This window comes from Pinus tabuliformis, chromosome X (genome assembly GCF_031772625.1).
Source record: "Pinus tabuliformis cultivar Carrire ecotype Pingquan chromosome X, CPIR1, whole genome shotgun sequence".
NCBI lineage: Eukaryota > Viridiplantae > Streptophyta > Pinopsida > Pinales > Pinaceae > Pinus > Pinus tabuliformis.
In genome coordinates, this window is record NC_142308.1 from 148,587,328 (window position 1) to 148,731,506 (window position 144,179).

The following is a 144,179-nucleotide window of genomic DNA, read 5'->3' on the forward strand; positions in this document are numbered from 1 at the left end:
CTCTTACCTTGCCCCACTTGTGGTAGCATAGCCCCTATAGGCACTCATGTTTGTTGGCCTTGGTCATCGTAATTTTATTAACTACAAAAGTAAAATTATTTACAATGTTCACAACACCATGGCTTATCTACCTCATGGCGGTCAGTGTAGCAGGAAAATAAAATGTTCTTGCGTAGTTTAATATATATTTAATTACAAATTTTCTAGGGAGAAAAGTTGGGATATTACACATTCTAAAGGAACAAGGGAGAGAGGGTGAAGTTACTAGGGGAATTGCAACCTCTACCAATATCTGACACTTATTTGGATACAAATTTCAATGGATTTTACTGTGGGACTTCTAAAAGCGGATAACAAAACAATTGTTATGGTGTTGGTATATTGTCTTTCAAGGGTTGCTCATTTATATGCCCTAGCTCATCCTTTCACTCCTTCCTCTGTTGCCCAAGCCTTCACAGATAATATCTTTCATCTATGTGGTATGGCCACTTACATTGTTTTGGAATGAGTTATTTAAACTTTAGGGTACATAGCTAAATATGAGTACTACATGTCATCCTCAAACAAATGGTCAAACTAAAGTGGTCAACAAGTGCTTCTAAACCTATTTGAGATGCAACACTCCTGAAAATCCATTTACCAGTGGATACAATGGCTTCCCCTTGTTCAATGGTGGTACTATACCACTTATCATGGAGCTAAGAAACTAACACTACATGAAGTGATTTATGGCCAAAACCCCCTTCCTATGGCATCCTATGTACCAAGAGCATTCAAGGTTCATGTCATAGATAGAATGATTCACAATAGATAAGCTATTATCTATATCTTCAAGGAAAGCTTGGTTATGGTACAAAATCAAATGAAACAAGTTGATTAGCATAGATATGAACATTTATGTTTAATGGGATCAATTGTTAGTTCGCTTGTAGCCTTATAAACAAAACATTCCTCAAAGGTAAAGTTCCCTAGAAGCTATCTCCTAAGATCTATGGGACCCATCAAATACAACACATTATTCCTACAAATTGGCTCATCCAGGCCACTCCAAGATTCATCTAGTCTTTCATATGTCTTGTTTGAATAAGGTTGTGGGATCAAATTGAAAAATGTAGACCAACATACTAAAAATTCATCATGCTCCACAGTATTACTCACCCTACATGTATTTATTTTGATTAATACCCAGTTGCATATTGGCACCCAAGTTATTGTTTTCCCATTTCAAATTAATTATCTATATATAGTTTGCATCCTAGTGATAGCCTCATGCTTGCTTCTTTTCACCATTGTGCTAGCTTATTCCTCTAGACTTCTAAGCAATTTGTTTCATACTTGCATATTATGTAGTGTGATACCACATTTCGTTGGCCCACCATATATATCATTCTCTATATATCAAGTTGAAATAAAATTATTTTACATAAGATGGGCATTTTCATATTGTATTTATGGTAATTACTCTCTCTCTCTCTCTCTCTCTCTCTCTCTCTCTCTCTCTCTCTATATATATATATATATATATATATATATATATATATATATATATATATATATATATATATATATATTCTTGAATTAATATGATGGTTTTCAGTTTCAATAAGTTTTGTCGCAAACCCTAAGGGATAGCTCAATTGGTCGAGTTCTCGTTGCTAAGTACCTTTCCAATTGGGAGGTCACAGGGTCAAATATCCTCGTCACCCTTGGGTTTAGGCCCAACCAGATAAGCTGACAGGTAGATCCCTTCAGGTGGGTCTACCCAGATTATTTTTCGTGGATGTAGCGGCCACTCAGTGCCATGAACCACAACCAATTATTGTATTTTAAAGTGGAATTCCAAAGGACATGCATGGAATATGAAGGGTCATGTAGAGTTAAAAAGTCATAGGAAGTCAAGCACTCATGAGGGTAGATGAAGAGTCATAAGGAAGGTGAAGCCTCACTTCCTTATTTTTATATATACACCCTCATTGTAAGAGCAAAGGAATTTTTACCTTGTCTCCTCCCGCAAGGCATTAGAGAGATAAACTAGTTCTTTTCAGGAGCAAGGAGTGGCTCTAACGCTCCACTATTGGAGATAGTGATGTTCATTTTATACATGTGTCTTGGAAATTTTACTTAATAACAGGAGCCTTCATGGACGACACATTCTTCATGCATGGATTATGAATATTTGTAAGGCTATTTTGCAGATGTTTGTATTTCATGTTTTCTTTCATCTGTGCTAAAGTAGTTGAATTGTTTCGGTTATTTTGGCACTTATCATATTGATAATGTGTCGTAATTACTATTACCGTTGTCGCATCCTCGTGGACTATTCTGCTGGATATTAGGCAGGTCCTCCTCATTACATTGGTTGCACTAACCATTGCATCTATGTGGACTATTCTGCTCGATGTTGTAAGGATCCTTCTTGTTTATGTGTCTCTACTAGGGTGGTACTACTACCTCTTTCTTAGAGGCTCACTTCTCTTTCCCTTCGCAGTGAAAAAAATTTGACACACATACGATTGAACACTCACCAATAACACCCCCCTTGCTTTTCGAAAGTGCATTTTCACTCCTCTCTCTTGTTGACAGTTAGAGCCAAGGCATATCTTTAAGATACTCGGCAACCGAGCCATATTCTATATGGGGCTCCTATCCAAAACGAAGTGAGGTCTAATTGGGACCACATATCGGAGAGATCCCTAGAATGTTAGCAAGTCCAACATCGTCAACATTTATAGCACTAGAAGGAGGGCAGACATATTTTTATGGTTGATAACCTTACCAACCCCAATCTTACTTCCTCTAGTCAAGGAAGTAACACTCCTAGCAACTCCCCTTCACACATTCCTGAAGTTGGTAATTCTTCTCATCCTGGACTAGTGCAAGATTATGAAGTCTCTTACAATCAGATCTAGGCTATCCGCCCCATCACCTGAAAGTTTGCGAGAGATATTGGATTGATACCAGGAGTAGATACTCTTCCATATTTTCAAAAGAAGAACCAAACCACCTCGACTGGGATAGTGGTCTCAATAGTTGACTCGGGGCCAACTTGCACTGCTGGGTGTGTTACACAAAATGCCAAGGCACCCGAAGAAGTTATTAACGAAGTATGACACTGAAAAAGGCAATTAAAGCAGAGGACCATTTAGATAACTTATACCTACATCTGCAAACACTAGAGGTACATTATGATGATCTTGCTTGTAGATTATTTATGTGTACCTTAGATGGGAGAGACGATCTATGGTATCATAACCTTCCTCCGAACTCGATCCAGAATTGAAGGGGTTTTAAGAAATTATTTTTGAGAAATTCTTTGATGATAAAAACCTCGTCGTGCTTTTGAAAGACTTGGGAAATCTCAAGATGGAGCAGAAAGTAAAGGTGAAGGATTTCAGTCAAAGGTTTAACCATATTTTGAACAGATTTTCACCAAACACAAAACCTCATGACTCCATCAAAATTGATTATTTCACATCTACCTTACCATCAAGCATTGCGCAGTTCATGAAAAGAACAGTGAAACCAACTTTGGCTTAAACTTTTAAAGAGGCAATCGTAGTTGATAAGGATCTGCATGCGATTGGAGTCATCACAGATGATGAAGTAACAAAGGACTCCAAAGACACGGTGAAAAGGTCTCAAGCCTCTATAAGCAATTCCAAAGACAAAGAAGCAATTGATCTTGAAATCTTGACCTCCACTATCAAGTCTTTATTCAATGAGTTGGCAGAATTGAAACAAAGGTCAAGCAAGACCATCGTGAGTAGCAGGCCTCCCAAGTACAATTTTTTGAGAAGGAATTCCAACTCTGACAGCAGCAATAATCAGTCGTCCAAGTCTGCACAAAGCTCGAACGTTGTGTTGAATATCAAAAATATGGGCATGGATCAGTATTGTTCATTTCATCAAGAATACCATTCCTAGAAAACATGCCCACAGTGGAATCACAGCATGAACGCTCTGGCTGCACATTTTATTGACACAATGCTTACTGACTAGCAGATTGAGCCTGCGGAAGAAAAGGAATAAATTGTTACAGCCAAAGGGACCCCAAGCATGGGGTACTCTATCAACACATATAGTTGTGTACTCGCAAATGGAAAGAGCAATGTCGAAAAGCAACCACTGAGTAATGACTCGGACCAGAAGTAGACTACTTGATATAACTTAAGAAGCCAAGGGTCGGCTCCTACACAAGAGTTGACAAAGTAGAAATTGAAGGAGCATTTGTTAATGAAGATTAGTCTGCTCGTCAACTCAACGAAAAATACTAAGAACAAGTCAGGGAATGAAGCTACAGTGAAAATTACTTCCGCAAGCAACAAAAGTAAGTCCATCACTCCGAAAGTAGCGTATAAGCTAACTCTCCCAAACACTTCGGAAATATCTCATGCACTCTATTACAACATGGTTTATAAAATGAAGAAGGCTCATGCAAATGTCTCATTGTTCAAATTAACAAATATCACGAGCCAAGGGGACATGCTCCTACATGCACTTGGACAGTGTGTCTCAGGTAATGATGCTTCTTCACAAAAGGGAGTTGAATCTAGTAAGTCCTCTAGTTCCATGGAGTTTGTACTTAATGCTTTAACATTCGATGTAAACACACTCTACCCTCCGTTTCTGTTGACATTTGAAATTTTCAATTATAATGTACACAATTTCTTAGTTGATTCTAGTGCATCGGTAAACGTAATTTCCCTATCTTTCGCAAAGAAAATCAATGAAAAATGGGATAAAACATATTCACAGATCATTCAGCTGGACAAGACTCTTGTCCATGCAATTGGTGAACTCAAAAATGTGCTTATTCATTTATCATTTGATCATTGAGTTCACCAATGTATAAACATAGTAATTGTGGACATTCCGGAAGCATATGGTGTGTTATTGAGTAGAGACTGGTCCAGCAAGTTGCAGGGGTACTTTGCAATGGACTGGTCACATTTGTAGCTTATGTAAGGGCAAAAACAATTAGATCTAGGTGAACTCAAAGCAATACATGAAACACATAGTAACTCCCTTAGAGTGCGAGAATGAGCCAATGGCTTTCGCAGACCTCATCTTTGGCAATTTATTTTTGGAAACTAAACTAGGGTGTTATCTTGCTCATCCATCCCTAGTCCCACCAAATACATAGTTGGAGCTCCTTCCTAGTCCAACTGGTGAAAATGATATTTGTACAGTTAGTAGTAATAATAATAATAGTACTAGTGTAGTATGTAACCCTTGTACATATGATATGTGGACTTTGTATTTTGATGGTTCCAAAATACAGGAGGGCTCTAGAGATAGTTGTGTTTTAATAGACTCGCGACGGAAAAAACATCTGATCTCGAGCCGCTTGGAATTTGAGTGCATGAAAAATACTGTGGAATACAAATCACTCATCTTGGGTTTGCAAAGAGCCATCAACCTCAACATTATGGTTCTCAAAGCAATAGGTGACTCATAAATTATTGTACGATAGGTACGTGATACCATACACTATGTGTCACCTCATCTCAAAAGTTACTAACAAGAGGTATGGTGTTTGATTTCACATTTCCAAGCTTTTAACATTATTTTTGTTCCTAGAATGCATAACGCAGCTACGGATGCATTGGCAAGTGTTGCTACTAGGTTATCACCACTTAGGGATGATTTTTCTGTAGAGATTATTTATAATACATTGTTGGCTTGAGGGGGCTTGGACCCAGGTTTAGAGTTAGTTGCACTAACCAACAAAACCCTACACTACCGGCCCTTTCGACAACAACCCGCATAACGCATGATACAGTCTCACCCGAGGCAATATTGGGGGATGCTAGAATGAGCTTTCTACATCCAAAGGACTATGTGATGTGTTTTTGTTAAACTTAGGGCTTGATCCCGACCTTCGTGAGCCCTAACCCTTAAAACTTGCAAGTTACAGCAACTAATTGTTAGCAAATCTAAACCCTTCGCTGATTACGCTAAACATTCATAACATCATGTAATTAAGCAGATTTACTTCTTCGCGCATCTATTAAGTACTCTTTCCAGATTAATTGCATTTTACAGATCAACAATACAGTAAATTTAGAAGATAAGAAATAACACACAAATACACATATAAGTCTTCAAAACAACCTTTATTATGCTTATATCATCAATTACATACTCTTCCAACCCTGCGCACACAGCTACAGGGTCCCGCACACTCAACTACAAACTTACCAAGCTCTCCTGCGAACACAGCTACAAGGGCCCACACACTCAGCTACAGACTTACCAAGGTCTCCGTGCACACATCTGCGGGAGCCTTCCCCTTCGCCTAAGTATAGAAAACAGACCCAAACCTTTCACTTCTTACTTAAATCATTGATTGACTGACTTCTATAACTCTTTTATGACTCCCTTTTATATCTTTCTGCATTACAATACCATGCTCCGCGAACCATGGGCGAGTCACAAAACAACTTGACTCTTAACAAACTAAGGGGCTTTAACCTTCCTAAAGCCCCTTTGACACTCTCCTCCTCAAAATCCAGAGACTTTACAATATTAATAAAACTTTTAAAAAAAATTTACCCCAGGGGACCCCATCCCAATAGGCCCCCAACACAAAGTTGTGACTCATCTCGAATCACTCTGCTGGTGTTGCCTCAATATTTTCTTGCAAACCGTTGAATTATGTCTTTAATTCTTGAAGATCTGTTGTCCCATGCGCAGCGGCCTGATGAACTTATTCAACCAGATTCTCTGTGATTGGAGCTTTGACTGCAAGACCCATGGTTCTCAATGTCTATTGCATAGCCTTCATCTTGCTTTGAACTATTTGTGTCAACTGGCTTTCCTCATCAGCCCAAGGTTGCATCCTTGAGGATATGATGGATGCCTTCCAACGTAGCTCATCAATCTGGGTCTAGATGAACTTTCCCTCCTGCAGTCTAGTGAACCTTTGCATTGGTGCTAAGGTTTGTGTTGTAACCCTGATCTCATAGAACTGCACTTGTTTTTCTCAGATATTTGCTTCAATTTTCTGCAAGTGTGGATCCTCCTATAGCGAGGTCCACATCTCCATCATTTTCTCAAACAATTGGTTGCAATCCTTGACTGCAACCTCCCGAGTATTCATATCCTCTTTAACAGCAACCTCGTTCTTCTCTCTGACTTTCAGAGGAGTGGTTGGTTGCAGCTTAAGTTGAAGCATAGATATCTACAACTGCATCTCAAAGCGGACCTTGCCAATTTCCTCCTTTCACTCATTCACTGCAACAGCTAACTTCTTGATTTTCTCTGCGGAGACCGCTTTTGCTAGAATCTCGAGCTCAGGAAGCTCACTACAGACCTGTGCGATCACTGCCTCTAGATGTTGATTGCGTTCAACAACCTCTTCTCACTCTTTAAGCACCTACGGCTTTTCCTAAAGCATTTGCTACTTTTTGGTCTTGACTTCACTGATAACCAGTAATGCTCGTTGTTCCCAAACCCTTATCTCATCTAATACTCCTTGATGCATGGCATGCAATGACTGAATGGGGAGCGCCGCAAGGTTAAGGCTCAAATTCTTCAGATGCAATAGGCATGCCTGGTCCTTTGAAGTCTCAACGTGCAAGGATCGCTCTGGTAACTGCACTATGCAAAGGTTTGTGGTGATCTCTAATGTTGAGGTTGTCACGCTTGCTTGCTTCAGGCTAGCTTGTCCTACACTCACTTGAATGACCCTTGTCTGGACCTGTAATTCCCTCAGGCCCTATTGTACCTTATCCAATGCCTAATGGCACTGGTCCTCAATGGTGTCCTAGATAGTTTCACTGATCTCGTCCATGTCCTCCTCTATGAGGACCAATGGTGTCGCACTCGTAGATTTATCAGATTTTTCCTTCTTGCGAGGTCTCGTGTAACTTCTCTTCTGCCCCTTCTTGAGTATGAATGAGGAATCCAAGTTTGTGCCCCCTTCCTCTTCATCCTGAGTCTCGACCTCTACATCAGTGCACTCTGTTTCTGGTTTGTCAAGGTCAATAGTGGCCTGCGACGTGGTTGCATCTTTCTCCTTCGGCGCTTCCGTCTCTTTTGTAGAGACCTTTTCTTTCAGTGCTTCTTTCTCCTTTGTAGAGGCCTCTTTCTGTTGTGCGGCCTTTTCTTTCTACGTGGCCTTCTCTTTCGCAAAAGCCTTTTGTGCTTATTTCGACTTGTCTTTCTCTATTGTTGTCGTATCTGCGCCTTCTGTAGCCTTACTTGTTCAGGAACCCACGTCAGACGGGGTGAGCCATTCGCTCGGCCATTTGCTGATGACCCCCATAATATCATCTTCTGCGACCAAGTACGACAACTTATGCCAAGTGCCTGTGGCATCTTTATTTGTGTGGATAGACAGATTATGAAAATCTTCCTTGAAGTCTGCAATGTTAGCATATTGTGCATGTAAGCTTGGTGATAAATGTGGTCGTTGGTTTATCACCATCCGCAACTCAGATTCGAATAGGACCCATAAGATATTTATTTCCATAATGCGTTCAAGGTCCTTTGTCACCCACATAGAGGTGAATTTTGCAGCCTCACATAATTTTAGATCATGTTGAGGAACTGGCTCTCCTCGGGCATCCTCTGTGCCACTAGTGCGATCAACAGAAGTACCCACACGTAGTGGAATGCCTTGTCGTCGTCCTGGGCTTCGCAGAAATCTTCCAAGAACTCATGACAGAGATACTTGGCCCAACTATATTGGACTCCTTTGCTACAATGCGCAGCCAAAAATACCATTGGTGTCGACACTTCATCGATGTGACGCTTCCTCATTATCTTTCCAACCAATATTTGTGCAGCAAATTGCATAGCGCCATCTAATATGGAGCTAATCGCATAGCCGCGCGACTTCTTCACCAACCCAAAGTCGCTCTTCATCTGGTCTGCCAACTTCTTCTCCTGCAATTTCCCTACAAAAGCATCAGCAAGGTTCACGCCCTGATAAGGCAACAATGTTATTCAGTGGATCAACATATCAGTAATTGGAATGGGCCCTCCCAACCAAAGGCACCCATTGTGAACCAACGTCAATAATTGACGCACACATACAGTGTTAATGGTGTTGTGGCTAAAATGTGGTACCCAAAACATATTAAGAAACCTCGCGCACTCAATTTGGGCTGCCCATTTCATTGGCTCCAACTATGTAACATCTGACTCATCATAGTAAAATTTCTTGAGATATTTGCTCGGTTCCAACTGTGGGAACTTCGCGTGATCACCCAGGTCTCAGTCCTCCATCTTCAAAAATGGTATCCTCGCCAACAAATTTCCCTCAAAAGGTACATTCTATGGAAGCAATGGTGTGGAGACCTGGAATTTTTCTGAATCTAGGTCTTTAGTCACTTTGGTTGTTGATTTCCTAGGGGGTACATAAAGTGGGAGCCGAGTGATCGGCACTACTTCATCTGCATCAATTTCTTCAACCCCCATAGTTAACTCTTCCTGATCTAAGTCCAAGGGTTCTATTGGTTGCTTTATCTTATCCATCTAACCCTTCTGCCTAATATCCTTCGGCTTCTTGCACGGTGATTTCTGCACCGACGCTTGCTGGGGTTTCTTTTGCTTCTTCTCTCTTGTCGCAGAGGCAGTGAGTTTAGGCCTTGGTGACCTAGGCGTTGTGGTAGGTACGGGTTGTGTTGCAGTCATTCTCTCCCAAAATATTTCACGCTGCCACTCAGGTAAATTCACCTCCCACCCAAATCCTTGTTGTGAAAATTTCTCTCATGTCTCTTTCCAATCCCCTCCAGACATGCAGCAATTGTCTTGGTGCAAACTAAAGCACAAAATCTCAAGGCAATTTCTCAGGAATAAAAGTGTTCAAATGTGGAGCAGGATGTTGTATTTATAGCCCATTTTGAATTCAAATCCATCCATTCCCTCCAAATCTCCGTCATTAATGCTCTTTTGGTGGCAAATTTCCAAAGATATGCTCCTTAAATGCTCTCCCCCCGCTCCCTTTAATGGAAAAATCGCCATTCAATCATCTACAATGATTCCAATGATCACTTTTTGGCCAAGTTGTGTGGAACCCACCGTGCTAGCGCAACTTCGCCGTCGCAGCTCCTCTCTGCGCCTTTCTCCTAATCATCATGCAACCCCTCACTTCCTAAAACTGTCCTTATCACAACATATTTTATAGTCTTGCACTTCCTTGCAACTTCCTGAAGTACTAAGATTGTCATGCATTCATATAGTTATTGCGCATAGGTGGGATCAACCCTGTACAACTTCATCCAGCTCCCATTGATTCTACCTGGAAATAGTTCCCCGTTCAGTTTCGCGAGCTGAAATGCACCCCCATCCTTAATCTCCTTAACGATGTATGGTCCCAACCAATGCATTTGAAATTTTCCTGGAAACTTCGTGAATTTTCTATCATACAAAAATACTAAATCTCTACTTTTAAAGGTACATTGCTTAATGTGGTGATCATGCCACACCTTTTCACGAGCCTTTTTCACCTGTTGATGAAAACCTGCCAAGAATCGATCTTCTTCTAACACAAGTATCTATGCGATGCATTCTTCAATGGTATCTTGATCTACCATCTCTGTGACTACAGCAATCCTCAAACTGAGCACGATGTACTCCATCGGCATTATTGCCTCTTGTCCATAAACCAGCCGAAATTGTGTATGTCCAGTCAATTTCTTACAGGTAGTTCTATATGCCCAAAGAACAGCTGGTATGTGCACATCCCAATCATTCCTATTTTCATTACAAATCTTCATCAAAGCACTTTCCAGGATTTTATTAAAGGCTTCCACTGTATCGTTTTCTTGAGGATGATACAGCGTGCTTTTCTGATGGTACATCTGGAATTCTTCAAGCAAAGCAACAATTGTTTCATTCAGGAAGTGTGAACCCCTATCACTCATCAAAATCTTAGGACAGCCAAACCGAGACAAAATGTATTCAAATATGAACTTCGCAACTGTAGTCGCATTGTAATCCTTCACGGGCTACACCTCAGCCCACCTAGTCAAGTATTTGGTCATTGTAATGATGTATTGTGCTCCTGTATTCTTTCCTAGTGGTTGAATAGGTCCTACAAAATATTTGGCCCATTTTTCAAATGCTTGTAACGACACTTGCGGGTTCAGAGGAAATTCATTCCTTCATGATGGTTTCCCCACCCTCTGACACCATCACACGCCCTAAAATATTCCTTGGAATCTTTGTGCACATTTGGCCACCATAGCCCAACTCGTAGGATATTCTGCGCAGTCGCTCTTCCAGCATAATGTCCTCCTGCAACTCCTCCATGCGCTTCAGCGAGGATACTTTGTCTTTCATAATCCGGTACATATCTGGGTAGAACTTCATCTGATCCCATTTTATATAAGTGCCCTGTAATGACAGAAAAATATGTAGCCCTAACCACCAATTCTTTCTTCTACTATGTCGTATATCCTTCAAGAGTTGTACCGGTAGACAAGAATTGGATTATATCTACAAATTTCATCTGCAACGCGCACAGAAAAGAGTTATGCATTAGGCAATCCTTCATCAAGACTTGTAGGCTTGTCGCCATTCTCAATTCGTGACAAGTGATCCAATCCAGCATTTAATCTCCTTGGCTTCACAACTACTTCAAAGTCATATTCCTGAAATAGTAGTAACCATCTACAAATTTTCCCCCACAACATAGGCTTGTTGACCAGGTACTTTAAATTTGAACGATTTGTGTACATCTTGAAGTGAGCACCCAACAAATAATGTTTGACCTTCTAGAGCGCAGACACCATCGCCAATCCTTCATGCTCTGTGATCGAATAATTCTTCTCTGCCTTAGACAACTTCCTGGTTGTGAATGCAATCAGATGGTCGATATCACATGTGCCTAGTTGGGTTAACACTGCTCCTAACATTATGCAAGATGCATCTACATGTACGTGGAATTTTTTCTTCCAATCTGGGAACACCATAATAGGTGTTGTAACCATATTTTCCTTCAATACATCTACGATTTTATGGCAATCATTATCCCAGCATAATGTCGCACCCTTCTCCAGTAATTTTTTCATGGGCGCAGTGATCTATGAATATGCCTTGATGAATTTCCTATAGTATCTGGTATGGCCCAATATTGTGCACAGCTGTTTTACATTACTTGGAGGCTCCAGATTGATAATTACTGCAATTTTGGCAACGTCCACCATCAACCCCTGCTTACAAATAATGTGGCCCAAGAGTATCCCATATAGTATGCAAAAGATTCACTTCTTCAAATTAATGGATATTTGATACTTCCTACAAGTATCCAGCATTAGACAAAGACTGGAAACATGCTTCTTCACTAACTCAAACACCATCCAATCATCAAAGTAAACCTCCAAAAACTTATGAATAAATTTTGTAAAGGTTGCAACTACCACCCTAGAAAAGATCATAGGGGAATTCTTAAGTCCAAAGGGCATAACTGTATAATAAAAATAGCCCCATTCTGTGACGAAGGTAGTCTTACTTCAATCTTCTAGTGCGATCTTGATCTGGTGATACCCTAGGAACCCATATATGAACGAGTAGGTTTCTTAACCCCCAACATTCTCTAATACATCTATGAACGGCGTAGGGAACAATTCATGTACACAAGCATCGTTCAACTTCCTTAGATCTACGCAGATTCGGATTTCACCCTTTTTCTTCTTCTCCTGAACCACCATAGGACTAACTATGTATGATTCTTCTATAGGCTCGATAATCCCTATTGTAATCATCTTATCCAGTTCTTCACACATTTTTTCTTTATACTTAGGATTCAATCGGTATGGGCACTGCTTTATCGGCTTCGCATCTAGCTTCAGATTGATCTTCATAACACCCAGATCACCTACTATCCCTTCATATCAGAGAAATTTGTTGGAAACAAGTCCTGATATTCTCATAATAACTTCGTGACTTTGTCAACTGTGTCCTCATCCCAGTAGTCGCCTATATTTGCGAACTTTTTTCATGCTTCTGACCCAATGTTCACTTGCTTGGTTTTCAATGGTTTTGAGATGTCAGGAACTTCTACCTTAGGCCCCGCAACTTCGTGTTGTCCCTCTAACTCAGGGATACTGATATTCTTGGGATCTTCCTCACCTTCTTCTATGGTCACATTGTAGCATTCCAGAGCATGGTGCAGCTGTGTACTCCAATCTGATTGTACCCATGTCATAGGTTCTTCTGGCATCCTAAATATTGCAGCCTTAATTTCCTATAATGCTTCATCAATACATTCGAATTTATCCTCAAAACTGAAAGTTAACAGAAAGATTTCCTTTAGAATGTCCCCTTCCGTGGTTCTGTGTCATATCTTTGTTTCTAAATACCAGTTCATCGGAATAGTATCCAAGGTATCGCAGAATATGTGCACCCATTCAAGTTGTGGTTCCTCTCCCCATGCTTTCTTCCAATAAGCCAGATTCTCACACGGATCAACCTTCCATGTATATTTTTTAGTGATGCGGGTATTGGCATACCCAAACCACAGCTTCATCATCCTATAGTATTCCTTCCAGTCTGCAAAATTGTTCTTATGTGCACCCCACCATCTGGTAGGTGTATCTCTTAGCGCGATGTCTAGTGCCTGGAACCGATGTTCCTCAGGTACATATCATTCAAATTTATCTAGAAATAAACTTACATCATCTAAGCCATCATAACATGGTAAATTGAGTACCTTAGTAGATATACACTTGAGTGATTTAGTAAGCATGTTGCATCGCAGCATTGATACTTCATGTAATCTATTATGTCAATGCTCGAGCTCCTCATCTAAATCCAAGTTGCAGGAGTTGTCTTTTTCCCAAGTAATTCGCCCATCCATCGTAGGGTTGATCCAATCCTCATCCCACACAGTAAGCTTATAGATCTGTTCAATATCATCCTCCTCATGGTAATCCCGGACTGGTTCATTATACCGCTCACCCTTGGCTAGATCCAATGGAACAATGACCCTCAGTTCCTTCTTCTCAAACATCATGTTGCGCTTCCTCAAGTTGATGACCGCATTCATATCAAATGCCCAATCAATTCCAAGCAGTGTCAAGTAGGGATTACATTCATCCACTTTTTTGATTACTTGAAAATTAGCTACAGTGCACACCCCTTCAATATCTAGAGTTATTCCATGTAAGCGCCCCATAGGAATAACCTTTTGTTGGTTTGCCACTCGCAGTTGAATTGGGGACCAATGTAGCGCTGGTTTTCCCATTCTTTCCCAGGTTTGTTTAGGAAAAATATTCGCATCGTATCCTAAATATAGGATCACTAGGTCCATTTCGAATTCTCCAATATGTGGATTCAATCTCATCTCTTGACCAGTCATTTTCTTACCCTTGCCCACTTTGTGTATTGCGCGTTGTTCAGGAAGTGGCTTACCCTTGCCAGCGTAGTTTTCTATCAACTCTTACAGTCCCTCTACTTCTTTCTGGTCCCTTAGGAGCTTCATGCAGGTCTCTAAGAAAGATGTTAACAATGAAGGATATGTTTCCTGCGCACCATTGACCTCTTCGGGCTTCTCTGTTCACGTACTTTGGGACTTTGATGTGGAAGCCCCTGAATCCACAAATCTCTTCTTCACCTCCATAAAATTTTCCTTTTCCTTATGCAAATCAAATCCAACATCATTTTCATCAGCCTTGCGCACCCATATGATTTCTTCTGGTTCTTTCCCTTTATCCTCCCGGTAGATATACCGCTTCACACAACGATGTTAACACTAGGCCCATCTTCGCGGTTTTGATCTCATCATCTGGATGTTCTGAGTAGGTTGTTGGTTCTTCTTCTCTTGCATCTTTGAGATGATCACGGAACAATCTTTTATAACATGGTCAAACTGTCAGAAATATTGACAAGAGGGGTGTGTTGGGTCCTAACAATCTCATGCAAAGTGGCCTAGTTCCCCACAATTATAAAAAATGATCTATCTGCGACCTCTTCCAGCTCCTCCCCCTTGTCCTCTTCCTCGCCCCTAGAATCCTCCACACATTACAGATGTGCCTTTATCTTGTTGGGGATGTGTCTCAGCCTGTACCCTATATGTCAATGTTTTGTCCATCATTAACTCGTATCTTCGGCAATTGCACTCATCATGGCCTATAGACTTACAAAAATTGAAAAATAGTTGTTGGAGAGTCTGCAAAAACTTCTGTAACAAGTGGCAATTCTCTGTTGTTTGTTTTCTTGTGATCTAGTAGATAACGCACCACGATACCACACTGGTACTCAATCCAATAGTATTTTCTGGCTTCAGGGGGATAGGACCTCCCCCAATTAGGTAGTTATGATACACAGGGAAATGATCCTTGTCGTGACCCTTGCATTTTCACTTTAATCACCATACTTCCGTGCGGGTCTCCCTTTGGACCTCTTTCCCCTTTTTAAGATCATGCAACTCCATATACAGGCTAGCCAACTACGACTGAATGTGATGCACTCCCATATTCATATCTTGAATAGGAAAAGCCTCCAACTTCATAGCAATTTCCTGTGTTTCCGCCTGCGTTCCAAGCTTTTGTTGTGACAATGGCAATCTCAAGTGAGGAAACAGTGAAGCAATATACCAATCCTTGTGCTGCTCATTTGAGATCTATAGATTATCCTATTGTAGCAAACATTTCAACCTTTAATCAAAATCCCATGCAAATTCATTTACCCTTTGCTTGATTTCTTTGACCTCAGTTATAGACTGGGCTTGAGACTTCGACTTCTTGAATTCATTATTCAATGCATATTTCATGTCTTTCAACATTGCAGCTGGATGAGTCATATTGTACTTAATATACCATCTCAATGACCTATCTTGCAATGTTGTGACCAACTATGCTTTCTTCATATCATCATCTGTTATCTGTTGTGACTTCCACACATCATCTACTACAAACCATAATTGTCCAAGATCTTCAGTCCCCCAAACCCTTGAATATAGGAATCTTCATAGTATGTTCCATGTTGAATAACGGAGGCGGAGGTGTAGGTGTGTGAAGTGGAGGTGGTGGCAGAGGCGGAGTGGATGGATGTGGTATTCCCGCAATACCCTAATTTACTGTCTATGGCGCACCTTGAGGCTTCTTCAGACTATTACTTCTTTGTCACTATCAGATGCTCCCAACAAGGGACTGTACTCTGCACTTGAATCTAGATTTATTCTGAATGATTACCCACTTCACGTATCTCTTGTCAAGTCTCATCTAAACATCAATTTAATGGCATAACTCATTTCTCACATAATATATTCTTAATCCAAGTTTTCAAAGACTACAGGTACTTACCTCTTGGTCCTTTGAAAAATCAGCATTCAGCTGACAGACGTGTCAATCGCGAACTCAGTAACGAATCCACCCAAAATATTATCAATCCAATAATCGACAGCCTTCACGATCTTGTTTTTTTATCCTTTCAAGCACCTTATTAATGCTGGAGTCCACACAATAGGGTTATCCAGCTTCCAAGTACCTTGACCATCCACTAATTTAGCCAACCATTTGTATAACTCACACGGAAAAGAGCAGAAGAAAAATTCATGTTCTTCTATATACAGGTATTTGTTCAACCACTCTTCTTTCGACAGGCGTGGATTCCTGTTTTCTTGAGCTGCAAAATCGTGCAGCTTCTGATCTATCCACTTTTCAATTTCCTTCTTAATCAGTATCCATTTATGCCACATCACACATTCCTCATATAGATCCCGGTCCTGGAAATGGAACCATTTGTTGGCTTGAGGTGGCTTGGACCCAGGTTCAGAGTTAGCTACACTAACCAATAAAACCCTACACTGTCGGCCCTTTCACCAACAACCCGCGTAGTGCAAGCTACAGTCTCACCCGAGGCAGTATTAGGGGATGCTAGAAATAGGTTTCTGCGTCCAAAGTACTATGTGATGTGTTTTTGTTAAACTTAGGGCTTTATCCCAACCTTCGCGAGCCATAACCCTTAAAACTCGGAAGTTACAACAACTAATAGTTAGCATATCTAAACCCTTTGTCGATTACGCTAAACATTCATAAAATCATGTAATTAAGCAAATTTACTTCTTCGCGCATATATTAAGTACTCTTTCCAAATTAATTGCATTCAACAGATCAACAATACAATAAATTCAAAAGATAAACAATAACACACAAATACATAGATAAGTCTTCAAAAGAACCTTTATTATGCTAAATCTTCAATTACAGACTCTTCCAACCCTACGCACACAGTTGTAGGGGCCCGCGCACTCAACTGCACACTTACCAAGGTCTTTGCGCACACAGCTACAAGAGCCTTCCCCTTCGCCTAAGTACAAAAAGCAGACCCAAACCTTTCACTTTTTACGTAGGTCATCGATTCACTGACTTCTATAACTCTTCTATGACTCATTTTTATATCTTTCTTCATTACAATACCATGGTCTGCGAACCATGGGTGGGTCACAAAACAACTTGACTCTTAACAAACTAAGGGGCTTTAACCTTCCTAAAGCCCCTTTGACTCCTATCGACCTATGCTACTTGCACTCTGCTCCTCAAAATGCGAAACTTTACAATATTAACAAAACTTTTACAAAATTTGACCCCAAGGGATGCCATCCCAACAACCATCAGTGCCTGATAATATTACTAATTTACACGTTTTCCATGATGACCAGCAGATACTGCACTTTATGGTGAACTTTGATGTATTCAAAGATGCATATATCGACAAGGATGAGCACAAGAAGGAATTGCAAGATGCAGCTAGCACAAGCTAAGGAAACCTCATGCCTAAAGGCGTGGTATCATTAGAAAATTTGTATGACTTACATAATCACTTCTGAGGGCTAGTCAATGTAAGGACCCACAACTCAACCTTGTCGCAAAAGAAGATAAATTTGGGAACATAAAAGGATCCAAAGTATTTCAATCTTGGTACTTGTTGCACACCACTGGAGTAGCAAGTTTTTATCCGCTTATTCAAGCAGTACTGAGATGTATTCGCATGGATGTATGATGAGCTCAAAACTTATGACACATGAATTATCCAACATGTAATCCCAATCAAAGAAGGGGCCAAGTTGTTCCAACAAAAGTTGTGAAAGGTACATTCGATGCTTAAGCCTCTCATTCAAAAGGAGTTAAGGAATTTGTTGGATGCTCGGATCATATATAAAGTGCGACATTCTACCTAGGTATCAAACTTGGTCCTGGTAAGGAAGAAGTCTGGGAAATTCGCTTGTGTGTTCATTTCTGCAACCTGAACTACGCCTTAGACAAAGACAAATACCTCGTGTCATCTATGGAATAGATACTACAAATAATATCAGGGTCAGACAAATTTTCTTTATTGGATGGGTATCCAAGATACAATCAGGTTCTAGTCTCAGAGCCTGACAGACTTAAAACAACATTCCTCACTAAGTGGGGTACCACTTGGGTTGATTAATTCCAGTGAAAAATTTCAATGTGCCATGGAAATTGCATTCATGGATTGATTGGACAAAGCGTGGTGGTCTACCTCGATGATGTCATAGTGTTTTGTAAGAAGAGATCCAACCACATACACGATTAAGGAAAATTTTCGAGCGATGTCATAAGTATGGGATATCACTTAATCCGAAGAAGAGTATTTTAACAGTGTCTGACGGTAACCTCTTGGTCCACATCATTGCCAAAAGTGGGATTAAAGTAGACATGGAGAGGGTCAAAGCAATTACACAAATTCCCTTCCCAGTGAACACGAAAGTTATGCAGTCCTTTCTGGGGAAAATCAACTTCCTTCGTAAGTTTATCTTTAATTACGCTCAGATTGTAAAGCAAATATAGGAGATGATAAAGAAGGATGAAATATATAGATGGGATAAAAGGGAAAAGGACACATTTTCCCATATCAAGCAAGCTATCACAGAGGCACATGCTCTATACAGCCCAGATTTCAGCGAAGATTTTCTACTCTACACCTTTGCTTCTGACACTTCTCTTCTCGTTGTGCTTACGCAAAAGGATGATCAGGACAATGAGCAGCCAATATATTTCATGAGTGATAGTCTTCAAGGACTTGAAATCAACTATCTCGCCATTGATAAACAAGCTTACGCAATATACAAGGCAGTGAAGCACTTCTGGCCCTATCTTTTGAAAAATCACTATATTATTTTTGTTATGCACCCAGCAGTTAGATCATTATTTGTTCAACAAGAGTTGGGTGAGAGAAGAGTGAAATATATGACTGAGTTCTAGGAGTAGGATTTAGAGTTCAAACCAGTTCACACAATCAAGGGCCACGGTCTATGTCGACTAGCAGTAGAAGCAGTGGATGAAAAAGAAGAAGAAGATCCCTCTGGATGGGAACAGGAAATCGAAATGTACAATGTAGAGCAAACTGCTCCCACTATTATCACAGACTCTTGGTACGTAGATGTGCGCCAACACCTTGATCATGGAATCGTTCCCTCCCATTTATCCACGCGGCAGAAAAGCGAACTTAGACTCAAAGCATTATCTTACCAGTTGGTGCATGGGGTGCTTTTCAGAAAGCATCATAATGGATTATTTCTCAGGTGTTTGGAAGCGCACGATTCAGAGAAAGTATTGTGTGACCTCCACGATGGACCAACCGGGGGACATTTTGTAGGAAACACAACTATGCATAAAATCATGCAGGCCATTTTCTATTGGCCCACATTATTCAAAGACGCTCATGCTTATGCACGCAAGTGTCCATCCTGTCAAAGGCTTGTTGGCGAAAATAAGAAGTCATCTACCCCATTACAACTTATCGCAATGGAAGAACCTTTTCAATAGTGGGGCTTGGATGTTATTGGAGAAATATTTCTTCATTCATCAAAACAGCACCGCTATATTCTCACTGCCACAAACTACTTTACATAGTAGACAGATGATCTGTTTTTGTATGATTAGTTTTCTTGTGCTAATAAAATTATAGATTTCTAGCCCCAAGGGTTAGCTCAGTTGGTCATAATCAGTGCCTCGCCGATCGGGAGGTCACAAGGTCCATTCTCCCTGAAGCCCTCAGGGTTAGGCCTAGCTAGTGGGTCACGGGGCTAGATTTCCTTCGGGGTCGATCAGCCTAGATTTTTCCGTGGACGTAGCACCACCCATTGACCAAGGTGTTCGTGAACCACAGCCTTAAAAAAAAATTATAGATTTCTAAACATATGATTTCTTATTGCTTCTTGTGCTAAGGTTTCATAGTTGTTTGTGTATGTAATCAGGTAAATTTCCTTAAGTTTAAAATGACATTCATGAGAAAAATAGCTTCAAAAACAAATATTGAACAACATACATTCAAAGTACAACAAACCATCAAAGAGACACTTTAACACAATGTTTTGATGAAGGAGTTCACCCCTCCTGCGCTACATCTCCTTGGTCCATCTTCCATGGCTTGGGCCTCTGTATTAGCTCAATGTGGAAAAATTATGTTTTACAAAGATCTATGGCTCCTGATACTTGCACCAATGTGTTCGGAATGTTCAAGATAGCCAAGAACACCTCTTCCTGAGCTCCATTTTGTCGAAAATTTCCTTCTCTATGACTCAAACAGTCTTTTCCTACAATTTCTCCTCTAATTCTGGAATATCTCCAGTTAGCTCCATTAAATATGGAGGAAGGGCCCAACTTGGGGGCACTACCAAAACCTCCACCAGATTAATCTCGGAGTTAATTAAGGTTAAATTGTACTTAATTAATTTGTAATCCCGGATTAGTGATACCATAAATCCGCGAATATCGCGAGTTAATTGGCCACAACCGTCGAGTTATTGCGATCACATGTGGTGGATACAGCGCAGTTTTTGAGGTGACTGTGAGCTTGACCGTCGGGGATAACGCTAACCATTTGCAATTAACACATTGCATTCACATGCAGAAACACTAACCATCGCGGAGTTGGTGAGCTATCCACCGGATAAACCGTTCAATGTAACCCCGGTTGCGTTCAGATGTCGAAACATTAAACGTCGCAGGTTTGGTGGGTTGGAGACACCGGTATATATAACTATTTTGGTTGGTATGTTTGCGTTCACTTGGGGGAGGGTTGGCCCTCCCCTAACCGCCAACCCATAACCGTTGAACTTCAAATGTAAACAGAGATGATACATGGTAAGAACCACCCAGTAGAGCAGTTGGTAAAGTCGCGCTGACAGTATGCCGAAGTTCGTGGGTTCGACCCGACCTCCAACCAAAATTTTGTTCCACTGTATAGACTATCAAGACCTTTGGGAGGTGCCACATGGTGGCTTCCGAGCTTGCCATGTTGCATTCTTCCATTGGTCCAAAATAAACCAATAGAAATGCGCCAACTCATCAACTGTAAAACTCAATCAAACGATGACACTTGTCCATCTATAATTCATTGTTGACCAACTTTGACCATGCCTAGTCACCTGCCACGTCAGTAGTATGGACTGTTAACTATGTAGTGACTCGGTATTTTTTTTGAAAATTTTGATTGTTTAGCAAAGTAATCAGAACAAAATAACTTTCTCATATGAACTCGGTTTTTGACGAAATAATTTGCATTAGGATCGTTTTTCCAAGACGAACACGGTCATTCAGGTTTCGAGCCGTTCTAAGAACTTTGATTTTTGAGCTAAATATTGAGTACCTGATCAATAGAAGGTGTCCTGCTTAAACAGGTGAATGATCAAGAAGTCATCAATTTCCTTCAGCAAAATATCATTTCCAGGTTTGACATTCCTAGTTCACTTGTTTTTGATAATGTAACATATTTCTCATCGCTAAAACTCTATGATTTTGCATTAGAAAATGGAATTCTATTGAAGCATTCAGCTAATTATTATCCGCACGGGAATGGTCTTGTTGAGTCCACAAATGAAAACCTCATATGTATCATCAAAAATACCATATTCTCTTAACAAAGGAACTGGCATTGTGCTTTGGTAAATACTTTATGGGCTGGCCGAGTCACGCCAAATCCCTCTCTGAACCATTAGGGGAATTTTGAGGTCTAAAATGGGCCTCCTAAGAAAACTATACAACCAAAATAAAATTTATAAGAACCAATAGGATTCAAGATGATGATGTCAACTATGGGGGATGATTCACCATTTTTGGAGTAAAAAGGTAAAAATATTAAAAAATAATAAAACTACTTTTCTTAGGACTTTTCTTAATAATAAAACTACTTTTTCAACTCATATTTTCAACTTATCTCCCTAAGGTTTTACTCACATTTCAAAGGAGAGTACTCTTTGGATGCAAAATTTGATTCCTCATCCAAGGAGTACCCATGTTGCATACTTTTGATGGACCCTACTACACAAAAAATGAGAAATACATGGAAAAAAGTGATTCCAATCACGTTTTTCATGTATTTCTCATTTTTCATGTAGCAAGGTCCATCGAAAGTATGAAACATGGGTACTCCTTGGATGAGGAACCAAATTATGCATCCAATGAGTGTTTCTACTCGAAATTTTAGTAAACCAATAAGGAGATAAGTTAAAAATACGAGTTGAAAAAATAGTTTTTTTCTTTCTTCCTTCTAAAAATTGATGATGCCATCTAATCTTATTTTATTATTTCCACTATTATTTTATAATTTCCTTAGGAGGCCTATTTTAGACCTCAAAATTCCCCTAATGACCCCCCCTTACTTCTTGGTGTATGGAAAGGAAGCCATCCTCACTCCTGACATTTGCTTTCCCGCTCTTCAGCTTTCACAAGAATCCCAAGGCAAGCCATGCTTATTCATGCAGCGTAGGATGGACACTCTTCACAAGTTGCAAGAAGAAAGGCAGAAAGAAAAGAAATATTTTCACTCCATCAAAACCGTATCAAGAGGTGGTTCGACAAGAAGTTTTCAAGGAAGAATAAATTTAGTGTGGGTGACTTAGTCTTGAAGTGGGACAAAGCCCACGAAGACAAAGGAAAATAGACCAAGTTTCAATCCCTATGGATTGGACCATTCATAGTTCACAAAAATCTTGGACAACACACGTATCATCTTCAATCACCTGACGAGAGGATTGACTCTCTCCCTGCCAATGGCCAAGACTTAAAGCATTATTTTCAATGATGATATAGGGTTTTTCCCTACACTATGTACATAATATTTTCTTGCTTGTTTGATTTTGTTTTCGTTTTCTGTGTGTGTCATGTAAATAAATGTTGTGTGTCAATGTGTTTCCTGGCTTCTTTGTGTGTGGCTGAGTTAAAAGAGATTCATGTGACACTTCAACATTTGGTTAACCTTATATCCATCTTCCTTGTGCCTGTTATATCTTTTGGTTGATAAAATGTAGAAATTCCTTGTAGATTCAAATTGCTAATTGTAATTTACTAAAACAATAGACTTGAATCTACTCTACTCATCGGCGGAAACAATTAAACAATCATGAAATCACGAAGCATGCAAGAGAAAGAATTCAATCAACACATTGCACAATGATTTCGTTAGGAAATCCACAGCTAAAAACCCTTGTTACCTGTATATTGCATTAGTCAAACAATATGAGAAGATTACATTGTTTTTCTCAAGCCCAAGCAACCTCTGCATTATCTCTATCTATCTCACAACTTCCTAGACAAGCCTAAGCCAATACTTAACCAATTTTCTTCTTTCCCAAGTCCCTATTTCCTTGTGTTGTTTCCTTGGGAATTATCCCCCTTTTAAATAGGGAAATTCCTCAATATGAATTTCGCAATCCTCATAGGCCTTCCTCTGACTACATTCCCCACCTGTACAATTTGGATGATTATACAACTAATAGCACACTACCCTTGAACTCCAATCTTAACTGGGTAACTCTCAGATATCACATTCATGAGTTATTTATGAGTGAATCATCAGTTAACTGGTTGAACATATGAAGTCGCACCCCACTGTCTGACCTCCTACTAGTTCTTCCATCAATTGGAACTAGTTTTACTGACTTTAACTCAGTTAAACTGAATTAATTAATTACAACTCAAAATAAACTTAATCAAGGATCCTATAAACTAGGAGACACTCTACATGACTCAAGTTAGACCCTCAACTCGAATTAACTGAGCCAACTAAGTCAAATTAACTTAGTTAACTTGTACAAGTTGTCTTGTCATGTGGAATTACAATTTTATTCCTAATTTAATTCAAGGACAAAATTAAATTAGGATTTTCTTGTTGCATTTTCAACATGAAGTTCCAACAGGAAATATGGTTTGTCCGTGAGGAGAGTTTTGGTTAAACCATGACCCTGTTTCTATTCAATAAAACCTCATGCCCACACTCGGTTTTTATGTTTTCGTGTTGTCATGCCTATCCAATTAGTAGAGGAGGAGAAGGGGAAAAATCTAAACGATCAAAACCAAATCAGAGGTCTTTATATGCTTCTCTGAAGGAACAACCTCCTCTATTCTCAATAATTCAAGATGCCTCTTCCGCCCATAAAATGAATAAGTGTCAATGCACAGCCTTATAAAATACATAAATAAAGGCGAAGGAAGAGAAAAGCTTCCTGCGCAGAGAGGTGAAGCAAGCAACTCCATCGGGGTATTGTCTAGGCTCTCTGGGAGTGAAGCAATGTTTGTGTTTTTGTAGTGATTCTGATGGGGTACTGTCCAGGTTTGTTGGCAGCGAAGCAACAACAGAGATGAAAAAAACATACTATGAACATCTCAAGCTCATGAACTTCACTACCCTTCCCAACTTGAAACTTTGCGATATTATTGATATGATGTGTTCAACTGAGAAAGGTATAGAGGGGACCATGTTATTCATGGGATAAGTGGGAACATCAAAGTAATCTACACGATGAATCAATACTCCCCGAAGAACCAAGACCTTGCACAAAAGAGTTACGAAGGTAGAGAAGTTGGAATTCTACCAATGTGTCGCCAAGTGTTGTAGCAGCTACAACCATCCTCCAAAATGTTGGCTTACGGTCAATTTCAAAGCCTTCCTTGATATTGTACATTGTTATCGCAAATTTTGTAACTCATTCCATGTGTTTTCTTAAGGACTTTTTGTCCCCTTTGCAAGGTAGGAAAAATGTCATATTTTCGCATTTCAGTTGTCGTATCATGTATATAATCTTGTTATGGTGGTTTCAAGAGGTCACCTTTGTGTAAATGAGTTTTTCTAACCATGTAAACATTCATCGCACTCATTTCCAAAGTTTTAAGCATTGTCACACAAGTGTCGTCACGGTCATCGGAAAGTGTATCTTAAGTGTCACACTTGTCGTAAATCCATCGCACTAAGGAAAAGAATTGTCATGTGTCCCGGATGATCTATTTTTTGTGTAGTCAACTATTCCAAGTGTGTGATCATAGTCAAAGTTTTATCACTATTCACATCAACCTCACTCATCCCGCACTTAGTCATTTTTCTCAAAAATTCCCAACCAAGCAACCTAGCTTCACCCAGCCTCCCTGAATTGTGCACTACGAAGTCTCGGCCCTCTACTATGACCTTGCTTCTTGGCACTGCGCAATGTGGAGTTCCTGCTTCCCAGGACTATTGCATTGTGCAGTTTTTGTGCTTAATCCCTAACCTTGACTCCCAGAATTGCGTAATTTTTTCTCCCAGCGTGGCCTTAACTGCACACTATACAGTCTCTAGCCTCAATCTCATCCTTGAGCTCCTGAACTGCGCAATTTTTCAATGGCCCAACCTCTCTTTTCTCCCACAACTCCGCAATGTGCTCACCCAGTGCTCATCCCCTCAGTTTGTCTCACTGACCCTCAGAACTATGCAATTTGTCCCCTCAACCCAGCCTGAACTGCACATTGCGCAATATCAAAGCTCAAGGGTCCTCTTGACTGCTTGAATTGAGCAACTTTGCAGCCACTGAACCTGTTTCCCAGTCCTCCATATGGTTCTAGCTCAGTGAATGGATGAGTATGCACAATATTAGACTGGGGGGTTTCGGATTGATGTTGTCTCGTCATGAGTGAATTGCATAAACAAGTACCTTATTATGCCATGGTGAGATGATAAAGAAGGAGATGAAACAGCACAACAGTCTGAAAGACATTCTTGTAGTTGAGTACGCAAGCTGATCAATCAAGAGAAAACAAAGGGACACCAATTTGTGATGACCATTCAAGACTCGAGATCATTGAAGGTATCTTATCACCAAGCCATGCGGAGGTGAAAATAATATCATTCTCAAGCAGATCTACAACACACAGTAGTAGCAGTGGCTTGACATTGCCACATCATCAAGCAGTCTATGTCAGCAGTGTCATGTCATGTCATGTCATGAGTTGTCACATGCCACACCATTGTGGTTAATGATGTAAATTATGTTTCGAAAATATATTGTAAAGTGGAAGTCCAAAGGACATGTATGGAATATGAAGAGTCATGTAAAGTTGAAAATTCATAGGAAGTCAAACAGTCATGAGGGTAGATGAAGAGTCATAAGGAAGGTGAAGCATCACTTCCTCATTGTTATATATACACCCTCATTGTAAGAGCAAAGGACTTTTCACCTTGGCTCCTCCCGCAAGGCATTAGAGAGATAAACTAGTTCTTTTGAGGAGCAAGGAGTGGCTCCAACGCTCCACTATTGGAGCTAGTGATGTTCATTGTATACATGTGTCTTAAAACTTTTACTTAATAACAGAAGCCTTTATGGCCAACACGTTCTTCATGCATGGATTATGAATATTTGTAAGACTATTTTGTGGATGTCTGTATTTCATGTTTTCTTTCATATGTGCTAAAGTAGTTGAACTATTTTGGTTATTTTAGTACTTATCATATTAAGAATGTGTTTTGATTACTATTATCGATGTCGCATCCTCATGGACTATTCCCCTGGATATTAGACAGATCCTCCTCATTACATTGGTTGTACCGATCGTCGCATCTTTGTGGACTATTTCGCTTGATGTTGTACGGATCCTTCTTGTTTATGTGTGTCTCTACTAGGGTGGTACTACTACCTCTCTCTTAGAGGCTCACTTCTCCTTCCCTCCGCAGTGAAATAACTTTGACACGCATATGATTGAACACTCACCAAGCACACCCCCCTTGCTTTTTGAAAGTGCATTCACACTCCTCTCTCTTGCTGACAGTTAGAGCCAAGACTTATCTTTAAGATAACCAGCAACCATACCATATTCTGGATGGGGCTCCTATCCCAAACAGTTTGAGGTCTAATTTGGACCACATATCGGGGAGACCCCCTGAATGTTGGCAGGTCCAACACCATCAACACATCCATATAATGTATCCTCCAACCCATCTTTCTATAATGGAAATTGCTGCCCTAATTGAAGTGTATCTTGCAACCGATGCAAAGGTCTCCTCATAGTCAACTTCTTCTATCTATGAGAACCCCCATGCCACAAATCATGATTTGAACTTTTCAATGTTGTCATCCACAGCATACTTAATTTTCTAGAGCCACTTGGAAGTAACCATTGACTTCCCCTCAAGTCTCGATACAACCTCTCACGCATCATTCTTCATGATTGAATTTTGATCTTCCACCATGACATCCCTCCAAACCTGCTAGTATGTTTCCTCCTCAAAATTAGAAGGCTTGAACTCATTGATGTTGCTCACCAAATCCATAGTTGCAAAACTTCTCTGGTGCCTTACTCTCCCTAACAGCCTTCTTGGGACTCCCCACAAACTCTCGGGATTCCTTTAAAGTCTAATAAAGCCATATTTTCTTCCTTCAAAATTTTCTAAAGCCATATTGGCTTCCTCTTCCCTAAAGTAACCTCTTGTGGAGAAAAATCCTCCTACTCATCCCTCTCGTTTGAATATTGTGTACCTGAAGAATGTGCACCTGTGGTTTGTGAACTTGTAACCTCGGAACCTATAACCACTAAAACATATGAACATGTGCTTTGTGACCCTATAACCCGTGGTGTACTCACCTGAGACTTAGGATCCTACTATTCCCCCTTCTCTAACTCATATGACCTCCTAAATGTTTGATCCTCCTCAAATTGCACATCCCATCTAACCATTGTTTTCCTCAAGGCAGAGTGTATATGTGGTAAGCCTTTTAAGTCTCATTGTACCAAACAAAAATACCATTTTATATTGTGGGATCCAACATTGTTCTCTTCTCTTAGGATACATGTGAGTAATTCAAGCACCCAAAAATCCTGAAGTGCCCAACTTCAGGATTCTTCCCTATAAAGTCCTCCTCAAGAATTTTACTCCCCAACACCTTATGAGGAATCATATTTTGGATATAAACATTTGTGATTCATGCATCAACCCAAAGGAAAAATGGTATACCCTGATCATGTAATACAACTCTTGCTACCCCAACAATGGCCTTGTTCTTTCTCTCAACAGCCCCATTCTACTACAAGTTGTACAGAACTATCAACTCTCTTTTAATGCCCTCCTGTACACGAAAAATTTTGAAATCATTGGAGGTATACTCACCCCCATTGTCTAACTTTAACACCCAAATTTTCCTCCCTGCCTAGTTCTCAACAAGAGCTTTGAACTCTTGGAACCTACTGAAGACCTGACTCTTGGTCTTCATGAAGTAAATCCAGGTCTTCCTAGAGAATTTATCTATAAAGGTAACATAATACTCATAACCACTCAAAGATATTGATGACATTGGACCACATACATATGAGTGTACCAAATCTAGAATTCCTACTGCTTTATCGTCGCTGCTTGGAAAAACAATCTTTGTGTACTTTCCAAGTGCGCACCCTTTGCACACATTTTGATGCTTTTTACTAAACTTCGGTAATCCTATAATAATCTCCTTCAACACCCTAAGAGCCCCATGGTGCAAATGATCCATCATCCTATGTTATAACTTACATAAATCATCCTTGTCGCTACTGTGTATCAAGGATAGAGCTAGTTGAAACATAAGTATGTATAGTTCCCCCTATCTTATCCTAATCACTTTTGTTGTTGTGACACTAGATTTGTTAGGGCGGAGGAGTGCCTTTCCATCTTAGAACACCACCTCATATCCCCTATTCTCTATGGTAGAAATGGATATCAATTTCTTCATCAACCCAAGAACATATAATACATCCCTTATTGGGCAGCCAGAACTCCCTTTGAAAGGATATTGTCCCACACCCAACTACCTTGACTTTGGAGTTTTTTCCAAACTCCACATCAAGATCCACGCCTTTGTAAGATCTATAAAGTTCTCACGCAAACTTGTCATATGGTTGGAGGCACCACTATCTATATACCAAACATTGGTAGATGTTGCACTCGTGGAAAGAAGCAAAGAAAAAAAATTCAAACTGAATGGAAACTGATCCACTTCAGTTGAAGTTGCAACTTATTTCTTCTTCTTGTTAGGACATTGACCTTCTTAGTGCCCCAACTTATGACATGCAAGGCACTTGACTTTTCTCGTGTCTTTTTTTTGTTCACCCTTTGACTTAGCCCCGCCTCTAAGACATTTCTTGGACCTTTTCTTTCCCTTTGTTGAAAGATCGCATTTTCCTCATCATCCCCCTAATGCTAACCTATATGGCTTGAACCAAGTCTAAGCTCCTCCTACATGAAATTGTCCCAACGTCTCTCCCAATTGGACATGTTCTCCTTGGTAACAATCTTGTGTGCAAAGTTATCCCATGGTTTAGAAAAATCATTCAAGGTTGTCGTAACCAACTCTGATTCCTCCACCTTCTCACTAACATCACCCAACTCATCACACATATGTGATGCTCTAGTAAGGCATGATGTAATTGTATTAGTTTTAGTCATCTTGGTGTTTCTTAACTTCTCTTTCAACACCATCTTTTTGTTTTGGTTTGAACCTTGGTATAACTTGCATAAAGAATCTCACATCTCATATGCATTCTTCTTACGTGTAATATAAGGAAACATATGGTCCTTAATGGAATCAAGGATAATCCTTTTGGATTTAACATTATTTTTGTTATATTTAGCCAAAAGTGTTGCATTTGTAGGAACTAATACAGTCTTCTCAATTATGTCACACAACTCATATTCCTCCAAAATCAATACTATCCTTTCTTTCCATGGTCTGAAGTTTCCTACCCCCTCCAATCAATCCTCAAACCTTAACCCCGTGGCCATTTACTTGAAACCCATAAATGTTTTTTATTTTCCTTAAGAACCTAGAAAAATTTTCACCTTTGACCTTTGTTTGAGAAACCAAAAAAATGTAGATATTTCCTCGAGAACCTAGAAAAATAAACTTTTTTTTCTTGAAAACGTAGAAATATCTTAGCCTTTTCCCAAAAACACATAAAGGTCTCATATTTTTCTTGAAAACCGAGAAAGAACTTAGCCTTTTCTTGTTTGGTTTCCCCTCTTAGTATCAATGCTTTGATACCATGTAAAATTCTCTTAACTTAATATGATCATTTTCAATATTAATAAGTTTTCTCAAAGTTTAATGCTCATTTATTGCTCATCCATAAATGCATATAAATATGAACTTAGATATGAGAACACATTGAATCATTTGCTTCAAATACTAAGTGGAAATTGGGGAAGAAAACAATTAAATGACAGATATTTTTTGGACAATGCCTCTAAAAAAACATGAAGTGAAAAACAGTAGAGAGAGTAAATCTTTATTATGAACTCATAGAAAATATGAGTTTACAGCAGTCATTTCCAGCATTAAATAATATGTACTTATCTCAAAAATTGTTTCCAAACACCACTTCGAAAATTATGTCAAACTCCTCGAAATTTGTCCTCGATTTCCTATATGACTTGTATGGCCAATTCAATTTGCAACAACAATAAATGTCTCAAACTGTGCCCGATGTGCCTCAAAATATGTGCAAATTGTGCCTCCTCTTTCACCGGCTTTTCTTTGTTTGTCTCTCCTTAATAAATGAGTAATAATAATGGTATACTTTCCGTAGAATCTTCTTTATATCTAATGGCACAGAGTAAGTCCTTGGCCAATAAAATCTATGGTTGTGATTCTCTCTCTCTCTCTCTCTCTCTATATATATATATATATATATATATATATTAACATGGTTATTCAAAAAGTGTATTCAAGGTAATCATTGAAAAATGAAAGAATTGGAAGAGGAAAAATATAATATATAAAATTATGTTAGTTAAGGTAAGCATTGAAAAATTAAAGGATTACATAGCTTGCTTAATGTGGAAAAAGAAAAATATAAGAATATTTTTACTTTAAGTTGATATAAAATTATGTTAGTTAATATGGAAATTGAAATACTTTTTTTCATAAGTTTGGTCGGACTACATCTTCACCTCGTCCAATATATCACCCCGATCTAGGCGGGAAATTGAACCGGTGACTTCACATCAAGGAGTGTCTCAACAGAGCACCCGATCACCGTCTATCCAAGACCCCGTGGACGGAAATTGAAATATTTTATTTATGGTTGACACTTAAATATTTTTTTTGTTAATAATATTTCTTTGTTAAATGTCACATATTAAATTTATTGAACATGAAAAAAAAATTGTATCTCTTTCATAGTGGGTTGTAATATCAATATTATTTACATCTCATGTTTAACTCCATACAGAATAGTGAAGGAAATACACATCTTCCTAAGCATTAATTGATAAAATTAGAAATCTCTCTCTCTCTCTCTCTCTCTTTATATATATATATATATGTTATTTACCGTTGACAATGAAGTGTTTTATTTATGGCCAACATTGAAAGATATTTTTGTCATTAATCTTTATATGTGATAATGAAAGGTTTTTTTGTTATTAATATTTATGTTCAATAAAAAGTTTTTTTATTAACATTTTTTAATTTTTTTAATGTAGGTATTATTTAATATGTTATGGGACAACATCTCTCCTCTACTTGGATGTCGAGCTCCTCTCACACAATTATGTTAATATTGTCCCTCTATATTGCCAAGAACATAAGAGAGTGTGTTATCTAAATCACCTTCAAAAATAAGGTGATTAATGGTGTTGTGGTCTTTTAGTGATGATAGTGGCATGTGGAGCCACCCACCAAGGTTCAACTCTTTAAGAATGTGTTAATTGTTGTTGGGCTAGGTGCAAACCTTAAGTGACTGACAAAATGGCATCCCCATATTCTTGAGGGTGTATAAATGTGAGATCTATGTCTTTTATGCCAAATATATGGAACACTACCCTTTGGGCTTTCGAGCACTCTAATGATGGTAAGTTGATTGTAAAATGCATTTAATATAAAAATATATATGGAAATAAGTGAGGTTATGAGGATTATTAAATAAAATCCATTGGAAAATTAGTAGCCTACAATGCTAAACTTTGAGGCTCCTCTTAAGTCAATTACTCTTTTTAACACTAAGGTTCACTGCACATACTAGTCATTCAACCCATCTCAATATTACTTCTTTTAAGGTGCGCACACGCACACGATAGAAGCATAAAATGGGAGAGAATCTAAAGAACATATCTTATTGTTATTAATCTACAACAGATACATCTCTAACAGAAATATATGTCTCGTAATGAATATTTTTAGCACCCCTCATAAATTAGTGGTTTAAAGACCAAACATTAATTACATTTAATTACAATATCATACCACTTAACATTAACATTAACAATTAAATAATCATGAGAAATATGTATACATGTTTATTTGTGTGTTGATGTTATCTAAACACCTATTATGGTGGTAAAGAAAAAATTAAGTTTCTTACTATGATAAGACTGATATATCACCAACATTAGCGATTGAAATTTGTTAATTTCTAGCATCTTATGTTGATTTGTCATCATAGATCTTTGTGTTTGATTAGTGCAAATGGAAGAAAGGTATTGAGACATATTATATGTATGTATTATGTGTGCTTGTGATGGTTTTTGATGATCACTGTAAAATATAAGTTCCCAAAAACACTCTTAAATCATTTAATATCCCTTTTGTGTCAAGCCCCCATCACCATACAGAATTTTCAATTGTATAATTCTCTACTTTAGTAATTGGGAAAATTTTAGAGGCTAATATTCACAAGGGTTAACTTTCCATGCTTTTTCCAAAAAAATGATTCACCAATTTTCATTTTTTCTGAAAATAATTCACTTTACTTTTAGAAATCGCTCAAATTTTGTAAAGCCTATATATAATTATTAGAAGCTTGAATGTTTTTTTGAAAATTTCACCAAACATTTTACAATTTACATATTAAGGACTTGTAAAAAGATACGCCAAAGTTTTTAAACTTTAATATAAATTTCCATCTTAAAAGTTTTCCCCAATTCATCTGCACATCTTTGTTGTGGATAATGAGTTACTTGATTAGAAGTATGCAACTACTCCAAATTGTGGCAATTGAAATCAATTGAAGCTAGATGAAAAAATCATTCAGGAATCCACCTTCAAAAAATATATTTTACACAACAGAGGTTTTATATTATTATTAAAAATATTATTGTATCTAAATGTAAAAAGAAAATATGGAATGATAAATAATTAGAGGGTTAAAGAAAATAAAATATTATAAAGAAGTCATTAACCCTAATCTAATATATCAGGAGTATTGCTTTGTTATAATAAATAAGTCATTAACACTAATCTAGAAGCTAGAAGCTCATGAGTATCTTTTTGTTATAAATATAATAAATAAATTATATTGATAATGCTAAAATAAGAACAAACTTTCAAATCTTTCATAGTGAAACTTAATAGTAGACGGCCCCTAAAATGCCATGAAATGAAATAATTTATCTCTTTGTGATACTAAAAAAAGTGTTTTGAAAAACATTTTTTATTAAATTTCAAATTTTAATAATATTTGTTATAATACCAGCCTTCCTTGTCTTTCTACTCATCAAATAATATAAATAAATTTTTTCTTAATAGTAGACAGCCCTTAAAATGCCATAAAATAAAAGAATTTATTTCTTTGTGATATAAAAAAGTGTTTTGAAAAACATTTTTTATTAAATTTCAAATTTTAATAATAATTGTTATAATACCAGCCTTCCTTATCTTTTTACTCATCAAATAATATAAATAAATTTTTTGCTCATCAAAACCATGGAGATCTTATATCCCATCATTTTAGATTGGATAATATAAATAAAATTTTAATGGAGATGTTCTAGACCTTGGAGATCTTATATACCATCATTTTAGATTGGATAATATAAATAAAAGTTTAATGGAGATCTTCTAGACCTTGGAGATCTTATATCCCATCATTTTAGATTGGATAATATAAATAAAAAGTTTTAAGCAACTCAAAATAATTCCTTATCAATTTTAATGTCTGATAAACCAAAATCAGTCTCATTGAACATTAACAATCATCAGCGTAATCATCTTCATAATTTGGATTCTTGAACCTTCAGAGGATTGGTCATATAAATCAATTGATCAAAGTTACTTGAGATTATGAACTCTGACAATAAGGTCATTATGCGATTCAAGTTTAACCCTGAATTCTTAATGTGCTTAAACCAGCATAATGCTAAAGGCAATCAGTAGCGATGACATGGCATCACTGTACTACCCAGCTGATTATGCTACTGAAATTCAAGAATATGATGAATCCAAATAATGGGCTTACACCGGCACAGTGTTAAAAGGTAATCACTAGCCATGACATACGTTGCATTACTGTACTACACGGGAGTAACCACACAACAGGAGCAATGGTAAAATACATGCCTGATGACGTAAATAATCAGATCACTAGTTTTTGTTAAGAGTATTGCACATTATGCAACTCGGGAACTAAGTAGACCAGGAACCATAAAAGGGATCATTGGAGAAGCGTGAGCCGTTATTAACACATTATGAGGTTGATGATTCCCACCAAGAATTTGATCGCCGGGTTGTGCTAATTCCATACGAATTGGTACTGAGAAGCATGTGCCCATTACTCCAGCAATGGCACCGAAGATTGAATGTGGAGTCCCTATATCCTTGTGGTTAGTGGGGAACGGCCATCGAACCAAATTTGTCGTAGAATTCTTATTATTTCGTTTCATTCCTTATCAGAGAGGGGCCGGCCCCGAGGAGCGGGGCGGCGGCTTATTGGCCCCCCCCCCCCACCAGACAGTGTCTCTTTCTCTTAAGCGGGTGAGGGTGGTTCTTAGAGGGGGAGAGAAACTCAATAAGTCGGAAGAATAATAATTATAACTTACCACAAGCTGCAAATTCGACATCCTGACGGCAATAAAACCCAAAGAAACATAATCTTACATTATTGGGCTAATCTGATCTATGAACTGCATTTCCAAGTCCATTATCACGCATTCTAGCAATTAGAAAATAAGTTTTTACTGGTCTCACATTTGTACAAGAGAAGATAGTCAAACACACCTGAATCACCAAAATCACCAAGATATATTAGGTGCATACAAGGGCTTCAAAAGTTAGGATTGAAATCTAATCTGCTCCATTAGAGACTGATTTGAAAATTCTTAACGACCAACAGAATGAATACATGCTCAAACTAAAAGACATTAAAAATCTAATATTTTCTTTTTTTCTCTTTTGGGAAACCCTGGAGTACTTCCCCACATTTCATGGATAGTAAACCAGGTAAACCATCCGCCTTGATTAAAGGGCCTTGAAAATTCTTGACGACCAACAGAATGAATACATGCTCAAACTAGAAGACATTAACAATTTAATCTTTTCTTTTTTTCTCTTTCAGGAAACCCTGGAGTACTTCCCCAGATTTCATGGATAGTAAACCAGGTAAACCATCCGCCTTGATTACAGGGCCTTGCCCCAAGAGAATCGAACCCGTAATCAGAGACAAAGCAACAATATCAAAGTAGTACTTCCCCACATTTCATGGATAGTAAACCAGGTAAACCATCCGCCTTGATTACAGGGCCTTGCCCCAAGAGAATCGAACCCGTAACCAGAGACAAAGCAACAATATCAAAACTTCACTCCTGGCTCTAAACCACTTGAGGTTGAAGATATTAACAATCTATCCTTGAAAACAAAATTTCTATTCACCAAAATGTTGAGTTAATTTAACAAATAGATAATCATTTGTAATGACAAAAGAATGATTGGATTACTTGCCCTGGTCATGCATTAAAGGGCAGAAAACAGTATCATTTGGATGTCCTTAAACCACCTTTCACACTAATCATATTGATAGATATCGCATTCCTAACATATAGGTACCTTAATGGTGGCAGATTCATAACAGCCGGATGTAATGATAAAAAATGGGGGATTAATTCACCCTTCATACATCTCATAATCTCTGCATAACATTAAAAGGTGATCAGACATGAAAACCCTATTACTAGCAAAATTGACTTATTGGTATCCATCCTTGGCTATTGCCAGCTTCACTCGATCAACAACATGAGGTAATGTTTGGATGTGCTCTTTGACTGTGCGATCTATACATAATTCTAACTCTTTTATGGCACCTTCTTTTTGATTGCTGAGTTTGTTTGCCTCTAATCTGTCTTGACAAACCATCAAAGACCGAGACAACCGTTCCTGAAATCAATGAAAAGGGAATAAATAAATTAGCGATATAAAAAGTAAACCTTCTATTCTCAGAATATGAGCACTAGTTCTTTAATTGTAAAGTAAAATATTAGCCTCTTCTGTATTCAGTGGACAATTTAATATACACGCACAGAAAAGCCTTGACAGCCTTGAAGATTTATAATTTTATTCACGGTTTAAGGCCTCCACGTTCAAGATGAACCAAGCCTTAAAATCTAAGTGCAATCAATTGGTTCACATATTAAGAAATCCTTGTACAGACTTTTAACATATTAAGCATGAAGCACAATACACTAAATAGACAGCCGTGTTAATAAACACAGAGTTGTCAAACATCTCGCCCACTACCTTCTACTATCAATTTCAGGTCATTCTCTTCTCTACCTTACGCTCTCCTTAAAACATCCATAGACGTACCTCTTTGCTGACACCATTTTCATATTTTCTCTTCATAATGTGCCTTTCATTCAAGTCTTCGTAACGTGTATCCTTTCTATCCACCTGGAAATACCTTCATCGAAGGTCCCAAAGGTGTCTAGATAGCCATATAGAGAAAGTGCTAATGTCACTTCACACAATGCTTCTCACTTTGGGTTAGTCTTTACTAACTTCCGGAGGGAATCCCTGGGTGATTCACAGTTTCAATAGTGAACTTTCAAGGGTATATATGACCTCAAATATGGAAGAAAAGGTTGTTGCTCTACACTATAAAACTTGAAAATCTACAACTAAATTGTTAGAACAGGAAGCCTAAATATCATGTTTACAGCTATAGATGATAAAATACGTCCACGCTAACATAAATTTGCTTAGTCTCTCCTTTTTTGTGAAATAAAAGTTGCAAAACAGCAAGCTAAGTAGTGCAAAAAGCAAGGAAACACTTAAAATCAGCATTTTATGATTGATGTCAATTAACCCCCATAGAAATCAGTGATCTAGCTTGCTTAGTCTCTCCTCTTCTGAAATAAAAGTTGCAAAACAGCAAGCTAAAGTAGCCCAAAAAGCAAGGAAAACACTTAAAATCAACATTTTATGATTGATGTCAATTAACCCCCATAGAAATCAGTGATCTAGCTTTACAAATTAGCAAACGCTTTCTTAAATCTTCAAGAGGCATTTTCCTCCACACGTTCCCTAAAGATGAAACTAAATTCAGAATCAGTAACTTGAAACCATATATCTAAAGCAAAAGCCTCTCTTGGTCTAAATGATAGATGACTCATCACATATGTCTCGAAGAATCTCTTGTTGAACATGCAAACATTCTCCTTTTATTTCTACTTGGTGCCAGTGAACTCTGTTGTAGCAAATATTTGGTTTTGGTAAGTTAGCATTTAAAAGATATATTTTGAGAAAATGGTAAGTTAGGATATGGACAAAAAGAATAAAGAGACAAAAAATGTTAAGGATATTTTGATGAATAAGTCCATATCAAATAAAATGTTAGAATAGATGCCCTACAAAAAAGAAGGCATAAAAAATAAAATGTTAGATTAGAAAGAAAAGGAAAAAATAATAAATTCTGAAAGTGTTGCAAATCCAAATGCCACTACTCTTAGTCAATTTTATTTTTGCAAATAAAAGTTGTGTGCAGATTGTTTAAATGCCACACTAGTTCATACAATCCAATTGTACAGTTTAATCATGATTGGATTAGATTTAAATTGTTTGTTGATAGGTAGCAAATAAAATTGGCTCAACAGTTTAATCTGAGCCAATGGAAGCAATAAGGGATAGAAATAGATTAATCATTAAAAGGAAAATGTTGAGTTGCTAGTCCAAATGCACTCGGATGACTAAGATTGTAAAAATGTTAGGAAAGTTAAGGGTAGGTAGAGAAATGAAATGAAATTGGAGCATGATAGGATTTTTATCCTAAGTTAGAACATTGGATACATGTGCATATAACGAATGGTTTAAATTAACCATTATTTGCTAAATCTCAATGTTATGTTGTAATATTTACACTTTATCCATTCATTCGCCAACAAATCCCACACCTGTCACATTGTTTATAACTTTTTGACCCCACCATCACTTTCCGCCTCACTTCATTAAACTTCATTCATTTTCTTTCCATCACATGCATCTCCCTCCGATCCAACAACCCTTATTGCTGCTCGGCCCTCCCTTGCCGTCTGAATGTTATCAGCGGAGGGGGGTCCGAAGTCGGTTGTTTTGGAAACCGCCCTTCGACACTGCCAAACCCCGCTCCTAGTTATTCGGGACTTAAAATCTCAAACCGCTTAACACCCGAACTTACTCCCGAACGCGGTTTTCAGTCCACTCCGTCACCTCCGCTCCCACGTCACTTCCTCTATCCAATCAGCTTCCGCCTATCTGCCCATTATCCATTTAATTCGCCACCCCTGCAAATAAATATTCCATAGATCCATTTCTCAGTCTTGTTGAGAAATTAATACCAATTGAGCAGTTGATTAATGGACCCGCTCCATTTTTATGCCTTATAAACATGTTCTTTCATAATAAACGGTTACATAGTGCATTCCCGTAACTCAATTGATCATTGGATACTTGTAGCTTGCAACCAAAACGACAAATTCAACATTCAACCGAATTTTCCATTTTGTTCATAAGCAAGCCAGCATCCAGGTCCACTTAATCTGTTTTCAGTTATTCTGTTATCGTTGTGTTTTAGCCCAATTCTTCCCATTTTTGTCACTTTCAGCTTGCAATTCAATTAACAGAATGCCTCCTAAGGGGAAGGAAGTTGCAGAAATTCCAAATCCTCTCATTCATCCACAAGTTGACTTCCATCATACTCCCCTGGTTGACAAAGACTGTAAAATCCACGAGTCTTTGTCCGAATTTGATTTGTTTGAGATCTATTGCTAGATGGAGGACCAATTAGTTGATCAAACGGATGAAATAGGACTTTGGGACTCCCACCTTCCTCATTACATCTTCCCTCAGATACACAAAGCACCTGAATTTGTCAGAAAATGTCATGCATCTTATGACCCCACTCAAAGAGCTATTATCTCACCTACAGGAGAAATCTTGTGCTCCATAAATGCTCAGTCCATTGAACAGATGTTGCAGGCCCCAACTATTGTGCCAACCCATCCTTTTTCTCATGAAATCCTAACAGAAGCCTATCAAAAGCTAGATTTCACTAAAAGAGCTCAAACTCTAGAACTTTTTCTAGTTGTAGATAGCCCTCTGCCTAAAAGAAACCCTCCCTATGATTCATCTATATTCCCAGACAGAACCAAGCAAATTACCACCATTCTCTCTTATCTTCTTGGTTACTATTCTGATCAACATGTAGATGAAGCCATCATTGGTTTCTTGTCTATCTTTTCTGTTGGTTCCAAACCCACTATTCGTTTTAATTTTAGTCAATTTCTAGCTAAGACCATTCATGAACAATTTGTCTAGTTCAATACTGAAGAGGTATTCAAGTATGCTTTAGTACTTGTATATCTTTTTATCTATTTTCAGGGAGACAAGTTTCCATTCACTTTGCAAAAGCTAGATGAAGAAGGCAACCAGCAATCAGTGATCTTTTGGACTTCTATGGGAATGAAGGAGAAAGAAGAATTTTCATATAAACAGTTCATAGAATTGTTTGTTCATCCAGCCATTAATCTTATGAGCAGCACTCCAGAACCAAGAGTTAATGATGAAATTATAAAAGTTTTATAGTTAGTTGATCAAGCCACAACAAGAGATTGGTATTTTTACCAAAATTATACAGAGATTAGAGTCTTTGGTGTGAACTTCCACCTTACAAGTTGCCTAAGTACCTCCCTATGAAAAGTTTTGCATTAGAATACATTAGGCAGAGGCTCAGTACAGATGATGTACATTTTATAGCTGTAAAGAAGAAATCACAGTTTAAGCTAAAGGCTCAAGTTGGTCCATTCATCTGTAACACTAGAGCAGCAGGAGAAGAAGTAGACATGTTATTGAAGGAGATGAAGTTTGGCTTCAGCTTCACTTAGTCTTATGACACAATGGGAGTGATTTCTAGACTCAGAGTTGAAAATAAGTTTACTCCATATCATCACACAAGCAGGCCTAAAATTGAACAATACAAAAATCAGTCAGAATGGAAGGAGAACACCCTTCAAGAAGCTGAAGAACGGGCAGTTTCTACTTCAAATTTACAAACTCCACTTGCACAGGAAAAGACAGCCAAACGAGGAAGGGAAGAACAATCATCCCCTACAACTGAAGCATCAAGTCAAGGTTTTAGAATTGTACATAGAAAGAAGAGACCTAGGCTCTCTTTGAAGGTCAATTCAACTATTGAGTCACACAAAACAACATTTGATGGGCTTGGAGAAACATCTCTTTTCACACAATCTGGTCAACAATCTACTCGGTCTCCCACTCATTCCACCACATCCCAGGAACAGCACATGATTCAGACCAGTGAAGGTAGATAGAAGGATAAAGAAGATGACATTTTTCATGTTTTTAGTGAAATTAAGAAGAAGAATGAGGAATTAAAATTGAATACTTATACTCAATTCTGGAAACATTCTTCCAGTTCTCAAGCCAGACTTCTTTCAGTCTTTGACTCTGAGAAAGGTAAAATGCAGATGGCTTTCTTACAAGCTCAGATTCCACAGCCCAGGACTCCTGCACATTACCAGAAGCAAACCTCCCTTGAGTTTAATGTTGATGTACATCCAATTGACCAAATTGAGACGCACAAACAGACTGGCCAAATGATTGCTTCCACTTTAACTAACACTGCCATGAATTTGTCAGAGATGTGGGTTACCTTGGCTAATATACAATCACAACTCAAGCTTGAGAAGGTTTCATCATTGGCAAAAGACACCAAGATCAAAGCTTTGGAAGATCTGGTGAAGATGGGATATGATCCCTCTGATATAAAGGCTGCAAAAGAAATTGTCAAGAAGAAAAACACTGAGATTTCAGCATTAAGGAAGCAACTCAAATTGCCAATGTCAAAGGACCCAATGACTAAAGAAATTGAGACTCGGAAATCTGAGATGATGAAGCTCATAATGGAACAAAATCTGCAAATAAAATAGATGGAGGAACAAATGGAAAAACTTGTCAAAGAGAAAGAGGACGTTGTGAAAAAGGCCAATATTCCAATGGATGTAGTTCCTCTTATAGTGGTCTCGACTCTCTATAACTACAGCAGCAACCACAAGTACAGCAGGAGTTGAACAGCTTGCTGATGTTGTTCAGAAACTGTCTATTTAGACAAAAGAAATCAAAAATTGCAGGATCAGCTGAAGACACTACAACACATGAAAGCAATTGCAGACAGTTCACATGCAGCTGAGTTGCAGAGGGCAAAAGGTCAAATTGAGGTATTGCAGAAAGAAGTCAAAGACTCTTACCTCGGAAATACACTGGGTTTAGTGAAGGAAATTATATGGGAAGAGATCATTGAATCAATCAAAGATATCTGGCCTTATATCAAAATAATTTTTTATCAAAAAGACTTGTTGGAAAAAGCTCAAGAAGCTATTGAAACTATCTCAAATCAACTTGAGGACAAACCAGAAATAGCTACTGATATAATCAAGTTTCTGAATTCTAAAGATAGCTATGAGCTTCAAGAGTTGGGTATTGATGACAAGACAGCAACCATACTGGAAGTGAAGAAGGTTATTACAAAGAAAAATATCATTCTTCAGTTGGAGGAAAAGTGCAGCAGTGTTAATGTCATAGTCCAACGTTTTTTCAGCAAGCTAGAACCCTTGACCAGCAAGGGTTTGCCCTCCTTATTTGTGATAAATGATAAGTTAATGCCGATTGAAGATTATGTTCACAAGCTTACAAAGGTCGAGACAAATGCAACTTCAGTTTCAAATATAAAGGGTACAGTAACACCAAGGCTTGTGCTGAATGCACTCAGAGATACCTTTTTCATCCTAAATGAAATCAGACATATATTTTTAGTAAAACCCACTTTTACTAAATATACAGAAATGGATGAGGTTTATAGAAGGGTAACTAAGTTATCTATCCCAGATAAGAAACGTTGGGAACAGTTAACTGATTTACTTGACTGAAAGGAGGATCAACAACATTCAGCATTCTCAGGAACAATCATCAACAGCTCAACAACATTCAGAATTTTGTGGAACAGTCATCAACAGTTCAACACCAAAATAGTGACAGATCGACTATCAGTTCATTTTCCTGATTTTGTATTAAGCTATTTTTGTAAATTTGTTTAAGATATTTTATTAGCTCTAAACTTGTATAAATAACTCTCTTTCACGAGTTATTAAGGGTTGCACCCTTGAAGAAACATTTGTAAGCACTAAATGTACTCAACTTTTTTTGAATCATTAATAGCAAAGCAAAGGATTCTGAATTTTCATTCATACAGTTTCGTATTCCTTGTAAGTTTTTCCAATTTTCATTCATTGTGTTTTCTTCATATTCTTAAGTTTTACAAAGATAATTAAGTTTTACAAAGATAACCAGGTAGGAGCAGTTGTGTCTCAATTGCTCCTATAAGCTTTCTGAAGTGATCATCTTTAAAGAGAATGAATTATAAGAAATTGTTTGTTTAAGTAATTCCCTCTAAATCATAAAATCATCAGTATCTTTGTAATCTTGGGCATATTCTGTCAAACTTTCTGAACATTGTTTGAAGGTTTTCTTACTTATGGTTATTTAATTTTCTATTTGAAAACTGTAATAGTCATATCATCTTTCTATTTCTGCTCATCACCAGACAAGCTAAATCACTGTGTGGATTTTAATAGCAGCCCTTTGTTTAAATATTAGTATTATTCAAAAAGGTTAGGCATCACTGTTTTAAATCTGTTTCATACATTGGTCCTCCAAAATTAAAACAAAACCCCCCCAAAACAAATATCTTAGATGCCTTGGCATGATAGCTGACCATTATCATCTCAGAGATGCAACAAACTCAACAAACAAAAATTGTTACTCCAAATCACCCATTCCGATCTAAAAGCATCCTATGCACAGTGATAATAGCTATTATGCACTGGGCAATGATTTAAACTATTTCCGGGCATCCCTCCACAAGTTCTGGATGAGCAATTTCATCTTAACACCATCATTTCAACACATGGATCAGTAGTGCTTGCATCATCCACTTCAAAGGTGGATATATTTCTAATACTTGTCGGGAAGTATACCTCACTGCCCCTGAATGGCAGTAAAATCAAATGGAGCATATGCCATTGAATGATTAAAAGCACAACAATAACCAAAGGAGCAACCAGAAAGATTGAAAAAGAAACTGAGGAAATAGAAGCAAGAATCTTCATTAGCAAACCCTTGCTACAAGCCCATCTGAGTAGTTCCTACCAAGTGGAGTCACCAGGGGAGAAATGAAAAAAAGAAAAACAAACTGCTCATCTCAAAATATGTAGTTGAATCACTGGTCAACAAAGCCTGGCTTTTGCTCCTTGACAATGGCACCAAACTGCTATTAATTGGAAATGCCATCACTGAGAAGATCCAAAGATTCTGGATAAATCTAGGGAAAATACCAATGTCGCCACACACAATCCCTCTCAAATAGAGTTAGCTAAGTCAAGCCAACTCGAAAATAGGGTGCACTACACAAAATCAGGTGACATGTGGCAGTGAACTATGAAGCAACATACAGTCCAAGCAATATCTCAACTAAGACAATATAAGCAATCTACAGCAATTGGCAAAAAGACAAAAGGTCTAAAGTTTGGACATCTCTTTTTATCGGTTGTCCCACAACCAACCCAATCTTGGGAAGGGAGGATATCCTCAAGCCAAATGATTATAACTAAATATAGTCATGTTAAAATATTACTCCAGAAATCCTAATACAAAAGTGAACTAGTCTGGAGCTAAGTTATAGGAAAGTCCTACCCCCAAGAAAAACTTCTCAGTACCAAAAATGTTTGGAAAATCAAAACTCCTCAAAAACTTTTGAAAGTGTTTCGAGTTGTTTCTTAATTTGGAAATACATCCAGGTCATACGCTTGTTGTTTTTAGCTTGGAAAGGGGTACTTATAACCCCATAATGCCTAATTAGGGACTAGTGGGATCAACACGACCCCTACAAACTTTAAAAAAATACATTTTCAGTAAAAGAAAGAATAATTTTAAAAAATAATAATAACAATTTTTAATGAAAGTAAAAAATAAAAGAAATCCTAAAAGTTGGGATTTTCCTGCATTTTGGCATCTTTCCTTCAGTTTTTTTTCAGAAGGAAAAAAACGATGGCACTTCTATTAAGATAGGCAGTTCCAGTACATGTACTAAAATGTCCAGAAATCCATATATCAAAATGGATAACCTGACGTCTACCAAGGAGCATCAGAAATTTGACCAGTCTGTAGTCTTAAAAAAAAAAAACGAAAGATGCAAAAATAGTTTAGTATCAAGGGTCACTGTCCAGATCTCATATTCACAAGCACCCAGTAAAACAAAACTAAAGACATCCAAATTATATGAGAGTGGCCATGTGAGAGTACAAACGAAATACAGTTCAGCTACGCAGTGAGGAGTACCCTACTAATATTAGGGAGTAAAAATCAAAACAGTCCAATAAAAAATTTCATGTATCCAGGAAAACAGTCCTTCTGACATCTGCTTGCCCTCCACATAAAATCTATACTGGATCGAGCCCGAAGTCGCGACCAAACCTTGTTTAAAGAGACTGTCCACCACTGTATTGTGTTGCCTGAAGACGTGTGACAGTGATGCACTCAAAGGATCACTCCAGAAGCTTAATGTGATCCATCCAAACTGTCAAGAAAGGAGCCGAAAGGTGGATCGCCTGGCCACTGCAACAATGATTGATTTGGAGTCCCCATAAACCGAGAGAGTTCTGATTCAGACACGCTTTTCTGCAACCAACAGACCCCAGAGTGCCAGTAACTCCACCTTTTGATTGGTACCAGAACCACCAAACCAGTATAATAGAAAGTGTATATGGATATTTATCCTCAGCCACACCCCACAACTGCAACTGGTATCACAGGCCGCGCCATCAAAAAAACCCAGCAGGAAAAAACACCTTCAATGGAGGAGACAGAGATCTAAAGAGACAATCAGTCCGCCTGGAAGACCCACCATCTGAAAACCAAACCAAAGTTTTAGAAAATATACTGTGGATCATGGGAGGTTTGTCTTCAAAAATAGCCATATTTCTAGCCTTCCATATTTCCCATACCGTGAAGAGAGGTAAAACCACCACCTGAAACAAAACTCCAAAGAATCGAAAGCAATCAGTTGAGAAATCTGTACCTGTTTCATGATACACGCCCATACCTCCACTGACAAGGGGCACTGTATAAAGAGATGTGTAACGTCCTCCAGAGCCGAATGACAGAAAACACATCACCATGGGCCTGAGAAACCCCTTTTACAGATATTATCCCAAGTAAGGACTTTGTTTTTCCAAGCAGCCAGCAAAAAATGACCACTTTATAAGGTACATGCTTTCCTTTATTTATGGGATTTGCATATTTTGAAATGTTCTGGTAAACCTCCGAGACCACCACTGAGACCTGCTTCAAAACTTCATTCCACACCAGAGAATCACCCGACACTTTTAGAACGAGAATCACCAGAGAATCCTTCAGTTGAGAACACCACAAGTACTACAACCTACATACCTATCATCGTGGCTTGAATATAAGGACAATGCTACATGTTTTGGCGGAAAGCAACCCCTAACTGTAGCAATGTTATTAAAGTTGGCAACTAGGTCCAAATTCCACTTTGGGCATTTCATTTGATGCAGATAATTATTGCATTAAATTCCTCTTTTCCAAAGGACCAAAATCAACCTAAAGATCATCCAAATAGGACAAGGAGAAATGTGTTTTTGAAGTGAAGCCCACACATTTGTAAATTATCAAGGTCAGACACATCATCATGTAGGCTCATGAAGGCCAAGTGACATGTCCCTTGACCTTCAATGACTTGTATAAATAAAAAAGACCCCCACCCTCATTTAGCACCTCATTCACTCACACATCCTTCTCACTCCTCATCTGATTGGTTCGTACTACTATTGGGCCGCTGATTTTTCTCACACGTGGCAGAAAGTAGGACGAAATTACAGGGCCAAAAATCTTAAGTTTTTCTGCAGTTTGACCAGCGTTGACTTTAACTTTTTGGACAGTTTTTTACTTTGTTTTTTAAGGATAATCTGTCTCAGCAGGCCACATTTATTGGCACAAAAACCGAGTTGATCTGGGCACTTTGACCTATGTTGACCGCAGGATTGACTTCAGGTTGACCAAATTTGACTGCAGATTTGTTTACTGTTTTGGGCTGAATTTGACCAGCAAAGGAGGCCGACTTTGACTGCCTTTGACTGATCTCGAGAAGAGGTACTTTGACCACTGACTGTTGACTGGTTAGGGCTGATTCGAATGATGTTGACTGAGAGCAGCAGTGCAGATTTGACAGGGCTGTTTTGGACAGAGATTTGGCAAGTCAATTTTGACTTTGACTTTGTATTATTGTACTCTCTCTCTCTGCTGAACATTTGATATTTATAATAAGAAAAATTGATCAAAGGGTTTTCCCCATCTTGGGGTTTTTCTCTGGGATTCGCCAAATCTGGTGTTCTCTTGTCTTTAGCATTTTTATTCATGTTCTATCTACAGTTACTATCAATGTGATGATTAACACGATTGCTATTGGAAATTAAATTGGAAATTGTTACTGGGCTATCTAAAGGATATTGAAGTAATTGTTCAAGTATAGAACATACCATTGTTAACTAAAATTAACAAATGTTTATAATAAGGTGGGTAACTATCACCATGGCTAGCATATAAGGGCAAAATGCAACATGTTTTGGCAGAAATCAACTCCAAACTACAGCAACGTTTATAAATAGGTGGGTGGTTTGGACCAAGATTTTTTATAGCTCATTTTATATTTTGGTATATGTAGCCTAATCTATAAAGCTAATTTTGAACATCGGATAATGTAACACCATATGGGATTTAATCTATAAAAGCCAATTTTATGAATTTGTTGACTATGTTTATCAAAACCATTTCCTATAACTTGTTAGTTAAAAATTTATTTAAATTTTTTCTTTTTCTTTTCCTTTTTCTTTTTCTTTTCTTTTTTTCACTTTTATATCTATTTCTCATTAAATTGTCATTCAACTTTTTTGAGAATTTGCAGGGAAATCATGTTTCCATGTCACCATCTTCCACAAATCATAGTGTTTCCAAGTTGTATGCAACTTAGGTATGAAGTGTTAGTGGGCCTTGAAATGGACAATTCCAAATGTTTAATAATTTGTTTTTCATGGAACATCCATTGAATATCTAAAACTTATATGAAAATCACGATTAGAGACATTGAGTCTTCCATTGATACTCAAGATTGTCTAGACCCACAGGAAGTTAAAGTGGTAGGTTTCAAGCTTGGGACAACAATTCAAGCCATATGACTAGAAATCATTTCATTCACATCTCAACATGAGGAGGGGAAGAATGGGTCGCCTCTGCTTGTCCCGGCATTGTGAAAAAAATATAGACAGCTTGCAAGTGGACCCACCCAAAGAACAAAATGTGTTTTTCCATATAATTAACATTTTATGCAGCCAATCTTGCTTTACAATCCCAATACTCCAAAAAAAAGTACATCGCAAGTGCATTCAATTCTTGAAGTAAGAGTGGCATTACCATCAATTATTTCATGATGTTTGAGAGTGGTTCCGACTTAATTTGGTTTCCGATGGAGAAAGTAGAATTTTAGATCCCATTCAAAATTCAGTAGACTTTAACAGTTTTTAGGATTTCAGAATTTGCAAGATTGCAATGTTTCCATTAGATTATGTGATGTGTGAGGGTATGGAAATAACATTTAATCAATAGCACCAAGCCCTCTATGTACCTCAATGTTGGTGCCATTTATTTTGAAATTCTTTGTCATGGCCCTAATAAAAATGCACCCTTCACTCAAGCAAAACCATTGATTTGGCATGTTAAGCTTTTTCTATCTTATTTTAATGCTTAGAAGGTGATATTGATGATGAGGATCCAACATAGACAATGATTTTAATATGTAGTTATTTGTTGTAGCATGATTTGTTCTAGACTCTAGAGCCCATCTAGAGCATCTTTGTTAATGTATTTTTGGGTCAGAGATGGATTGAGCGCTATTTTGGTTATATGCACCCTTGCTATGTATATGAGAAACTTTGCGTATTTGTGTATAATAGTTTGGATTCATATTAGAATATGAGAAACTTTGCATATTTGTGTATAATAGTTTGGATTCATATTAGAAGGTGATATTGATGATGAGGATCCAACATAGACAATGATTTTAATATGTAGTTATTTGTTGTAGCATAAGTTGTTCTAGTTTCTAGAGGCCATTTAGAGCATCTTTGTGAATGTATTTTTGGTTCAGAGATGGATTGAGTGCTAGTTTGGTTATATGCACCCTTGCTATATATATGAGAAACTTTGCATCTGTGTTTTGGATTCATATAGATGCACATGAACGTGTGTGTGTGTGTGTCTAAGTCATAGGACACGTCCTTAGGGGTCCCATGTCCCATATTTCGCGTGACAAACATGACACGACCCTTGAAATGTGTCCTAAAATCAGGGCACGTGTTTGGGCCATGTCAGACATGTGCCCTAACATGTCCTGATTTTAGGACACCTATCCCACTAAAATCCCAATGTAAAAAGCTTTGTGGCTTGATTTTTTTCATTTTTCTGTCAATTTTGTATCTTTTCATGAGGCGTTAGCCAACATGGATCTTAATGACCCAATGCTAGAGCCAGTCACTTTTGAAGATGAGTTCTGAGATTGTTGTGTCTCGTGTTGAATACTCGTATTTACATGTCCTCTATGTTATGTGTCCTCGTGTCATCAGACTTAGGTGTGTGTGTGTATTTTGGTCGACCAATTTTTTATCTGGTTTTTTTTATCTTTTCCTACTCCTGTATAGTTCGCAATTTTTGGGTTGACCAATTCGATGACTGGCTCGATTCTAATAACATTGCTACGTGGTGGACAACACAAATCACTTAGAAAAAAGTATATAGAAAACTCTCAAATCCCCTAAAGGCCTTGGCCCTTACGCCAAATAACATAATATACACAGCAAGTAGGTAGCTATTATTTTCTAATATCTAAGTATCCAGGTGGTATGCATGGACCCCACTATGGTCACTTCATGTCCATAATGAATTGCACTCCATTAATATTATGGCACATGATGATATAACATGCATATAAACACTAGCAACAAGAATCAATATGATACCAACAATAAAAACTACATGAATATGCATTATGTTCACAACAATATACAAGGACATGGATAACAAACCAAAAATGTTGTGCATTTGGGATTTTGGATTAAAAATTGATATTGGTCCCAAACCTTGCTCACTTGTCAATGTTCAAGTGTAGTGAGCCATCAACACACTTGTGGTTGAATTCAAGTATTAATTTTAGGTAAAATAGAAATATATGCAAGTTGGCCTCCATAAATGCAATGCAATCCCCATAAATTGATTTAGTACAAGTCCTAAGGTCAATATTCCACACTACTTGCAAGTAATATATATTTAAACATGGCAAATGTCAGTCATGTTGCTGAAATTTGCATTACTTCTTTGTTGTATGTCTAAAATTTTGATGATACTTAATTTGGAGCAAATTCAAGCATGGAATGGGAGAACATGCAAACCCTAGTAATCACGGCACTTGTTGAACCTGTCCCTACCCCACCCCCTTTGGCCCATCACTTAGATCCCAAGAATCTACTCAGTGTTGTCTCCACAAGGCCCTCTTATCCTTCCCATGGAAATCCCTACAACCCCCCTTCAAATTGACACCATGATGACATATAGATAAGACAACCTGTTGTAGCGGCTACAACCACCCTCCAAAATTTTGGCCTGCACCAATTTCGGAGCCTCCTTTGAGAGTTTCACTTGATGACTGCACACACTCGGGTTCACTCTGTGAACTCGTGTGAGTCTTTGCATCCGCCTTGTTCGTTCATTTCATTCAAGTTTCTACATGCTGGTGTCTAAGTCATGCTTGCGACCATGTTCTGGTTATGCTCAAAGTCTTCGCTTCGTATGTGCTTATTGTGTTCGCTATGAAATCATTTGTCGCACTCACCTCCTTTGTGAGTTTCACTTGATGACTGCACACACTCAGGTTCACTCTGTGAACTCGTGTGAGTCTTTGCATCCGCCTTGTTCGTTCATTTCATTCAAGTTTCTGCATGCTGGTGTATAAGTCATGCTTGTGACCATGTTCTGGTTATGCTCAAAGTCTTCGCTTCGTATGTGCTTATTGTGTTCGCTATGAAAGCATTTGTCGCACTCACACACAAAGTCACATTCACTATCGCGCAAGCATCGTCTCGATCAATGAACAGTCAATCACAAGTGTCGCACTTGTCACTTGCATCGTCGGTCAGTCATGTTGAACATGTGTCTGGATGGTTTGGGTCGTTTCATCGTCGAGTCATGCGAGTGTGTGTTCGTATGATCACCTATGCATCTTTCGATCGTTCACACACTTAGTCATTTTTGTTGAAGTTCTGACGACCAGACTCCCCTCTGACAGTCGAACCATCACCCCGCTTTTGACTCGATCGACTATCAACCAGAACAGCACAGAAGCACCAAGCTAGTCTTTTCAAGCTGCGCTGCCCGCAAGCAATTCAATCAACCCTCATGCTGGCCACTTGAACAGTCGCACCCAGCAGTCACCCCAGGGCTGACTCCCGTAAAAGAATTGTGCAGAGGCCACTGACCTTACTCACTCAGCTCACTGAGGCATTACACAAACAAGCTAGACAAACACCAAGTGCCCGTCCCTGTCTCCCTCAAAAAATTGCGCAGTTTTCTCAGTCAGTCATCCCGACAGTCAACCCACTGCTCATCTCAAAAATTGCGCAGTTTCATGAGCAGGCCTTCTGCTGCCCAACAGTCTGCTCAGCTCAGAAATTGCACAGAAATAATCAGCGGGTCGGCCTCCCGACCTCACTACAGTTTCCCCTACCAGCAGCTCCCAGCAACAGACTACCAGTTCCCTTCAGGAATTGTGCAGTTTCTTCTCCCAGTGATTGAGCAACCAACTGTCAGTTCCCTCTGGGAATTGCGCAGTTTTGGCTGCCAGTGACCCCAGCAACCAGCTGCCAATTCCCTCTGGGAATTGCGCAGTTTTGGCTGCTAGTCTCCCGGGCAGTTCCCCCCAAAAACTGCGCAATCCCTGCCTACTGACCCTCCTCACAGCCCAGCCTGTTCCTCCAGAAAATTGCGCAATTTTGGCCTTCCATCCCTTGCTGCCCACTCGTTCCAAAAACTGCACAGATCCTGCCTACCTTTCCTTCTTGCAGCCCAGACTGTCCCTCCCAAAATTTGTGCAATTTTGTCTCCTAGCCGAGCCAGACCTTGCAGACAGTCATTGTCGACTCAGATTGCTCGTCTTCATCACTCAATGACTTGTGCAATTTGCATCAGCAGTGCTCGGAGCCATCATCCCGCTTTGCAACCTTGTTGCCTCTCCTGGTCACCTGCATCCTAAATGATCATGTGTCATGGTAGACTAAGAGGTTTTGGATTTGATGTCGTCTTGTCATGAGTGACTGCAGGTATAGGTACACCAACAAACATGGCAAGACGACAAATGGGACAAACGAAGGGAGCACATGCAGAAGGACAGGTTCACCAACAGACGAACGGACAAACATGCACCTTCGCGAACAGATGAGCTTGTCAAGCCTTTCAACATGCAAGCAAGGAGCAACATGCCAAAGCTTCATCAAGCGAACCAAAGACCATCGAAGACTCTGCGCACTTCGCCATGCGGAGGTGAAGCTGTGATACACCATGAAGACATCCAACACCCAGCGACGCTATAGCTCGACCTGCATTCCAGCAGCAGCACGAATGTACCAGCACTGTCATGTCGATTCATATCACCCACATCTCTACTATGGGCTATGTTGTCAATCAATGTGATGTAACGTGGAAGTCCAAGAGACCCACTTGTTGAACAAAGAGTCATGTAAGTCGAAAAGTCATGGAAGTCAAACGGTCATGAAGGTAGTCAAACATCCACAAGGGTCAATTTCACCCTTGGTTATAAATACCCCCTCATTTGTACATGCATGGGACTTTTCACCTCAGCTCCTCCCACAAACCCAAGAGAGTCTATAATCTTTTCTTTGAGGAGTAAGTAGTGGCTCCAACGCCCCGCACTCGGGGTTAGTGATGTATGGTGTAACGATGTGTCTTGGAACTTTCGCTTAATTCAGAAGCCTGCTAACAGGCCAGCACGTTTTCACACATGTATTGTATCTGTTGTAAGACTAATCTTTAACACTTGTAATGCATGTTGCTTTAACCTGTGTTCTACATCTGAACTATTTCACTTGTTGTAATACATAATCTATTAATGGAAATGTGTTGTATATGTTGTTAATGTTGTCTCGCCCGTGTAGACTACTCTCCCGGACATCAGACAAACCTTTCACATGAAGCTTGTTGTAACAACTATTGCACTCGTTCGAACTCATCCGTTGAGTGTTGTACGTGTTATCTTACCTTGTATGTTGTGACTGCCGCATCCGTGTGGACTGCTCCTCCGGAAGTTGTGCACGTCCTATTGTGTTGTGTGTTCCTAGCCGAGTTGGGACTGCATCCCAACCAACCTGGGACTCACTTTCACCCTCTCCCTTTACAGTGAAAGAACCATTGACACAAGTGACACTTACACTCACCAGGCACGCGAACCTCACTTCCTGAAGACAAAGCAAACCACTCTCCTGTGCTGACAAGCAAGAGTTTACGCAAATCCTTAAGACAATGGCAACCGGGCCATCATACTGGATGGGACTCCCACACCAAACGGTATGAGGTCTAGTTGGGACTTCATACCGGGGTGATCCCCTGAATGTTGGCAGGCCCAGCATCGTCAACACAACCTTAAACTCACCTAGTAATCATCACTCCACAAAACTCCCCCCTTCAACAACAAAAGAGTTGGAACCCTTTGCACCTCCTATTATGCCCCTTAATGTGTCGATTGCACCTCACCCTTCCTACTAAATGCTCAACAAGACCTTCTTGGACTTCCTCCCCATGGACCTACTATGTATCCTTACAAATGGGAGGACCCTCCCCCTCTACCTAGCAATCCTACCTTCCAACCAACATCCTCTCACCCTCCCCCCTTGCCCACCTCCCAAACAATGAAAAAAACAACATTATGTATCAAGCAAAGGACAAGCACATCAATAAAAATGATGAGGAATTCTAAGGGACCATCCTCCAATACTCACAAAGCTTTCATAGGGAAGTTCAATGGTGAAACAAACTCTCAAAGAAATCTGTGAAGGATTGGTAGCTGCAAAATGGAAAAAAACATTGGACTACACCCCTAAAATATGATTTGGTTTTGGAGGTTTTGCCACTTTCAATTTTAAGAACCAAAAGAATTAGGAACATTTTGGGTAGATGGACCACATTTTAAAGATGCAACATGCCTATACATTCGAGATTGATTGCCAGGATTCAACCCAACTAGGGAGCAAATAACAAAACTCTAGATATGGACAAAGATCCCAAACCTCCCACTAGAATTTTGGAAGCCTATTATTCTTAAGCAGATAGGTGACAAGATTGGAAAATTTGTGAAGAGTGATGATCATATCCTAGCCATGGAAATCCAAGTGATTGTTAAGATATGTTTCGAAATGGACCTAACTGATAAAATTTCTTAGGGTATTAATCTCAACTAAAGGGTAAGCTCTCACTAGCAGAAACTTGACTATGTTGATGTCCCCTTTCAATGATGATTTTGCAAAGAAATTGGACACCTAAGATACTCCTACCCAAGAAGAATCACTAAAGGAAAATGCCTTGAAGAATTTGAAGAAGTGCATATCATAGCTAAGCGCTACAACCCAAATAACTCAAGTGAAGGCCCTTCATATACCTGGGCATCAAAAAATCATCCTTGGACACTTCCTTTCTCTTCCTTTCTCCTTCTTTCTCCATCTGAGTCAATTAGCTCCAATGGACCCCTAGAGGACTTATCAATGGTTTTAAAGAAGCTCAAGGAGCATCCAAAATGGTAAAAGTGCTTGGACAAAACTTGATAAACTTCCAACCCAAGGACTGACCCCCCCCCCATCTATCCACTCTACCCTTTCCAGTCCCTTTGCTACACCACCCCAACTTTCCTCTATCTCACTTTCTCTCCAACTTCGCCCCTTATTGACTTAGATGTGTTCATGGGAGAAATCTCAAAGGCTTTCACCACCCTCGAACAACCTGCCTCTCCTTCTCAATTTGAGATACATCAATCTCAACATCAACACTGCACTTGTTAAAAAACTAAGAAGCTCACAAGTGTCCCTCCCCCAACATTGTTAGGAGACTTGGAGATGACTGCATACTCTACATCTGATAAGAAAGCACTCGGTAGAAATTAAACATTGTTAAGGCAATATCATAGGTAAACATTGAGATCTAACAAGGAAGACAACAAACTATCACTGGGGCACTTAGAACACTTGAAGCTCCCAAAGAAGTTACACAAAATGATATTGTGATCGATCAACAAGGGTTAGGGACATGCCCAAAAGCTTCTATCCCTTCGCAAAACTATAAATGCACATAGGTTAGATGTGTTTTTTGTCCAAGAAACCATGACTTTAGAGGTCATATGCAATCCTCTTTGAAAATACTTCCCAATCCAAAACATAGGTTAGATGTGTTTTTTGTCCAAGAAACCATGACTTTAGAGGTCATATGCAAATCCTCTTTGAAAATACTTCCCAATCCAAAACTTTGAGCACACAAGCTCCACTGGACTATCTAGAGTCTTGGTTGTGGCATGGAAGCCCTCTCTCCACCTCATCAACTATTGAAAATCCCACAATTGCATTTATGTCATTGTTTTTTTTTTGGACATTAGAGGAAATTTCAGCGTAAAAGTGCCCATGAAATTTTTATGTACGTAATATGTAAACCAATCAAAATACTTTAAATTTAAAAAGATGTACATGTAAATATTTTGGAGGGAAAATAAAAATAAATAAAAACTACTATTTTTAATTGTATTTTTGGCTTCTCTCCTTACAGGTTTACTCAAATTTCAAGTGTAGACACTTGTTGGACGCAGAAATAAATTCCACATCCAACGAGTACCCATTATGCATACTTTTGATAAGATCCACATTGATAAAAATTAGAGATACATTAACAAATCATTTTGAACACGATTTTTTTAATTCCACATCGAACGAGTGTTTCCACTTGAAATTTGAGTAAACCTATAAGGAGATAAGCCAAAAATACAGTTAAAAAATAGTTTTTTCTTTTCCCTCCAAAATTCATAACTCTTATTTTATTGTTTTCCTATTATTTTATTATTTTTCCTTAGGAGGCCACTTTTAGGCTGAAATTTCCTCTAATGTGAACTCAACCATAACATTAAGCTCCTCAATGTTTATGGTCCAAACATCAACATGTAATTCAACCTAGCCTCCCCCAATCTCATCCTCAAGGGTACTTCAACCTAATAATAAATAGGGGAGAGAAATGAAGTTGTGGAAATCAAAATGACCCTTTTGCTGATTTCTAGACCTTTCTGAATAGGAAACACTTGTTGACATTAGGCCCATCTCCACTACAACATTGGAGAGGATTTCATACACAAACGCCTTGATAGATTCCTAGTTAAGGAATTCTTACTCCAAATCCACAAGTACAAATCAAGAATGATCTTGAATGAATGCTCGGGTCATTCTACCATTATTCTAGAACTCAATAAGGCTACAAGCTAATCTTCCTCTCCCTTCAAATTCAACCCCCATTGGCTCGAACACTCTAGGTGCCTCCACCTTGTTAAATCCACCTAGGTCGCTCTCTTGCAAAATAAAAGAGACTTTGTCTCAACTCCAAAGGAACGTGATGAATATAGAAGGCGTATCCAAGTAATGGTGCTTAGAGAATTTTTGTCATATCACCTCAAGAATCAAGATTGTAGGATATCAACTCTTAGCTCTCTCCATGATCAATTATTACATATTAGGCCTACTCTTCACTAAAAACGAAAGCTAGAGGACCTAGAAAGGAAGAGTCACTCACTTCTAACTTGGGAGGAGGCCCAATGGTGGATGAAACCCTATGTCACATGACACGAGGACACATGGACACAGTTCCTCATACCATTCCCTTTTAAGACATTATTTGCTCCATCGAATCCATCTCCCACCACCTTCCTTCTCATGCGGCTGAAGAGCTTCGACAAGAATGTGGTCACATTCTCCATGGTGCCAAGCTCCCGATGCCTAACCTTTCTAAAGAAGAATTTAAAGCCCTTCATCAAATCAATTCCAACCCCAACTTTCTCATTCTTAAAGTTGATAAAGGCAATGCGTCTGTTGTTATGAATTCTTCAGATTACCATTGTAAGATGCTTGATCTCCTCTCCTCATCTTCTTATAAGCCTTTAACCAAAAACCCCCTCCAAACCATTACCAACAAGGTCATCAAAGCCATAAAATTGTCATCCCTTGACCCTGCCATCCAAAAGATTCTTATTCCCCTTAACCCCATTACCCCCAGGATCTATGGTCAACCTAAAATTCACAAAAAGGCATTTCCCTTAGGCCTATTGTTAGCACTATTGGTGGTCCCACCCATGCCCTCTCCAGATTCCTTGCTAAGAAGCTCCAACCCTTTTCTGGCCACTCTTCCTCCTTTATCAAAGACTCCTCTGATTTCATCCAACAAATCAAACACCTCAAACTCGACAAAAACGACATCATGGTTAGCTTTAATGTCGTTTCCTTATTTATTAAAATTCCTGCCCCTTAAGCCATTAAGCTCATTTCTAAGCTTGTAGACTCTGAAACCCTTAACCTTATCAAAATTTGCCTTGTTGAAATTTGATGACTAAAAAAAGTTTCCTGCAATCCCAACCCGGTTTTAATTTCACCTTATCACTCCCATTCAGTTAAATGCCCTTTCCCATAAACATACATTCAACATATAGAATTCTGGAAATGAAATTTTCAGATTAAAACACATGGGACTGTCAACACATGTTGAAAATAAATATGGACATAACCAAACCAGCAACACACATAAAAATACACAGATTTTTGGTCAACTTAGACCCAGGCAAAACCCCTTCAATCTTCTCCGGGGAAAACCTGTTAGAGAGCTCTTCAAATTTATTTATTTTTCAAGTTCAAGAAAAATACATTTGCAAACAAAACAAAACAACAAAATACAACTTATCTCTTCAGCGCAAAACTCCTTGAAAATAGTGCCCACTTAGCCTCGATTTTCGTGCCCACTTGAAGCTGAAAATATGCACTGCACAGATACGACTGCACATACTATATTGTACGGATTCCGTAGGAACTGTACGGATTTCCATACGGATTGTATGAAATTTTTAAAAAAAATACAAAACTTCTCTCGAACGGCGTGCAACTCACAACATTCAATGTTGTTCGTACTGTACCTTCTATTGTCTTCTATGCCTTGATTTCCATGCCCAGCTTTGAATATAAATCACTCCTTCAACTTGTTGCAACAAATTTCTCCTTCAGAACTTTCTTCAGCTCTCAGCCTCCTTTCTCCAATTTGCTCATGAAGAATGAATACAGTCTCTTTTTTCTTTGCCCCCTTTTGTTTCCCTAAATGACTTTTGGGCAACCCTAAGATCTAATGGCTCAGATTCATTTATATCAAGGGATGAGAAAAATGTGCATTTAATTCTCATTTTCTATTTTTTAACTCACCCATTAAATAAAGTACTCATGTTGTACTTTATGTCTAAAGTCACTTTTCACTTTATAATTTAACATTGACTTTACCACTTATAAAGTCACTTTCACTTTATAAAGTCACACTTAGGAAAAGAATTATTTTGGACACTTTTCCCTAGGTAGAGACTAACCCATGGGAAACTACTTGTCCAAGGTACATTAAAAATCAACACTCCCTCTTACCGAAGAAAGTGTTTCTCACCACAACCATTTTGTCCCTGAAATGGACATGCTTGTCTCTTGGCAAGGACTTCATGAGAACATCAACCACCTGCTCATCTGCTGATATATACTCCAGCTTCACTGCCCCCTTCTGAACATAGTCCCTGATTAAATTATATCTGATGTCAATGTGTTTTGACCTATCATGAAAAACTGGATTCTTCGTGAGTTTAATGCAACTCTGATTATCACAGTGAATAATCGTCGGTCTCAACTCCTGATCAAATAGGCCATACAACAACTTGCGAAGCCAAATGGCCTCACAACTAGCCTGACTAGTAGCCATATACTCAACCTCGGAAGAGCTCAAAGCTGACTTTTGTTTTCGACTGAACCACGACACAACTGTCGAATCCAATCCAAAACGAAGTGCTTTACCTGTCAAAAGCACAACCTACCCAATATAAATCTCTGTAACCTGCCAACCTCACTCCATCTCCCCACATATAGTCTAGACCATTATCAACAGTCCCTTGCAAGTAGCGAAGAATGTGCTTTGCAGCTACCCAGTGCACCTTCCTGGGCTCAACCATGAACTGGCTAAGTGTGTTCACAGCAAAGCATATATCTGGCCTAGTGTTGACTAGATACATCAAGGACCCAATAAGTTGCCTATACAATGTGTGATCCACCAAACTAGAATCTGAAGCATGAAGCTTCTTCCAGTTGATGATCATAGGTGTAGACATGGGTCTACATTCTGCCATGTAAAATCTGCTCAACACATCCACAGCATACTACCCCTGCCCTAGAAAGATATGCCCCTCCTCTTGCCACACCTCAAGCCCTAAAAAGTAATGCATCAGCCCAATGTCCTTCATCTCGAACTCCATAGCAAGATCCTCCTTGCAACCACTAATCAGTCTCTCTACCCCAATAATGAACAACTCATCAACATACAACACAAGAATGAGCGGATCATCCCCTACAACAATGTAGTATAGGTTCAGATTTGCATCACTCTTCGTGAAACCCATCTGCTGCAAGTAAGTATCAATCCTCGAATACCAAGCTCTCGGAGCTTGCTTAAGTCTGTAGAGTGCTCACCTCAACTGGCATACATGGGTCTCCCGCCCAAGTATCTCAAAGCCCAGTGGCTATTCAACATACACCTCCTTTATAACTTCGTTCAGAAATGTGGTCTTCACATCCATCTGATGGATCTGCCAACCCATCTCTGCAGCAATAGAAATAAGGGAGCGGATAGAAGTGTACCGAGCTACGAGAGCGAAGGTCTCATCATAGTCAACTCCCTCTATCTGTGAGAACCCTCTAACCACAAACCTCGCCTTGAACTTCTCAATGCTGCCATCCGCAGTATGCTTGATCTTGTAGAGCCACCTGGAAGTCACAACTGACTTGCCCTCAGGCCTAGGCACCACTTCCGATACATTGTTCTTAATGATAGAGGCATACTCCTCCACCATAGCCTCTCTCCATGCCTCCTAGCTCGAAACCTACTCATAGCTAGTAGGCTCAGAATCAACAATGTTGGTAGCCTTGGCTACATAATTGCAAAACCACTCAGGTGGCACACTCTCCTTGTTCACCCTCTTCGAAGGACCAATGGACTCTGCTTCCTTCAAGGTGTCTTGAAGCCACTTGAGCCTCCTCTTCCTTGAAGAAGCTTTCCCGTAGGGAACCTCATCATCTAGCCCCCAGTCTAATGAACCTGAAGGTCTACCAACTGACCCTGGTGTGCTCGTACCAACACCTATCCTCGAAGAACCTATACTGGCACTTGTGCCTGTGTCAGCTGAAGTGCCATGTGAACTTTGTACCAGTGGACTCCCTAAAGAAGTGCTTGGTGAACTCGCCACTGGTGCCCCAGATGTCACTGACACTTAAGTACCTCATGTACCAGTCGATCCAGAACCCTGAGGTCCTGCTCCCTGTACCTGACCTCCCTGCAAAGGACAAGTCTATGACTCTCTCTAATCATACTCTCGTGATCTCTGATAGGCCCTCTTCTCCTTGAACTTCACATCCCTCCTAATCACCACTCTCCGTTTAGAAGGAATGAAGATCTGATAGGCTTTCGAAGTCTTGTTGTAACCCATAAAGATACCCTTCTCTGCCATGGGTTCCAGCTTCGTCCTCTGCTCCTTGGGGATATAATAGTATGTGAGACATCCAAAGATACGAAGATGTCCTACATGAGGCTTCTCTCCAGTGAAAACCTCCTCCGGAGTCATATTCCCCAATACTCTGTGAGGACTCCTGTTTTGAAGATAAACAACAGTATTGTAGGCCTCAACCCACAAAAACAAAGGCAACCCCTGATCATGAATCATCGCTCTAGCAGCCCCAACAATAGCTCTGTTCTTCCTTTCAGACACCCCATTCTGCTGGGGGTTGTAAGGAATCATGAACTCTCTCCTAATGCCCTCCTGTGCACAGAAGTCAGAAAACCCACCATCGGTGTACTCACCACCATTGTTTGACCTCAAGACCTGAATCTTCCTACCTATCTGTTTTTCCACAAGAGCTTTGAAATCTTTAAAGCGACTGAAGACCTCACCCTTGGTCTTCAAGAAATATATCCAAGTCCTCCTAGAATAGTCATCAATGAATATAACATAATACTCATAACCACCCAAAGACACATGAGACATACGGCCACTAACATCAGTATGAATTAAGTCTAGTATACATGTAGATCTGTTGTAGCTCGCTAGGAATGGTAACTTGGTGTACTTGCCCAAATCACACCCTCTGCAGACCTCATAATGCTCAACACTGAAATCAGGAACTCCAATAGTGATCTCCCTCCGTACTCTCAAAGCTCCATGATGCATATGTGCCATCCTCTGATACCATAACTAGCACAAATCTCTATTGTTGGTGGTACTAGTGTGAGTGCTACCAGATGTGCTACTCACCAATGTTCTTGCCGACTGAAAAATGAACATGTATAGTTTCCCAGAGCGGACTGCAATCACTTTGGCCGAAGTGATGGAAGCTCCCCTGGGATGAATCAATACCTGCCCTCTTGAGAAAGTGACGTCAAACCCCTTCTCCTCCATAGCAGACACTGAAATCAAGTTCTTTTTCATCCCCGGAACATACAAAACATCCATGACCTTCAAAGGAGGCAAATACTCCCTCTCAAAGGTCACAGTCCCCACACCAACAACTCTCATATTGCGGTCATCTCCTAGTACAATCTCAATATCAAGTGCCCTCTCTGCAAGCTCTGAAAAGAACTCTTGTGCACCTGTCATATGGCAAGAAGCCCCATTGGCTATGTACCACACATCGGATGATGTACTCCTACTAGATGTAGAAGTAATAAATGCAAAGACCCGGTAAAACTGTGAAGCAAACTATTGCACCTTTATTGAAGCTGCAGTACCTTTCTTCCTCTCAGTACATGTAGCAGCATAGTGTCCCATCTTCTGACATGTCCAACATTTGACTTTGGACATATCTGTATCTTTCTTCTTCTCCTTCTCCTTTCCCTTAGCCCCTTTTTGACTTTGGACATATATGTATCTTTCTTCTTCTTCTTCTCCTTTCCCTTAGCCCCTTTCTTGGCCTTCCCTTTGTTCTTCCCCTTGGTTGTCCAAGGCTACATCCTCCTCATCTGCTATCTTCACCTTACCACTGCCAATCTGTTGTATCCCATGTTGCACACAATCATCCCAGGATCTGTCCCAATTAGGAAAATTCTCCCTAGAGGTAACAGCGTCTCCAAAGACCTCCCAAGACTTAGGAAGTCCCACTACAGCTATCCTGACTAACTCTGTGGGTGCAACTGCCTCACCAATAACAATCAAATCATCACGTACCTATTTGACCCTGCCAAGATAATGAACTACACTTTCAGCCTTTGTCATCCTGATGTTCTTCAATTGTTCTTTGAGTACCATCTTCTTGCTCTCATTGGTACTCTGATAGAGAGTGGTTAGAGCTGCCCACATCTGCTATGCATATGTGTTTCCTCTCACCTAAGGAACCACATGATCCTTCAGACTATCCATCAAATTCCTTTTTGCCTTTGCATTATTTTTTGCGAATTCAGCAAGTTCATCTACAGCAGTAGGAGGTACAACCACTTGTCGCACTATGTCCCAAACTGTTGCCTCCTCAAACACTGTCTAAATTTTGTCCTTCCAAACAGCATAGTTGGATATCCCATCCAGTCTGTCCTCTATCCTTAAGAACATGGCCATGATTGCTGTCCAAAATTTACAAAACCAAGAAAATGGAGAAATGAACTTTCCAGCACACCTTGTTGTCCCAAAAGTTCAGTCTGTGTGAAATTTCACCTTGTTGTCCCAAAATATCAGTTTGTTGTCCAAACTGAGTTTGTTGTCCAAAAATTCAATTTGTTGTCCCAAACTACTGTCTGTTGTTCAAACTGCAATTTTCAGCCTGTAGCTCTGATACCATGTTGAAATTTGATGACTAAAAAAAGTTTCCTGCAATCCCAACCCGGTTTTAATTTCATCTTATCACTCTCATTCAATTAAATGTCCTTTCCCATAAACATACATTCTACATATAGAATTCTAGAAATGAAATTTTCAGATTAAAACACATGGGACTATCAACACATGCTGAAAATAAATATGGACATCAACAACACACATAAAAATACACACAGATTTTTGGTCAACTTAGACCCAGGCAAAACCCCTTCAATCTTCTCCGGGAAGCCTTGTTAGAGAGATCTTCAAATTTATTTATCTTTCAAGTTCAGGAATAATACATTTGCAGACAAAACAAAACAACAAAATACTACTTATCTCTTCAGCCCAAAACTCCTTGAAAACCATGCCCACTTTGCCTCGATTTTTGTGCCCACTTGAAGCTGAAAATATGTATTGTATTGATTGTACAGATTTTTTTCAAAACCAAAAAAAAAATCAAAACTTCTCTCAAAAAACGTGCAACTCACAGCATTCAATGATGTTCGTACTGTACCTTCTGTTGTCTTCTATGCCTTGATTTCCATGCCCAACTTTGCCCAGAAATCACTCCTTCAGCTTGCAGCAACAAATTTCTCCTTCATAACTTTTCTCCAGCTCTCAACCTCCTTTCTCCAATCTACTCATGAAGAATGAATGTAGTGTCTCTTTTCTTTCCCCCTTTTGTTTCCCTAAATGACTTTTGGGCAACCCTAAGATCTAATGGCTGAGATTCATTTGGATCAAGTGATGAGATAAATGTGCATTTAATTCTCACTTTCTATTTTTTAACTCACCCATTAAATAAAGTACCCACATTGTACTTTATGTCTAAAGTCACTTTTCACTTTATAATTTAACATTGACCTTACCACTTATAAAATCACTTTCACTTTATAAAGTCACACTTAAGAAAAGAATTATTTTGGACACTTTTCCCTAGGTAGGGACTAACCCATGGGAAACCATTTGTCCAAGGTATATTAAAATCAACATGCCTTAACACAACCTTTTTCACCTTTGACGAAGTATGCTAAGAGCAAACTGAGGGCACGACTATGGGTTCATCCCTTTCCCCTGTTGTGGCAAATATTTTTATCGAACACTTCGAAATTGTAGCCCTTGAGACCTACCACTTAAAACCTAAATTCTGGAAAAGGTTTGTTGATGACACCTTTGTCATTTGGTCCCATGGTCTTCCAGCTCTCCAAGCCTTCCTTACCCATCTCAATAGCATTTCCCCTCACATCCAATTCACTATGGAACTCGAAGATAACCATTCCCTCCCCTTTCTTGATGTCCTTGTCTCTTGGCTTCTTGATGGCTCCCTTACTCACCAAGTCTATAGGAAGAAGACTCATACAAATAGGTACCTTCATGCCAACTCCCACCATCATCCGTCTCAAAAATATGGTGTACTTAAGACCCTTATCACCAGAGCCATTCGGATCTCCTCTTCCCAATCCTTACCCTTTGAAAAAGTTCATCTCACCAAAGCCCTCAAATCCAATGGTTACTCCTCATCCCAGATAAAAAGGGCCTTTCATTCTGTTCTCCACCCCCGCCAACCTAAAAACCTATTTAGTAACCCTCCCCTTGCCAAAGTAACCTTACCCTACATTCAAGGGGTTACTGATCATTTATCCAAAATCCTTTCTAAAATGAACATAAAGACCTTTTTCAAACCCCATAAAACCCTTAGCCAACTTCTCAGATCGGCCAAAGACAAGAATGACCCTATGCTAGGTCCCGAAGTCTATGAAATCCCTTGCTCCTGTGGGAAGTCTTACATAGGGCAAACGGGCAGATCCTTCAAAGCTCGTCTCAAGAAGATATGGTTGACACCTTCCATAACCATGTTACCAAATCTGCCATTGTTGAACACTCCCATTCCACCAAGCACCTCATATGTTTTAATAAAACTAAAATCCTAGCCTCTGCCCCCTTCCACTCCAACTGTGTCATTAGAGAAGCCCTTGAAATTGAAAAACATCCTCACAACTTTAATCAAGAAGATGGGTACCAATTAAGCCATTCTTGGAAACCCACCATCCATTTCATGGCCTCTAAATCCCATCTTTCTAACAATAATTCTTAAGCCCTCCTTTCCTCCCCTATTACCCCATCCCCTCCCCCATTCCTTTTCTCCTTTTCCTTACCCCTCCTTTTCATATCCCATTTCTTTTAAAGTTCTTCAATCTAATTTTGACTCCTCTTTTAGTCCTATCTAATTTTAGTTATCTCTTTATCTTCTTATATCAATGTAAAAGTTTCAATTGTAAAAAATATTCAGGCTATATGTTAATCATAAATTAGTACATAAATTATATCAAATTTTTCCTTGATGGTTTAATTCCCATTAATCCCTCTTTTATTCTATTTAATCCTGGTCTTCATTATTTATTTATTTTACTACTGTGTTGCACGGGTACCCGCACCCGGGGGTGGGGTTCTCGAACCCATCCCGGGTTCCCGCACCCAAGTACCGGATTCGGGTACGGGTTCTTCTCAGACAAACCCAGAAGAACCGGGTTCTTCCATGAAGAACCGGGTTCTTCAAAAAAAAACATTGGGTTCTTTTCCTTTAACGGGTTCTTGGGTTCTTGGGTTCTTCGGGTGCTTGGGTTCTTGGGTTCTTGGGTTCTTCAGGTTGGGTTCTTTGGGTTCTTTGGGTTCTTCATAAAAAAACTATATTAAAAATTTAATTTTCAAATAAATTTTTTATTGAAATTTAAAAAATAAGTTAAATAACTTATAACAAAGGTAAACTAAACTTAAAAAACCCTAAATCTTAAAGGCAAATATGAAATATCTGATAGACTGAAGTCTGATACCGTGATACGTGATACTGATTATTCTTGGCGGCAGAGCACCGCGACATACCAGAAGTTTGAAGAACAAACACCGTGATCACTGATTTGAGGCTTGAGCCGTCCCCGTTTACCATTTCCGGCAGCAGTGGGCAGTGGGCAGCTTCAGCGGCAGTGGACAGAGCAGCTTCAACGGCAGTGGACCGTGGTATTTACAAGTTCTCTGTAGACCCGTGTTCTCTGTTTTAAGTTTTAAGTTTTAAGTGATCACGAACACCCAGGCCTACGAAAAACCCAGGCCTGTAGACACGTAACATTCAGCTGGAAATTTTTCATCGAATTTTTAATTGCAATGTTTTCCATCGAATGTTTCTCAAGGAAATTTTCTGCCATCATTTCCAAAGATTACAGTTTCCAAAGACTGTCTTTGTTCACATGCCTTAGCATTGCTCTATGGGCATGACGTGCTGCTCAAGGGTGTTGATTCGTTGAATCATTGTAAAAGTTTATCAACAGTGATAAGTTTTTCAAAACTTATGAGTGACACAGCATTTTGAAATCATATATGATTATGATATCTAAATATTATAAAAGGAACATTATGGGTGTACAATCCCACGAGCAGAATATCATATCATATTCCCTGTAGCTTTGTGGAAATATTTAAAACTTTCATCTGTTTACTGGTGATTTTTACTATGTAGACCATAGACTACAACGTTTTATGCCTGGGCATAGACTCATCTGTGTTTTCAACTAAGCGTGTAATGCTTCCTGGCTTAATCATGTATGTGAGAGCACTGCGTAGTGGTGCCGTCAGCCCCTTTGACTAGTACAAACCCATGGGCTTTGATATCTACCAACAGTGCCAAATAAAAAACTCGCTGAAGGAATTGGGTTATGGTTAGAACAGCTAGTTGTATTGTATCTTCTTTGTAGAGAAAAGGGTATGCCTTCTACAGCCATCTCTCAGTTCTGTTTCTACTTTCTGCCATATATTACCATCCCACAGTGAAGTAATTCACCCACAAGACTGTGGGAGTGGAAGTCCCAAATTTTGAATGTAGTATGACAATGGACATATATTAATATCATGATTCATGTTAATATCATAATATGTAAACAATGAACAGTTTTTTGGTGATAAATTTTGAAATTTCAATGTCAATGTTGAATGTTCAATGATGTACATGTTTAAATGATTATCATTAAAGTTTTCTTGTTTAAAGTTGAAAAAATATACAAATTCAAATTTCATATATATTATTAGTTATAAATTTATAATTTATAAAATTTAATTATTAAAATTTAATATTATTATATTACCCGACGAACCCACGCACCCTGTTTCCAAAAATGTCGTCCCCGTCCCCGTCCCCGTCCCCGTCCCCGCACCCACGTTTCCTGGCAACATAGTTTTACTATAATTTATTTATCCCTCTTTTATTCCCTCATTAATCCCTCTTTTATTCTATTTTGACCTAGTCTACTTAACTATTTATTTATTAATTTTATATATTTATTTATTAATTTTACTAATTTAATTTTAAATTTTTTTTTATATATATATATATATATATATATATATTAACTTTTTCCATTAATTTAGTTTAATGTAGACAATTTCTAATTCTAATATTAATTTATTTATTAATTCTTTCTTTAACTCAAATTTGACCTAAATAATAATAATCTATTCAATTAATATTATTATTATTTTTGTGATTAATTAATATTATTATATCATCATTTTGTTTATCCTATTTAATTCAACCAATCTTAACTACTTAAATTAAATTTTATTTATTTTATTTAATTAAATTTTGACTCTTTACCAATCATTGATTCAACTCCTATTATTTCTAATCAACGGTCTCTTCATCCTTTTCCTCCTTAACGGCTATATTTTAATTCCTCCTCTAATTAATTCAGTCCAACACTCTTCTCATCATAAAAAAAGCTTAATGACCCTGAAGATGGGTGAAGTGTTCACCCAAAACGTCAGACATACCAATGACAACACGCAGCATTCTATAAGATTTCATCTACATCAGGTTTATGGTTGTGAAAATATACATTCTAACATTCTAACATGAGACATGTTGACCACCAAAATAGGTCACCAGACACGTTCCTTCCACGTTCCTTCCATATAACAGAAAAATATATATAAATTACAAATTATATAGAAAAAATAAAATATAGACATAAAGATCCATTTTTTTTAGAAATTAGAACATTTACAAAATATTTATACAACTAATTACTACATCAATGACAATCAACACACACAAGAAAATTAGAATATTCAATACATGTATGTCATAAAATAGACGTTTAGAAGTTAGAACCATAAATTGTAGTTTTCTCATGAAGTAATTTAATGTCATCAAAATCATAATGTATTACATATATACTAGATCACTAATACTATAGGTGGGAATGTTAATAGTATTACAAAATAGGGTAGATACTAGAACCAAAGATGGAAAAATCTCATAGCTCAGCATTGTCAATATTCCTCCATGTCAGAATCATCAAAATCACCACCATTGTCATTGCTTTCTCTTTCATCCTCCTCATATCCAACCAAGATCCACATCTATTGATGTGGATGATTACCCCTCAAGAGAATCACCATCATGAAAAGTGATCAACTCCAGCACTAGTTCATTAAGATCCAAGTTAGCTAATGCCAACTCAACATTGCTACCCAAGCCCATATCATCAAGAAACACATCCCGCATTTTTGTCTTCTTCAAGAAAAATCACTTTTTAAGAGTCCCCATAAGTATTTTCATGCCTTGGAGTCGAACATGCAGGAAACATCTAGGGCATGTGTCTGACATGTGTTTGGCAAGTCTCCCCCTTTTAGGACATGTGTTTGGCACGTCTCCCCCTTCAAACACATGTCCTTGCGTGTCACATGTCCAACACATGGGGCATGTACATGGGGACCCTAAAAAACATGTCCTGCTACTTAGATGAAAGCATATGTCTTCAAGCAAGTGACCAAAACAAACATTACTTATTTTCATAAGCAAGCAATAGCTCAAGAAGTTGTCAACATCATATGGCAAATTAAATATCATCATGGGATGCTCTATGAATCTTTTGACAACATTAGCTCAGTCGAGGCAAGCCACTTCAAAGAACTATATATTTAGCCTCCTCATGCAATTCTCAGCAGCATCCTCTCAATGGCAGTGGCTTTTTTGAATTGGGTTGATGATGATACCAACGAATCTCTTATGACCTCCACTACACCAATCTATCTCAAATGTGCCATCCATAAGACAAGGGGGTTTGGTCTACTTTGGTTTTTTTTTCCTTCGTCTCCACTCTCATTATCCTCCTCTTCTTCCTCTTTGTACTCCTCTCCAAGGTTTTCAAATCCACCACTACCCACTTCTTCATCCTCTTCATCACTCCTACTCCCCAACACCATCATAACAAAAAAAGGAACCAACATCAAGAGAATGCCAAGCCATATAGCCATGATGTTTGAAGTTTTGAACTTTGGTGGAGTTATAGTTTCTTTCCTGCAATAAAATGGAGGAATGGGAATGGGAAAGAGAGAAGAGAACATCTTTCATTTAACAATGAACATATAAAAAACACAAATGCTAGATTAAAGTCTAGACCCTACCTCTTTGGCTCTCCAATGGTGCCTTCAATCCCAAGCTTCAATCTCCCTTGCAATTCTCAATCTTCCTCTCACTCACCTCAAGCTCCAATCTTCCTCTCACTCACCAAATGATGCAAATGATGCATTGTGGGAGGGGAGGAAGGCTTTTATTTCTTTTTCCCTTCCTCTCCCTCCAACTAAAAAAATTGTGCGCATATACCCAGGGATCACTTTTTGGGGCGCAAGAGCAGTCAAAAGAGATCGTTCCCCGACTTAAAAAATTGCTTTGGGGGCGAAAGTGAGCAGTTTGGAGCGATCGCTCCCCGACTTAAAAAATGGCTCTGGGAGTGAAAGGGAGCGGTCACGAAGCGATCGCTCCTCGACCGCTCCAAGTAAGGCAAGGAGCGCAATCTTTTTTAGGGAGCGCGCTCCCAAAATTCACTCTCCAAGAACATGCTCTCAAGGTCGCTCTAGATCCGCTCCCCAGCGGAGCACGCTTCGAGAGTGGATTCGGGGGGGGTGCTCCTCCGCAGCCTGGGCCCAAACAATTTCCTGGTCAAATTCTTCCAAACTTTTTGGGACTCCTCAACAAGGATCTCCTCGAAGTTATTGAATTATCTATGATTCAAAATACAGTGTTGCATTATTCAACTCAACTTTCCTCACCACCATTCAAAAAGTTAAAATGCCACCCTATTTGATCATTTTTGCCCCAAATCTCTTTGCAACTACATCATACATATATACACTCATCACTAGTATCATAATTTCTCATCTTAAATCCTTTCTATTATATTGAATATCCATGGAACAAATTTGTTTCCTTCCTGAGAGGGACATACAACATGTCATTGGTACAACCCAAGAGATCCTCCACATTATTAAAGCCAACCATAAGTAGGTTTTAATCGCAAAAATTGGCCTATCCAAAGCTGTTGATAAATTGAATTGGCTCTACATCATATTGATCTTCATCAAAGTAGGGTTCTCTTGGCCCTTCGCCTCCTAGATCGAAGCTTGCCTAATCTCAACCTCCTTTGTTCTTCTAATCAATAATTTGGCATTCCACTTCTATATATATATATATATATATAGATATATATGTATGTATATATGGCCTCAAAAAAAGTTGTCCCCTATCCCCTCTTATTCTTACAGATAATTGAAGGCCTTAGCAAATTGAACCATGTTGAATGTCATGGCAAGAAATATCATGGGCATCAAGATAGTCAGGAGCATCCAGATTAGCCATTTAATGTTCACAAATGACCTTCTTGTCTTCGGGGACGGCTTCATCTTTGAAGTCAAGACATATGCTAGGATTCTCAACCTTTTCTACCAAGCCATAGGCATGGAAATCAACAAGTCAAAATCTTTCATCTAGTTCAACCTAGTCCCTCAATTCTACATGACTATGATCCACAAACTAATGCCCTACTCCTTGCAAGGTCTCAAAAAGAAACTAAACTAGGATATAGGATTGGAATTGGCTACTTGACAAACTGAAGATATGATATCTCATTGGAACCGATTTCAAGGTCTAGCTATATAGTTTTGATCAAGAGTGTTCTCTTTGATGTCCGCATGTACTAGTTTGGTTGGCATCCCATTTGAAGCACGTCAACCTATTTTTCTTTTAAATGGAAGGAAAATAAAGAAGAGGGAGGTTTGTCTTTGGTAGCTTGGGAAGCACTCTCTCATCCAAATGATCAAGTAGGTTGGGGTATAAAACACAATAGAAAGTTTGCCACATCCCTTTGCTACAAAGGGGCCTAGAAGTTCATTGTCAATAATGGACTCTTGAAGGCCATCACTCTTGCTGCACCACTCATCACCATTCACCTCTGCTAGCAGATAGGGAACAAAACAAAGGTAAAATTGGGCTCCAACAGATGGGCTGGTCAAGATCTTGAATATCACATGCCTCTCCAATTAAGAGATGCTTTTTGCTTCTAGCAGATTAACACACTTCAGCAAATTGCAATCCACAATGCCCATACTGTTTTCATAAGACAACTAACACTGAGAAGGGCAGATGACACTCTACCATAGGTGTCAAAATTTCAAATCCCTCACTGGGTAGATATAGCATAAAAAATGGATATCCCTCAACTCAACATTTGCCAGTGGTGGTTGACAGCAATATAGAAAGTTCCAACTCCCCCCAACGTCATTATGTTCGTATTGATGTCATCAAAGGAGCAATGCCACCTAGGACACTTTGCAATGAAAAGGCTGGCGGGAACACAGCCAATGCCCTTTATGTGAAGAGCATGAAGAATATAGCAACCATCTCTCAGTGCATTGCCACTTCACCAGAAGTGTTTGGGGTGTCTCTCCTAGGCTCCTCTCACACCCTCGGCCATTGGCATGTGAAAATATCAACTCTACTCTCCAACAAATATCATACACAAGCAATGCAAATCAAGCCCTGGCTTTGGAGGTAATGTGGTCCATCTGGCTTGTTTGCAATGAAAGTATCTTTCAGAACAGTTTAGTATGCCCCTACAGAATATTTTATAGGCTCAAAGATAGTGAGAAGAAGCACATGGGTCAAAAGCCTCCCAAAACTCCAAGAGTACTATTGGACATGGGTCATGATACCTCTTGTGCTAGAGGGAATTTTGTTGGAGCCTCACAAGCAAATCCTGGTACCAGTGGTGCAGGGGACATTCTCTTTCCAAACGGGCAAACACTCTTTCAAACTGGCCTGGGTAGAGCCACAAACAACAGAACAGAGTTACTTGCAGCCAGCACTCTTTTCGAACTGGCTTAGAGTTTCGAGTTCAAGATCTGGATATATTCGGTGATCCCAAAATCATAATTGGATGGCTAAAAGGCTCCAAAAACACATCAAGCAGGAGGGAAACAAAGAACAAGCTAACACAATTCCACAGTTTCTCCATCACCCACATGTACAGAGAACTGAAACTCAGTAACAGACCAACTAGCCTTGGATGTAGCCCAATTGGAAGATGGAACAACTAACACTAAGGTTTGAGCATAATGTATAGGGGATCACCACAACCTACTCCGGAGTTATTTTCTAATCTTCTAGGGATGGAGGCATAACTGTTTTGCTAAACAGTCCTCCCAATTTTCAAAGCTCTTTTTTGAAACAGTTCGATGACACGTGATATTCTAGCGAGGTGTACAGTTTCTTTCTGAAATGTCCTCAAGAACATGTACATTGTAATGAGATTTCCCAGGTTATCTCTGTTTTTCGTACAAGACACTATCTCCTCTATGGTTATCTACTCTATGGTTTCAGGCTGCTAAGTTAATTATAAGTACCTTTTTTATAAAAAAATGAGTCCACTTTTTCACTCAGGAAAAAGTCTAAATTTTACATTTAATGCAGGCTACAAATTGGAGATTTGTAATTAATGCAGTCCATAGGTCTAACATTCACATTTAATAGAAGCTGCAGATTGAGATTGATGTTTCATCCAAATAGGAAGACTGAAATCTGCATTTCATGCAGCCTGCAAGTCTGAAATTCATAGTTCACTGTACCAGAGGAATGAACCTGCATTTAGCATAAACAGTACATCTAAAATTCATATTTTCCACAGTTTGCATGTCTAAAATCCACATTTCATGCAGGATGCAGGTCTTAAAACCGCTTTCATGCAGATCACAGGTCTGAACTTTGCATTTCAAGCAGGCCACAGTTCTGAAGTTCAAATTTCACTCAAGTCACAGGTTCAAAAATTCCACTCAGGCTGCATGTATGATATTTGCATTTCATCCAGCCCTGAAATTGACGGTTCAATGAGGGCTGCAAGCCTGCACATGCAACAATGCTGTAAATGTAGGTTGTCTTCATAAATGCAACTAGTCATCTTCAAAATTGCATGTATTAATGTTGGTACTTAGCTAGAAATGTCATAAATTCCTCATTAATGTGAATGTACCACCCAAATGTCAATAAATGCAGTACCAAGTTCCAACCAATGTTATCAGAAGCAGACAGGAACTGACATAACTGGCTGGTCAGCCCAGTTTTGGGGGGATTCCCATTAGAATCAGCCTCTCAAACAGGAATTACCTAGTCTTGTTCTGAACTAGTCTTGAACCAGTCAGAACCAGCCAGTTCAAGACAAAACCAGTTAAACTTGACTTGTTTGACCATTTTGTACTGTTGCATATGCTTCCCCCTAAAAAACCAAAAAAAAAAAAAACCTAAAAACAAAACCTACGATCACCCTAAAACCTATTTTTGATCTATTTAATGAGGTCCCCCTTCTATCAAGGATGGACTTATGTTTGGATAACTTGCAACTACTTCCAAAGAGAGGGGATACGGACATTGGTGTTGGACCTACAGGGGCATCGAGTCAAGATGTCGACCATGCAGAGAATGTAGAGGAACTAGATTCAGATGATTCCGTAGTTTGATTTGATTGAAGACTATAATATGATTATTTTTGGACTTTGCGAGCCATTTAGAGCCTCAAAATGTCAATGTATTTTGGTTCAGATATGTAATGCACTTGGGCCATTTTGCTATATTCGCCCTTACAATGCTGTATACAACAGAATATTTTGCATATTTGGCATCTAATCATAAGGTTCTGATAACATTGGTACCAACATGATAGAGCACAACCTCATAAAACTAGATAAACTATGCCATAATTTATGAAAATTGCTCATGCCTAGGAAGAAAAATCAAGGATATAAATAATGAATGATAGAATAAAGAACTGAGAGATTAAATATACTTCTCTACCCTACACACACTCCCGAGTCCCCACCTATGTGCAGCTATAGCATTTGACGCCCTTTGAGGCGTTGCCAACATGGAGACATTTGAACCACAACCCCCATGGGATTTTGCCAAAATTTACATGAGAAAGGTACCTTCCTACCTTCTATTAACTTGTGTTAGTCAATTTAGTTTGGTTCATCCTGCAGAAGCCCATAAAATGTAAAGGGTATAGTACATACAAGAAATAGTGCTTACAAGAGATGGGAGCTCACCCATCCGTAGAACTGAATTTGATTGTTTCAAACCTTAGTTGCAAGAGGTAAGAGCTGATCCATCCCATAAATCTAAATTTCACTTCTAATAACCTTGCTTACAAAAGCTGGGGGCTTACCACTCCATAATCCTAAATTTCTTATGAGTGCTGAACCCCTTCATCAACCTAACTTTCACTATTACAAACCCTGCTTACAAGAGGTAGGAGTTAAACTCCCCATTATAAACCTATATTGACAGTTACAAAATTTCTTTTTGAGAGCTGACCCCTTCATAAACCTAACTTTCACTATTACAAACCCTGCTTACAAGAGGTAAGAGTTAAACCCCCCATCATAAACCTATATTGACTGCTACAAAACTTGCTTACAAGAGGTGGAAGCTGACCCCTCCATAAACCTAAATTTAATTGTTATTAAGCTAGCTTACAAGAAGTGGCATCCTATAAACCTAAATTTGACTATTATATACCTTGCTTGAAAGTGGTAAAATATAATCAATGTTCCATCCAAGTTTATAGGGCATGGATATGCAGGAACCAGGGACACACTTGGGGGATGTGTGGAGATAACCCCCAAATTTTAGTAAGCATAAAGGGGGATGAGGGGATGGTGAGGTCCCTAGCATTGGGGACCCATCTCTGAAGGGCTGTAACTATCTTGTTGGTTGCTCAACATCAGACAATGGGCTTCACCTTGATTGTTAGAAACTTGAACAACAAACCATTGGATGTCAAATCTCTTAAACTTAGGCTGTCAACAGTTAAACCCAAGTTGTCCCCGCAAAATCCAAAATTAGAATGATGAATCATGGTGAGAGAAGGATTAGTTCCTGCTTGTGATGTTTAACAAATGCATTGTAATGTGTTAATGATGTAGACCAATTCTAGAAGTCTACGTAAGAATCATAGATGAAGGAAATGAGAGATGTTAGTGACAAAGATCTCTTGAGAGATTCATGGAGATATTGTGTAGCTAAGATAAGATAATTTTATTAATGTCCAACAAATGACCACAAAAATGGGTCAATGGCACTGAAGAAGAGTATAATCAGTATGACTAAAATGTGGGACTGTATGTGCAGCTCCTAGAAAATGCTGAAAATAGCATAAGGAAAGAAAAGAAACAAGTGGTAGTGCTGCCACGACACACATATAAAAGACCGTGGTACAATACAAAATAAGCAATACCCTACCAAGAAAAAATGAGTGAGATAGGAAGATCCGGCAATGGAGTTAAAGATGCCAAGGACTCCTAAGTCTAATGATCAATGGCGAGGGAGGCGGATTGGGCATTGCCTCACTATCAAAGTCCCTTGGAACCATTGATCGGTCCATCCATATGATCTTGGGGGGGATGTCGAAGCAAGAGATACTCCTCGCATTTGAGGTCAAAAAGAGAAACTCTAAATAGATCTTTGGCGGCGCCTATGGAACTGGGAGGTAATCAGATGAGCCGTGGGCACCCTAGTCCCTCTAGTGCTTTGAGGACACGTGAACTAATGTATGGCTCAACATTGCCGAACTGGTCTCCATGACATCCATCGTCACTTGAAGAGGGAGGCTAATAAGACACCCAAGATCTCATCCTTCTAATGTTTGGTGCACCCTAAACTCCTGCTTGTTGATTGTGATTTTGATCTAACGGATCTCTATGAAAGTATGAGGTGATCATCTTGGTCATCCCAAGGCAAGGAAAGGTGTGCAAGAACTGAGACTTATGGCTGAAAATCTCCCTAATGAAGAGGGCTATACATCGTTTGTCCCGGTATCTAAAGAAGGTAGAGAGAGAGCATCTTGAATCCAGCGAGATCCTAAGCAAATGCATCCAATATCTGCATGTGTGAGAGGGGCAGACTGTGATGCCATCCTGCAGCTCCAAAAAGTGCTCTAGGTAGAAGGACATCTTCAAGCCTAGAATCATCAGAGGTGAGGTCCTAGTCACCTAAATGTACAATACTACAATCTGTAGATATCCTTTCTAATGGCTTGATCCAGTACTTGTTGAGTCAGAAAGAGATGACTCGACACATCAAGGGAAAATCTGAATGGGGGAAGTGTTGAAATGTGTAACTAGGTTCAATCTTCATAATGTCTAATGTAATCATGATTTTATGTATTTGATGTAAAGAGAGAGAAAATTATTATTATTATTTTGAAGCATGGGTTTCATGCTCAAGATTATTTTATTTGTAGGTCAAGCACCCATTAAGTGCTTCTAGGATTTGGCATTGAGTCAAGATGTCAAAAGAGTCATTGTAATATGTTAAAGACCCTTTTGGGCATATTGTATCTAGTCAAGAGAATTTATTTGAGTCAAAATTGAGTCAAAGTCACCCTCCAAGACGAGTCGACCTGCAGATGACGAGTCGGCCTACAAGCTATGAGAAGTCGGCCTATTAGGGCTCTCAAAGAATCCTATAAATAGGAGGTGCTCAGCCAAATTTGAAATACATTCAAGTCAAGTTCGATTACCATGAGGAGTCTAATAGCCAGTGAGAAAGAGGAGAATCTAAGGAAGGAAAAACGAAGGATTAAAGGACTATTTTAGGGCTGAGTCTCCCACACGTGTGAAGGAACTAGGGCAAAATTCTACTGCAACTAGAAGAAGATTGCAGTCATCATAATAAGTCAAGATTTGGGATCATAAAGTGCAAGTTTGAAGGTCGAGATACTAAGGAAAGAAGTCCAAGCCAAGCGAAGAAGAAAAGCACCCTAATCCTACCCTAAACTATCCACACGTGCGAAATTGCAGGGATTTCAAAAAGGCTGAAAAGTACAGATCTGAAGCAGTGACCGAATTTATGAAGTGAAGCCAAAATTTGGAGCATTGAAGAAAGTTTGACTAGCGTTGACTTTGTGAAAGAAAGATTCATCAAGAAGAGGTTTGACTTGTTCTTGCAGGGGTCTTTGTCAAGGGTCATAGGTCTTCATATTCGTCATCTGAACATTTTATAAGAAGAGAAGAATTCTTGTGGGTATTCCTCTCAAGAGGAGAGGTTTTGGCCCTGGCTAGCACCCTACATTTTGTGTCCTCTTGTCTCATTGATCTTCATTGTTTGGTAGTTGTTTGATGATAGAGAACACAACAATAATCAAGTGAAAGAAGAAGTTAATAACAAGTACCTCAAGTTAAATAAAAGAACATCATAAGCAATTATCAAAGTAAGAGAAATCACCTAATCTAGTTTCCACTAGATTTCTCAACATGGTATCAGAGCTAAGGTGACTACAACAAGGAAAGCCAGCTTGAAGAAGGATACACAAGGGCCGAGCACAAGGAGATCATCAAGGAGGACTAAGAAGCATCAAAGACATCAAATCATCCAGGAATACAAAGAACATCAAGGAGTACCACCCATCACATCATAAGGATCACATCATCACAACCTGTGGAAGAAGAATAAGACCTCAAAGACCCTACCTCTCAAGGAAAGAAGGACTTAACACTTTTTAAGCATCTTGAAGTCTCCACATTCTACATTTCTACATCTAAAGGAATCAAGAAGAAGCATTGCCATCATCAACAAAGAAATCAAGGTGATCTCCCTCTCATTGAAGAAAGACATCTTTTATCATCTACAAAAAGAAGTATTGTCATCTTTGAAGGAAGACATCATCAAGGAAGCAATCATCATCAAAAAGGCATCTTCAATTGTCAACATCATCAAGAAGGCATCAAGTTGAAGATATCATCATCAAAGGAGCATCTTCACTTGACAAGTAAGTATTATATATTTTATGTCTCAATCTACAAACCAAATGACTTCATTCTGCAAGGAGAACAATAAATTGGTTGGGACCTCAAACTACCTTGCATGGAAGAAGAGAATTGATTTAATTCTCATGGAAAATGAAGTTATTGAATATGTAAAGGGCTCCATCACCAAACCATCTCAAGAACAATCTCAAGCACTATCAAAGTACATGAAAGGAGAGATGAGGGCACAAAGGATCCTCGAAGTCAATCAAGGATTCTCTCATCCCTTATGTTGCAAAGTTGAAGACAGCGAAAGAGATCTATGACAAATTGGTGGAGTTGTTTTCTGTAAGCACTGTAGGAGAAATCATATCTTTAAGAATTGAACTATACAAGATGAAAGTCTCAAGGGAAGAAGGGATAGCTTCATATTTCATGAAGGTATCTCAGATTAAAGATCAACTACAAGAACTTGGAAAAGTAATGTCTAATCGAGAGATGACCACCATCATATCTTTAAGAATCGAACTATACAAGATGAAAGTCTCAAGGGAAGAAGGGATAGCTTCATATTTCATGAAGGTATCTCAGATTAAAGATCAACTACAAGAACTTGGAAAATTAATGTCTGATCGAGAGATGACCACCATTGTGCTCAATGCACTAACTGATGAATGGGGAAACTTTGTGTCAAGTATCTACGGGAAGAAGGAAACCACTCCATTCAGCGATCTATGGTCATTATGAAAAATTGAAGAATCTAATTTGAAGGCGAAGAACAATGTTGGGTCAAATGAACAAAATCAAGCATATGCAACATCGACAAGGAAGAAAGGGAAATTTGAAAAGTTTGAGCCTGAAAAAAAATCTCAAAAGAAAATTGATATGTCTAAGATCCAATGCTATGAATGTAATGAATATGGGCATTTCAAAAGGAATTGTCCTAAACTCAAGAAGGACAACAAGAAAAGAAAGGAAAGGAATGAAGCCCATATCATCGAAGAAGTGGAAGAACCAAAAAATAAGAAGTCAAAGAAGGAATAAGTGATAGACCTCCACTATTAGAAGGTCTCTCACACACTTAATCTACTTTCAAGCATATAGAAGTTAGCAGTCATGATGGAAAGCATCACACGTATGATAGGATGCATTATAGAAGAGATAGAGATGACATCATCATAAAGGCATGGAAGGATAGCCGAAGTAGAAGTTCATATGGTTGAAATTGTCATCATAATAGAAAGGAAGTAGCTCATGACATCATCATTAGAATCATAGAAGGAAAATCGAAGTAGCAATCTATATGGTTGGAGAAATTCATCTAACAAGATAAAAGATAAAGAGATCATTATAAATCATCATCATTAGAAAGAAGCATTTGCAAAATGAGGATTATCAAGATCCTCCATTAGAATCTTTGTTCAAAGATTCACCTCTACTTAGAAGAAGCAAGTGTCTCATAGATTGTCTACATTCCACCTTATGTGGGATCCATAGTTTAGAAGGATGATGGTATGATGACAAAGATGTGCAACATGTCAAGTTGGTTGATTCATCTTCAAGCAAGGAAAGGAAGCTACCCAAAGGATGTCTAGATGGCCACATGAAGGAAGAGGTATGTATATATTTGGTAATAGATAGATAAAGTCATGTCATCGTATGGTTGCAAATAGAATGGGTAGAATGCTCTACCTCATGAGCGTGAGGAAGAAAACTTTTCCTTTGGAAAGATACATGAAGGCATGTAGACAATATGCCTTGAACTCTTCCACATATTGACAAGATGAAATCAACATAATATGACCTCATGAAGAATATGAAGTGGTTGGCAACTATGGTTCCTATGATGAAGGAACTATGCATAGAAGATCCTGAGGAAGCCATATGAGAAGAAAGGTGAAAAAAGGGTTCATGAGAAGATGCATCTACTAAGATAAGATAAGTGATCAACATCTAATAACTGGAAGGATTAGCTATGACATCTCCATGGAGAATGATATGAAGACCCTGATATGTTGTAAAAAGAAAACCTTGGTAATGTATGTCTTGGAGATGGATTCGGGTGTTGATATTGCAAGAAGTTGACATCATGACGAAAGGCCATCATAAAGAGGTAACTTTGATTTTATGTTTATTTTGATTTTTGTGAAAACATTTGGTTGGGTTGAAAGAGGGCTACCGGAAGAGGGTTGTGGAGAGTCACCTACAACTAGCACTCATGAGATTGGATGGAAGATCCTGAAAGAAACATGACTTGGAAGAGGTAGTTGTATGAAGAATAGCCAGATGTGGACTAGAAGATCACTTCCGATGAAGAGAAGGATGACATGACTATTGGTTCAACACAATGTTTCATTGAAGGGAAGTGATGAAGAAGATGGTCAATGCCCTACAAAGAAGATGGCTCCATGATGAAGAAATTGAAGTTCATGACATGATGTCGAAAGGAGGAGCCCTACAAGCAGCTGATAGTATCTCCACCGAAGAGAGTTGTTGTTGATAACAAGTCCCTTGTTAAGAGGGAGCTTGGGTATATTCCTTTTATAGGAATGAGCAGATCCTCCCTAGTTAAGAGGGAGAGATAGACACATCATTCTTGTCTTCATGTTATGAAGAAAGAATGGAGGATTGGGTAAGCATCTGAGATTGATTCTAATACTCTTTGAGGATGAGGTAGGGCATCCAATAGGTAAGAGTAGTCGAAGAGGAAATTCCATGAGGATGTGTTAATCCAAGATGGGAATGGTCCTAGAAGGACATACCTTGTGAACATTTGGATGGGGTATGTGCCTTGAGAGACAATGATGAAGGTGTCCATTACTCATTGTCTCCCTAACGTTGTGCTCTATTCTTATGGAGAGATAGAGTTGTTATTCAAGGCCTTGCTATATGACAATGTTGGTTGATACGACAAGACGCATTGATATAAGTTGAACAAATAGCTTATTAGATGACTTACCAATCTGACTCTTCTTATGAGAATTCTTCACTATGAAAATGTCTAAGTACCTTGTATGGATTATGAATACCTCCCTAGTTAAAAGGGGGTGTTGAAATGTGTAACTAGGTTCAGTCTTCATAATGTCTAATGTAATCATGATTTTATGTATTTGATGTAAAGAGAGAAAGAAAATTATGATTATTATTTTGAGCATGGGTTTCATGCTCAAGGTTATTTTATTTGTAGGTCAAGCACCCATTGAGTGCTTCTAGGTTTTGTCATTAAGCCAATAAGTCAAAAGAGTCATTGTAATATGTTAAAGACCCTTTTGGGCATATTGTATCTAGTCAAGAGAATTTATTTGAGTCAAATTCACCCTCCAAGACAAGTTACCTTGCAGATAACCAGTTGGCCTACAAGTTGTGAGAAGTTGACCTATGAGGGCTCTCAAAGAAGCCTATAAATAGGAGGCACTCAGCCCCATTTGAAATACATTCAAGTCAAGTTCGATTACCAAGAGAAGAAGTCAAATAGCCAACAAGAAAGAGGGGAATCTAAGGAGAAAAAAACGAAGGATTAAAAGACTTTTTTAGGGTTGAGTCTCCCACACGTGCGAAGGAACTAGGGCAAAATTTTGTTGCAACTAGAAGAAGATTGCAGTCATCATAAGAAGTCAAGATTTGGGATCATAAAGAGCAAGTTTGAAGGCCGAGATATACTAAGGAAAGAAGTCCAAGCCAAGCGAAGAAGAAAAGCACCCTGATCCTGCCCTAAATATCCACAAGTGCGAAATTGCAGGGATTTCAAAAAGGCCAAAAAGTACAGTTCTGAAGCGGTGACCGAATTTCTAAAGTGAAGCCAAAATCTAGAGCATTGAAGCAAGTTTGACTAGCATTGACTTTGTGAAATAAAGATTCATCAAGAAGATATTTGACTTGGTCTTAGAGGGGTCTTTGTCAAGGGTCATAGGTATTGGAATTCGTCGTCTAAACATTCTATAAGAAGAGAAGAATTCTTGTGGGTTTTCCTCTCAAGAGGAGAGGTTTTGGCCCTGGCTAGCAGCCTACATTTTGTGTCCTCTTGTCTCATTGATCTTCATTGTTTGGTAGTTGTTTGATGATAGAGAACACAATAATAATCAAGTGAAAGCAGAAGTTAATAACAAGTACCTCAAGTTAAGTACAAGGACATCACAAACAGTTATCAAAGTAAGAGAAATCACCTAATCCAGTTGCCCCTAGATTTCTCAACAGGAAGACACTTTGGGGAGATAGTCAGTGACTGGAGAAGCCAAGATGCCTCTAGGAACCAACCTTGAGCACATCCTTTGTGCAGGGGGGGTTGAGGGGAGAGCTTTTTATGAGTAAAGAGCAAGATAGGGGTGCCTCTCTCTCTCTCGGTGGTAGAGTCTCTTAAAGACCTGACTTTATGAAGGAGAGACCAAATGGAAATGACCTCAAAGCAAGACGGTTTGAACTAAATGTTTTATTATAAGATAGTTGTTATGGTCACCTATTGTTATATATAGTGATCAATTGTACAAGAGAAACACAGACTAGAATGAAATTAATATATTTTTTCCTTTGGGGGTTTCTTTAACATAAACAAGTGTCCCTTGCTTCATATATCTTTTTATGTATTTTTTAATGGCTACTAAAGCCAATACGAGGCATCCAAACATCCCCCTTTTCAAGAGGGGGTGTCTAGATGTCCCACTTTTTGGGAAGGGGCACCCACAGGGCCACAAGCCCATATTTTTGCAAAACATTCCCCTTGTAATAGCAAAATGTTTCATTGTGCATTTCAAAAAATTTAGCAAAAATGGGGACACGATGAAATGTTTCACCAAGTGCCTCGCCTTAGTAGGGGTGTGGGGAGCATGTCCCTGCCCCTAGAGAGTGCATTCCTATGTAACATTGGATATAATCCCCCAATAAACCTAAATTTTTGTGATTAATTCTAGCTTAAAAGAGGTTGGAAATGACCACCCCATAAACCTACATTGACATTTACAAACCTTAGTCACAAGAAACGAGTGCCACCTCCTCCATAGACCTGTATTTTATTGTTATGGACCTTGCTTATAGGTGGTGGGAGTTGACCACCCATAAACCTAACTTTGACTATTATAAACCTTGGTTACCAAAGGTGGAAACTAACACCTTCATAAACCTAGATTTACTATAATAAACTTTGATTACTAGCGTTGACAGCTAACCACCCCATAAACCTAAATTTAATTGTTATAAACCTTTCTTGCAAGAGGTGGGAGCTAACCCACCCCTATAAATAAACTTACCTTGATTATTGAAGCTAACAGCTGACAATCCCATAAACCTAAAATTGATTGTTCTCAACCTTTTGTTTCAAGAGATGGGAGTTGACCCCCCACAAGTAAATCTAATTTGAATGCTATAAACCTTGTTTGCAAGAGCTAGTAGTTGAGCCCTCCATACACCCATCTTTGATTGTTATAAACCTTGATTACTAGAGGTGACACTGGACCACTCCATAAGCCTAAATTTGACTGCTATAAACCTTGTTTACGATAGCTGGGGGTTGACCCCACCCAAACCAAAATTTGACCGCTATAAACCTTGCTTGCTAAAGGTGGGACAACACCACTCCATAAATCTAAATTTGACTACTTTAAGCCTCACAAACACTGATCCTCAGATCAAAAAAACACAACCCTAACTAGGCTAGAAACATAAGTCAATAAACTTAGTAAGAACCTCTATGACTGATCAAGGCCCGGAGATCAAAACATGCAATTTATTCCACATACATCTTATTGTAGCTAATCCTATTATTTGTCTATCGTAGCACGTATAATGTTTTAAATTAAGGCCATAACTCCATGAGAACTACAAAGCACTTAAAGCTACGTGTAAATATGCAACTTGCTACCTACATTTTTCTGATATTCAATGCAGTTATTTTAAACGACTGCTGTGTGATTTTCACAATTACACTATCCCATCCCTGTCCTCCCCCACCCAAAGTAAAGGATAGAGGATAAACTGGAAATGAGTAAGGCAAATTACACCAAATCTTGAGGATTCCAGCCAATTGGGCATTGGTTCACTGTTAATAGAGTGTTCAGCCATTCACTAGGATTCCATTGTAGTTGTGCTTTGCCCCACCCACATGGCAACAGTTTCAAGCAATTTTTGACAAAATATCAACTCTTAGCCCTCGCACTTTGCCAAAGACAATTTACTACTTTAGGGTTTAGGCCCTAGGCACTTTGCAGTGCATCCCCTTAGGCATTTTTCTCGAAGTACTTCTAGAAAGAATAAAACATCTTCGTGTGTCCGAGGTAAATCATAGATACTACTCGAGGCAAAAGTGAATATCAATCTGTGAAATGGATCAGAAACATTAAGCACCATCTGCATATTTTCTTTCCCATTATTATAATTCAACTCCCTCAGACTGTGCAATCCCAATCTAAAAAAAAGTGACTCTCATACCTGCAACTCTGATACTTAAGCAAGTTGCAGACTACGGTTAAATCGAAGCACTCTCAAACCGAGCTTCAATACCTCCCAAGGGCAATGTTGCTGTATCAATACCACCAACAGAGTTAACTACCATATCTATGACCGGGTGGAAGTTTTGGAGACCATGTTGGTTAATGGAGTTAACTACCACATCAGAGACCGCCTGGAAGTGTTCTCAACCCTGACCATTAACAGAGTGTACTAGCACATTCAGAACCGGGGAGAGGTCCCGACGAGGACCTTGATGGCCAATAGAGGAAGTTGAACTTCCGGCGACCTTGATGGCCGATAGAGGTAGTTGAAGCCCATTTGGTCAACAGAGGGCATTTCAACTTCCCCGAACTCAGGCAGAGAGAATTAAAAGACGAGTATTGGACCCAGTGGAAAATACACCCAACTCCGGCCAAAGACATGACTTTGGGGCCTTGAAAAAAAAAAGGTCATTCCAAGGTAAGAAAAACACTTTATTTACCTGAAACTTTGCCATCTCACTCTCAACGACATTGTTGGCTCGAACAACTGGTCCGCTACACCTTTCTACGCAGTTGCTTATCTCCTTTTGGTTTCTCTTCCTATCGAAGCAATCGTAGGCGCATTTAAAGTAAGCTTTCTGTAATAGAAATGTGCATGAGTTAAAACGGGATAGCATAAGCAGCAGAGCGAATGAATATTCAGAAACCAGAGCTCGAAAGAATAAGCATTGAATGAGGAAAGAACCCACCTGGAGAGTGAAGTTGACGTGGTCCTGCACTCCTGAGAGCTGCTGTTGAACCTCATCGTTTATTTCATTCCCAATTTTCATCATTCGTTCTTGAAAAATCTGCTGTTCCGAATCATAACTCATCGTGGGGGTTTTGCTTACACTGAATGAACAGTAGGCAGCAGCACCTCCAGATATGGAATACGAGATGTTAAACCTCCCTGGCACGAGATGTTAAACCTCCGTAGCTTCAATGTGGAAGCTTCTGTTCAAATGGTAGAGAAAACGATGGACTACAGAGAGTCTATTTTATAGGAGAATTCCACCGTAACGTTTGTGGAGATCTGTCAAGCAGGGCGAGTAAGGAAACGTTTGTGGAGATCTGTCGAGCAGGGCGAGTAATGGAAAGGTTAAAGTGAATAGGATTTTCTTGTGACCCGCATATGCACATCCTCCCCTTGCTCTAGAGACTTTGTTCTTCACTCTTCCAAAGGTGAGCTAAGTCACTGAGGACACGTAAATACGAGTATTTGACACGGAATCTGGAAATAGGACACCGGGTACACATGTGTTAAAAAATAATGAAATATAGTGTTTGGATAATGAAATATAGTGTTTGATCCATATAGATATTAATCGTGATGATATCTATTTAGTAATTAGTATACATTATTTAGTATTTCGTATTTAGTAATTTACTAGTTAGTTTATTAATTTACTACATCAATGATGTTTATAGTTCAATTTTCATTGTTCATGTTATAATTTTGTTATTAACTTCAAACAAGTTTGATCATGTTCAAACTTTACATAAGGTAATATATGAACTATAAATTTATATGTGTTTAAACTTCATTGTTGACCAAAGCGTTAATAGAGCTTTCCCTCCCGTTAGACCTTGAAGGTGTAGTGAGCAATGAGCACATGACGGGGAGCTGGGATTTTTATTTCAACACACGATCTATACGTGGTCACTCGTGTATAATTAAGTTAAGTTTCGTAGGTTATAACACAACTTACAAGAAATTTAAGTGCTCCAAACTCTCAGCAAAGCATGTAAATGCTCGTCTCGTACATCTCCATGTCCAGGTCGATGTGAAGTTGTGAGCATTGCGCTCGACTCTAATGGAATTCCTCACACTACACAACAAATTGGATTCTAGCAATGAGCAAACTCAGCTTCGAGGGCGAACAATGACAAAAAAACCCAAAAATAAACCATGTTGCAGGTTTTAAATGTCACTTTTCATGGGACACGTGTCCTAAGAACCAAAAATGTTAGGGCACATTTTCGACACGTCCAAAACACGTGTCTCAATTGGAGGACACGAAGAAAAACGTTTTCGACACATTTTAGGGCAGTTTTCGTGTCCAACACGTGAAATACGGAACACGAGACCCTGAGGGACGTGTCCTGTGACTTAGAAGGTGAGGACACCTTATTGGTTTACATTCTCATAAATTTTAGCATCAAACATGAAAATTTGTTCATAGTAATAATTTACGCCGAAACTCTTCTTAATAAATGTTATGGATCACAGAAGCCTCAATTCAACAAATGAAAATTTGTATTAATTTTTTATTTATTTATTGTTTTGGTTAAATTTGTAATTATATTGAATTAAAATGTTTTCGTATAATAATAGATTTCATTGTTTATTGTTTATATTATGTCTAGTTTATGGTAAAGAAACCAAAAATGTTGATAATGGAGAATAGTTTAGATGTTTCAAAAGGTTAATAATTATTACTGTGAAATATTGTTTATATTATGTCTAGTTTGTTGTAAAGAAACCAAAAATGTTGATAATGGACAATAGTTTAGATCTTTCAAAAGGTTAATAATTATTACTATGAAATTTATGATTAATTAGTATAAATTAAATTATAAGAATTAAAAAGACAAATGTTGAGTGTTAAATATAATATCAAAAATCAGATGAAGTAACTGGGGTCAGATCTTGAGTGATGGTTCCTCTTAGTGTTAGATGAAGTAATTGAGGTCAAATCGTGAGTGATGGTTCTTGTTGGGGTTGGAGGTTTCTTGTAATTTGTCTTCATTGTATTTTTGCATTAAAAAACGAAATTCTTAGATATTGTAATTCTTTTGTAAACCAGTGTATTTTTACAAAGAGCTAATTGGGAAAAGTTAAGCCAAAGCTGGTGAACATCCTGTATTATGCAGGAGTTAAGCAACCTTCTCCCTTATTTTGAATATATCATCCTTTCGTATGTCCGTAGAAATGGCAACAAAGTTGCTAAATTTCAGGCAAACTAGGGGTGTGCTCATATGGGGTCAGCGTTAGAAGTAGAATGGATGAACGAACCTCACGAAAACCTGGAATTGCTGAGCTAGAATGATTTTGGCTCATGATCAGCAGGTGGAACAGTGTTGTACACATGTCAATAGACACGAACCCTAATCAGGGTGTGATCCAACTAATTGTCCCGCTCAGGCCTCGATCAAGCAATCAACTATGTTTAATGTGATGGGGTGGCCATGTCAGGCCTGCGACAAGTGTGGCATGTATGACAGGATGGGAGGTCATGTGCGATCGGATGTAAGGGGTGGCAACTCATGCCTGGAACCTTATTGTAATGTTGCGAGGTTGGCAGACTCTGAGCACTTCTCCAGGTGCAAGCTCATCCAGAGGGAAGCAACCAGCGTAGGCTCCAAGGTGAAGGATATAGGGTATGTTATGCTTCTTTCTCCCCATCTCTGTCATCAAATTCCTAAAACTATGCATAATTTTTGTAAGTCTTCGGTCATGGGATGGATGAAATTTCAATTGTATGTTGCTTGTTCGTCTAGCGAGAAGGTTGAAGGAATAACTTCTATCTTGGATCTTATAGTTCTGAGTTTGTTTCAGTCTTATATGGTATTTTACTTCAGCATATGGGAATGCATGGGAAAGTTAATCTCCTACATCTCTGTGGGATGGATGGAATGTATGACAGGTATGGAAGTTTCCATATTCAGCCTTACCAACTTTCTACTACATCGTGTTTGTTGGTAATTATGGTTTCAAAACTGATGCTCTTTATCAATTCGAGAGGAAGCCTGAGGAAACGGTCGAGCGTTTATCCCTCAAGAGAACCACGACCCGCTTCAGAATCTATTTTCTTAGTAATATGATTAAGGATATGGTGTGGGTAAAGGAGGAGAAGCGTCGATGGAGGTTGGATGCTCCGCTTGGTTGTATTTATAAACATTATGGCGCTAACATTACATATACTCTGTTTTTGTTATTGAATATTGTCTCAGGTGCCATTAAAGCAAGAGGTGGCCCATTCACAGTGTGGTGGGTGGTTGCTTGCCCGTTGTTTTGGCTTAGTGGTTACCTTGTAGTTCAGTCGACCGCGTCAGAAATGGCATGGGAAAACACAGTGAAAGGAGAATCGGACGTTGGAGGTTGTAGAAGGAATTGGAAAAAGGGATCCTCGGTAAAGAGAGGGGAATCCTCCTCACAACCTCCCAAAAAGGTTGGCTGGAAATCTCACACCCAGCACATCAGTGATGTCGCGCATGCATATATCAATGGCACTCTAGAACATGTGAGAAAGATGATAGCAAGGTGGGGGGTTGACCTCAACCATCGAGCAGAGCAGGAGATGCAAGAGGACGACTGGGAGATGTTGGTTCTAGACCGAGGCCACACTCGTGGCAGGGTTACTCAATATAAACATACTATTCATCTTTATTGGATGATGAAGAATATCGTGGCCAGAGCTATCATGTACACTACTGAATATACCAAAACTGATCCAGGACTCCAGGAGATACAAAAGGACTTCCAGTTGCTCCAATTTCAGATCCAGCAACAGAATGTTCACCTAGGACGAATTGGGAGGCACCTTCAATGCCCTCACTATCCTGAGATTCTAGGTTCTAGTGCAAAGGATCCTACCCCGGTTGAGTCCTCTAAGGAATAAACAATAAATGTTTTTCTTTTAGTTTCTGAAAATTTTGATGTTGTCTATGTTGGTTAGTAGTAATATAGTAAGTTTGACAAGTATGATCTAGACTTTAGACATTAAGGCCTATAAGGCTGAATTTGATAAGCTCAAACACTTCAAATTTTGGATGGCTTATAATGTTTTCCGATGGGCAATAGACTTGGTTACACAATGGGCAGGTTAAGGCCACAAAATGTTTATGTTGATGTAACCTACTTTAATCATGAATGAATGAAAGGTCCTACTAAGCTTACAAATATATATATATATATATATATATCTATGGTTAAAAGAGGAAATATTGTAACCCTTAACTTAGAGGTCAAAGGACAATTGCTCGAGTGGTAGCTAACCAGTTGTAATATTCCTAATGGCAATTTTACAAAGATAACAAAGACATGCAAAGATAACAACACACAAAAAATTCAAAAATGCATACACGTAAACCAGAAATATGTCCAAATCCACAAACTCGCCAAGATTTTATTAATAATAGTTGTTGTGGTACAAATGAGTTGGATAACATGCACCTGGGCTTGCACAAGGAAAGCTACAAGCACCAGGTGATGAATACAAGAAAGTCCAACAACTACAAGAGCAAGCTCCTCCACAAAATTGTGTTGCTGCTCCAAAAATGCATTGTTTCTTGACTTCGCCCCCTGATTTTCCCACTCTAGAGTGCCCAGAAAATTCTCAGAAATTGGGAATGTGATCCTTGCCCAAAACCTAGAAAACCCTAGAAAGGGTTTCCCTTGGTTCCACCCTTCAAAATTTGAACCTTCACAGCTTGGCACTCCTCCAATTTTGAATTATATTACTGTGACTGATCTTGTTAATCTCTGCTCTCCCAACCCCAACAATCCTTCTCAAATGGCGCTCCAAATGATTTCCCAACACCCCAGCTCCAAACTCCCCCAGATGATGCTGCCCCAAAAGAGCCTCACTCCAATGACTACGCAGTCATGGAGGAGATGATGTAGTCATTGGTGAGCACCAGTATTGCAGCAATAATGCTGCAACTCCTGGGCTTCCTACTTTACTTTTATCAACCCAGTAGTTCGTAGCAAACTTGGAAGCAACGGTGTTGTATGCACAAGTACTAGTTCTTACTGCAGGCTGTCACTTAGTTAGTTGGCGCAAGATCACTAGGAGCTCAAGCCAACTTCTATGGATTCCAGAAGAAGCTCTATATGTGATGAAAGAAAGGAAAGCTTACTCTACAGAGGCTATTCTACTTGCAGAAAGGAAAAGAAGACTGGAATGTAAAGTAAACCTAACAAACCCTACTTAACCAACCAATCCTACTTTTGCAGAAAGAGAGATGAAAAACCATGAAATGAATGTCATTACCTACTCAGGAAGTAAACAACATCTACTCAAGCTATTTATAGAAGTAAATGAGCAAAAACCATATTTTTGGATTTTTATGTATTTTTATGTGAAATTGTCATGCATGTAATTTATTTGATTGTGAATGTGACAGTGATTAGGTTGCGATGGAGGGCGATTTTGGGACTTGAGAAGATGTAGGATGGTGTGGATGAGTCCTAGGAGGTCTAAGGTGGCCTTCTGGAGGCTTTTCCTGCGGACTTCAAAAAGATGCCTACAGGAAAATTTGCAGGAGGCTGCAGGGGGTCTACAGCAGGTCTATAGGAGGTCTATAGGAGGATGCCAAGAGCGGTTTTGAAGGTTTTGAAGGTGTGAGAGTGGGTGGAAAGGATAGCTGAAGGTTGGGATGATGTGTTAAGGCGCCTAGGGGTCACCAAGGATTGTCAGGAGAGGAAAAGATGGTCGGGAGAGAGGAATAAATCCTATGGAAAAACACAGAAAATTAAGGCAGATTTGAGGTGAACTTTGGGCAACTGTAGGGCATAGATCAGGGAGAGAATGTGATGGTTGGTAGGCTGACTTGCCGTGAAAAGAGATGTGCTGCAAAAGGACCTGAAAATCAAACAAGGAGACCAAGCAAGCAAGGAAACTAAGTACATCAAAAAAACAGAATTTTGCATCAAGCTAATCTAGATTATGAGCTATGGAAAGAAATGTTGAAAAATGATATAATGAGAGAAAGCATGGAAGGAAACTTATTGCAAGATAGAAATGAGCATGGTGAAAGAAATCTAAAGCAAAGCATTAACCTTCTAAGAAACAACAACACTAGAAATCCTATGGAGAAGGCAAATCTATGTTTTTTGTGGGCTCAATTCATGGTCCCAAAGGGAGGAAACGAGGCCAAGGCTCTATTGATGGCCTTTTTGTATCTTCTTTCTATCATTGTTCAACCTGCTATAGAAAATTCAAATGGAAACAACATTCTAAATTACCAAAAGCAACCTATTCTTAACCAAGAAAGAAATTCATCTAACAGCAATTAATTCATAAACTGAAACAAAGCATAGAAATAAAAACAAGAGGAGCTTGGCTGCTTGGATTGGGCCCTAACCCAAGAGCTTCATCCCTCTGAGGTAACTCGGTGCTAACTCAAAAAGGATCTCATATTTATTATCAAAATAATAATAGGATTACATGAAACTGTCAAAGTTGAGCAGAGCAATGCTACAACAAAAATTCGAAAATTTGACTAACTTCCTAATGAGGCCCTAGGCCTTTCTACTTATACAACTGAAGCTCCCAACAGCTTCCTTAAAATCAGGGAGGCTTGGCTCCCAAAACTCGAGATAAACATAAGTTATCCTCCACTTGCTCGGTTGCCTCCTAGTGCATTGATTTGGCTATTTGTGCTCCGAGCTGCATGAAGGAGAATTCGAAGTGGGGAGTCATAAATGAGGGGGATACCCTCCTATAAATCCTCTCCTTTGTCCACTTCGAATTATTGTTGCCAATTGTCCATTAAATCTTTGACTTTGTCTTCAAAATTCAACAAAAATCTGCATTAAACACATATTAGACTCCATGGCAACATAACCAACCCAACTCACTCCATAAGCATAAATATAATAAAAAAACATGCAATAAGCTAAGAGAATGGTTGATTAAACTATGTTAGGAGGCAAAATGATCCCATATAATTACCCATTTATGGAGCTCATCAGTCATGTGTATGAGGAAGTGAGAACTACGTGTAGGTTGTTCCTCTTGGTTGTAGCTACCCTCCACACTCCTGAAAATGATGAAAATACACTCATGTAGCTTCTCTGGTCAATTCCTCGACAGCACTGCTCCACAAACAACAAGTGACTTCTCCCTCTATGCAGTGGTGGTTCCTAGATTGCAGGCTCTACGCCCATAAATGCATGGGACCTGTAGCTAATGCTTCTTCCAATCTTAGTGATGAAGGAAAGCCTTCCTTGGGTGGCACTCGAAGTCCGTCGAAGAAAGGTTGAGCTTCTCTCCTTGGGAAGCTCTTGTGTTAAACAACACAATATTGGCTTCATTGAACAACTAAGGCAAATTCGATTTTCAAATAGACAAAAGATCCCTATTACTCCATCATTCCTTCCTTTTATAATTGTTGGTCATGCATTCCGTGTGGGTCCCTCCACCCAATTTTATTTGAATCGAGGAATTAAAATTCCTTCTTCCCCAAGTGCGTACTTCATGTGGGCCCCATATTCCACTAGCATACAAATAGAGTATTTTTCCTATGTTTTCCACCAAAATTTGCCTTGAGCTAGTATTAATCAAAATTGTCAAAATTTTATTTTCCAAACATTAGGAAAATTTAGGAAGGAACATTACAGTCCTCCCCTCCTGGATGTTGCTTGACCCCAAGCAACTATAAAACTGGAGGTTGTAAATTATGTTCATTCTCCCCTGTAGCGTCCTCCTCCGATAAATCTTTCCATGTGACTAAAAGCTCCCTCACCACCTTGTTTCTCAACTTTCTCTCTCGGGTCTCTAGTATGAACTCTGGTGTCAAAATCAAATGCCCCTCATCATCCAATGGAGGCAGCTCAGTTTTTGCTACGACCTATTGTCCCAACGCCTTTTTCAAGCATGAGACATGGAACACATTGTGAATTCGACTCTCAAAAGACAACTTCAACTCATAGGCCACCTCACCTACCCTCTTGACCACCCGGTAAGGCCCATAGAAGTGTGACTGCAATTTTTTTGCACCCTTTTGCTTGAGTGAAGACTATATGTATAGTTGCAATCGTAGGTAGACCATGTCCCCTACTTCGACCAAAATCTCCCTCACCACCTTGTTTCTCAACTTTCTCTCCTGGGTCTCTAATATGAGCTCTAGTGTCAAATTCAAATGCCCCTCATCATCCAACAGGGGCAACTAGGTTCCTCCTACGTCCTGTTGTCCCAACGCCTTTTTCAAGCATGAGACATGTAACACATTGTGAACTCGACTCTCTTAAGGCAACTCCAACTAATAGGCCACCTCACCTACACTCCTGACCACCCCGTAAGGCCCATAGAAGTGTGGTTGCAATTTTTCTACACCCTTCTGCTTGAGTGAACACTATATGTACGACTGCAAGCGTAGCTAGACCATGTTCTCTACTTCAAATTGTCTCTCCACCTATGCTTATCAACATATATATTTTGTTGATTTTGGGCCACCTACAAATTGTTCTTGAGAGCCGAGAGAATCTCCTAGCTCTCTTGAACCCAATCCTTGGCCCCGAGACCCTACTATCTCCAAACACCATGTCAAAAAAAGTAAGAGCATATTTCCCATAAAGAGCTCGGAAAGGGGACATACCAATGGAAATATGATAAGTTGTGTTGTAGTAGAACTCGCTGAGATGTAGCCACTTGACCCATGCTCTCTGCTGCCTAGTCATGTAGTTGCGTAGGTACTCTTCCAACTATTTGTTCACAATCTTTGTATGCCCATCAATTTGGGGTTGATAGCTAGTGTTGGGTGTAAGCTCTGTCCTCACTAGCTAGAACAACTCCTACCAAAAAGCACCCATAAATCTGTTGTCCCTGTCACTCACAATGGCCTTGGGAAGACCATGCAACCAAAAAACCTCTTGAAATAACAACTTATCCACCTAGGAGGTTGAAGATCTTGATGAAATAACGAAGAAGTGCGCAAACTTGGTTAATCTGTTAACCACCACATAAATGCAGTCTCGCCCCTGCGCAGCTGGAAGCCCGGCGATGAAGTCATGGATACGCTCTTCCACTTCCTCTTTGGAATGGGAAGCGGTTATAGCAAACTGGTCAGGTGGGTCATCTCAACCTTATTTCTTTGGAAATCCACGCACTCCCTCACGTGCTTCAAAACATCTCCCTTAAGCTCCCGCCAAGAGAATCTCTCCCTAACAACATGATATGTATTGAGGAAGCATGGGTGCTCTGCCAATGGAGAATCATGGGTTACTTGCATGATCCTCTCCTTCAGTTGAGATCCTCGCACCAGATAGATCTAGTCCTTGTAGTAAATCACATCGTCCATCACCCATAATCGGTCATCCAGGTGTGTGCCATCCAAAATATCACAAGCCTGCCTGTCCTTGGAGTACTCAACCAATAGTTTAGCCTTCCAATCCCGCGTGACATCCATCAAAGACAATGTTGTTGGTCTCCTAGAGAGGGCATCTGTTACTACATTGTGTTTTCCCTTCACATACTCTATCTCAAAATCGTAAGCCTATAGCTTACTCGCCCATTTTTGTTGTCTCTCCTTTAATGAATGTTGCTCAAGGAAGAATCAAAGACTGTTGTGATCAGTCTTCACTTTGAACTGGCTGCCCACTAGATACTGTCTGAATTTGGCCAGTGCATGCATCATTGTTAACATCTCCTTATCATACACGAAGTACAACCGCTCATGAGGCAGCAGTTTCCTGCTCTCTAACGCAATAGTATGGCCCCCTGTGTCAAAACGGCTCCAACCACTTCACCAGAGGCATCACACTCCAACAAAAAGGGTCATGTGAAATCTAGCAAGGCTAAGATCGGGCAGCGGCTCGTGACCCTCTTGAGGTGCTCAAAAGCCTCCTCTACCACCTGCGTCGACTTAAAATCTCCCCTCTTCGTCAAATCCATAAGAGGTGTTGCAAGCTGTGAGAACCCTCTCACACATCTCATGTAATATGTACAAATGCCTAGGAACCCCCTCAACTTCATCACGTTCTTGGGTGTGGGCCAATCCAATATAGCCTGAATCTTCTCCTGATGCACCTTCACTCCATCTTCCCCAATCACATGCCCAAGTACAACATCTTTGTTAGTCCAAACTCACATTTGGACATCTTCGCATACAGTTGTTGCTCCTTAAGTATGCAAAGCACGTCCTCTAGATGTTGAAGGTGCTCCTCCCATGTCATGTTGTAAATGAGTATGTCATCAAAGAAAACTAGGACAAAGTATCTCAGCTGCCCATAGAACACATGGTTCATACAAGACTGGAATGTAGTTGGAGCATTGGCTAGCCCAAAGGGCATCACCAAGAACTCGAAATATCCATAATGGCAGTGAAATACAGTCTTCGGGAAATCTTGCTCCCTCACATGGATCTGGTGATACCCCGAACGCAGATCTATCTTAGATAAGTATTTAGCTCCTCTAACCTTGTCCATCAACCCATCTATGTGTGGAATGGGGTATATGTTCTTCAAGGTCTTCTTATTGAGAGCCTGGTAGTTGATACACATGCGCAACATCCCATCTTTATTCTTCGCCGGCATCATGGAAGAAGCAAATGGGCTCAAGCTAGGCCTGATGTGTCCCAATATTAACAACTCCTCAATGGCCCACTCTATCTCATCCTTATAGGCCTTTGGGTGCCTATAAGGGGTGGTGATGGTTGCACTCGCCCCCTCCTCCAGCTCAATGGTGTGCTCAAATCCACAGTTTGGCGATTTACCCAGTGGAACATCCCCAAAAACCCCCTAGTGCCTCTCCAATAAGGCTAGTATATCTGGGTGTGTAGCTTCTGCCCTTGTCCCTAACTCATAAATCTGCAACTCAACTGCCCACTCCACATCTCCATGTCATAAATTTGCCTCCATACAGTGGACTAAAATTATCTGAGGGGGATAAGAGTGGATTCCCCTCAGCAATACAAGCTTCCCATCTAGCCCCTTGAACTCCATCTCTAACTTCTGTTTACAACCACTGGACACCCAACACCACATTGGTGTATGGGACATCAACCATGAATAAATAATCAGTGAGTGAGTAGTTCCCCATCTTCAAGGTCAGTCTGGGGACATACTTAGTACACTGCATGGTCCGGTCTCCGGGCACCAAAACTGAGAACCCCTCAAATGTAGTTGTCTAGATGCCCCTATGCTCCACCATCTGGGCATCAATGAAATTGTGGGTGGCCCCACTGTCAACCAGGACTGACACACGCTACCTCTGTATGGTCCCCCTAATCCTGAGTGTCAAATACTTCAGCACACCCTGAACTGAGGCAAGGACTCCCTCATTTGGGGCAAACAGACCTCCTTTAGGTGTTGGTGGTGGCCCTCCTAATGATCGTCCTCCCTCATCTCTCAGCTCCTCTATTGTGTCGGCCTCCTCCTCCTCAGGCTCACTATCTGAGAATACCTCAATGAAATGGGCCTTGCCCTTGGTGCACTTGTGCCCAAGCATCCCGGCAAGTGAAACACAACCTCCTCCATCTGAGGTCCTTCTGTGTGTCATCATCCAACTAGCCACGTCCTCCATCTCTCTCTGGTGGCCTCATATCTTTGTTCCCCTGCGGAGCTGTGGGTCTCATGGGAACAAAGGCTCGATTCTTGGGCACTACATCAACCATGTCCCAGGTCCTAGAAATTGAATCCTGAGGTCATGTGGGCTTGTAAGCCCTCACCCAGCCATGCAAAGGCTCAGCAAACCCCTCCACAAACAACATGATCAACCGTGCCTCTGAAATATCTGTCACCATCATTGCGAGTCTCTTAAACTCCGTAATGTTGACCTCTACGCTTCCAGTCTGTCTCAAGTGGGTTAACTCTCTAAAATGTAGCTCTAGATCCTTCCTCTCAAATCTCTTCAATAACCTCCTAGTGAACTATGTGTAAGTGGTGATGTGAATGCGCCCCAACCTGATCAGTCTATGATACCACCACTCCTATGCATCCCCTTCCAAGTGAAGGGTGGTGAAACGTATGGCATCAACTTCTCTCATGGGATTCAAGTGTAAGTAAGTATCGAGTTTTTGGATCCACGCCCTGGTTGAGCTCTTCGCTGACCCATCGAAGTTTGGAAGAGTGACCTTCTTTTCTATCTTCTGCACATCCTGGTTGGATGCTCCTCCCCTATAGTGGCCTCCAACCCCAATAGTGCACCTCTCCTTGAGGTGAATATACTTTCCAAAAGACATCACTCGCTTGATGCGGGCATCCAACCCCTCATACTCATCAATGCTTGAGGCAACAAAATGTACCAAGTCTGCAACTGGGTCCGGCTCTCTCTCCTGCTCAGCCTCCTCCACAAAATGAGGCATAGTGGGACAACCAACTTGCCCACATTGTGGGGTGTGTGGAAGCTGATAGGTATGACTGCCTCCTCCAGCTTTGGAACCCTCGTCACCTTGAGGTTCTCCCTCCGGCCTTCCAACCATTTGCAGGCCCATCACCTGTTGCATCATGTCCATCATCAACTACCCTTGCCTCATCATCTGGTGGTTTGTACTTAACAACTCTTCTAAGACCTGATTCGTATTCCTCTACCTGGGCTACTCATTCTCTTCTTGGTTGTCCATCCCACCTCTGATATTCTCCACTTTAGTGTCTGAGTATGGGTTTGGGTCTTCTTCTCTACCTTGATCCCTGCCTCTACCTCTACCACGACCTCTATAGAAAACCAATCCTTGGTATCTCAGTGGCATCACTTTCTCTTGTTCCCCACCCTGGCCAAGAACTTGCTTTAATACCAATGTAATATTCCTAATGGAAATTTTACAAAGATGAGAAAGACTTGCAAAGATAGCAACATGAAAACTTTCAGAAATGCATATACATAAACCAGAAATTTCTCCAAGTCCATAAACTGGCCAAGATTTTATTAATAATAGTTGTTGTGATACAAATGAGTTGGAGAAAATACACTTGGGCTTGCACAAGGCAAGCTACAACCCCCAGGTGATGAATACAAGAAAGCCCAACATCTACAATAACAAGCTGTTCCAAAAAACTGTGTTGCTGCTCCAAAACTACATTGTTGCCTGACTTCACCCCCTGGTTTTCCCACTATAGATTGCCTAGAAAATTCTCGAACATTGGGAATGTAATCCTTGCCAAAAACCAAAAAAAACCCAGAAAGGGTTTCCCTTGTTTCCAACCTTCAAAATTTGACCCTTCACAGCTTGGCCCTCCTCCAATTTCGAATTCTATTACTGTGATCGATCATGTCAATCTCTGCTCTCCGAACTCCAACAATCCTCCTCAAATGGCCCTCCAAATGGTTTCCCAGCACCTCAACTCCAAACTCCCCTGGATGATGCTACCCCAAAAGAGCCTCACTCTAATGACTGTGCATTCATGAAGGAGGTGATGCAGTCCTGTGTATCAGGAAGTGAGAATTGCGTGTAGGCTAGTCCTCTTGGCTTTAGATTCCCTCCACACTCCTGGAAATGATGAAAGAACACTCATGTAGCTTCTTTGGTCAATTCCGCGACAACACTACTCCACAAACAACAAGTGACTTCTCCCTCTGCGCAATGGTGACTCCTAGACTGCGTGCTCTACCCCCAGAAATGCGTGGGACCTGTAGCTAATTCTTCTTCCAGTCTCAGTGATGAAGGAAATACTTCCTTGGGTGGCACTCGAAGTCCATCGAAGAAAGGTTGAGCTCCTCTCCTTGGGAAGCTCTTGTGCTAAACAACACAATATTGGCTCAGTTGAACAAATAAGGCAAATTCGATTTTCAGATAGACAAAAGACACTTATTGCTCCCTCATTCCTTCCTTTTATAATTGTTGGCCATGCATTCCTTGTGGGTCCCTCAACCTATTCGATTTGCCTCAAGGAATTCGAATTCCTTCTTCCCCAAGTGCATACTTCATGTGGGCCCCATATTCCACTAGCATACAAATAAAATATTTCTCCTATGTTTTCCACCAAAATTTGCCTTGAGTTGGTGTTAATCAAAATTGTCAAAAAATTATTTTCCAAACATTAGGAAAAATTAGGAAGGAACATTACACTAGTTTAATTCCCCTCCACCTAGGTTCTATTCTCTGGAGACATGTTAGCATGTGTGTCAAAATTTTAAACAAGTTAAAAATCCAGACGAGTAATTCCTATAAGATTTAAGGGATGGGAAAGTTTTGAATATCTTGATATTGAGGTGAATAGAGGTAGCCTTTGTGATTCGATCTTGGGTCTTGCCCAGAACAATCCTCTAAACGAAAAAAAAAAAAAAACTTAGAGATTACACATTGTTGAGTATAATATGATGTTTTATAATTTTTTATTGTTTTTAAATATAAGTATATTTTATTTTCTTTGAAGTTTAGGCCTATTAACAATTAAGCTTGATATTGAGTTTTTTAATTATTGTTACTAAGGTTAGGATTTGAAGATAGACTAAAAACTCTCGTAATATGTTAATTTGAGGACTTGTATGTAGATACAATATACATTATTCGCTAGGAATGAACCTTATACCAATAAAGGTAAATTTCCACTAATTTATTTTTGCACCACAATGTAACTCACAGATAAACAATCTTTAATAGGGATGGATGCTCAAGAATTAAAATATGAAAATAAAAAATGATTAAAATGAAGAACTCAAAACTATCTATAAACACATAAATTTAATTGTGTTGAATTCGTGGAATTAGGGATAGGATATCCCTGAAAAGCATGAGCATCCAAATCTTGCCATTCAAAACCACTTAGCTTAAAAAAACATTGATCTAAGTCTCTCCACTATGTGATGTGGCTCGATTTTTATAGAAAAGCACATTATTAGCTCATGTTTGATAAAGCCATTAGTTTTTTCATGATAGAACAACAAAATTCACTTTTGCATCCCCATGTCCACCCTTGTCTTTCAAGTGCTCTATTTCTTTATCCTCATCATAATTGGGTTTTCAACACCTTGCAAATGGTGAAAATTGAGACATAGTAAAAGCATTACAAGAAAGAAGATCACAAGCTTTCTAGTCACAGTGGTTGTGGGAATTCAACAGGTCAAGGGTTTGTCAAATGGTGCCTAAGTAGCTCTGGGGAATCATAGCCACACATATCTTCTCTCTTTAGAGAAGCTTGATATTCAAATCCTATAGATAATGTTTGATGAAATCCATGTTAAAGTCCATTCATATTTGGGTGCACTCACAACCCAATACTTTAGTTAAAATCTATGAGATTTTTTAGAGGACTTAGTTGAAATAGGATAAGCTTCCCAATAACTAGGGTTTCCTTCCAATCAAAGAAAGTTTTCTAGTTAAGATAAAGCCCTAATTTTTACTCTATTTGTGAGCTTGATGGTTAACCCACCAGCAACATAAACTTCATTATCACTTTGATAATGTTTATTAGTTAATTGTTACGCTCTCCTTTCTCACCTATAATTTTTTTAAGATATTATAACTATCATAACCCTTAAATGGGGGAATAAGATGTCAAAGTTTATCAAGGGATGTACACATTGCAAGGAGTTTGTGATATCTCCATTCTGGAGCTACTAATCAAACGAGATAATTATAGGGGAAGATTTTAGTTTCAACCACCTTTGACATCCTCAAATTTTGATCACCCATAAAAGATATAAATGTGAATGTTAGTAGAGGAAAGGAAAGTTGAACTAAAAAAATATTATTATTTGAAATGGTGAAAGAATTGTCTAGAGAAAAAGAGTGGAACATGGCATAATTGGGAATCAAATGTTGTGTTTATCTTTTAAAAGTACATGAGGAAAATAAATGTTATGGAGCTTACAAACAATAAGTGGGGTTTGGTGGTATGGAGATGGGCATGGGTTGCAACCAACAAGGGATTCAAACCAGGCATGGTAGATTGTGGGATTCATCTACTACATTGATAAGATTCGAAACCCAATTTCAACTTGAGAAAGCAATAAGATATAAATACACCATAATAATTTTATTGTGATTGTTGGGTGAATTAATTGTATTTTAATTACGATCAATTATTTACACTCACAAATAAATTGTCAACCATGGTAAGTCTTTTATTTCAATGCTATTACGCAAAGTATATGTAGATAGAAGTGTTATCTAACACTATCTAATGCCAAATTCTTTGTGAACATGACACATAATCAAAACCAAGTTGTTGTAATTGCTCACTCTTTGCCTACCAAAATCATTGTTGTCACGCTCCAAACATCCAAATCAATTTGCACACATATCTAAAATGAAAGCACTCTTGCATAATAAAATCACATAATCACTTAAGATCACTCGTGCAGAAAAGGAAATAACACACTTGGAAAGAATTGCAGAAACCATTCAACCAAAACCTCACCCAATCAAGAAACTCATTGCAATCATAACTTCATCAATTTGTGAAACCACACTATAACATACAGGAAAAAATACATCTAATGAAACCCAAATATTGTAGCAATAAAATAATAAATAGTACACATTGGTAAATGGATCGATCCAAGACCTATTTTTTTACACAAGTAATCAAGATTAATTATTCTGCAAACCAATAGATCAATAACTGCAATACATTAATGGAAATTTGTAACAGTAGCAGTTAAATAACATGAAATACAATTGAGAGAAAATTAAGCACATTGCTACACTACCTTACTAACACAATGATCCATGTTGAAGAGGATGCCTTTCCTCCTTAGGAGGGAGTTGGTAATGCACAACTCACAAACTAAGTTAGCAAAATATTATAAAGTTGTGAACCATAAGAGTTTGAATTAACATCATAAAACAATTACATATACACAATCTCTCCAAAGATACAATAGTGTCGCCACCCCCCTCCCCCCCCCACCACACGAGGCAGAGGGCTTCTCATTTTATAGATTGCATCATGTTTATTCTTGAAACCACAATCAGCTATGAGAATCTCTCAATTCTCATGGTGTCCAAATTGAGAGTCTTACATAACAAATTACAACCATTTTATTGAGAATAAAACAAGACAATAACAATATCCCCAAATAACGGGGGGGTCAACAACTAAAAACCCATAATTGTCAATGCCGAGTTGGTTGCGTCATCAAGAAATAGTTTGCCTTGTTAGCATAATGGTCTAAGTTGATTACGACCAAGTGAGAACCCGTGTTGACTCCCGTTGGTATTGTTGAGAAAATAAAGCACTGTGAAATAGAGTATTAGCACCATGGCAACAATATCAACAAAATCTCATTTTGGATTAGGTAGCACAAACTCTAGAGAAACAACATGACATACAAACAACAACACTCCACAAGCTAAACTATCTTGAAATAGCTTCTTTGTCAATCTTGTTACTAAAATCACTCAAAACAATCAACCTGTTATCAAAGTACAAGCAAAACAGCATAAACTAAGGTGACATAAAAGAGTGGTATACATCAGTAAAAAAGGCAATTAATGGAGTAATATGGTATGACTATTGGGTTAAAGATTGTGGAAAAGATAGACAAATGAAGGTAAAAAGTATGACAATTCCACATACCAACAATGATACTATATGAAATAATGAAATGAATAGTATTTATCATGTACTCTCACTATAGGTTTTAACCCTGTATAGATAATACGTGCAAACGAATTCTTAAAAAACATAAAATATACAATGGCAAGAACATAAAATATACATAGAATTTTTTCCCTTGGAACCCAAAACTGGGAAAACTAGATTGATTTTTCATTACATTGCTTTCAATGTTATAATACATTATATACATGTTGAAGCATCTAACTCCCAATCCATTAACCTTGGATTAGAACATAATCATAGTTCCTTTGACCAGATCTACAAAACCATGGGAAAAACCACCATGTGTAAAACCATGCGCAAAACCAGGGGTGGGTCTGCTCCAAAAAAAATTGGGGTGCTACCCTAAACCTTGTGCAGGGGGGCTACCACCCCATTGTAAACCCCCCACCGCGCTCGACCCAATGTATCACACATGGGACTAGTCGTGCAAAGAATATAACACATACCCAACACTCACATGTATTATATGAATTGTGTGTTGACATGTTTTTTTTTTCTAAGAATATGGTCTATTTGTATTTCAAAACAAAGAAAGGCTTTTTGTTTCTCTAGCAAAAAAAAATAAAAAAAAATAAAAAATCTAAGCTTCTAAAGGTGCTTACACAATGAGTTAATAAAATATTCCTTTTGTTCTTGGTTAAACATTGACAAGCCCTTTAACAATAAAATATACTTTTAAGTCCTAAAAAACATCAACTGAGCAAGGATATAAATTCTTCATTACATTATGCACTTGCTCCTCCTCTATATATGTGCTTAATACAATGACACAACCTATTGATGCAGGAGAATCTTACCCCAAGTCAAAAATGGATTTTGACCAAGCTAAGGGATCTTGCATTTACCAAGGGTGTTGGTTCCCTAAGTATGCGTGTGACATTATTTTTAATGTATTTTCCTAAGTTTTAAATAAATTGTATATAGTTGGTTAAGTGAGGATGGATGTAACTAGATCTCTTCTCAATGGGAGATCTCGAGAGAGTTTGGGAGACTTAGAGAGATTTAGGAATTAGTTGGATTTGTTGATGGATTTGTGGATCTAAGATTCCCAGATTTGAGGTTTAGGTTAGTTCAGGACCCTTTTGCATTTCATTATGTTAATGAACGAGAAAGTGTGTGTATGAGAAGAGAGAAGAGAGAGGATTTGGAAGGCCAAGAAAGGTCATAGGTCGAGAGGGGCTTTGCCGTAAATGAGGCTAAGAGGGCATTCATTTTTGCAAATATGTTGATTTATTGAGTAAAGAAACACTTTGTTGAGTATTCCGAGTGTTTAAAAATTGTTCTTTGTTCTAATTAAGAATTGAATTATACATATATCGTTGAGGAAACCAGAATGTGATTGCAGGTACGAATTAACCAAGGTCAGGAGAGAAAGCGCTCAAGAACACACACCATAGGAATCTAGTGGAGGCAAAACAGAACACTGTGGAGAGGGAAGCAAAAACAGATCAATCAAGCACAAAAGAGATAACACAAATGAGATCATAGGTGTAGGGGAAGTGAATCTAACATTGACAGAGTCAAAGGAGAGAGATTAAGAGCACATAAGTTCAAGAAATGTCAGAGGTGAAGAACTTAGGAGTAGGGACTAGAAACCCAACACTTAGGCAAATTCTAGTTTTTGGAGAAGTTCGTCAACTATTGGGCCCGAGACCTTTTATTAACGAAATCCCATAACTTTATTATAGCCTGGAAGTCTGAAACCATGTAACTAATTTAAATTTAGTGTCAGGCTCTGAGATTCGTAAGCGGACAGAGATAAAGTTAACGAAAGTCTTCCATTACCTGGGGTTGTTAGAGCCCACGAGTTAATTAAATTGAGGAGCAGGAAAACCTAGAGGCTGAGAGAAGTCCGTCATGGGATGGAGCGAGAGTTGACAGAAGAGTATTCCCATTACTCAGAACACCCAAAACACTCAGAATCCCATACCCTTTATAAATTTTATTTGTATAAATCGTTTGGCACCAGGGATCGATAGTTAACAGAAGAGCGTGGCGAGAGTGGACGAGAATTTTCCCATAACCTAGACAGTCAATCCTAAAGGTAATTTTAAATAGGAGTCGAGAATCCTATGGGGCTGACAAGAGAATAGGTGGCAGGCGAAGATTTCCAGTGTAAGTGGTCTATCATGGACAAGTGGGCCAACCCAAAGAGGAATTAATTATAAGGATGTAGGCGGTGGGCCAACTCAGAAGGTCGAGAGCTTGTAACAATTTGTAATTGAATTTGAAAAAGGGTCGGGCTCACGAGTACTTTATGAAAGCGCTTGGTTAAAATGCTTGGTTTTGAAGCGTGAAATGAGAGTTAGTAGCAAGCTTGACTTCAGTTGATTTGAGATAAGGGGCTTAGCTCTGAAAATTAAGAATAGGGTTAGTACACCCTTTTGGCACCTCCCACTGTGAATTTGTTTAGAACATGGATTATTTATGCCATAAAACACCTGCAGCAGGGAAGAAGGAAGTGCTTTTGAGCAGAGGACTGGGCCATGTGGGTTTTGAGTGAACCTGTGCTGAGGTACAAGATCAGGTTTGCATAAGGTGGTATCAAAGAAAATGATACCAGAGATAAAGTGGTGGTTAGATTTTTCTTTTTTTTAAGAGAGCAAGTGGTATCAAAGGTGGAATGCTCTGAATAGAGAAGAAATCAAGCAAGGCAGAAAAATTGGTTAGACAGTGGAGCGAGATGTGAGCACAAGATCAAATTTGAAGGAGCCAATGAGGTAAGTTGTAGTGATAGAAAGGAGATGTAACAATAAAACAAGGAGCGGTGATATAAATGAGATGAAATCATTGTAGTAGTAGAGCTATGATAAGGAGAAGGAGATATTAGCCAAGCAATTTAAACAAGAATTATGATAGGACTCGATAGTAGCAGGTGAGATTACTTAGAAGAGGACAACAAAGTTCTCGAGAGGAGTGGGAAGATGAAGATGTAAAAACCAGGAAAGTTAGGAAACTGAGGAGAAAACATGCTCTAGAAGAAAGAGGAAAAGTTCTACTGCAGGGAAACAGAAGGAGGACGACTTCTAACAAGCAGAGGTTGGGTAGAAATTTCCAAGTAGTTCCACAATGAGTGTGGGTAGAATTACCAGAGGAAGTTCCATAAAAGGGAACAGGGATACCAAAAGACTAAGTTCAGGAGGGAGCTTGGTGAGGTATTGGTAGCAAACAACAAACTTGTTACAAATAGGAAGAAAGAGATAGGCTTCTTACAACTCATAGGTGGACAAGAAGAGTTCACAAAAGGAAGAGGTGAAAATGGCTATTGATAGTCATATACAAGGTTAAAAAGGAAGTCAAAAGGAAAGAAGAGAGAATTCCAAAGCAATAGGCATAAAGAGCAGAATGAGTGAAGAAGAAAGGAGGATAGAATTGGCTAAGTTGAGAGCAGACTTTGACAAGCTAAAACAACAACTTGCAGAATGGGGATGTTATGGTTGAGGAATGAGGAAGGAAGAGATAAGATAACCTTCTTTGTAGAGGAAGTTAAAATAGAATAAGTACTACATGTTGAAGCACGAACTTAGAGACGCTACTTTTGAGAGAGGTGTTCTTTGGTGAAGAAGAGGCCAGAGAAATTGAACAAGAGTTTATAGATAGTTTGCAGAAAGGAGAAGAGGTAGTTGAGGCCTTGGGAAAAGAAGAGATTGGTGTTTTTGAATTTGAATTTTTGTGTGTGTTTGCAAGTTTGATTGGCAGTGATCAATACTTGATCGATATATTGGTACATGTGAAAGAAGAAATGAAACTTCTCGAAGAGATGGATGAGATGGAAAATTTTGTTAGTATGTGCTTAGTAACTTTGGAGACAAGGAAGTTGTTATGCCAGAGGAAATTAAGGGAATACCATCCTTAATTTTTACTTAAAGGAGAATGAAGCAACATTAATTCAGAAATATAACGCAGATGTAGAATATGGAACAACCTTAGAGGATGAAGTAGCAATTGAAGGAGAAGAATTATTTCAGGAAGATATCCTCGAGAAGATTTCAGTGGGAAACTTCATGCCTGAGGAAGTAGACACAAGTGAATATGAGGAGGAATGGCCAGCAAAGGATTAGATCTCTTGGAGAAGAGGATAGAAAGCCAGAAACCATAGATTCAGACTGCAAAAGCAAAATCAGAGTCAGAGGAAATTATGCTAAATAATAATGAAGAACATACTGCAAAATGCAGACAATAGACTGATAAGGAAGGAAGAGAGTTAGAGCTAAATAAGAGTTTTACAACTCTTGAGAAAGAAGGGGACATGCAATAGTCTGAGAACAATGAAAACAGAGGAATTCAAATGAAAGCAAAGGTTGATGAAGTGATAGAAGAAATGTGGATGTTGATGATGAGGACATCCATAAGAGGGTACAACAAAAAGAGGAGGATGACCAATAAAGAGGTGCAACTGACTGAAGGATTGTGCATTAGAAAAGCTAGTGAATAGCTACAACACAAAATATGGAAACCAAGAGAAAAAGGGACAACAACACAACAGGGAGAAAGATCAACTACAAACTAAGATTTGAGATCCAAGAGGACTTCATCAACATACACATGGTCAAGAGACCATGAATCTTTTGAAATTTGGGAGTATGATGCAGGAGCATCTTACCCCAAGTAAAAAATGTATTTTGACAAAGTTAGGGGTCTTTCGTTGACCAAGGGAGTTGGTTCCCTAAGTATGTGCGTGACATTATTTTTAATGTATTTTTCTAATTTTTAGATAAATTGTATATAATTGGTTAAGTGAGGATGGATGTAACCAAATTTATTCTCAATGGGAGATCTCGAGAAAATATGGGAGAGTTAGAGATATTTAGGAATTAGTTAGATTTGTTGAAGGATTTGTGGATCTAAGATTCCCATATTAGAGGTTTAGGCGAGGAAATTATGGATCTCAAATAAATTAGTTTAGGATCCTTTTGTATTTAATTATGCAAATGAATGAGGAAGTGTGCGTGTGAGAAGAGAGAATTCAAGAGGATTTGGAAGGCCAAGAGGGGATTTGTTGTAAATCAAGCTGAGAGGGCCATTTTTTTGTTGTAAATATGTTGATTTATTGAGTAAAGAAACACTCTCTTGAGTATTCTGAGTGTTTAGAATTTGTTCTTTGTTCCAATGAAGAATTGAATTATACATATATCGTTGAGGAAACCATAATGTGATTTCAGGTATGAATTAACCATGCTGAGGAGAGAGAGTGCTTAAGAATGCACACCATAGGAATATAGTGGAGGCGCAGCGGAACCCTATGGAGAGGGAAGTAGAAACATATCAATTAAGCTCAGAAGAGATAACACAGATTAGATCAAAGGTGCAACAGAAGCGAATCTAACATTGACAGAGCCAGAGGAGAGAGATTAATAGCACAAGAGTTCAGGAAAGGTCGAAGGTGAAGAACCTATGAGTAGGGTCGAGAAACCCAACACTTAGGAAAATTCTAACTTTTGGAGAAATTTGTCAAATGTTGGGCCTAACATGATTTATTAACAGAATCTCGTAACATAATTATAGCCCAGAAGCCTGTAACTCATTTAAATTTAGTGCCAGGCTCTGGGATCCATCAGTAGAGAAAGAGATAATTATCGGGAAGTCTTTTGTTACCTAGGGTCATTAGAGCCCGAGAGTTAATTAAATTGATGAGCAGGAAAAGCCGAAGGCCAAGAGAAGTCTATCACAAGATGGAGCGACAGTTGGCAGAAGACTATTCCCATTACCCAGAACACCCATAAGCTTGGAATTCCCAGAAGCCCGTAAACTTTATAAATTGTATTTCTAGAAATCGTTGGGCACCAAGGATCGACAGTTAACATAATAGTGTGGTAGAAGTGGACGAGAATTTTACCATTACCCAAAACCATCAAGCCCGAAGGTGATCTTAAATAGGAGCCAAGTATCCCGGGGGGGGGGAAATAGAATGGGTGGCAAGCAAAGATCTCTAGTGGAAGTGGTCTATTGTGGAAAAGTGGGCCAACCCAAAGAGTAATTCATTATAAGGAGGTAAGCGGTGGGCCAACCCGGAAGGTAGGGAGCCTGTAACAATTTGTAATTGAATTTGAAAAATGGTTGGGTTTGCGGGTACGTTATGAAAGAAGTTGGTTACAACGCATGGTTTTGAAGTGTGAAATGACATTTAGCAGCAGGCTTGCCTCCAGTGGCTACGCGATAAGGGACTTGACTCCAAAAATTAAGAACAGGGTTAGTGCACACTTTTGGCACCTCCCACTATTACTTTGTTCAGAACATGGATTCTTAATCATGTAAAGCACCTACACTAGGGAAGGAGGAGGCGCCTTTGAGCAAAGGAATGGGCCATGTGGGTTTTGAGCAAACCTGCACTTGGGTACGAGACCAAGTTTGTATCTATTATAGGAGGATAAATCTCTCACTTGTTTATGCTAAAATCATTGATCCCTCTTAAAGAGAAGAGTTTTCTTAGAGGGTTTGTTCACCCTTTCATTTAGCTCTCTAAATCATGTGTAAAAGACATATTTTCAAATTTGGTTCTTAAATTTTAGGAAAATAAATATTTAAGGTCCTTAGAGATGTGTCCTCTATAGGGATCCAAAGGAGATTGTTCCTCATTTATTTAGACAATGTCATTTTTCTCTTGAGGTGTGGACAAAAACATATGCTCCCCCCGATCAACATAGAAATAATTCCAAAGACATGGGTGTAAATGTTTGAAAATTGGAAAACCAAATTCCCATGGCCAAGGAAGACCACCTCATTTTTTAGTATGTTATTGGGAATCTCTCCCTAAATTCCTATGCTGGTCAATTTGGATCGCAAGGAATAGAGTGATATTCAAGGAAAAACAATTTGATCCTCTCTCAGTGGCACAAATAACTACAAGCTTACTATTTGAATCCATCACAACTCGAGGTTTTGAAAACTCGGATTTAGAAGATCCATCTCACACAAAAAGGGAATGGATCAAAGTGGGCAAGCCACTAGAATAGGCTAGCAGCTTCAAACTTTGACCACCACAATCAAGAAATTTTTGTATCGGATAGGACTCATCAATTTTTTTGTAATGGCATTTAAAATGGGATAAATTAACATTATTTTTTATGGTGGCTCGAAGGGAAATCCAGAGGTGGTAGGAGTAGGAGGGGCTATTATATCCGCCAATTATCAAATAAAGTCTCAAGATGATTAAGGCTTGGGAATGGCATCCAACAACCAAGTTGAATACCTTGTGCTTTGGTAGGGATTGGGAATTGCATTGGCAAAGAAGATAACTAAAATAATAGTGTTTGGAGACTTAATGATAGTAATACGTCATATGTGGAAAACAAGAGGATCACAAAGAATAACCTCTCCCTCTATGCTGCAGAGGATTCTTTGGCAAACTATACAATTCAAGCAAATTGAATTATTCTATGTGTATCAACATGAAAACACAATGACAAATTCATTGGCCAATAAGGGAGCTACATTGGAGCAAGGGAAATTAGAATTGGATCATGGAAGATTTCTTAATTCACTTATTCCATGATCAATAAAGTCAAACATTATGGTGTTTATAAAAATTATAATGGATTTTACAACTTAATATTTGAATCAGTTTTCAAGGTGGATCCCATTCACATTCCTCCCTTAACAACCTCATGGATAATAGTTTGATCACTAATGCAAAATCATAAGGAATGGGAACCCTCATTAATTTTTTGGCCATGAATCATGAATGGAATGAACCCCTGTTTAAATCACATTACATCTTGCGCTTTGAGGTATTGAAGTGGGAGAACAAGTGGCATAGGGTTTTAATGCAATAAGGTTGGGAACTGTTAACACAAGAGAGAACGATCGCAGTCACAATTATACATTCATTCCTTTGCATATCAATGTTAATATTTTTATCCCTTTATATCAAACAAATGGTATTCCTTGGAGTTGATCGAGATCTAAGCATGGAATTATAAATTTTGCATCTAAATGATTTAAGGGGGCATATAAGGTTGAAATGTGGTTATATAATGCTTTGTGTTGTGATACAGTCTCGCACCGTGTTATTTCTAATCATTCACAATCATGAACAAAGGTGGCCTCCCCTCTTTGAATCTCGATACACATAACACAATGACACTACAATAAAGAATTTGGAAGGCCATCTACATCAGGATGAGCATGTTAAAACTAGTAGGTTGTTTGTGAGGCTGCTAGAATCGGTTGAAGCATTGTTAGCTACCCTTCAACAAAAGAATACAACAGAGTGATGAGCCTCGGTATTGCAACAAGAATGCTGCAACTCCTAAGGCTATCGACTTTAATTATCAACCCGGGTTTCGTACAAACTTAAGAGGTATCGACACTATATGTGCAACACACAATGTGTCCTTCCTTTGTTGTCATGATGTAATGGAGTACATATACTGAAGTCAAATCCTAAACTAGTTGCAGAAAATGAAATTTTCGAAATGGAACCTTAACCTATTTCAAGAAAGAAAGTACTAGGAAAGAGACTGAAATAAAATGGTAAAACACACCATTTTCTAACTAAATGCTAAGAGGTTTTGCTTCAAAAGAATGCTAAGTTAATATGTATGCAATCCTACTGTCCTAAGCATGCAGATTCAAAACATCAAACATCACTAATGTGCATGTAAAGGACTGGAATAAATCTGTTTTTGTTTTTTTATATTCTTTTTATGGAAAAAACAAGCGTGAAAGCTAATCTCTTTTGGTTATGTGGCAGGTGTCTTGGAGATTATGGTGGATGGTTGGAAGGCTTGGGAGACCCTTAGGTGACCTTGTGTGGCTTCTTGGAGGTTTTCCCTCAATTCGGCCTCAAAACAGACCACTACAGGAAAACCTATAGGATGTACTAAAAACCTACATGATCCCCTTAAAACCTACAAGATGCAGCCAAGAGCAAAAGGATGCATGTTGAAGGTGATGGAAAGTTTAGGTAAGGTGGTTGGTGGATGGAATGAGGCAAGGGAATGCCTAGGGCCACTTCAGAACTCAAAAATAAAGTTAGGAGATGGATGGATTTGCTCAAAAAGCTTGCAGAAGTTTCCTTGTGAGATGATGAAATTGGTGAGGGTTTAATGACCAAACAAATCAAATCTAAATTGGATGGGATAAATTTTGCTATTAAATAGGATGTCTTAGGTCCCTATTCCAAGTGGAATCACTCAAAAATACCTCTGTTAACCCATGCAAAAAAAATAAAAAACATTAGTAGTTGAAAATTTAGAAATTCAAGAACTAGTGAGCTAGTAAATCTAAAAAATTCCTAACCAAATCAAGTGAAAATGCAATGGGGTAATTTTTGTTATGAACTAGAATGTTTTTGTGATCTAATGCAAGTGGAACCAACTTGATTGAAGCTTGTTAGCATGCTCTAAAAAATAGCATAAATTTACTGTTCTTTGCTAAAAAGGAGGTCCAACAATCTAGATTTGGGAATAAGAAGACTAATCCAAGCAGCTCAATGATTACTATGAAATTCCAAAGCTTTTCCAAGGATGAAATAATGTTTGTGATCCTGCAAAAGAACTTACATTAACCATTTAACTCAATCCTACAACAAAAAATCATTAATACTAAATGCAGAAATAGAAAGAAATAAAAACAAGTGATGCATGTGAATAATAAATGAAAAGAAGGAAAGAAAATGATACAAAAGGGCTTTGAGGTTCCTGGGATGGCCAAGCCCAAGGAAACATAGAGACCAATGGAGGAGAACAAGATTTAGAAGCTGAAAATGACACCAATCTTCATTATTCCATCAATACGATTACATCCCTGCAAAAAAATACAATGGAGCTACAAAAATATGAGTTCTCTCCACAAGAACACTAATGAAAATCTATGTCTAGAGGCAAATTCAACTTGGTACTTTTACAAAATTATTAGGAATCATTCCCCATGAATGGAGGAAGATTTCCCCCACCAAAATCCCTTGGATCTAGTCCCTTTATTAGTGGAACACATTCCTAGATTTTCTCAATCATTGGAGTTCCATAATTTGTGCCATAATTCCATAATACATTGTTGATTTATTATTTATTATTTATTATTTATCCTCCTGTAGTAGGGAACAAGTCCCTTAATTATCTCCTCCTCAAAATCTTCATAATCTGCCCAATATTCTCATAATATTCCACAAAAATAAATAATATTAGGCACAAATATCCAATTATTCATAAACCTTCCTAATGAATATATTAAAGTTAAAAATAATTTATCTAATGCAAAAAGAGAGGTTTAATGTGTTGAAGGATGGTCATAGGCCTTAATTGATGTTTTAAGTTAGAGGCATGGGCCTTAATTTATGTCTAATTTAGAGGCTCATCATACCCCCCTGCTGAAAGTGTTGCTCATCCTCTGAGCAACTTAGTGACCTCATTGTGCCTCATCCATGGCCCTGGTGGCCTCTCTCTTGTACATTAAGAATATTGGCTACAAGTTCTGCAAGGACAAGCCCAAAAACATATTTTTGCAAAGAAAAATCATTGTTCCTTGAGACCATTAGCTTGCTTTCTTGCCCTTATTCAAGATGTGTACTTGAATATTTTTTAGTTTAGCAAGGTCTTCCACACCCTTATCAACCTTTTGCTGCCTTGTTTCACCATTTGGACACCTCTAACACCTTCAAAATGCATTTAGATGAGAACTAGGACATCCTGTAGTAATTCCTGTCAAAACTACAGGAAACCCTGTTAAAACTACAAGATACCAGTTTTGAGCATAAATGATAGTATGAGGTTAGGGCAGGCCCTCAACTTGACTCCCATGCCTTTCCCCATTTTTAGGCCTTGGACAAAAGCTAAAAAGAGATTGGAGTCCTCTTGGAAAATAACTTTTCATCACTGCAAAGTGAGTTTTGTTTTGATGGTGAATGCCTCATTTCCTTTTGTTGCCTTCTTCTTCTCTCTTGTGGCCTAGATGGCTACCTAATGGCCTTGGAGTTCTCTGTTTTGATTAGGTCTCTCTTAAGCTCTACCATCTTGGGGGTTAGCATAATTTGTTCATTTCTTCCTTCTTGTAGCAACATTCTTCCTTCTTGTAGCAGTCATTCCTCCTCTTTCAGGGTTTTCTAACTGTATAGGAGCGACGAGAAATGATGAAGAGGGATTTGATGATGATGCTAGGGCTCAAAGGGAGTAGTGTAGGTTTGTAAAAATTGAGAGGATGCTTTATTTGTTTTTTCAAGAATGAAATGGGATGGATGAATGATGAATAGATAGTGAATATGAAGTGGATGGAGGGCTTGGAGTGTTGTGGTGACTTTGGTCTTTGCAACAATTTCTTCTTTTAACTGTTGTCCTCATTCCTTGAAATCATCACCCTTCATAATTTGACTTTTCAACATTGCATGAGTGTGTTAGTGTCAGTCTTTCCAGCCTTCCTCCAGTGATCAAATATGCTCTTACAAAGTGGTCTCAGAGTTTCCAAGTCAAATTTTGTCATTTCAAAGAGTTTTCAAGCAAAATTTGGTCACTAGGCATTAGGTCTAGGGTTTGCTCCCACTCTTTTCAAAGTTGCCCAAATGCCCATCTATGTCACTATTCAGCTGATTCTATCATCATTCATAGGGTTTTCATTATCATCTCAGTGTCTAATGAGTCATTTTACACCTTGTTCATGCTTCAGTTGTGCCTAGGTAAGGTCATTTCCCTCTCCTAGGGTTTTGAAAGCTAATTTCTCTTGGACGGCGAAATCATTAGCAAAAATTGTATCCAGATGTTCATACACCTTCCCCTATCCTTCATGTACCTTATTAAACACTTCCCATCCCTTAGATCCGCCAAATTCCTCATTTTTGCACAAACCCTAGTTTCTAGCTACAACCTGGCAATTTTCTAGGTTTGGCCTGTGTTTTGCCCTTTTGGACCCCTTCCCCTCACTCAATCTCTGAGATTCCACTTTCTCTTGCTTCCTAACATCCCTCCCCACTCCCAAAAATTTCCCCAAGAATTTAAAAGCCTCCTATCCCCTTCATTTCGCTCCATTTCGACAAAATTCCTTGTTTCACACATCGGGACAAGTCGCACTCAAATGATGTTCCAAAGCAATAAAAGATTAATTTTTGAAAAATGAGAGAGGTTTTTGTCCATAACATGCCAAAGAAGAAAAACCTCCTTCACTTTTTGCACAGGTGTCATGGTTTTAGAGAAATGTCAAAATTGCAATCGCCAGATCCAAGGAGGTTGGCCAAGGCACTAAAACGACGGAAAAGGCCCGATCCACTCCAAATTTTGGCCAAAGACTCTTTGAATGAGAATGGTACTTTATTGGGGATTCCCAGCCCAAATTTCAAGAAATTTGGAGAAAATTTTGTCAATTGTGAATTTTTTGTGCCAAACACAAGTTTTCTTCACCAACGGGTCGCGCGCGGCGCGCGACCTTTTCGTTGGGCAACTCCTTTTTGGGAAAACTCAGCATTTTTGGATTTTTCATGCAAATATACACTTTCTCAGCCATTGCCAAGAAATTTCACCAAGTTTTGGGCCTCCAAAAAGTCAAAAAACAAGCAAAAAATGACTTTCTGCCACCTTTTTGACACACAGGAAGCAGTCTTGGGAGATTGCAATTTTGGAGGGGCAAATGACCACCAAATTCAGAAATTCCACTTGGGTTGGAATTTAGACATCCAAAACTTTCCAACAATCCCACTTTTACCTCATTTGGACACCTAGAAGTACCTCAAAATCAGCTCCAAAGTAGCGCGACCCGTTCAGGAAGAGGGCGCGACCCGTTGGGCAGTTTTCACAGGAATTCATCTACAGCTCAGGAATTCGCCCAGCTTTGACCAATTTTGACTTGTGATGGGATTTTTCACCCTCTTTGATGTAATTTATGTATTTTCATGTTGACATGACACTTATTTACATATTCTAGAAGATTCATTCATGAAATAGCAAACATTTAATGAATGAATTGGTTTCCTAGCTTATAGAGGCAAGTTGTTTTGACTGCCTAGATTTTAGTGCTCAGTTTAGAATTGGTTGAAACAGCTCCTAGGATGATGAGCTCGACCCCTAGAGGCAAGGAAAGATGTTAGATTTCCTATATTATGTACTTTCTTGGTCATTTTCATGGTTGGACTCTTGAGGGAGAAAGCTCTATTGTATTACTCATTGTATCTCTGCAATTTTGGCAAAGGAAGAAAGACCAGGGTTTTGCAGTCTTTTTGGGATTCCTGTGGTTACATGTGTTGATGGTGTGTATCTCTTTGTACTTGTAAATTTGTTATGTGATTCATCATCTTACTTTTCCTTCTACAAATTAGGCGAATGAAGTGTTAAAGTAGAATTCATGATTGTCATGCTCTGCTTTTAAGTTTGCTTAATATCTATGTTTTCATCTGTCTAAAGAGAACTCTTGAAGGTTTCTTGCTCTCTTTAGCTCCTCACCAGTCATTCCTATCCATTCACTTAATTCAAAGGCATCAATACAGTCTCCTACCTTGCCCCAAAGAACCCCCTGCAAAAACTGTGTCCAATTCCCGCACCCAAAATTGCCTTTCCCCGATTTTCCACCAAAATCCTAAAATTTCCCAATTCAAACCTTTTATCAGTTTACTAGCCTAAAATCAGTGTTTCCTTATTGGTTATCTCGCCCTTTGAAGATATTTATCGAGATAGACTGGAGAGAGCCCTCTCCTGCCCCGTAGGGCTAGCTACGAGGCTAAGTGGTTTGATGTTGCCTTGGAGTTTACCTTTTTCAGCCTGAGGTGAAATTTCAAGTGCTAACAGAGTGAAGGAGTGAGCTGCAATTAATTAGATGAAGGTAGCTGAGACTGCTGACCCATCATTAGCTTATAAAACCTCATCTCTCATGCATTGAAAACAAATTTCTAATTATAATATGCTCAAGAGAAGAGGTCAAGAATATTGCATACCTGTACCTACCTGATGGTTGATGGAGAGACATGCATGTTGCTGCTAAGTTGATGTTGATGTGCAGGTGTTGGATGGTGATGCCGATGATCTTGATGTTGTTGTTAAGCTTTGGTGGAGCTTCTTTGACCTCTAGATCTCCATGTTGAAGTTGACTGCAAATATATGGCTACTTCATCATCATATCCCCTCAATTTTTCAAAGAAACCCATCCAATTGTGCCTTGTGAATATCTTTAGTACAGGAGGGTACTAATTAATCCTCACTGTGTTGATGGGTTCCTCTTATAATTTTTCTCTGATGGATGTAGGTTTGTATGTGTCTCATACCAAATTTAAAAATTATGTGTATACAATTCCCTTATGCTGCAATCACTTTCAACAAACTAGAAGGGTTTTTTATGTTCCTTTCACTTGGAAAAATGTGGGAAAATGTAGAGCCTACCTCTTTAACACTGCTTGATGAAGCCAACCTCTATTTTTCCCTTTTAAAACTGCTCACTGCCAATCCTATAGGTGTTGTTCTATATCCTGTAGGATCTCAGGGAATCTTGTAGGCTTTAAGGACAACGAATTGTTTTGTCCATATCTCCCAAACAGTAGAATGGATTGACCTGAAACTTTCTGAGCATGTTTCCATCATCATTATGCACCCGCCCATAAAAAACATTCGGTCAATGAATGCATAGATCTCGAGAAAAACTAAAAATGACTGAAGGTGATGGAGGCCGATTACTTGGAAACCATGCATTGGAATTTGCTGAAATTTCTTGGGAATGTTACCATCATCCATATGCATCTCCCCATGAAACAATTTTTTAAATGGATGCATGGATATCGAGAAAATGCAAAAATGGTTGTAGGCGATGAAGGCTAATTTCTCGAAAATTGTTTACTGGAATTTGCTGAAATTGCTTGAACATGTCACCATCATCCATATGCATCTCCCCCTGAAACAACTTGGAAAATGGATGCATGGTTTTCAAGTTATGGCAAAAACAAATTTCTGCTCTATGTATTTTTGTATCCTGTAGTAAAACAGAGCATCTTGTAGTTTTTTAGGACAACAAGCAAACTGAATGGGAAAAGCTTGAGAATGATGGGTGGATGATGGAAATAGATGAGGGTGATGGATTGGCATGGCCTTGGCCTTGATGGAGCATTTGAGCAAAGGAGGAGAAAGTCAAAATTTGACTTCTTTTGACTAGGTTTGACCAATTTTTTTCTTTTGGTACCAACTTGTTTTTTCTTTTTATTTTTTGCTTGCAGATGTTGGAGAGTACATGAGATATACATGGAGCAAAGATTTTTTTTTTCCTTTTTTTTTAGGCCTACTAGCCGCCTCAAGGAGGTTTTCAACTAGTAGGTCTGCCTAGGCGCCTCAAAGGAGGTTTTCACCTAGGATATTTTTTTTCTCTCTTTTTTCCTTTTTCCAACCCATTGGTTGCCTCATGGAGGTTTTCAATCAATGAGCCAATCTGAGGTGCCTCCAAGGAGCTTTTCACCTGAGATTTTTTTTTTTATTTTCTCTTATTTTTCATTTTTTTTTCTACCCTACTCTACATGGAAAAAAATCACTTTCAAGTATAAGAATGCTTGCAATGGAGCCATGTGCACATTAAGATGACAGAAAAAATGATGTGTAGGCTTGAGATGCATGCTTTGACATGTACCTGAATTTGAGAGAACAAATGATTTGACTTTGATTATATCAAGCACATTTGAAGAAGAGGGTATTGCTGCAACTTAATGACTATCTGGAACCATATTTCAATATAGTTGTGATGCCCCTGGTCCTTTTGCTGATCTGGATCATTCTTCATGTCTTCTTCTACCATGACCTTCAAATCTTCCTCTTTTTGTTGATTGTTCTCTTGAATACATGGAGGATTTGATGGTAACCATGAGGGAGCTCTCTCGATCTCTGATTTTGATGTCTTCTCTTCATCAAGTGCAACCCATGATTTTGTGATCTTCTCTTTCAAATCTTCTTTCTTTGCATGTTGTCCCTCAATGGCATCAAGAGAATCACTTTTTTGTAATAATCTTCCTGAGCTATGGTGAATACCATTGAGCTTAAGAGGACATGTTTGAAAGTGTCGTACCTCAGCATTGTAAGTGGGCTGAACTACTTCAATGTGTGGGTTTGGAAATGGTGGTACAAGTAGTTGAGTGGGCGTGTGTATTTGAGATGGATGTGGATGGGGTTGTGGTTGTGGTGGAGGTGAATGGTAAGGATAAATGGAGTTTGGTATGGAGGATATTGAGGAAGATACTGAGGATATTGTGGATGGCTCCCATAAGTTCCTTGCCAGCCTTGTTGCCAAGATTGGTTTTGGAGTTGAGATGGCCAATGTTGTCAAGAAAAGAGTGTGTTCCAATTACTTTGAGGTGGATATGCATAAGCTTGAAATTGTGAATTAGGCTCTTGCATCATATCAGGCTGAATAGGCTACCGTGGTTCTCTTGGAGCTACATAACATATCTACATTGGCGATTGACTTGCTCGATTGTCCTCTTGGTGAACTTCCTTCAACCTTGGGAATGAGGAGCAACATTTAACATCATGTGATTCTGCATGGACAACACAAACAACTTATTTTTGCTCATTTTGCATTCTTAACATTTCTACTTGTTCGGTTAGATTGCTAAGAATTTATGTTTTAAAGTCATCAAACAAATTTTCAAGTTTAGCTTGACTTACCGATCTTGATGCTGATTTACTACTCTTGCTTTTCCTCTTGATATGTGTTTGCATGTTTCACAAATTTCCTCAAATGATAATTGATATACATCACCTCTACTCATGAGATTAAGGAGATGAATCCATTCATCCCTAATTTCTCTAAGTAAGAGGGTTTTTAGTGTGTTAGATCCTAAATGATATAATTTCCCCCTCTTAACATTGTACATGAACCTCTCTATTAGATCCTCTAAGCTCTCATCTTCTCTTTGATTCATTCTATAAAGATTTCTTCTTTAAGATCATGATCTTTGTATTTTTCTATAAATATATTTTGCATATCATTCCATGACCTTATTGAATTAGTCCCTAAACTCATGAACCATTTAAGAGCTCTATCCTTCAATGTTGCCGGAAACAATCTTAGTTTTTGAGTTTTTAATAAGTAACCATAAGATCTACAAACAATTTCAAATTCAAAGAGAAAGGTTTCCGGATCCTCTGACCTTAGACCATGAAATTTTGGAAGAAAATATGGAGGGATGTTCTTCATGTGCATAGTACCATCAGTATCTTGAATGAGAAATCCGAGAGGATTTTCCTCATTGTCATCATCTCCATCCATTTCTTCTACATTCTTTGTCATCTTCTTCTTCTACCTGCAAAAGTGAATGGTGATGTGGCTCTTACTGCACCACATGATCAAATGGGGGGGGGGGGGGTTTCAAATGGTGTTGGAGAAACTTTGTTTTTGCTTTTATGATTGAATACAAACTATAATGCAATGCAATTTTCTACTTTTGAAATTAAATATGCCTAATGCAAATATCTTGTTTTTGCAAAAATTGAAAACAAATGAATTAACTAGGAAAGAAAACAATGCATACTTTGACACCTCACCGGCAACAGTGCCAAAAAGTGACGAGCCTCGGTATTGCAACAAGAATGTTGCAACTCCCAAGGCTATCGACTTTAATTATCAACCGGGGTTCGTACAAACTTAAGAGGTATCAACACTATATGTGCAGCACACAATGTGTCCTTCCTTTGTTTTCGTGATGTAATGAAGTGCATGTACTGAAGTCAAATCCTAAACTATTTGCAGAAAATGAAATGTTCGAAATGAAACCTTAACCTATTTCAAGAAAGAAAGTACTAGGGAAGAGACTGAAATCAAATGATAAAACACACCATTTTCTAACTAACTGCTAAGAGGTTTTGCTTCAAAAGAATGCTAAGTTAACATGTATGCAATCTTATTGTCCTAAGCATGCATATTCAAAACATCAAACATCACTACTGTGCATGTAAAGGACTGGAATAAAGATGTTTTCTTTTTTCTTTTTATTCTTTTATTGAAAAACAAGTGTGAAAGCTAATCTCATTTGGTGATGTGGCAGGTGGCTTGGAGATTATGGTGGATGGTTGGAAGGCTTGGGAGACCCTTAGGTGACCTTGTGTGGATTTTGGAGGTTTTCCCTCAATTCGGCCTCAAAACAGGCCACTACAAGATGTACTAAAAACCTACAGGATCCCCTGAAAACCTACAGGATACAGCCGAGCGCAAAATGATGGATGTTAAAGGTGATGGAAAGCTTAGGGAAGGTGGTTGGTGGATGGAATGAGACAAGGGAGTGCCTAGGACCACTTCAAAACTCAAAACCAAAGTTAGGAGATGGATGGATTTGCTCAAAAATCTTGGAGAAGTTTCCTTATGAAATGATGAAATTGGTGAGTGTTTAATGACCAAGAAAATCAAATCCAAATTGGATGGGACAATTTTTTTTATTAACTAGGATGTCTTAGGTTCCTATTCCAAGTGGAATCACTCAAAAATACCTCTGTTAACCCATGCAAAAAAATGAAAAAACATTACTAGTCGAAAATCTAGAAATTCGAGAACTAGTGAGCTAGTAAATCTTAAAAATGCCTAAACAAATCAAATGAAAATGCAATGGGGTAATTTTTGTTATGAACTATAATGTTTTTGTGATCTAATGCAAGTGGAACCAACTCGATTGAAGCTTGTTAGCATGCTCTAAAAAATAGCAGAAATTTATTGTTCTTTGCTAAAAAGGAGGTCCAACAATCTAGATTTGGGAATAAGAAGACTAATCCAAACAACTCAATGATCACTATGAACTTCCAAAGCTTTTCCAAGGATGAAATAATACTTGTGATCCTGCAAAAGAACTTACATTAACCATTTAACTCAATCCTAAACAAGAAATCATTAATACTAAATACAAAAATAGAAAGAAATAAAAACAAGAGATGCATGTGAATAAGAAATGAAAAGAAGGAAAGAAAATGATACAAAAGGGCTCTGAGGTTCATGGGATGGCCAAGTCCAAGGAAACTCAGAGACCAATGGAGGAGAACAATATTTAGAAGCTAAACATGACACCAATCTTCATTATTCCATCAATACAATTACATCCCTGCAAGAAAATACAATGGAGTTGTAGAAATACGAGTTCTCTCCACAAGAACACTAATGAAAATCTATGTCTAGAGGCAAATTCGACTTGGTACTTATAGAAAATTATTAGGAATCATTCCCTATGAATGGAGGAAGCTTTCCCCCACCAAAATCCCTTGATTAGTGGAACACACTCCTAGATTTTCTCAATCATTGGAGTTCCACAATCTGTGCCATAATTCCATAATATCTTGTTGATTTATTATTTATTATTGATCCTCCTGTAGTAGGGAACAAGTCCCTAAATTATCTCCTCCTCCAAATCTTCATAATCTATCCAATATTCTCATAATATTCCACAAAAATAAATAATATTAGGCACAAATATCCATTTATTCATAAACCTTCTTAATGAATATATTAAAGTTAAAAATAATTTATCTAATGCAAAAAGAGAGGTTTAATGTGCTGAAGGATGGTCATAGGCCTTAATTTATGTTTTAAGTTAGAGGCATGGGCCTTAATTTATGTCTAATTTAGAGGCCTATCACAGAGGAGCATGGATGAAAAAAATACCAACTACTCATGAATACAAAGTATGAACTATTACAAGGAAAGCTGAAGCAGTGTAAGGCTAAAATTCATTATGAGGTGACAATATTGGATGTTAGGGTGGAAAATCTTGAAGAAAATGACAGTAGTTGATCAAGGGGATCAAAAATATGCTAAAAAATGAAAGTGTTCAAAGTCTCCTGAAACCAACGCCAAGTCGTAGTGCTCATCATGCTGATTCCAACGCGCTTGAATTGCGATTAGGGGAATTTCGAGGTCTAAAATGGGCCTCCTAAGAAAAATGTACAACCAAATAAAATTTATAAGAACCAATAGGATTTAAGATGATGATGTCAACCATAGGGGATGATTCACCATTTTTAGAGTATAAAAGTAAAAGTATTAAAAAATAATAAAATAATAAAACTATTTTTTCAATTCGTATTTTCAACTTATCCCCTAAGGTTTTACTCATTTTTCATATAGTAGGGTCCATCGAATGTATGCAACATGGGTACTCCTTGGATTATGAATCAAATTTTGCATCCAACAAGTGTTTCTGATCGAAATTTGAGTAAATCCGTAGGGAGATAAGTTGAAAATACGAGGTAAAAAACTAGTTTTTTCTTTTTTCCCTCTAAACTTTGATGATGTAATCTAATATTATTTTATTATTTTCACTATTATTTTATAATTTCCTTAGGAGCCCCATTTTAGACCTAAACTATCCCCCTAATGTTCAATCTGACACTTTATGAGCAAGTTATTGTGTTTTGAAGTTTTGGCCAAACAACAAAAAAGTCAAAGGTACACGGTTGATTGTGTAGGTACGGATGTTGACGTGGTAGTCCATATGCTGAAGTGGTACTGACATCATCTGATGACTGGGCCGTATGGATGTCAGAAGGGATCCAATTTGGAGTCGACATTTGGGTCAGTCATACGTGGACACATGGCACATTGTTATTTGGTTGATGGTTTGTGAGATGGGCCAATCACAGAGTGACACATGTCTCAATCCTAGGGCACCATGTGGCACTTTAGATCGCACCAATTTTTTTTTGACCCACTGACAAGACTTCACAAGATTCAAACCACCAACCTCAAATTCATAACTCCATCACTTTACTGTTAGAGAAAACATATAACCTATTTATATAAGGGCGATGAATTTTGTTTAATGAGATCAATTCCAAAGGTTGGGGGTAGTGGGCGAGTCGGCGGGCAAGCCCAACCGACCCGACACACAATTATATTTATTGGCATACAATTGAAGGAGGGAAGGGCAGAGGGTGCATGTCCTATGGCCTGTGACCCATGGCCCTGTGTGGCCATACGATTGGCAGAACAAAGTATTGAAAGGGTCAACAACCCATTAATTTTTTTGTTTAATACAAAACAATCACACCCAAAAATTTTGCAACCAAATGAGCCTCGAATGGGTCAAACCTGTGACCTACAAGAGGTTAACCAAAGCACCCTACCAATAGGCCATAGACCAATTTGTTGCAAATTTTATAGAGTCGAGAGCTAATATGTTGCAGTTGTAGACCTGTTTGGTGAAAGGGGGGTATTTTGCTCAATTTTAAGCCTTTTTGAGCTCAAGAAGAGCCTAGATGGGGGTTTTTGAGCATTATAGACACCATGACAATGCTATTTTTGCATATTTAAGCTTATATGTTGATTTATTGAGCATTTGAGCATATAATAGAGTAGTCACCACTGGAAGCTGGACTCGAAGACATATCTTAAGATGGGTCAACTCTGTTATCAATTTGCTTGTTTTTGATGCTACATTTTTGTCCTCTTTAATTGTTAAAAATGTGCAAATTAACTAAAGTTTGTTTACTTTTGCAACCATGATCCATTGCCTAAAAGACATAAAATAGCTTGAAAATTGTTTAATGAAACCTTCACTTTCATTTTTAGATTAGCAGTGGAGTTCTACTGCGTGTGGATGCGGTTGGATTCAACAATGAAATAAGGAAGAAGAAGGTTAAATTCACTTAGGAGACTGAGACAACTGGATAGCATGGGGCCTGAGCTACATGGTGAGACCGACACACCAGGAGTCTACTCTGTCAAAAAACCATGGAATATTTTGAATTTTCTAATGTTGTGTCAATATAGAATGTTTTTAGGAGTTTTTTTCCCTATTTATGTCAGACATCTATTTATAATAGTGGGTAAATGTTGTCACAAAAATAGATCCTCCATATTTTGGACTTCTGAAACTATTGCCTAAGTAGAACATGAAGAATATGTAAGGGTCCTAGCCTAGAATCTAGTTTTTTATTAATATAAATTAGTATTTGTTTCTCTTAAAAAAAATGCTTCTTATGTCTTTAATTATGTTCATAGTTGGGATAACAATTATTTTTTCTAGGTTATGTTTTCTCTTTGCTCGTTCAATAATGAACTTAGAATCTCCCAAGAATTAAAGGCTGTGTATGCCTTCATCAGATACAATTTTTAATAGTAGCCACAATTAAAATAGTTTTACCTTGTTGTTTGTACTATCACCAATAACTCATTTAAAAGAGATAGGATTATATTCTTTTCAAAAGAGAATACCTCCCTATCCACAAGCTCTTGGTGTCCCTTGGCTTGTTCCATGATAGAAGTCGCTTTGATTTGTCTAGAGTCTAGATAAATTATAATTTTGGGGTTCTTTACTTTAATAGGTTTCCAAATTCCTCCACAACATTCTAAGATACCTCAAGTATATTCAAACTAAAGTTTAATGTAGTAATCACTATGTGTTAAATAATAATATTCATATAATATTTAAGAATAAATACTAATGTGTAATAATGATAAGATGTGGCAAGGACACAAACTACCACCCACTACTTGTATATATACATGCTTATTATACTTAATCAAAATCAACAATGATATTTGTTTGTGTAATAAATAATTATTATTTGAAGTGGATACTTTGAGGTACTTACATATTCATGAAGGTATAATTAAGTGAACCACCTTACACATCAAGTAGTATAGCTAGCCAATGGTATTGGAAAGATAGGATAAAGAAAAGAGAAAAAAGGAAATTTAAAAAAAGAAAGAAAAGGAAGAGTAAATTTTGATTTTACGCTTGCTAGTTTACAAGCCCATTGTTTTTGTAAACTATCGGTCCATGGTATTCCCTATATATATATATATAACAATTAGTTTTCTATTATATAAACTCGTTTGCATGGCCAAAACCATTTACATATGCTAATACAAAACTTGCTTATGTGATATTTGTAGCTTCAGTGTTCTAGTAAATCCATAACAAAGTTTTTTTGCCTCTATGAGCCCTCTGCATTATAGTTCTACATTGATATCGTCCATAAACTCTAAATAACTAACCTAAAAAAAAACATATATATAGTACATTGACAATTAGAAATTTAAACGGGCTTTGAAGGCCCAACTTCATCAATTTCATATCGAAGCACCTCTTTTCCTCTATTCTTTCCATTGCTTGAAGTGGCACCGCAACTTGCCTTTGTCATGCCTCTGCATCAAGTCCTGACTTGCTAAACACGAGCTCGTAGACACTTGCAAATAAATTGATGTCTAAAACCTCCACCTTGCTAGATAGTACCTTTGCCTCTAGTCTTGCAAATTTCCTTTCAATTCTTGCCTCTAACTCCTTAATTTTTCATCTTCCAAACTAACTCTCACTCCCTCTCACTTCCATGAGGTCTAGCCTTATAGAGAGTAGCTCCATCCTTCCCATCAATAGCTTGAAAAAAATCTCCGAGGATTTCTTCCAACAAACCAGATCTGGCTCTGGAGCTTAACCCTCTTCTGCGGCTATTAACATTGCTTCGAGCTTAAACATAGACAATGAGAACACCAAGTTACAAGAGAAGGAGATGACCATATGGTGTAAGTTTTTTGCTTAAATAGCTCATCCTAATCATTTTTCCTGAGAGTGAACGTTGTTGGCTCCATGAAAACTAGATCTCCACGGATCCACGATTTTGTTGCAAACTTGAGCTTCACGAGGCGTCGGAGCAACATTAACTCCTACATATTTAGAGAAAGGAAATGTGATCGGCTCTGCGATATTAACGAGCCCAGGTGAGCTCCACTAAAACCAAGAGTCAATATTGTCCATTTATCCACCCTCTTGAACTTAACGACCTTGGGATAGAGCGTATGGTGCGACGAATTACCACATGAAGATATGTTTTCATTAGAGCCTCAAAGTGGACGAGCCTTAATTATCATAGCAAATCCCTTATTCATGTGTAATTGAATTGATGTAGACGATCTATTCATGAGGTTATTAGTTCCTCCATTTAGGTGCCTAAGTATATGAAATAGGGAGACTTCTTCAAAAAAATGAACTGTAAAGCAAATCTTCTTACCAAAGCAGGGAATGAAGAGGCACAAGACAAAATTTCCTTAGAGATCATTCTAATAATGATCATCGAGTTCATGAGGTTATTAGCGATAATGGCCCTTATTTCCATGTTTAATATAATTCAGTTAAGGCAAGGGAGTGAATCCATTATGCTCTTCATTTATTTCAAGCTCCACCCGAGAATTTACCATTTTGTTAGTTCCTCCATTTAGGTGCCTAAGTATATGAAATAGGGAGACTTCTTCAAAAAAATTGAACTGTAAAGCAATTCTTCTTACCAAAGGAGGGAATGAAGAGGCACAAGACAAAATTGCCTTAGAGATCATTCTAATAATGATCATCGAGTCCCCAAGGATTTTAATCTTTCTTATTCCCTTATTTTTAATAATCTCTAGGCCTTTCCATAATGCTAGAAATTCAGCTTGATTGTTTGATGCTTTATCTAAACCCCAAGCGAATCTAGTGTCTCCATGTTCATTGGGGTAATAAATCACCCCTCCCACTCCTTCCTCCCCTGGTATTCCCTACCATCCATATTAAAAAAATAAATAAATAAAATCATAATAATAATAATAATAATAATAATAATAAAATATATATACAAGTGTAACTTTTTCTTTTGGAGTTAACAAAAATTACCAAGAAAAAAATATTATTGGAGCATAGGTCTGCCAATATGTCCTTAGAAGAAAGCATATAAATTCTTCACTATGACATTAAGAAAGTATATGAAGAATTGCAAGAGTTGAAGAAGATTCTTAACCTTCATGATTCTCAGGTGCAAATTTTCAAGAAGGTTGAGGATGCTTCTAGTAATAAAATGTTAAAGGGTGAGTTAAATGAAGAGGAGTTAGCGATGACTCCTCATTATGGAGAGGAAGTTCATTTCAAACCTAAATCCTAGTGAAAGTATGGTTTTTCACTACTCTATTATTCCACTCCTTCAAATCTACCATCATTGTGATAGCTTTAAGGAAACACGTTGTAGTAAATATGTAAAAAAGAAGAGTAATTTTCATGATCGTACTAATTTATCATCCAATAGAGATGATGTGCAACTAGTAAAAACGTAAAAACTCCCATCTATGTGGATCCACAACCTCATATTGGTTTTCTATTCGTTAAACACAATCAATTTAAGAATGTGGATTAATACTCGAGGACCATGAGCAACGTAGTAATAAATGAGGAAAAAATGTTGAGAAATAGAGACAAAGACCTTGCCATAAACTCAACATTTGTCATCATAAAAAAGGAAACGATAATGTGTGTGGGTCACAAAGATGATCTAGGAAATGAGGGATAAGAAGGAACATGTTAGGATTTCAACTCGAGAGAGGGCTCAACTGTGTGTTCTACCCACATATGAGATTTCTCACATTACAAGGAATGCTAATACGGTGAAAAAAGCAAGGTGTCACATAGATGATCACACATAATCACTTCAACATAATGCTAACCACTACCTCCAACAAAAGAGTAAAACATATATTTTGTGACATCATTAAATATGCATAGAACACAATTTCAGTTGAAAATGGACAACAAGATGAAAGATGTAGCTTGCAACTATTATCATGTTAGATTGTGAGTCCCTAGACAATCACAAAGTCTGAGAATACAATTGTCATGACTTGTAATTCTTATCTTGATGAGGTGTCATGATGATCCATTGATGAGTTGTCAATGTGATCTAGATCTAGATCTATAAGATCTAGAATGGTCTTTGATGTATTATATATTCAAATTTTGAGATCAATACATTACAACATACGAGCATTAAGACTTTTCTGCCAATCTGCTTGTTTGTCTCGCTCATGGCCAATTCTTAACGTCGTATCAGAGCCATGGATAGTGAATTCAACTAAGTTTTGTTAAATAGGGTGTGACTTTAATTTCCTGTTTTCTATTTTTTCGTAAGATCTGTTTTTTGTAGTTGAGATCTATTATGTTTGTCGTAGCCTAAAGTCGTGAAAAGTGTTACAACTTGTTGTAGATGTTTTTGTGTAGCCTGCATAAACTATAATGTCTTTACGTAGAAATGGTCCCTTCTCTTCCTCTTCTAACACATCATATTGGAAATACATAAGTGCACTAGCATATGTTTGGAGATCTGTGGACATAGCCATTGTTGAGAGAGATCTAATTCATGTCAAACAATTGCTTCCACATAGAGCTATGGATCAAGGTTTTTTATTCCTATTAGCCAACATTCCTCTTAATATTTGTGTGTGGTGAAGAATTAATATGGTGAGAATCCAGTTTGGACCTTAGCGCCATTAGATATTTTATTCTTATAGAAAAATCTGTTGGTAAACCTTTTTTTTTGTAAGTTAATTTGTATTACCTCAAAATAAGAAACTACATCATTCCATCCATTACTTATCAACACAGTACAAGACAATACATTTACTATAGTCTCAGTCTTATATCCCAGGATTAATCATGGATTTTCCATTTTTCCTTTTCTTTTGTGGATGTCAATCCATTCTAAGGAGTTGTCAAGAACAAATGTGGATGAGACAATGACAAAAATTTCTTTGAGACAATTCCATTGCTGAAGGTTCTGCAATATTTGTTGTTTCCTTATCACTATTTAAGTGATTTTATTCATGGATATATTTGTTCCCACTCATTGACAAAGCCAAAATTATGGTTGAATCTCTTTTGTTTTCAGTTGAAGGATGAGCCTCCTCTACTGGTACATCTTGATCTACTCTAGTGGTCATTTTTTGTTGTTGTGGCTACAAACTAGATTCAGGGGAAATTTCATACCTTTTTCGTGGTTGGCAAGGTGGTAACGATATGCACATAATTGTTGATATTCTACACACATGATCTGGGTAAGATGCTATATATATTTTTAAAGATCTTGTCTACTGCTCAAGTTTTTTTCGTCATGTGGTGAGATTTGTAGCTCAAATTTGTTGATGTAGTTAGATTTGTTGTTAAATTTGATCTAAGGTTGGTCAATACCTTCTAAAATGTGGGCAATTAAGGTGATTGAATACACCTTTCCTTTTTCCCAAATTGCCGACATTATCTATGTTTTTTTTATAGGCACAGAAAATCATAAGGAAGTCAATGGTGGCATCGCAAACTACTGTGTTTTAGAATTCCTTGTTGAGTATGGCTTGCAAACAACTCTAAAGTGACTATTTTACTGAGGTATATTCCTTCAACTATTGAATATCAACCCTTTTTTACCACTAAATGGTTTTTTGAACACAAATGCCTACTTGCATACCAGAGATACTAAAGGTTATGTTCTTATTATAACATGAAAAGTTTGTGGCAATATGGTTTGGGTTTTGAGATTGAATTCCAAATTATCTAATGGGATATTGACTCTAAGCTAGCCATTTGCTTCATTGATGGTGAAATTGTGCCAATTTAAGACCAAAGTGTTAAATTGACTAAAAATTGTCTGACAAGTCTAATTTGGCTCACATTTAGATACACACTTACATGTGCCCGTACTTTAGTTGAATACTAAATGAAATACTTGCATTTCAAGATAATATTCCCAACTTTGTAGATAATTAGTCAAATTGTTAAAGAAATTGTTGCAATTGCAAGAGTGCTTTTTTTATAATATCTAGAGTTTGAAGCATAGTTTTGTAAAATCTCATACAAACTGCACTACTTTGGCTTCAAGTTTCAGTTTTATAGATGATGTAATTTCAAAGATAAAGGTCATCAAGTCAATTATAGGGTATAAATGATATCCATGAGGCGTCAATTAGCCAGACCTCAATTTGGCTTGACATGACTATGCAACTTACAAGATTATGTCAATTAACAAAGCCCCACATCTAGCGGGGCATTACTCTACACTATGGAGGCCAAGCTATAGTGCTATTTGATATTTTGGTGATCCCATCTGTAGGAATTATTGTGTTTAATTGGATTCTTTCAATTATTTGAGGTTTCGAGGGTTTGTACGAGCTAATAGGTCAACAATACTAGTTGGTAGATTTATTCTTTTGAGCACACAGCCAATCTGAAGGGCAAACATCACTTGATATGACAAACATCAATGGAGATGATGCACTCGACTTTTTTTTTGTGAGTGAGACAAAAAAATGAACCAAAGAGCTATGGACTATATGAGAACTAATATTACAACTTCACATGAAAAGGTTTGGGATATCTTTTTTCCCTTTCTCAACATTTCTTCTAAGAGAGTGTGTTTGATAGTTGAATCGAATTGGAGCCTTTGTTGCTCCTTTGAAACTATACAATGCCAGGATATAATAGATTGAGAACATGTGAAGATTTGTGGCCAATAAATTTAGGAGAATCACAGTCAAAAGCAATGGAATCAATCACTCTGCCTATAATTCTTAGTAGTTGGAGTTAGAGAGTTATATAACTCTTTTTATTTATTTATTGTTTTTTATAAGCTAGAAAAAAAAGATGAAAAATGGAGAAAGAGAAGGGGACACGAGGGTTTGCCAAAGTTTGTATATGGTAATGTTTTGTGTATGAAGTTTTAAAATATTTGAAGATTTGAAGAGGAATATGGTGAAAAACAATTGTATTAAGATCTTTACGATTATGATATTTTTTTTAGAGGAACAACATTGAAGGTTTATGTTTGTATTTGGGCACAATATTATGATCAAAAGAGAGAAATCATTTAAAAAATAAATAAATTCTACTATTGTCCTAGACCACCTCGGAATGGAATTATGGGGTGTAAGGATAGTTGTTCTTGTGTTAATTGTGTAAAATTTTGCATGTGTGACACTTTTTTTGTGTGTCAAGTTCTGGAGGTCAATTGAGTCATCAAAGTCAATATATTGTAATCACAGTTTACGGTGCACGATTGGTAGTACCCAACACCCTAAGGTGACATATAAATCAAGCGAGAATGACATATAAGCATATAGTCAAGCAAGCATGATCAAGTGAAACATGGATAAAGGTAGAAAGGATCTACTAAATGCTTCTCAGAAAATTTAAGATTTGCAAGAGTATAAACATGAATTGCATAATAAATCAAAGTACTTGAGTGGAAATTAAAGAAAAAACAAACCATAATTGATTAAATGGTTAACACACTAGCAAATGCAAAATAGCTTCAAAGGGAAATAGAAATTAAGGTCCAATTACTTAGTGCTCTTCAAACCAAGTTAAGATAAACGCAGGATCATATTGATGATATGATTGATGCAGAGTCCACAATGAAGGTAGATGAAATTTAAGATACAAAAGATCTAATACAAAAGGTTAATGCATCTTATGATACACATGAACTCATCCATACAACTGATGCAAGTTGCGGCACAAAAAAGTTAATGAAACAAAGTGATGCAACATGTGATATGAAAACCTTATGAAAAAGTTTGATGCAACAAGTGATATAGCTGAAATAATAACAAAAGTTGATGGAATATAGGTGATTGATGCTTAGTGTGATACAAAAGACTTGATGGGATCAATTAATGAAGCACACAACAACAACAACAACAACAACAACAACGACAATGACAAAAGCAATTATGACAAAGAAAAATAACAAGAAAATGGTCCTTCTAGGATGATTGTTAGAACTTGGGAAAAAATATCACTTAACAAAAATCAACATGGATTGGGATACACCAAAGAAAACAACTTTCATATTCCATATTTCTCCAGACTAGTTTAGTTTTTTAGTGCAAGATTTCTTGATGAAATTAAGAGTATTGATAAAAAGTGCCAACATTGTCAAAGAAATGGTCACATGGAGAATCATTGTTTTGATCTCCATCCCTGTCTCTAATGTGGGAAGACAAATCACTTATCAGGGAAATATTGAAAGAAGAAGAAGGCTAAAATGATAGTCAGTTATGGATGGATAAATTCTTGGAGATGGAATAAAGAAGCGAAGAAACCACATCAGTCTTACCGCCTAGTCAAAACAAAGGTAAAGACACAAGAGTCAAATTTGGTACTCTCCACACCTAAAGGGGGGAGCTTAATGATAAAAAAAACTCTCCTACACCTTTTAGGTTGGGAGTAAATTGATGAATTGAATATGGTTAGTGGTAAAACATAAATCACCACATTATTCAAATCAATGTAGATTGGTTAGTCACCATCCAACAAAACCCACCACCTTATTCAAAGAAGATCGGTTAGTGGTCAGCCAAAAAATACGAATAATTCAAATCAAATGGGTTACTGATAAACCTTAAACCACCAGTTTCCATGGAAGATGGTTAGTGGTCAACTAGAAAAAACACCATCTAAAGAATCCAAAGCCTCAACTTGGATCCTTTCCAAAAATGAGCTATTGAAAAACTTCTCACCTTACACCAAATAGGGGGAAATATCAAATATTAGGCTTGAAGTTTTGAAGTCTTATTAGCATTCAATCAACAATTGGGAAATTTGGGTATAGTAAATAGTATTCTCAACTGAAAATCATTTCAATGAAAATGTTCATACATAACAACTGTTCACGTCCATACATTCATATATTGGTGTTTTTTAAGGCATATATTCATCGAAACTCAATCAACAATTTTATATTGAAGATAAAAAAAGCTAATTGTTGTTAGACCAAAGATCACACTAAGAGGTAGAGGGGGCGGGGGGGGGGGGGGGGGGTGTGTTTGTTGGGGAGGTGTGAATTAATGTAATGGAAAATTTATCATTTCAAAACATTTCATCAATAAATAATCATGTAGTTATGTACCATAAAAATTTGCATCATAACAATAAATGAAACCATGCATCAACAAGCCATCATTACATCAACACAAGCGGACACAAGTTTTTATGTGGAAACCCTTATAGAAGAAAACCACAATTTTTTTCCTTCTTCTTCTTCAATTCATTCACATATATTTGCAGTCACCGACCTATTAGAGGCACTCGCTCCCAAGACGTACAAGCAACTACTTACAATAGGCTACAACTTGATTGAGGCACCAACCTCGAAAATGTGTAAGTACCTACTTGCAATAGGCTACAACCTGATTGATGCACTAACCTAAAAAACGTGCAAGCTTCAACTTGTTGTATGCTTCAACCTAATTGAGGTTCTAACCTCTGTGGAGGCACCCAATTGGACCAAAGGTTTGATCATGTTGCTGTTGTCATAATGTTGTCATGAACCTGTCATAGCTTTGTTTTTACCCTGTTACAACCTGCTCATTAATCTGGTTACATAATATTCTTCCAAGAACCTATTTTGGCCATATACACAACACTCATTAGAACCTGCTCATAAACCCCCAAAACACATAACATTGATTCCAAACATCAAAAATATATCTTCAAGCTTTTTCATGCCTTCAAAAATGTTCACAACTAAATCTTGATCATCATGCTTCTTCCAAAATCAAATTTGGCTTTGAAATGAGCCCCAAAACCCCCAAAAACCATAAAAAACTATATAAAGTTATATGAATGATTAATCATTCGAAAAATTGGCACAATTGAGGCACAATATACAAAATAACATATTATGGACACTACAAAACATCTAACTTTTCTACAGATTGGTCATTATTAACGCGTTAATAACCCAATATACAAAAAAATAATTATCTGAGTTTGACTCGACTCAAACCCATGACGTTCAAGGAGAAAACTAAGCCATACAAGCAATTAGCTTAATCAGTGACTTGTTTAACTGTTAGAACACACACACACACATGTACAAAAGTTAAAGTTTGCGGGGGTTAAAACCACAATATCAACCTAATATAGCTCGTAGGAGCTTGTGCCCGAGATGATACTATATATCAAAATAAAGGCTTGTAAGGGCTCAAACCACCAACTGAACAATGCACAACCACTTCACAGATACATCACCACCTCAGAGCTTTCACTCAGATTCGTGATTAGAATGCATCCAAGACCACACTATATATCAAAAGATAGGCTTGTAAGAGCTCAAACCATTGACCAAACACTGCATGACTGATGGGTCCCATTAACAAGTATATTTTGAGGTCCATTATGTTATCCTCCAACTCTTAAAACTCTCATTTTCTCACATTAATTTGCATTTTTATCCATAATATGCTTAGTAGGAAGACTAAAGGGTGCTTGTCATATTTCATGGCCTAATGTGATTAATATGTAGGCAAAAGAAGCATTTTGGAGATATTTACTATGCATGGGCTTGTTGGAGACATCTAGAGAGAATATAGGAGGCTTGTCCACTACATTAACTCTCCAAATCGGCTTGAGACCAAATATTCATCACCAATGGCTGGAATCCATTAGCAGCCAAGGAACTCAAGTGCATGTGAAGATCCAAGGGAAGCAATCCTCCTTTCAAAGGAGCTACCTCTCAACCTCTTTTTGTATAAATAAATAAGCCTGAAGGCTCATTAGGATTCAAACTTTTTTTGGAGATAGGAGTAGCTACTGAGATCCTAGTTCTTAATACTATTATTTTCATCTGTCATATGATGTATGTGACTCTTATTTTTGATCAATGAAAAGCTTGTTGTTGGCCTATGTATGATTTAACTTTGGAGGGTTGAAATCCTTGGGTTTGGGCCTAACCTAGAGGCTTTAGTCCCTTTCCTCTATTCTTTCCTGTTGATTAAGGTGGATATTTGTGTCCACCCACCTATTCCACTTGGAACCCCACCACTGTTTCTTTCAGTTTTTTAGTTTCCTTCATTGTAGCACAATTTACTATTTTGGCAGTTTTTAAGTCCTGAACTTCCGGAAACGTTTAGAGGCCCCAAACGACATTTTTTTTTGGAAAATGGGAAAACATGATACTTTAACTCATGTTTGTGGTCAAAATTTGTAGTCCTCGGATAGATATTTCTAACGAGGTATTGTGCACATCAAACGAAGATCATATGTCAAAGTTACGACCCTGAGAAGTTGATGTACCAATTTACCCAAACGTGGCCCATAATTTTGGCGCTTCATCTCCTAGTGTTAGGTTTTTGGATGTTTAGGGTTTTCCATTATTTCTTAATAATAAATAGGCCTTCGAGCCTCATTGTAATATAGTTCAGAGGCATGTAGCCACCACATCTCTTGTCATAGATAAGCTACCATTGCACGAGCTAGTTTATCTCCATTTATGTATGTAAGCATATTTCAGTTCTTTGATATTAATGAAATGAAGTTTTATTTCCACTACATCTCTGTGTGCATGTGTATAATTATATTTTGTTGCATTCTTGCATAAGTCTGGATTAGTGGTATCATAGCGGTATGCTTTTTCTTTGTTTTTCTTTGCATTTCCCCAACGAGGTTAGGGTATAAGGAGTTAGGGATTGAATTGGTTGAACCTTTGCAAGTCTAGCCTCGCAAACCCCAACAACCCCCCATGGCAGAAGAAAAGAAAGACGACGAGGCATGAGATCCTTTCAAAATATTGCTCGAGGAAGCCCTCGAGCGAGAAAGGAACACGATGATGGATAAATTTGCCCAGATCCTTTGGTGGCTACCCACAGGTGACACATCTTCATCCATCAACCACTCTGGAGGTGCCACTCCTTTTAAGGTATAAGTTAACTTTTACATTCCCATATTTGAAGGCCAAATAGATGCAAACGTCATAGATAGATGGTTAAATCTGTTGGAAGAATACTTTTTAGTTCATGACTTTTCCAATCAGAAAAAATATTACTTTTTCACTTCTCAAAGTTGCCCCACATGTCAAGGACTCGTGGGAAACCTACTGTGAACAAAAGGATGAGAGGGAATCCTCACTTTTTTCAACTGCACCCACTTGGAATTTTGTTCTGAGATGCGATCAAGGAACAATACTACCTAGTCGGGAGCTATGAAGACAAATACATAAAGTGTACCACACTGCGGCAGGGAAGGGACCAAGATGTGTTGGAGTTCACAATTGTTTTCCATACCCTTCACATGAAGTTGAGCATCAAGGATTCTGGGCGACATTTGGTACTCAATTAGCGCGGCTGTCTACGCAAGTACATCCAAGATGAGATGGAGTTCCTAGACATCTCCTTGCTTGGCGCCGCCTATCGATATGTTGTAAAGATCAAGTAGAAATTTAAACAGAAGAAGTGAGACTTTAGATCTTCAAATCCGAAGCAAGGGAGAGGCTCCCCCAAACCGTAGAACAAAGGACAAATCCAAGAGGGGGCAACCCAAGATAACCCACCAAAGCCACAAGCAAAGAACAACACCACGAAGACAAAGAAGGACACAGGGAAATGGTGTGAGCTCCATAAGAGTCTCACTCACATCACAAGTGAGTGTCGAGCCAAGAAATCACTAGTGGCCGCGCTGAAGGCTTCTACATCAGATGCATGTTCTTACTCTTCTTCAGAAACTGAGAAGGGGAATGACAAAGGGAAGCATGATTATTGATGCAAAGCCTAGTGCCACCGTCGCCACCACCAAGATCTAGAAGGATGAGCCCGAAGATCACGAGGAGGGGGAGTGGATCTTCCACTCACAGATATGGGTGAAGGGTTCTCTATTGCAGTTCATTGTCGACAACGGGAGCCAAAAGAACCTCATTTCAGTGGAGACATGAAGCGATTGGTCCTACCGATCACACTACATCCATAGTTGTACACCATCGGGTGGCTTCACCAAGGGCGAGATCTCCGCGTCAGCCAATAATGTTGGTTTCTCTATAACATCAAGCCTTCACATATGAGGTACAGTGTGATGTTTCTCCTCTTGAAGTTTGTGATGTATTATTGGGCCGACCATATTTATGAAAGCGACATGTTGTGTATGAGTCTAGGCCTCACACTATTATTACTTTGGGAAATAAGTTGAATAGGATACCAGAGATAGCACCACCTACTGCCATTTATTTGATCACTATGAAGCAATGCAGTAAGATCATCGCCCAAACTAGGAAATTTGTTTTCCTTATGATTCGCCCTTAGGGCAAGAATAAGATTGTGGCCATGACCTCTAGACAGGGCTCCTGCGCATGACAATAATAGATGGACAAGGTTGTGGAGGAGTACAAGGACATATTGACCTCACCTAAAGGGGTACCTCTACACTCTCAAGTCAAGCACTCCATCTATCTGACCACAACATACCGCTACCTAATGGACCGATTTATTGACGCTCTATTTTGGAGAGCGATGAAATCAAGAGGCAGATTCAGGAGTTGTTGCAGAAAGGGCACATCAAGCCAAGTTCATCACCCTGTGGGAGCTCGATTGTGTTGGTACAAAAGAAGGACGGGACCTGGAGACTCTGTATTGACTATAGGGTGCTAAACAAGATCACTGTCCAGAATAGGTATCCAATCCCATAGATTGATGAACTTTTGGACCAACTCAAGGGGGCCAAATATTTCAGCAAGATTAACTTGAAGTCTGGTTATTACCAGGTATTGATCAAACCCTCTGATGTGTGGAAGACTGCCTTTAAATCCAAGGAGGGCCTTTTCGAATGGCTAGTCATGCCTTATTGATTAACGAATGCCCCTGCAACCTTCATGAGGCTGATGAACATCATCTGGCGACCCTTCACCAACTCATTCATGGTTGTGTATTTGGAAGACAATTTGATCTTCAACTAGAGTTGGGAAGAGCACCTCCACCATATTTGACAGGTCCTCCAAACCCTACGACAACACAAGATGTGTGCCAATTTAGAGAAATGCATTTTTGGTATGACCCAGGTTCAATATATGGGGGTACATCATTAAAAAGCCGGGTGTGCATGTGGATCCAACCAAGATACAAGTCATTCAAGATTGGCTAGCCCCAACCACTCTAATAGAACTCAACAGTTTTTTGGGTCTTGCCAACTTCTACCACAGGTTCATGTTGGGGTTCTCTCATATCACTTGGTCTTTAAGTCAAGCCACTAAGGGGGCAATGAAAGAAAATTTCTTTTGATCTAAATCCAACAAAATGTGTTTTCCAAGTTGAAGCATTTCCTCTTCTCTACACCAGTTCTAACATTACCAGACCTGCAACAATCATTTGAGATTGAGACAGATGTCTGTGACTATGCTATTGTTGCAGTTCTTACTTAGCAAGGGCATACAATGGCATATCACAGTGAGACACTTTCAGACATAGTATGAAAGTATCCCACCTATGACAAAGAGATGTATTCCATTGTGTAGGCCTACCGACAATGGAAGCATTACATTCTGGGAAAGGAAAGGGTCATCCACACAGACCACCGACCCATGCAGTTCATATGGACACAAGGGAAGTTGTAGAATGATCCCCATAAGAAATGGTCCACATACTTGCAGTAGTTCCATTTGAACATTAAGTACAAGAAAGGAAGCACCAACAATGTTGCAGAATGCCTCAACTGACCATTGGTCATGGCACCGACCACTGTGCTTGACTCTTGTGGGCACGAGACTCCTGGATGGCTGCATCTTTACAAGAGCGATTCAGAATTTGACAATACATACTAGACACTTTTGGAAGGCAAGCAAGTTCCAAGTTTTCATCTCCAAGATGCACTGTTATGCCACCTGGGACACCTCTGTGTTCCTTCAAGCGAGCATGGCACGATGATTTGGGAGGCGCACTACAGTCAGGTAGTTAGACATTTCGAGGTAGAGAAAAGAGTGGTAGTGTTGTAAACGTATTTTCATTGGCCGGACCTTTGACAAGATGTTTAGAAGTACATCAGATCTTGTGCTGCCCGCACCATTGGCAAACCGACCATCAAGAAGCAAGGCCTATATACTCCTCTGCCTACTCCTAGTCGACCTTGGGAATCCATATCCATGGCTTACATGTCAGTCCTTCCTTCTATTAAGCATGGCAACGAATGCATTTTTGTGGTCGTTGACAAATTCTCTAAGATGGCCATTCTAGTGGCCTACAATAAGAGTATCATAACAAAAACCATACTAAGCTCTTCTTTGAAGGATTGTGGGTACACTTTGAGATCCCACAGTCCATTATCACATATCGGGACAACAGGTTCCTAAGTACATTTTGGTTAAGTCTCTGGTTAATGTTGGATACCAAGCTCACTAAGTCCACAAATTTCCACCCCCAAGTTGATGGCCAAACAAAGGTCGTCAACAGGATGATCGTACATAGTTTGCGCATGTACAACTCGAAGAATCCATACGCATGGGATGAAAGCCTCACTTATGTCCAACATGTTGGGTTGTGTTATATTCTTTCCATGACTAGCCCACGTAGTTAACCAGGGGGTTAGAGGGGGGCGGGTAGCAATTTTTTTTGGACCCTATATTAGGTTGGACCTACCTATGGTTTTGTGCATGATTTTCGCACATGGTTTTGGACACGATGGTTTTCGGTCCATGGTTTTGGATGTGATGGTTTTCGATCCATGGTATTGGATGCTTCAACATGTATAAATATGTATTGTAACATTGAAAGGAAGATAATGAAAAATCAAGCTGGTAGTCCCGGTTTTGGGATCCAGGGGAAAATCTCTGTGTATATGTGTTTTATGTGTTATTCTCTCGCATTATTTATTTAATGTGTTTTAGAATTCATATGTAGGTAATTTCTGTATGGGGTTAAAACCTACATTTGGTATCAGAGCTGTTTTGGCTTCAAGGGGACGCCTTTGTTACTAAGGGGTTTTGCTCGGGCCTATGGTAGACCCCGTTCAGTGGGAGATCTGTGGGATCAATTCTGGTGGTGAAAGAAGATGGCGAGCAGTGGAAAGATAGAGATCGAGAAATTTAATGGTCAGAGTTTTGAGTTGTGGAAACTCAAGATGGAGGATCTGTTGGTGGATAAAGATTAGTGGATCGCGGTAGATCTAGGTACTAAACCAACGAGAGTGTCTGATGAAGAATGGAAGAAGTTAGATCAGAAGACAAAGAGCACAATATGCTTGTGTTTCTTAGATTCAGTATTGCTAAATGTATCAGGGGAAGCTACAACGAAAGCTTTGTGGGACAAGTTAGGGACATTGTACCAATCTAAGTCTCTAGTGAATAAACTGTTCTTAAGGAAAAAGTTGTATAACCTGAGGATGAAAGATGGAGACTCAGTGATAGAGCATCTTAATTTGTTTAATACTGTGGTAAGTTAGTTATCGTATGTTGATATCAAAATTTCAGATGAAGATAAGTGTATTAGTTTGTTGTGTTCTCTACCGGATTCGTGGGATAGTCTGGTTATTGCAATAGGTAGCAATGCAACTGCCTTGCAGTTTGATGAAATAGTCTCATCCTTCCTGACGGAGGAGATGAGATGGAAAAATATGAAGTGCCAAAATGGTGATGCCTTGTCTGTACGAGGACGGTCCCAGAACAGAAACAAAAATAATTCATCGTGTGGGAGATCTAAATCTCCAGGAAAACCTGTAAAAGTGGTGTGCTGGAAATGAGGAAAGGAAGGGCACTACAAAAGGGAATATAAATATAAATCTCCTGACAAAGAAAAGGGATCTGATGATGCTCCTTCTGCAGAGGCGAAAACCACCTCAGATGAAGGTGGGGATGTGTACTTGGATTCTTCAAGTACACATGTAGATCACGAGGCATGGTTGATTGACTCAGGGCCATCCTTTCACTTCAATCCCCATAGAGAGTGGTTCTGCGAGAACGAGAAATACGATGGTGGTGATGTCTTCTTAGGGGATGATAGGAAGGCTAGAATCATTGGTCACGGAAAAGTAAAGTTGAAGTTGCAAGGTGGAAGGGTTAGAACACTTCCGGGTGTTCTACAGTGTTTGACAAGGATACCTACAAGATGGTTCGGGGAGAACTGGTATTGGTGTGGGGAGCTCGGATTGGAACTATGTACAAGCTGCAAGGTAGCACTATTGTTGATGGGTGCAACAGTTCTGTGGTTCCTGAAAGTGGAGCAAAAAATCTAGTGGTCTCTAGAGAGAAGACCATATTGTGGCATCAAAGGCTTGGACATATTGGAGAGAAGGGCCTTTGAATACTTCATGGTAAATGTATGGTAGAATGTATAAGTAATATCTCTCTAGATTTTGATTTCTGTGAAAATTGTGTATATGGGAAGCAGAATCAGGTGAGTTTCCCCTCTGGTGGTAAGAGGGTGAAACAGATATTAGAGCTTGTGCACAATGATGTGTTTGGACCTGTGAAGGTTCCATCACTGGGTAAGTCTATGTACTATGTATCATTTATAGATGACTTCTGAAGGAATACATGGATATATTTCCTTAAGAAGAAATCTGAAGTCTTTGACAGGTTTAAAGAATTTAAGGCTTTGGTGGAAAACCAGACAAGGAAGAAGATAAAGATGCTGAGGACAGATAACAGTGGAGAGTTTTGCAGTAAGGAATTTGAAGAATTCTGTAAGAAGTGTGGTATAGCACGATAGAATACTACTCCATATACACCTCAGCAAAATGGAGTTGCAGAAAGAATGAACAAGACATTGATGGAAAGGGCAAGAAGCATGCTTAGTGGTGCCGGGTTAGGACAAGAATTCTGGGCAGAGGCGGTGGAGACAACATGTTACCTGGTCAATAGATCACCTTCATCAGCGTTGGAGGATAAGACTCCATAAGAGGTATGGATTAGTAAGAGACCCTCTCTTTCACATTTGAGGGTATTTGGATGTGATGCATATGTACATGTTCCAAAGGAGAAATGAACCAAGTTGGATAGTAAATCTGAAAAGTGCATCTTTATTGGGTATAAAGATGGTTTAAAGGGTTATAAGTTTTGGAACCCAGTAACAAAGAAGGTTGTCTACAACCGAGATGTGGTGTTTAGAGAGGTGAAAGATGTTATTAAACATGAAGTCCAACCAAAGGAACCTGAGAAGATATAGTTTGAGCTTAAGGAGGAAGAATCAAACTCTATAACAAAGGAGGAATTAGAAGATGAAGAGCCACAAAATCTAGGTGTGAGAAGATCAGTTCGAGAAAGAAGGCAGCCAGAAAGATATAATCCATCTGCTTTCTATTCAAATTTTGCTTTATCTATTACTGACGATGATCCCAGAACTGTGAAGGAAGCAATAGATTTGGAGGATGGAAAACTCTCGAAAGAGTCCATGGTTGATGAAATGGCATCTTTACACAAAAATGAGGCTTGGGATCTAGTGGAGTTGCCAGCAGGAAGGAAACCCATTGGCAAAAAATGGGTGTTCAAGAAGAAGTCAAATGCAGAAGGAAAGGTGGAGAAATACAAAGCTCGGTTGGTAGCAAAAGGTTATTCCCAGGTGCCAAGAATTTATTTTGGTGATATGTTTTCTCCTATTGCTGAGGTAGCTTCTATTAGATTACTTCTATCTGTTGCTGCTACTTTTGATTTTGAGGTAGAACAGATGGATGTGAAGACAAAATTTGTTCATGGAGATCTGGAAGAGGATATCTACATGAAGCAACCTGAAGGTTTTGCGGTGAAGGGTAAGAAATAACTAGTATGCAAGTTAAAGAAGTCTCTGTATGGGTTAAAACAATCACCAAGGATGTGGTATCAGAAATTTGATACATTTATACTGGGACTTGGCTTCACCAAAAGCATAGTAGATCACTGTGTGTATTTTAAATTAATTGTTGGCTGTGTTATTTATCTGGTCTTGTATGTTGATGATATGTTGCTGGTTGGAAATGACAAAGAAATTGTCTAGGATTTGAAGACCCATTTGTCCTCCAAATTTGACATGAAAGATCTTGGTGCTGTAAACTATATTTTGGGCATGGAAATTAAAAGAGATCAGACAAAGAGGAAGCTCTGGTTAAACCAGAGGAAGTATGTTGAGACAATATTGCAGAGGTTTAATATGTAGGATAGTAAACTGGTGAAGGTTCCTATTCATGTAGGTGTAAAGCTATATGCTGAACAGTGTCCCAAGACACAAGAAGAGGAAGAGGACATGTCCCGTGTTCCATATGCAAGTGTAGTTGGTAGCCTGATGTATGCGATGATCTGTACTAGACTAGACATTGCACATGCAGTGGGAGTATTGAGCAGGTTTATGTCGAAACTAGAGAAGGAGCACTGGACAACAGTGAAGCAGGTTTCCAGGTATTTGCATGGCACTAGTGATTATGGTTTGTGCTACCAAGGAAGACCGAGAATGGACAAAGTGTTGGATATTCGTGGCTTTGTTGATGCAGACTGGGTTGGAGATCTGGATCAGAGAAGATCTACAAGTGGGCATGTGTTTAACCTATTTGGAGGTGCAGTCAGTTGGATGAGTAAGAAACAACTTGTAGTGGCACTATCAACTATAGAGACAGAATACATGGCAGCCACTCATGCAAGCAAGGAAGCAGTTTGGTTGCAGAGATTATGTTCAAGTATGGGGTTAGTACAGGGAGCTATAAGGATAGACTGTGATAGCCAAAGTGCAATTTTCTTGGCAAAGAACCAGCTTGCATATCATTCAAAGACAAAGCACATTGATATTAAGTATCACTTTGTGAGGGATATGATAGAAGACAAGAAGGTGTTGCTGGTAAAGGTGGAAACTTTGAAGAATACTACAAATGCATTGAAAAAATCTGTGAGCTTCGAGAAGTTCTCTTGGTATAGAGAAACAATGGGTGTTGCAAGGGCTGGATAAATGACTAAGCTTTCTTGTGGCCCCATCTGGAAAGAAAACAACAAGTGGGAAAATGTTGGGTTGTGTTATATTATTTCCACAACTAGCTGGCATAGTTAATTGGGGCCCCCCCTTCGTTGTGCCAATTGCACAGCAGGGGGGTTTGAGGGGGGCTGGTAGCCCCCCTCTATGGGTTCCGAGGCAGCGCCCCGTGATTTTTTTTTTTGGACCCTATATTAGGTTAGACCTACCTATGGTTTTGTAAATGGTTTTCGCACATGGTTTTGGACGCAATGGTTTTCAGTC

The 144,179-nt window shown here is 38.6% G+C and overlaps 1 protein-coding gene across 1 annotated transcript; it reads right to left on the bottom strand.

Annotated features, from left to right (window-relative positions):
* Window positions 1–35,805: 35,805 nt before the first annotated feature.
* Window positions 35,806–85,537, bottom strand: LOC149138887 (DUF842-domain containing protein). Its single transcript, XM_089447377.1, has 3 exons — window positions 85,072–85,537; window positions 84,823–84,960; window positions 35,806–36,334 (listed from the first exon to the last, which is right to left on the bottom strand). The coding sequence occupies exons 1-3, from the start codon at window positions 85,192–85,194 to the stop codon at window positions 36,146–36,148; spliced, it is 450 nt and encodes a 149-aa protein (XP_089303503.1). The 5' UTR covers window positions 85,195–85,537; the 3' UTR covers window positions 35,806–36,145.
* Between the last annotated feature and the right edge of the window lie 58,642 nt (window positions 85,538–144,179).

Coding starts and splice junctions, on each gene's coding strand:
- LOC149138887 (XM_089447377.1), bottom strand. CDS start 85,194: ATGAGTTATGATTCGGAACAGCAGATTTTTCAAGAACGAATGATGAAA. Junction 84,961..85,071: donor ACGTCAACTTCACTCTCCAG/GTGGGTTCTTTC, acceptor TTTCTATTACAG/AAAGCTTACTTTAAATGCGC. Junction 36,335..84,822: donor GTGAGATGGCAAAGTTTCAG/GTAAATAAAGTG, acceptor CATTGATTTCAG/GAACGGTTGTCTCGGTCTTT.